The 144,179-nt window shown below is 33.4% G+C and overlaps 1 long non-coding RNA gene across 1 annotated transcript; it reads right to left on the bottom strand.

Annotated features, from left to right (window-relative positions):
* Positions 1–61,397: 61,397 nt before the first annotated feature.
* LOC141573152 (uncharacterized) lies at positions 61,398–132,730 on the bottom strand. The gene is made up of 4 exons (XR_012498772.1): positions 132,619–132,730; positions 105,100–105,192; positions 64,294–64,357; positions 61,398–63,672 (listed from the first exon to the last, which is right to left on the bottom strand). It is a non-coding gene; the product is annotated as an uncharacterized LOC141573152 (long non-coding RNA).
* Positions 132,731–144,179: the final 11,449 nt, after the last annotated feature.

Below are 144,179 nucleotides of genomic sequence, written 5' to 3'. Positions count from 1 at the left end.
ACGACAGCTGCCACCAGGCTGGGGGTAATTCCAAAAAAGCCAAGATATCCCAAGGCCTGCTGCCACCTACTGGCTCCTTTAACATTCAGCCGCTGATAAAGTCCTGTGCAGTATGCAAGTTGAATGAGGTAGGGTCTCAGGGAGTCACTACAGTGAGAAATGTTGTGGTCATCAGGTTAATGTAGACTCTGGTTTGGTTCTAGTGCTGAGCCTGGAGTACTCAGCAAGTCCCAGAGCATACTGAGGCCAGTCACCACTGGTCTGGGGCCTGTGAACTTTGGTAGTTTTCCAAGAAAGAGTACAATTGAGGTGAGGCTGACTGCTCACAGGAAAAAGTGCCTCAGGGGAGCTGGGTGCAGTGGGTCCCAGTGAATCATCAGGGCAGAGCCCCAGAGCTCATCAGACCAATCAGATTCAGATTTGGCCGTAAGCGTAGGGGGAGGGCTCAACACATTAAAGATGGTGGCTGCCTGCCAGCTGTACTGCAGCAGGACCCCTCTCAAGGAAAATGGGACTGTCCTCCAGCCCTGGCCTTGAAGCTACACATCTCAGTCTGCATCTCATATGCCTCTGATGTCCCTCGAGTCACCATCCCTCCACCAGAGCCCAAAGTAAGTTCCTGCAAGTGAGTGAGTGTTCGGGGGTGGGGGGGGTGCCTTTAAGAGAACGGCTGGGTTTTCCGCAGCCTTCCATCCCACCCAGATGGTTGGAAAACGCAGTATCTTTCACAGCTAGATGTTGTGGTGGCTCTCTTCCAGCACCAGTACTCTGGGCTGGGGAGCCTGGAGTGGGACGGGGCTCTTTTGCTTCTCCGTGGGGAACCTCTGCATCCAAGATATGCCTCCCCGTTTTCATTTGCCACAGGGAGGTTGGGGCCAGCCCGTTTTGCACCTCCGCCCCTCCTACCAGTCTCAACATGGCTGCTTCTTTATATTCTTAGTTATAAAACTTCTGTTCAGCCAGACTTCAGGTAGTTCTCTAGGTTGATTGTTCTATAATTTAGTTGTAATTTTAATGTGTTCACAAAAGGAAGCAGGCACAGTGTTTATCTACTCCGCCATCTTGGGTCTTCTCTTCTGTGGTAGTTTTAAAATATATGTAAAAAGTATTTGACATTCTCACAGTATGTAATGAGGTCTATGCCATCTTACCTAGAAATTGAACTGGATTTTGTGACTTTTTCTACAAATATAATATGGTATAACTGAAACTGCGATTTCTTAGATTGGTTATAAAAGGTGATGCAGCTTTCTCCTTGCTTACTGTAATACTACTTCTTGAAGTCTTTAGCTAGCAGTAAGCACTCCCACTATCCTGAGGCCACCGTGTTTTGAGGAACCCCAAAATAGTACACTAAAGAGAATAGAACAGAGTCCCCAAGACTAAGAGTGGGCGAGAGAGAGAGCTTGAAGCTGCTCTTGCCCCCTTCAGTTCCAGAACAAGTCACCATTTTTCTGTAGAGTGAGTCATATCCATAATGCTCTAGTGCAATGGGCTGAATGTTTATGTCTCCCCTAAATTTTTATGTTGAAATCCTAACTTTCCAAAGTGATAATATTAGGAGCTGGGGAATTTGGGAGGTGATTAGGTCATATGCAAAGAATCTTGAAGGATGAATTTAATGCCCTTATAAACGAGACCTCAGAGAGATCCCTTGCCTTTTCTGCCACACGAGGTTACAGAGAAAAGACAGCCATCTGGGGAGTGAGATCTCACTGCTCACCCAAATTGTCAGTGCCTTGATCTTGGACTTCCAGCCTCTAGAACTGTAAGAAATAAAATTCTGTTGTTTATAAGATACAGTCTATGATATTTCTGTTACTGCAGCCCAAATTGACTAAGATACATAATAAGGCTCTTCCTAAATTGCGGACCCACAGAAGAGATATAAAATGACTATTTTTGTTTTGAGCTATTAAATTTTGGGGTAATTATTCAGTTTAGAAAATCAAAATGTATTTCCAATGTACTTGTGAGAAAAGCATTAGTTATATGAGAAAACTAAGCTAAAATCAGTTTATTTGTTATAATAATTGCTCATTGGATCTATTAAATGAGTAATTATTAATCACCTACAATGTTCCAAGCACTATTAATATTCAGAGATAGGCAGTAAAGAGATAAAATTTCTGCATCATGATTATCTAGTAGGGAGTAGTTTTCCCAAAAACACAGGAAATAAATAAAAGGACACAGTGAATCATTTTCTTTAAGGTACCAGTAGTAATTCATATCAAGATTACATATTGATTTAAAGATGAATTCAAGAGCACTTCAAGTATTGAAAGTATGACAAATAATATCATAATTTATGTAGAGAGACTAAAATTATAGTCCACATAGTCTAACTCCTATAACTGCACTATTGTAATTCTCCTTGGGACTAATTTTTCTTTATCCCACATATATTTAAATTTTCAAAGAAATGTGAAAATCTAATTGACTAGATATTTCAATTGTATTTTTTCAAAGGTCAGGTGCTGACTCTCTTACATTATCAAATGTTCTTTTAAAAATTTAAGTACAGTAATTTTTTAAATATTTTGTTTAGTCTTGAATAGAAAACAAAAACATCTGTGGTACTTTATATGCTTTATTTGGCCGCTGAGGTATTAATGAGTTGAGAGGCATTAATTATTAAGTGCAAAAGAGATGGCAACCTTGACTATTCTCTTTCTACATGTTCTAACCCACTTGCATTAATCTAGAAAAGATCATGTATTTACCTTGGACTTAAATCACAAAAAGCACATTCAACACCATGTTAAAGACAATAATTACATGCACAACACTTGAGTTGCTGAAGAACTTTCTGCCTCTCATTCAGAAAATTGTTACCAATTGCCACTTTTGCTTTCACATACTATCCAATTCACTAAAATCTGTAAAGCTGCAACTGACAGTTAAAATAGATTTCAGTAGCATTAGCTCCAATTTCAGGAGATTAAATGATGAGGATTAGAGAGTAGAATATTCTGATTAGGTATATTTGCCAGTCTCTTTTAGAAGATGGAATATGGGAACTTAAAAACTAGACACTAAAATAGGTGTTTAGTTTTAGATCTTATAGTGTCTAAGTAGGTCATGTTATTCAAGTCAAATTACTTACATTGCTGCCTAAATGAAAAAAACTTTCTTGATTGTTTCTGTTATCAAATGGAAAGATTAACTCCAGAGATTCAACATCTACTAAATAAATAATATTGAACTAGGCATTTGAATAGATCCCCAGTGGGGGATACACATACATTTATAAATATCTACAATGGAAGGACTCTAATAGCTAGAAATAATTATGCAAGTGGCAAGGAATTGTCGACTAAGATATGTATCTAGATAGGTAGATAGGCAGATAGATGATAGATAGATAGATCGATAGATAGATGATAGGCAGATCTCTCTCTCTCCATATATATATATATATATATATATATATATATATATATATATATACACACACACACACATATATATATAGTGCCAAAAATGTATGCGCATTTAAGAAAGGAAAAAACTGTATTAAAATTGTAATGCTCAATATATACTGACAACAAAAGATGAATACAAGTCGTGTATACATTTTTTTGGCACCCCCAATATAGAGAGATATCTATCTGTGTGTGCATATATATTTTTTTCATATATATATATATATATGTATATATATATATATATATATATATATTTCATGTATATATATACATATGAAACATATGTATATATATAAAATATATATGTGTATATATATGAAATATATACATGTTATATATATAATGAGAGATTTATTTATCGTCTATCTATCTATCTATCTATCTATCTATCTATCTATCTATCTATCTATCTATCTATCTACCTAGCTATCTATTATCTATACAGAGAGAGATATACTGGTTAAAATGGATTTAAATACAAGGAGAGAATAAAAACTCTATGAGAAAAGACTACAGAATAATTTAACATTCCTATCCCAATAATTAATAGATCAAGGAAACAAAAATGTATTTAAAAACTTTATCAATATAATTAACTAATTTGAAGTTATAACTAACTTGTGCATATACAAAAGTCTGCATCCCATACTAATAGAGTCCATGTTATTTTAAAACATATAGGTAACATGAATAATTTCATACTATATTAGGTTGCAAATAAAATGTCTACATATTTTTAAAACTATAATTATATAATAAAGACATTATTCCTTATTCCTAATGCAATTTAGAATCAAATAATCAAAATGTTAATTTAAAAGGTTAGTGAAAATTAGAAAATACACTTCAAAATATGTCAATGGTCAACGACAAAGTAATAAATGTATACAACTGATCAAAATTGAAAATACTATATATCAAAAATGGCCTACATTGTAAGCAATACCTCGAGAGAAATGAATTAAACTTACTTACTTTTATTAGAAAATCAGAAAAACTGATAAATAATAAGCTAACGAACAAAGAATAGAACCAAAAAGAGATAAAAATATCTGAATTATAAATGCAATATTAAGTACATAAAAACAAAGATAAAATAGAGAGGAATACTTGAACAACAAACTGACTGAAAAAATTTATGCACAGTTTGTGGAAGATTAAGAAAAAATAAAATGAAGTTTGAAAAAGGGGATTTTAGTTGAGATACAACAGAAATTAAAACTAATAAAAGAATACTATGAATAATTTTATGATAAGACATTAGAAATTTTGTATAATAAGGCAGTTGTCTGGAACTGTGTATTGCCCAAACTGCCTCAGGAAAAAATAGAAATTCTCAGTTGTCATTAAGAAATTGATTTAGTTGTTAAAAATCACACCACAATATAACCACCAGTCTGAGAAAGTTTTATAGCTTAGATGTACCAAAGACTTCAGGTATAAATAATCCAATTTTATACAAATAGGAAGTTTTTGTTTTATTATTTAGTTAGACACACACTTAGAATAGAAACCACCATATTTACTCCTAGGTATTTACTCAAAAGAAATTAAAACAAATAGTCACATAAAATGTTTTACTCAAATCGTCATTGCAGCTTTTTAAATAATAAAAACTGAAAACAGCCAAAACATCTATCAATTGAAAAATAAGGAGATTGTAGTGTAACCATGCAGTGGTATGCTACTCAGCAATATGAGCAAATGACTAAAACATTCAACAATATGGGTGTACTTAAAAAACATAAGTAAAACCCAGAAAGAAAAAAGAAAGATTATATATTGTATGATACCCTTTATATGAAATTTTAGAAAAGCCAAACTCTTGTATCCAGTCATGTCAATGATTGTCAGGGGCTGGATACTGAGAAATTAAGTAACTGACAAAATGCATAAAGGCAATTTAATTGAGGTTTCTATATCATGATTATGATAGCCATTGCATGACTGTATATATCTGTCAAAATCCATGTAATTATTTATATAAAATTGTTAAATTTTTGTATGCAAATCACACCTCAAAAAAGGCTGATTTTTATTTTTTTTAGGACTGACTGTATATTTGACTTACTATAATATAGTCAAAATGGAAATGTTTCCTACTTTATTTATTTATTAAGTGCTTTAAGAACTTTATAAACACTAAGAGTTTTTTAAAAAGTCCTATAACTTTGAGAGCCAAATGAATAAATATTCATGTATATAAAATTGTTCATGTTTAAAAATAATAGAGATAATATAACAGTATTGAAAACTCCAACAGGTTTTAATAAAGACTAAAAAAGATGTTAATATGTGAATTTGGAAAAAAAAAAAAGATGCATGAAGGGCCATGAGAATCACAGGTCAATAAATCTTAACTTAAAAAGATTTATTCATAAAAGAAAACTAATTTTAAATAAAACTTAAAATATATTCCAGGGATGCCAAAAAAATGTATACACATGACTGTATTCATCTTTTGTTATCAGTATATATTGAGTATTACAATTTTAATAGTTTTTTCCTTTCTTAAAATGTGTATGCATTTTTTCAACACCCGCTGTAGTTACCTCTCCATTATCTATGTTAATGGAGAAGAAAAAGCTTGCATTTATTCAATGATTGATTATTCTTCAGAAATAAATGGCATTTTATTGACTCTGGGGTTAAACACCAACGATGTCTACATAGCCGGTTATATTTAAATGCTACATATTAAATATAAATAAAAAATGAAAGTGTTTCTGTATTTCTTTTTTTATAAGTACTCACTGAAGATAATAATCAACGCCCAGTGAGTTTAGATATACTTGTATGATACCCACTAACCACTCATGATGTATTGACAAGGCACCTACATTTTTTTAGCATTTTTGTAACTAATCTATTGTCAAAATTTTTCTATCAGAGAATTCTACAAGTCATATAACATTGTGATGATTTCTATGTGCCAATGATAAGTTGAAAGTCATGAATACATGAATTATGTGGCCTTTTTACATACTTCGTTGAGCACTTAAACACTGCTCTAAGCATTGGGATATTTGTGTGAAAAAGTCTCCCAAAATTTATAGTCTCAAGGAGTTTAAATTCTTGTTAGAAGAGAACAAAATAAAATTGAAAATAAATAAATCCAGATATTGATAAGGGCTCTCAAGGGCATAAAAATAGGTAATGGGCTACAGCAGTACTTAAACACTCTGTAAATCTGGGGTTTCTTCCAAACTATTGCAGACCAATATTTTTATACAATACAACACACCTGTGGTAGCAATATCAAATTGCTACAATATTTGGTCAGCACACATTCTGCACTTGTTGTTGGCTGGGTATACACAGTTCTTGGACTGGCACCAAATGGTGGACTTCCCTTTGAGTACAACATAGAAGATAAGTAAGGAGGGACTCCTTTTGCTGAGATAATAAAGGAAAGCCATTCTAAGGAGATATGTTAAAGTAAGGACTTGAATGATGAAAGGGACATTCAGAACGTATAAACAAACATCTCAAACATCAGAAACTTCAGATAAAGGCAATTGTTTGTGAACATACATATTTAAGGTATTTGAAAAAGTGAGAGGCAAGTAGAGCTAAAGCATAGAGAACAAAATTTAGGAGTCGAGGTTTAAGAATTAAGAAAGGGCCAGTTCTTAGAAAGCCTTAACAGCTTAATCAGCCAAATTTGGCAGATTAGATTTTATTTTAAACTAGCATCTTATTGTCTTCATAATTCATAATAATATACTAGGAAATGAAGAAAGACCCTACTAATTACTTTTGAAGAAAGAAAAGCAAGTTATTTAATTTATATTAAACTCAGTTTCTAAATCTGTAAAATAGAAATAATCATTATGATTTTCTCATAGGTGATTGTGTAATTAAAAGATACATAACATACTAAAGAGATCTAGATGTCTGGTATTTGGAATATTCTCAATACTAAGAATTTTTGCTCCTTTTCTTTTCACACATATCACATCTTTAATATAAAATTTAACCAGATAATTATATAATTTTGATTATAAGATTCTTTGTTTTGGGTTAACAATTTAGAAGGTCAATTTATGAAAATTTTATAGCACATATTCATTCAGCAAGTTCTTACTTATCATTTAGGGCACCATGATTCTCTAAGCTGATTATGTATATCTAAAATCTAATAAGACAATATAAATACATAAATGGAATACAAATATAATAATTTCAAAGGACAAGTGGTAATAAGAAAATAAAACTGGATGATGTGGTGAAGCATGCCTTGGATATAGTAGTACAGATAATAGGGAGCTACTGGAATTTGGGTCACTTCTGAGGATGTGACAGATGAGTTAGGAACTGCATGACAGCTTTGACTTTGCATGTGATTCAAAGTTTAGGAGTCCAGACACAAGAGAGTTTGGACAAATATTTAAGGAAAGGAGATAAGTACTGAAGGATGTCGAGTGTTGCTATATTAATAAACAGCGCTAAAGGGGGGTCTGCTCAGCAAAGAGGACAAAAAGGAAGAATAAGGGAAGTTGAGTAAAGGCAGTTAATGAAAAGAAATAAACCACCCTTAAAGAATGACTAAATTTTGGACAAGAAAAGGAAGTTAGTAAAACTCCAGATATAAAAATCAAGAAAAAGACAAAAAAAGTTATGACTTACCTAAAAAACACTTCATAAAGTTTTTAGAGACTATGCTAGGGAATTATTTGGTGGAGAAGTTTGAAAAACATATGTAAATCTATTTCTATGTAGATAAATATAGGTCATATATATGATGGGAATATATATATATTCCCACATGATTAATGCTGTTGAGAATAAAATAATACTGGGTATAAATAGACTACTTTTAAACTTGATACATACCAATTTTAGCTATTTCATTGTTAAATTTATTTATTTGGCATCCACTGACACTTTTTTTTATAGTCTTAAGAAATGAAGCCCAGAATTTCACTGTCATGAGTTAGTCTTTCATTTTCAAAACTAAATGACCACATTTCAACTTGTAAAGATTATGTAAATTGATATTTTAGTCAATTCATAATATACCAGGAGTGCCAAAAAATGTATACACATGACTTGTATTCATCTTTTGTTATCAGTATATATTCAGTATTACAATTTTAATACAGATTTTTCCTTTCTTAAAATGTGTATGCATTTTTTTGGCACCCTCTGTGTTATATACAGTGGTACTGTATATTCAGAATACTATGAGAATGTTTTGGTTCCATACCAAAGAAATAGTATAAAATTTGTATGATTTTCTAAGACAAAACATTACAATATAAATTATAAAAGTATATACAAATTACAAAAGTACAATATAAATTACAAAAATATGATTCCAAAAGTACTGAGAGGTTTTGAAGAGTTATAAACAAAAGCATGTGGGGTCATTGGAGTCATTATAGTGGACAAGATTTTGAGCCAATCTGAAAAGAAATGAAGAAATATAAATTATTAGAAAGAAGATTCTTTTACTGGAAATACCTCACTGGTATTTAAATTAAAATATATGTATGTTTCTCTAAAATAAATAGAATGGAATTTTTTAGTCAGTGACGTGTTTAGACAATATATTAAAAGGGTCTAACCTGAATGTTATGGAAACAACCCTAAATAATGTGTGATATAATCACTCTAGTTCACTTGTCTATTTTATTGGGTCAGATAGTTTAGAAAAATATAACATTGTAGATTGACAATTATTCTAATAGTAATTTAATACATTTCATAAATGAAAGGTCAACCTAAGCAATGCTCCTTTAAGGAAAGAGACTCCATGTAAATATATAGGATAGTGTGCTTAAATTTTTGTTTTAGGAATGTACACATTTTCACAATTGTATATTGTTTTCGTGTTTCTTGTTTTATAACTTAACCTGACCATTTTTTAAAATAGTATATACACAATAAAAATAGTTGCTATTTATTGTGTGACTGGGGCACCAGGCTACTTGTATGTTACACGAATGGCCTCAGTTACTTTTCATCATAACTGTCTGAAGTAGTTTCTAATAACCCCATTTGTCATAGGGAAAAACAGAAGCTCAGAGCTGTCAAGTGTCTTTCTCAAAATGACACAACTAACCACTATTTTGGACTCTGGCTGTCTGATTTCAGAGCTACCACTTTTTATTCATATACCATACTCCATTAATGTTTCTGCCAAGCAGTTCACTTCCTTAATGTTCTGCTCTCTGTTTGTTTATTTTATTTAGTTTTGGGTCTTATGACTTGTGAAAAATAAAGTAAAAGTTTAATAGATTTAACATCTTATTAGATATTTTTTTGTCTTTTCATTAAAGGTTTCCTTGAGCTTGCATATATGGCAATCACCTAAATCAAAAGTTAATGATTTTAGTAAATTCAGCAGAGAAAAATGTCAACTTGGGTTTTAAATTGAATTAATCATCAAACTACATGTCCATGCACTACACACACTTCCTCGGAAGGGGTTGAAATCTATGGAGAAGAGCTGTGTGAGTCATAGACTCTATCATGTCAAAGCCTTATATTGAAAATGTATAATATGATACATTAAATTATAATACATTATATTAATACTTATATAATAAATAAGATAACTCCTTTTAGGTAGGTTCAATATAGCGACATAAACACATGAAAAATTAACAGTAATACAGGGTTTAACACTAAAGAAGAAATGCTGGATTATTTTATAAGGCCATACCTGATTAAATGTTGAATTAATAACATAAAAAATCAAAGGCTTTGGGTCAAAGAGCATTTTTTTGTAGTTTAAGTGTTCTAAGTAGTTCTCATAAAGAAGAGACAATTTTGTTTGACTTTGAAAATTGCATGTTATTTCTGTCCCAATCACAGTTGCAGTTAACAGCAAAAGGTATATTTATTTAGGTTAAAGAAAATTCATTAAAGTCATGATTTTCAGTGCTGTGGTAGGAGTTTAAGAGAAAGCAATGGTGAAGTACAATGGGGAGACATTACCATCCCTAGGCCTGAAGATGTAAGGAAAGGGATCACTTATCACACCCCAGCGTGAGCTGTCGCCATGGGTGTGGGGTTGCCAGATAGGAGTTCTGCCTTAGGTAAAGAAATACCAAATGACCAGAGCAGGAAGGAGCAACACCCTCTATCCATGCCCTCTTTATTCCTAACAGTGGTGTCTGATTAACTAAAGGAACCTGGAAATCAGAGGGCAGAGAAGCTCCATACTAGTCTCATTAGCCTGCAGGGCAAAAGGGTAGAAAAACAAAGGGAATGGATAAGGTGAGGGCAAATAATCAGCCCAATTTTCTTGGTCAGAGAAGACCAACTAGGTATTTACAAGCTAAAGAGAGGGAGAGGATGGGTGCACAGGGACAGAGATAGGAAACTGCCATGACTTATCCATGAAGTATAAGTAGCCAACATAGAGATGATAGAGACTATAGAAAACAATACAGAACAGAGGTCAAATGAAACTGTAAAGAGGACCTAGACCAGGGGTGTCAAAACTGCGGCCCGCAGGCCAACTGCAGTCTGCAATCCATTGTTAATTGGCCAGCAGCAAATTCTAAAAATATATTTAGTTTACTTAAATAAACCAGATGAGGCAATACGTACTTCACCTCGAGTGAGTGGCCCGGCTGTTTGTGTATTTTACCACATATGGCCCTTGGTAAAAAACGTTGAAAAAAGTTTGGACACCCCTGACCTAGACTATCATCTGAAATTACCCCATCATTAAGAATTAAGCATATAAACTTGCTTTAAAATGCAAATTGTTAAATATAGACAAATCCAATTTGTGACTTTCCCATTTACCTTGCTTTTGTGTGTGTGTGTGTGTGGATTTTTGTTTTTGTTTTTTTTTCTATTCTTTGCACATTTTTTTCTGTTCTTGTTCCAGGCCTTTCTTTTCTTCAACTTCTGTGATACCAATTGTTTTACCTCTCTTCCAGCATCTCAAACCTTCCTCCTTCAGGTCTAGTGTAAATATTACTTTTAAATAAAGCCTGTTCTAACACTTTCTTTTAGGACTCTAGCCCATAATGATTTTTCTGAGTTTCAATTGCACTTACAGTCAAAAACACACAATTTAGTACTGGTGGATTTCTAAATGTTCTTAAGTGTCATTTTACTTCACTTCTGGCTGAAAGTAAAGTGAAAACATAGTTTTTCCTGCTCTTCACAACACTGTAGAATTCAAGCAGCATAAAATAGTTAAATATAAAGTCTTATAAAACTAGATACATTTAAATTAACGTTTATAATGTCGTATAACCCCAGGGTACAATCTAATACTAACCTAAATTTGGGGATTGTATCCATCAGAGTTCTGGCAGTTCTGAACACGCAGTTCTGAACACAAAATTCTGAACATAATTCAACTCAACTCAAGGGACACAGAGGATCCCAAGGAAGAGAAAATTCAGGAAGGTACTAATACCACTAGACACAAAGTAGCATGAAAAGAAGCCATGTTCTTGAAGCTCAGTGAGAGCTGGAGGCTTGAGGCCTTGATCCTATGGGGAGTTCTTCTAGATTGTGAGTGAAAACAACTTGAGGAAACAAACTGTATAAGACAAGAATTTGAGAAAGAAATTGCCCCCCCGCCCCCCTTCTTCCCTCATCTGTCCTGCTGGTGCCTCCCACTGGCTGAATTCAAACAGAATCCAGGAAAAGGAGATTCCAAGTGACTCAGGCCCATGGAGGTCTGCCTGTAGGGCACAGGGCACGGAAGGAAGGACAAAGGGGATAGTCCAGTGGAGAATAAACACTACGGTTGAAATTGAAAATAAACTTATTTTATGAAATCCAAGCCACCTTCTACTTTTCTATTTCCTAAATACACTCAGATAAAGAAAGTGATTAAAATTCTTTTCACTAGAATATCAGTTACAGATCAAATCTAATTTCAAAGTGTTTGATTTTCAAAGTGGTTTGGTCTTCACAAAGGAAACACTCTAAGTTCAATAGATGGGATGCCTTAAATAATAAGCTAAGTCTGTACAGATTCAAATAAGAGCTAATGTGCATTTTAGTTTTGTTAGAAAGTGATTTAACTATGAGCGATTGACCACTTACATATTTTTCTAATGGACATATTTTAGCTCATGTGCAGCCACCTTTTGTTAATACTTTTCCTAGCCATGGTTAACCAGAAAAAGAATGAAGGGAAGATGTAAAAATAATGAATCATAGGCTAGCAATGACTTACTCCCTAAGCCTTAGTAGAAAATGATGAGTTGAAAGAAACAGATCTAAAGGGTATAGTTGAGTCATACAAAAGGTAGAGATCTAGAATGGAAATCCTACACCCTTGTCTTTGTAATTTCTGCTCTCTTTGTAGCCCATCTCTGCTTTCATTTCTACTTGTCTCATTTAATTATGGCTTTTACTCTTCCAGATTCTGAATTTTCTAACTAGGGTTCCTACAGATACGCACACTAACAATAAATGGTTCAGTACTTGACATAGTTGAGAAAATGATCTTTGCAAATCAAAGACTTAAACTAAAATAATTCTGCAGAGGATTCACTTTACACATAAAAGGAATGACTGTCTAGTCAGGCATGGTGATTGTAAGTGACATTAATTTCAAGAAGATGTGTTTTAAAATCCGAATCAAAACTATCTAAATAGTACCCTGTCCTCTAACTGTTGCTTATCTGGTTCCTTTTAACTCTTTCAGGTAGTGATTTTTCTGTTTCCACCTTCAACCAATTCCTTCACATTGTCACATTGTCCTGTGAAGTAGCACGGAACAAGAACACTGTGGAAGATGCAAGATGGGGAAAAATATCTAAGGGATAGATGCCAACTGTTGAAATTGTCAAGGAAACATTATTCTCTTTGTCATACTTGGCTAACTTTGCTGACCTAATACATAATAAATAAATGTATTATTTATTTTCTTACTTATTTACTTACCTATGTGGTTGCTAATTAAAGGTGTTTACTTTTATTAGTCCTAAGAGAAATATTATGACTCAGGACATTGCCATTGAACTAAACCGTAAATTACACATACAGATATTTTGACACCCACAAATTAGCCCCAAATCCCTACTACTCTTCTGATGCAATCAATTTTCATGATATCAAAGCGGAGCCCAAATTACAGTAATAACCGTATCTTGTATTCTCACAGTATCATGCCATTTCTAAAGTACGTATGGGCATCTTCTGACTTGAGCCTCACAGTAAGTTTATAAAGTGCAAACGACTACCTCCAGTACACAGCTAAGGAAGCTGAGGTTAAGAAAGTAATGTGGAGCTGTATTATAGCTGGCAGGGTTGATAAAAATTCCCAATGTCCTAACAGTGGCACCTACATTGTGGGTGTCAAATTTTTATTACAGGCTTAAGAGTAAGATCTGCTGACCTTAGTGTTATAAAATATATTCAAAATAGTATTATCAAGATTGCTTGGAAGATTCATATTATAGACCTCAATTAAAATGCACGTTTGGCCTATAATGGAAAACAATGATTTCTAAATCTCCTGTCTCTTGAGAAATTATGTTTTACTTTTTTTTTTTATTAAGGTATAACTGACATACATTACATTAGTTTCAGGTGTACAACCTAATAATTCAGTGTTGATATATTCATATTGCAAAATAATCACCAAAAAAAATACCTAGTTAATATTCGTCACCACACATAGTTACAGGATTTTTGTGTATGTGTGTGTGATGTGAACTTTTTAAGATCTACTCTCTAAGCAACTTTCAAATGTGCAATACAGTATTATTAACTATAGTCCCCATGCTGCACAGTACATCCCCAGGACTTATGTATTTTTATTACTGGAATTTGTACCTTTTGACTTCCTTCACCAGCCATTTGGCCCATCTCTCCCACCCCCTGCCTCTGGCAAGCACCAATCAGTTCTCTCTGTATCTTGTTTTTATTTGGCTATTGTAAATAAAGCTGCAGTGAACATGGGGGTGCATATATCTTTTCAAGTTAGTGTTTTCATTTTCTTCAGATAAATACCCAGAAGTGAAATTGCTAGATCATAGGGTAGTTCTATTTTTAATTGTTTGAGGAACCTTCATATTGTTTTCCATAGTGACCGCACCAATTTACATTCCCACCAACAGTGCACAAGGGTTTCCTTTTCCCCACATCCTCACCAGCACTTGTATTTCTTGTGTTTTGGATAATAGACATTCTAACAGGTGTGAGGTGGCATCTCACTGTGGTTATTATTAGCATTGCTCTGAGGATTAGTGATGCTGAACACCTTTTCATGTACCTGTTGGCCATCTGTGTGTCTTTGGAAAAATGTCTGTTCAGATCATATGTCCATTGTTTAATTGGATTATGTGTTTCTTTGCTATTGAGTTGTATAAGATTTTAAAATATATTCTGAATATTAACACCTTATCTAATATATGATTTGTGAATATTTTTCTCCCATTCAATAGATTGCCTTTTCATTTTGGTAATGGTTTCCTTTGCTCTGAAAAACCTTTTAGTTTGATGTAGTTCCACATATTTATTTCTGCTTTTGTTGCCCTGTCTGGTTATTTTATAAGGAGAAAATTAAAGTTCTTTTAAATCAGAACAACACTTATAATATAGCTATCTTTTAAGAACCTATGTTATAGGCTTAAGAGAACATGAATTGAGTTCTTATGAACTAAGTATTTCATCTTTGTAAAGTATTCAGTAAAATGACCATCTTATATTGTTCTAGATCAGCATTTCTCCAAGCCCATTTGGCAGAACTTATTCAGATGGATGTAATTAGTGCTGTGTTAGAAAAAAAAAGAAAAAAGACAGCTTGCAAAGAAATTTTGGGAATTGCTGGATCCTCTAAATTGATGAAATGGACTGTAGTTCTTAAGAAAGGGTAATATTTCAAAATGATTTGGCCAAGAATTTTTTTTTTTTTTTAACCCTGAGTATGTCTAAGAACTAGCAGCATCTTTAAAAATCTATTATAATGGCTATCTACTCTTAAGTTCTTTACTGAATGTGACAATCAATTTCTCATGCACAGAATGGGCACAATAGACAAAGTGATATTTGTTACAAGATTGTTGCTTTAAAAAGAACTCATTTCTGTCTGAATATATGAGTGATATTTTCAATTTAAAATTAACATTTCTATTTGCAGTGTACATGATATATTTTACTATAAAATGATAATTATCAATTATTAATGCACTTAAATGTCCCTAAATTTCTATTTGACAGTCTATACTAATGTATTTGTGTGTAGACATGGACAAATATATATATACACATTTTAAAGTTATTTTCCTCTTTTCTATTTTATTTTTCCAAAAATATTCCCAGAGTTTTTGAGATACAGTTGACATATAACATTGCGTAAGTTTAATATGTACAAGGTGATGATTTTGTACATTTATATGTTGTGAAATGATTACCAGAACAAGATTGCTGAAACATCCATCACCTCACATGATTACCTTTTTTGTATGAGAATATTTGAGATCTGCTCTCTTAGCAGTTTTTGAAGATATAATCCCGTACAATATCATTAACTATAGGCACTATGCTGTACATTAGACCTCCAGAACTTACTCATCTTATAAATGGAATTTCATACTCTTTGACCAACATCTCTCCATCTCACCAACCCCCAGCCCCTGGCAACCACCATTCTACTCTGTTTCTAGGAATTTTGCTTTTTCAAATTCCACATCTAAGTGAGATTATACAGTATTTGCCTTTGTCTGTGTGACTTATTTCACATGACATCAAGTTTCTTTGATGTTACAAATGTCAGGATGTTTTTCATTTTTATGCTTTAATAATGTCCTATTACATACACATATATATTTTTTATAATTATAATTATATAATTATAAGAAAATATCTGTCTTGGCTATTTTAAACAATGCTGCAATGTGCATGGAGATGATGATACCTCTTCAAGATAGTTATTTAATTTCCTTTGAATACCTACCCAGAAGTGGGAATGCTGGCTCATATGATAGTACTATTTTAAATTTTTTAAGGAACTTTCATACTGTTTTCTATAGTGGCTATACCAATTTACATTGTAGCTGTACCAATTTGCTTAATATATTTAGGTGCTTTGATGTTGGATGCATATGAATCTAACAATGTTATATTTTCTTGATAAAATGAAACCTTTATTACTTTATAATGACTTTCTTTGTCTCTTTTTATAATTTTTGATGTAAAGTATATTTTGTCTGATGGAAGTATAGCTATCCTGCTCTTTTTTGGTTTCTGTTTGCATGGAGTATCTTTTTCCATCCCTTCACTTTTGTCTATATGTGTCTTCAAAACTGAAGTGAGGCTCTTGTGTTTAGCATATAGCTGTGTCTTGTTTTTTTGTTTTTGTTTTTTGTTTCTTTATCTTTTCAGCTACACTACAGCTTCTGATTAGAGAATTAAATCCATTTACATTTAAAGTAACTATCAATAAGTAAGGATTTACTAATTCTATCTTATTGTTTTCTGGTGATTTTGTAGTGCCGTTGTTCCTTTTTTCCTCTCTTGCTGTTTTCCTTTATGAGTTCATGATTTTCCGTAGTGGCATGCTTTGCTTCCCTTCTCTTTATCTTTTGTATCTACTGTAGTTTTTCTTTTGTGACTACCATGAGGCATATATAGAACATTTCACACTTATACCAAGTCAATTTTAAGCTGGCAAAAATTTAACTTTGCATACAAAAACGACATTTTTACTCCCCCCATTTGTGTTTGATGTCATAATTTACCTCTGTTTATATTTTGATCCATGAACAATTTTTGTTGTGATAGTTATTATTAATGTTTCCCTTTTAACCTGTATAATATAATTTAGTAATTAACATACCACAGTATTACAGTATTCTGAAATTGACTAAATACTTGGCTTTACCAATGTGGTTTATAGTTATATGTCTTCATGTTACTCATTAGCATCCTTTCACATCAACTTGAAGAACTCCTTTCGGCATTTTTTTATACAGCACATCTATTGGTGATGAATTTCCTCAGCTTTTGTTTCATTATTTTTTATGGGGGAGGAAATATTTATCTCTCCTTCATTTCTGAAAAACAACTTTAATGGTGAACTATCCTTGTTGAACAGTTTTTTTTTCTTTCACTACTTTGAATGTATCATTCCACTCTTTCCAGGCCTGCAAACTTTCTGCCAAGAAATCCAATGAGAACCTTATGGGCATTCCCTTGTATGAGAAGATTTATTTTTTCTTTTGCTGTTTTTAAAGTCATCTCTTTGTCTTTGATGTTAGAGAGTTTTATTACAATGTGTCTTGGAAGAGATTATTTTGGATAGAATTTCTTGAGGGAACTCTGAGCTTACCAATAAGGATATTCAAATATCTCCCCAGATTTGGGAAATTCTTAGCCATTATTTCTAAATAAGCTTGCTTCCCCTGTCTCTTTCACTTCTCCTTCTTGGACTTAATGCATAAATTGTTTCTTTTAGTAGTATCCTATTGCTCATATATTTTTTTATGAATTCTTTTTATTCTTTTGTCTTTGTTCTCCTCTTACTGGATAATTTCAAATGACTTGTTTTCTACTTCACAGATTCATTTTTCTTAACCCCATCTATTGTTTGTGCTCTCTATTGAATTTTTTCATTTCAATCATTATATTCTTTACGTCCAGAATTTGAGTTTGGGTCTTTTTATCTCTAATTGCTCTGGTAAACTTCTCACATTTTGTATTGTTATCTTGATAACATCAAATTGTCTTTCTGTGTTTTCTTATAGTTCACTGATCTTCCTTATAACACTATTTTGAATTCTTCATTGTAAAATAATGACTCTCCATTTCTTTGGGGTATGTTACTGAAAAATTTTTGGGTTTTTCGTTTTTTGTTTTTTTTTGTTTTTGTTTTTTGGTGGTGGTATCATGTTCCTTGATTTTTCATGTTTCTTGAACTCTTGCATTTCTGTCTTCACATTTAAAGAGCACTCTTCCTCCTGTTTTACTGACTTGATTCATGAGAGTAATGCCATCTGTCATCCCTGTTAAAGATTCTTAGGCTTTCTCAGATTTTTCCTATGGCTATGCCTATTCCACTCTTCTTAGTCCCTCTTGAGGGAGTTAAGATTTTATGGCTTTTCTAGACCCTGCAAAACTAGTTTAGATGCTGACAGCCTCTGGGTGGTGCTGAATTCTCAAATTTGTGTGCTATTTTTCAGTCTTGCAGAGTCAGGCCAGCTTTCTACACATGCTCACTAGCTATCTGTATAGGTTTGTTCTCAACACCATTGGAGGTGCACACAGTGATCTGGCCACTTAGTGAGGGATGTATGGGGGTAAGACATGTGGAGTGCAGCAGATGCTCTTGAGCCAGTAATGAGGATCCATAGACAAGTTATCCCTAGCAGCTTGTAGGCAGGATTCCTGAGGGTGTCACAAAGTAGTTAGTAGATCTATATTCCTTTGATACCTTCCAAGAGCCCTGGCTGTTGTTTTCCCAGCCATTCCCTGCCCCAGAGATGTGTTGCTCACCTCAGTGTTCTGGATGGAATGAGAAAGAAGTAGGTCTCTTTGGCAGCATCTTGCATACCTGGAGGAACTAGGTACTCACTCACATGCTCTCACTTTCTCCCATGGAAGAAATCACAAGCCAAGATGTTCTCTCTTGGTACTTAGCTGTGCCTCCTTGGAGATGGAGTGACACAGGTAAAATGAAACTGTTCCTTTTATCATCAGTGTATTCAATCTCAGATTGATTTTTGCTCCAACAGTGTGCTGGAACTTCTCTGCCAGACTCCAGTCTTCCATAAAGACTCTCATAATGGGTGATTGTCAAAATTGGTGTTCTTTGGCAGTGGGCGGGGGGGAGGGGGAGAATGGCAGAATACTCCTATTTCCTCATTTTTATTATTTTCCTTTTTTCATTGTTCCAAATACTATTTTTTGTCAGACAATGCAATCAATATGAGTAGAATTTTCTGATTCTGAAACATTAGTTTCTTAGCAACACAGTGGAAAACTCTGTAATATCCATTGAGATGTACATCAATAGCTTCAAATTTCTTAAAATAAAGAAATGATAATATATGATGTTATTAAAATGTATTTTACAATGTAATTATTAATCTATAAGACACAAAATTTTTGTCATAATGGGATGCTGTCTTTCTTGAAGTTGATTTATTTCTGATCCAGTGCTGCTTCATTTATGATTGAGCCAAATCCAAACACTTTTGGAAAACATTTAGAATTTATCCTATAGCTTTTTAAAATGCTTTTCTTTGCTGCACTTTAAGAGTATAAAACTTGAAGACCCAATCCGGAGGGTAAAAAGTATGGAACCCAATTCTATACATTTTAGAATTTGCCTAACTTTGTATTAAGGAACTAGTTTAACACTGGATTAGAAACAATTTGATAAATAGATTAATCTTTTGAAAGATACTCAAAGTGAAGAGGAATAAATTACCCATCTTTACCAGTTTCATAAAAAATAAGACTTATAAAACATTTTTACAAAAGAGACAAAGTGTGACTATTGATTCCTAAATAGTATAAAAAGAGAAGGAGTATGAGAAAAACATCTAAGGTATAGCTCCTTGACTTTGTTGTAATGTTTGAGAATTTTACTGTTAAGTTCTGAATGATGAGTTTGTTTTCAATCTGGGTAGAGTGGGACACTGAGTTAGTGAAGATAGTGCATTTGTTCTACTTTGCATTGTTTTCAGAATCTTTTAGGGCTCTTCACATCATAATATTGACAATTCTAAGAAAGAACTTATTCCTCTGATACCATGGCTTTCAACTAGGAATTGAGTAGTTTATTACCACTTCTAGGTACTCATCTCCAGATGTTACCCTTGAATACACAATAGCCCAATGATTGTGTTAACAAAAGAAAAACAATGGTAGAACAATATGATTCTAAAAACCGGTGCTTTTCCCTAATATTATTCTTCCTTTTTTTTTTCTTTTAAATTCCTTAAATAATAGCATTATTCCCTTTATCCATAAATTCTATGTAGACTTAATACCACTCAGGATAAAGATCTTACCAGACTCTCTTGCAGCTAAATATGGCTATGTGACTAAATTCTGGACAGTTAGATATAAGCAGAAGTTTTCTTTTTGTTGTTGTTTTTTGCAATATTTAGAGTACCCTCTATGAGATTTGTTCTTTGTTCTTTTTCTTAATAATTTTCTTCATCTTGCTGCCTAGAATGAAAACATTACCATCATGAGCCATGATAACAAGGCCACTCCCTAGAGATAGAGGAGTCTGGGTCACAAAGAACTGAGTGAAATAATACTGTCACACCAGTCCTGCCATATTCATCTCTGTGCTTTTGGATTCGTGGAAATAAACTTCCAAATTGCTTATGTCACCATTATTTTGTTTAAATTTAAGATTGATAAAGATCATGTTGACTGGAAATATGACTCTTCTCATTTTAGGATCTACAAATGTAGGCTTAGTAGAAATGTTTATGAGAATGGCAGCAAAGACTCAGATTCTGCAGGTTGTCTTAGCTGTTCATTATCCTTGTCATACCATTGAAAAAATTTAATGTTATCTATTGCAACTTGGAATCCAGACCATTCGCTGACCCAGAGGAAATGGTATCTCACTTAAGAAAATACTGTTACCGCTTTCAAGAAAATGCTTGGACAGATGAACTCAGGTCAGAGCTATTCAAACCATAAATAGGATAGAAAGAGTGTTATGGGTGTTATAAGAAACACTCTTTGCCTTGGCCAAGGATGAAAATTGACAGGAAGACCTATAATTTGCAGCCTTCAAAGATTGGAAAAAAACAACATTTTTGTTCCAAATATTGGACCTGTTAAACGGTGGCTTCAAAATCCCAGATTTAACAAGCAGAAGATGTCCTTCCCCACAAAGATTGCAAGGCTTAATGGCAGATTTGTGTCAAGGGTATTGTCTTACACTTCTATGAAATGATTTCCAATAGTTTCAAGACAATCAGCACTAACTGAGAGGACTGATGATGGATAAATTCTCTACATAAAACATCACAGACTTCAGGGTTAAAACCTAGATTTAAACAAGATATTCTGCTAAGGAAACGTGGACATGGGATTGACTACAAACAAAAAAGAAGTTTACAGAGTGGTTGGATAGATTATATTGCTACAGAAAACAAGAGACAGACAGACTGGACTGCAAATGTCAGTATTTTTTTTACTCTACAGCAATCTCAGGACTCACAAATCTGTACCAACAGAAGGTGGGCTCCTAAATCTCCACAGTCTCCAAAATGGACATATTTTCTGGTACCCACTGTAGAACTAGCTATGAGAAATACAGAATATTGAAGAACCACTCTGATATACAGACAATGCTCAGACAAAGAAAAAGGGGTACACTCAGGGCTGCCAGATGTGCTAATAAAGGAAATTATACCTGTCAGAGGAAGGAGGGTTCATTACCTCTGCCTAATGGAATATTGTTATTGCTATGGCTTAGCCAATGGCTATATGTTTTTACTATGGTTTCCTGCTTGTATTTTACTATTCTATACGTATATCTGAACCACACAATGAAGGATGCTAGACTTTGAACTGGTTGTAGAAGCTGGAGGAGATTTTAGGGTTTTTCACTCTTGGGAAGATGAAGAAATTTTCTGTGTGTAAGAAAAATAGTAAATATGTGTATCTAGGAGGCCGAAGAGGAGTACAGGAACAATGACTGATAACTAACCCTCAGATATTAGTCTTCACTTTTTGTTTTGGGGTGGGGGTTAGGTCGGGGGCTAGAATTTAAAACTGGGCATGTTTCTCATCTTCCCTTTCATTAGATGTGGTTATATAACTAAGTACTAGTGAATGGGATGTAAGAAAGTGGGCTTCCATACCCTTAAGAGTCAGGTAAAGTGTGTCCTTTGCTTTTTTTCCTCCCTTTTTCTGCTTCCTTCAGGTTAGAAGGCAAATACGCTATATAGCCTGAAGCGTCTCCTTGGATCATGAAATAATCATGAGATATTGTCCACATGCACATCAATATAAAAGATCCATAGACCCATGGCACTGTAGCCTAGCATATCTGCCATAGACCACCTATATTCAACATTTTTCACAAGAGAAAAGTAAGCCTTTAACTTTTTAAAGCATTGCTATTTTGGGTTTCCTGTCACTTGTAGCCAAATATAATACAATAACTACTTTACTTCAAAATTTGGCAAATATAAAGGAAATGTGATTTAGTGAGGAATATTTACATCTTTAAGTTACAGAAAACCCAAGTGACAATATATTAATTATAGAGTTTGTTTTTCCCAGTAGGAGACATTTGGTTTAGATTCAGCTAGACCAAGATCTCATCAAGGATCTACACTGTTCCTTTATTTCTTCTCCTTTATCTTTAATATGTTTGTCATGTTTTACTTGTTTTGGTACTTCATGATTACAATCAGTTCCAGATTTCATAATTGCTTTGTGGCAGAAATGAGGGCAAAATGACACGAGTTTTATTTGGTTCTTTTATCAAGAAATCAGCATGCCAGCAAACTTTCCATGAAATTACATCATTCTGAACTGTCTTACCATCATCCTAGGAAGTACAGAAAATGTGAAAAGTCTGGAGCTCTGACTTCCATTGTGGGGGGAATTGAGGGAGAAAGGGCTTGAGAATAAACATTGCTCCTATTGTGTGCCAGTTTATTTCCAATATACCAGTCCTCCAAATAAAGGAGAACTGTGATTGCATGTACAGTGGACTTTGCTCAGATCTATTTCATAAACTTTTGTAAGTAAATTAACTGATTGAAAGAAATGACATACTCAAAATATGTAGCATATGTATGGTTAATTAAATGAACAAAAGTAGAAATACTGAAAGTATGTTTCACAATTCAAAGCTAAATCATCACAGCATTATAGAATTCAAATTAAGTGGCACTATACAATAATGGGTCAGTTCATTTATGTAGTCTAAGAGTAGAAATTATATAAAAGTATATGTAATAGTCATATCAATTTTATTAAAATGTTACCAAAATGAACTGATGACTTGGGTCATTTTTAAGCTTTAACAAAATGTTTTTGCTTTAAAAGGAGATGTCATTAATTTCATGTAGAAAATAGGCAAGACTTTTCAGTGAGGCACATGTTTATCCATAAGACGGTTTTCTAAGGAAATATTTTCCATTGTTAGCTATTCATTATTATGAAATTCACCCTTTATTTTATTATCCTTGGGAGATCAAAGACTTCCGTAGTTTTTCAGTTTAGATTGGATACATTGTGACTTGGTTTAGTAGCAAGAGTCATTTCTTGGTGTAAAAAAAAATTAATGAAAACTTAAAACACTTTATGTCCACATTTATTGACAGCTTTTACTCTTTTTGTTATGTAAATCTGAAAAAACCTTACTAAACACATAATTGTGGTAGTACTTGACTACTGGGAGGTGCTGATGGTAGTTAAGATATCTTGGTATAATGATAGAAAATCCATAGAAAATATGGGTTCTGGTATATAAGATGAATAAAAAGAGAATTAACCATTATACAAACAGATGGTTCATGTCTCCCCCCCCTTTATTTTTTATCTATATGATTACATTTATAAAGTATGTGGGCATATGTGCATGTGCAGCTTTAGTCTCCATCAAAAATGATCCTTCAGAATTTTACTCTAATTTCCAGTCTTCATTGATTGAGCTGGAAAATAATGGCCTGGCTGGATACAAATAGGGAGTGTTAATGCTTGTGTGTCTTCCCCTCGCAGCTCGAGAGAGAATCCATAGATTTTGCTAACATTGAAAAGGATGCCCAATATTAGGTATTCATAAAATATTATTTTATTATCCTTACTGACTAACCTCTAAATATTACTCTATTAATAAGATATTTCTATCACTACAATGGTTAGAAAGAACCAGAGAAAGATTTGTTTTGTTTTGTTTGCTTACGTATTTTCATCTGGTAAAATCAGTCAAACTCATATGAAAACAACAAATATTAATTATTTCCCTCCCATAGCTTTGAAGCAATGAAACAAAACAGATCCAAAGAGAAAATGGCAGATTCATTTAACCTAATTGGCTTACTCTTGTCGTGGTATTAAATATTGAAATTGCTGAATAGAGAGTTTTCATTTCCATTGCTACAATGTTCCTCAGATGGCAGGCAGAGTATGAAATGAAGGGAAACAGGGAAAGTAAGAGAAAAATTGCTCAAGTAGCTATTTTTTACTTGCCGTTCTGCTTTATCCCAAGAAATCTAAAATGATCAAATGACTCTGGTATCAAAAAAAAAATTGCATAAATATGACAACCACATAAATTACCACCAAAGGACAGAATTCCGCCGTTGCAGATATGTTTTACCTTAATATGGAATAAAAATACAGAAAATAATTTTACAATTCTCTGATGATTACACTGAAGAAATGCTAAAACTATCACACTGGACATTTCTCACAACAGTCCCACCATTAAGAAGTACCATAAAAATAGAGAGAATTTAGAAATAACTACGGTATCTCCCATACCCAGATGACACCAGTAGTGCTTTGAAAGGATTTTATAGGAAAATACTGAGCTGGCTTTGCTGTCCATCAGATTATTAATAGAAAATGGCTAGCACCATCTAGCTGCAACACCTACAAGGTAATGTTAAACCTTGACGTCCTGGGCCAGTGTAGGGGCTCAAATAACATCCAAAGGGACATGGGAACCATAATAGCATTAACACAGGAGCAGCCCCATGGAATTACATGTAAATATATATAACATTAGCTTGAATTATAGCATGGAAGTTTTGTTGTTGCGGCTTTTAAATCTTCTAAAGTCTTAGGTGAGCATGGGAAGGACGTGTCAACTGTATATTTTGCCTCAGGCTGAACGATAAGTCATTTTGTTATAAATGCAATTTTTCTTCCATGAACTATTGTTCATGACTGTATGCCCACAAATACAAATGCTCTCTAATCTTGAAATTCTCCTGGTTACAGTCAAGGTATTTTTCTTAGGCTAATATTTCCAGAATACCTCTTAAATCTTTGAAAACTGCTACAATATTTTATGCTTTAACATTGTGTAAATTCTAGTCCCTTTAGAAAAAACAAAAGACTCTTGCAGTTCTCCTGTGTAACTAGGAAAAGAATAAGGTACTAAAATAATATATAGCAGGTTAATACTTTTCAATTAGCCATTTAATGACAATTTGCCATAAATTTCAATTGCATATAATGTTATATTTTCTACTCCTCCAAGATAGAAACATTTGTTTCCCTTATAAGCATATTGGAGATATCAGAGTAAAATAGAAATACTGAAAAAAACAGATATACAGACTAATTCTCTTGGGTATAATGGAATTTAACACTCATGTCCAAAGGCTGTTTTTATTCATGGCATAAGAATGCACTAATACTAGTAGTTCACATGAAAAGACATGCTTCAAGAAAGGAATATATTTCACTGGAATAAATAGCCTACCTCCCAGTGAGCAGGAAATCTTACAACAGAAACTTGGCAAGAATTTACCTGTAATGAGTGAGTTCGATTAAGAGAGGGATTTAGTATTGTTTCTTTTGCAGGAGATGAATGATTAAAACTACTCCCTGCACCAGGTGCTGTATGGTGCTCTTGACCTTCATCCCCACCTATGTTTGCAGGTGTTCCTTCAGTTTTACAAGAATAAACACTGTCTTTCTATGTCTCCGTGTGGTGTAATTTCAGTGGCATGCATTGTGGGTGAGAGCAGGCACTTCATCTTGCCATTACAGCTAAATTTTCAACAAGAGGCTCCAAAATCTCATCCTTAAAATTTGGATGTGTATCAAGGGAACTGGAAGAGATGCCAGCATTTGTACACACTGTGTGTATGAGTATTGGTATTTAACCTGATATTTTCATTCAAGTGGATTTAAAGAGAAAATTTAAATCGGATGGGATATGTTAATATTATATCCCGGTTCTTATGATGTATTTAAGAATAAAGAATGGGAAAAGCACCATGTTTCCCGGAAAATAAGACCTAGCTGGACCATCAGCTCTAAAGTGTCTTTTGGAGCAAAATTAATGTAAGACCCAGTCTTACTTTAATGTAATATAAGACTGGGTCTTTAACATAATATAAAATATAATATATGATACGATATGATATGATATGATATAGTATAATATAACATAATGTCATATTATATAACATATTATATAATATAATAATATATAATAATGTAATATACTGAGTATAATATAATATAATATAAGGTATAATACAATACAATATAATATAATACCAGGTCTTAATATTAATTTTTGCTCCAAAAGACGCATTAGAGCTGATGGTCTGGCTAGGTCTTATTTTCGGCGAAACACGATGGAATGATTTTATTTGACCAACAACATTGCCTTTGATTGTAAGTGCATATGATGGTACATTAAAAAGATATAACCAAATATATTCCTTATTGTAGTTGTACTATGGAAGAGGTAGATGACGAAAAAGCAGATTGTCAAGAAAAAATATAGGGTGACTTTTCTATGCCATTGCTGCTGGGAGCAAGAAAAAAAAAAAAGCCTCTCCATGAACAGTGACTCTGCCTCTAATGCTGAACCATAAGTAATAGGGAGGATATATTTCAGATAGAGTAAATCTAAAAGTAGTATTGGCTTACCTTGTTAACTATCTATCTATTTATCTATCTATCATCTATCACCTATTCAATTTTAAGAAAGCTCTTCTATAACAAAATACTGGTTAACATTAGGGAGGTTACATGAATTTAAGGAAATTAGTATATACTGCCTTTCTGAGTTATAGCTTTCACATTTGTTCTTCCATATTTGACTTCGGTAATTCTGAGTATTAATTTTGGTGTTATTGAATCATTTAATTAATATGGAGAATTGAAGTAGAATAGCAATACCGTGATAGCATAAATGTACAGGATCTTCTGTGATACTGTAATCAAGTATTTCAAAACATGTGCAATTAAAAAAATAATAAGTGGTACTAATAAAGCAACTGTATACAAGGCAAATAAATTCAATAGTGGGGTAAAAACAAAAAGGCTAGGAGAAGATTTTAAGCCAAACTTCTGAAAAACAGTATTTATCTTTATTGTTAATCACTGTATCTTATGAATGTATTGGAATGCTGTTTTTGATACAATACTCCAGTGTTTGGAGGGTTATTTTACTTTTCAGATTGTGGTGCTCAAGTCATACACACAATGGGTAGGTACTTCCTGGAACTGTGTAATTTGGACTCACTTTTAGGATACTTGGGCCAAAAAGCCAAAACAAAACAAAATAAGATGGACAACTCTAAATTCAAGTAAAGTAAAATATGAAATTTAAAAAGGAAGGAGTATATTTAACTACCAACATTGATTTATGATATATTTTGAAAAAAGATAAAAAAATCCTATTTTATCATCAAAAAGGATTGAATTTTCCATATTATCCTCATTTTTTTCTCCTACTTATCAATTTTTTCCTCCTATTTTTCTCCTACGTATCAGTAATTGATTCTACTTCCTGGGACCAGCAAAGAAAATGATAGCTATATTGAACCTGAGACATATTTGAAGAAAGCAAGAATTTGCCCTGGATATTGTTTAAAATTGCTAATGAGGACAAATAGGCCAGCCTGAAGTGAGCTCGGCTAGTGGACAAATATGGAATATGTGTGCATCAAAAAGGGAAGCAACAATTACAGCCAATAAAATAAGTGGTCTTTTGAAAAATTCATAAAAATATAATGATGCAGAAAAGGGGTCCTGTAATACAAGTTGTAATAAAAACTTACATGCGTATGTAAATTTCCTGATTAATAGAAATGATATGAGTCCTAAACAGAAATTTTAAAAATGTAAGTGGTTTAAAATATAGACGTAGGCTCTTGTTTTCTAAAAAGACATAAAATAAGTAAAAACATTCATGTAAAATGTTAAACAGGGATGATTAGTATTTTTGGAAACATTTCCCTGTTTTCTTAGTATCAAACTACTTTGGAACTTCTGCTTTGGTTACTCATTCTACCAAACTTTGGAAATCCCATCTCTGTCAATGTTAGTGCTTTAGACTGTCACTTGGATTCCACCAGAATATCTAGACTCCAATTCGGGAATTAAAGGATTGTGCTTGGGATGAAGGTTATACAAGGTATGATCTGGCTCTGAGTGCAATTACGAGGGATATCTAACTATACTTTAAGTTCATTTGGAAGAAAAGAAAATTTTTCTAAAATTTGTATTTTAGAGTAGAGAATAGGCCCTGAGAAACTCTTCTGGTTTTGCTAAAAAAATATGGACCATGAAAATTGCACCATGGAAGACTTTTGGTTTACAAGATAAGTTAGAGTGTCACACAGTGGAAGAAACACTGTGGTTATGGCATAAGAGGAAATCATGTGACAGGTTGGCGTTTATTGCAAGAGCAGTGAAAAATTATGAGTATCAATGTGTGGAAATTACAGTGTTTGTTAGATGTGACAGTACTTAGAAGAAAAAGACAATGACATTGGTCAAAATTGTCTGAGATTTAAAATGTTATTACTCCTAGACGCAGCAGTAGTGTCTAGTTAAGAGGATACCACCCTTTAGAAGAGAAATTGAAGGCTGTGAAAAGTTTACATTACAGTCAATTAATAAGGCAAATTATAATAAAAGTGATGGTGGGGCCTAATAGTCTGACTCAAGTTTACTGGCTAATGCTAATATATGCAGTTCAAGGGGGGTGAACTATGGAAGAAAAGAAAGGAAACCCAAAGTGTGCCAATATCTAGCTGACCACAGTTTCCCAAGGAAATCTAGATGGTGGATAAGTAATCTGTCATGTGGAAGTCTTTGTAGAAGCTATATGATGGAATCACTCTATCAAAGGACAGACCACTGGAAGAGAGTAGAAAATGTGGCCAAATCTAACCCCATGTAGTGTTGACACCCAGTATGTTGGGATTGTATTACCCTTCTCCTCCACTCAACTGTCTGGGAAGCCAGAGCCTCCAGAACTCAAATCCAGTTAGACACTGTTAGAATTGCTGGCAATCTCACCTGGGGGGCATGATGGAAGACTTGCTGCATCCCAGGCTACGCGCTTAGAGAGTCTGCATGCTAAGAGTTGAGGCAAGTGGGATGGCACATATGGCTTTGTGATCATGAAAAACACAGGTCCCTTCAAGTCCTAAAGCAAGGAAAATGGCTATGGCCTAGAGGGCAGAAGTGACGAGGCAGAGCCAGGCTGGTGTTAAGGCTGGTTCAAGTAGATGGGGAATTATGATGCTTTGTCAGTGTAATTAGTAATAAAGGAACAAATAAAACAAGAAAAAATGAATGAAATATTAAGTGATTAAATGATAAAAGTATGTTTAGGGAGATATAAACATTTAGGAAGAAACATGTCAAATGTTGGGTAGGAGTCTTGATTAAGGGGGAATTCTATTAATATAAGAAAAGAGAAATGAAACATTTAATTTAAAAATAAACAAATGAAATTATGTGATAAGTTTAAGAGAATCAAATTTCACTGTGAATTCCTTAGAGGCACATGAGACCCAAAGAGATTGGAGTTATGATAACCACATAAATAGAAGGAGCTTTAATCCTTTTGAATTAAAAGAGTGAATTCAAGACAATTGTACAGGTCAACCAGACTTTAAGGAGATAGGAAAGCAAGGACAAAAATCAGGCCCAACGTGAAATGATTTGGACTCTTACTGCTCTCCAAAAGTGAAATAGAAGAAGCAGCAGATGTCTGATCACTAGGTTCAAGGTCTCTAACAAGACTAAAATTGGGTGACCTCCTCTCCCCGTGGTACTGACAACATAACCTTCAAGCTAACAGAGTGATCATGAGGAAAATATCATATAAATGAAATAAACAGCAATTCGGAGCTCTTCAGCTCAACCTTGGGGGAAGAATTGGGAGGAATTCACTTTTGGTTGTGCTATTGGCAAAGAATGGATTCATGCTGGGGAAGAATTTGCATTGTTTATCCAAGAGCAGTTGAATGAGCTTCTGGAGACTTGGTTATTACCTGATCATAGTCTGGTCAGTGGATGCAGCAAATCATGTGGTTTGTTATCCATGATGCATTGTCACTATTTGCCTTTTGCTTTGCTACCAAAAGAAACTATGCATTGAGAAAAAAGAAGCTCACTTTCATTTGTCCTGGAATCAGAAAAGTCATTGCCAACTGCAAGTATACATCCTCCTAGAGCACTGGGCTTGCCTAGCACAGGAGTCGAGCTTGGCCTCAAATGGACTCTTATCCTACTACCATTGGGATGCCTTAGAGTTTCTTTTCCAGTCTTATTTACACCTTCGCACTATCAAAAACTCTACCCTATGAGCACGTAAAACCATTTTCCTGTAAGTGAAACAGAAATGTCACAGAGAAGAAGACCTCACTGTGCTTCTATCAGAAGAGCAAAAGCTAGAGTTATGATCATGTGCGTAGAAGGGTGCTCTTTTCATGTCGACCCATATGATTGTACAGTGTCCTGATTTACATTATATCAGTACAGACATTTTCAGTTTCATAAATGATAGTTTTAATGCCTACTCACTTACTGGGTATTTACAGCTTCTCATTTTAGCAGTCTGTCCTAATAAAAAATAGATAAATCGCTTTTTTAAAATAATTCTGGTCAACATCAAGTCGTAGAAATGTATCCTGAAATACTAATATGAAGCAGTGAAATACTATTTCCATGTGGGACTTTGAACCAAACCATAACATGAAGTAGCTGAGTAAGGACACGTGGATGGAAGATATGTCAGAAAACCAGTTTCTAAATTTGATGTGCTGAGACGTTCTTAATACATCTTTAAGGGAACGAAATAAATGACCAGAAAAGAATGATACTGTGCTTCTTATTGGCTTGAGCTCAAATACTTATGCAAGTAAAATTTCTCATCACCTTCAAGTTCACATTAGAACTAACATATCTTATGAACCTGTAACATCATTAAAAGAACACTTTTTAGTAACAACATTATAGGTCTTTAAATTTCACAAATGAAGTCAACAATGTAGTTGTGAAATTTCTTATAAGGGTTTCTTAAGATGGTGATGTTATAAAAAAGGTATGTAATAGAAATGAATCTTTTCAATGGATTCGCTTAACTGTACGAGTATATAATGACTTAATAAAGACTTCAGGTTAAGAGACCATGTACCTTATTCTTATCTACCCTTACAATCTCAATTCATTTACTTCCCAGTTATTCTTTAATCCACTCCAAACTAGTTTCCACCCATATACTCTACGCACTTTGGTTTCAATATGTTCATTTATATCTTAGATGATGTTTAATCCAATGTAATTGGTTTAGTTCTTATTTTGTATGGCATTTCAGTAATTTTTGAAGGTGAGGGGACATTCCTTCTTTTTGAACCATGACTTTCCCCTGGCTTCCATAATGCTGTAATATCCTGGCTTCCTTCCTATCTATAACACTAATCATTCTCAGTCTGTTTTTATGGCACCAGATAAAGTTAAACAGGCAAAAAAAAAGACTGTATTCAAAGCTTTTTTAATATAGGAGGGAGACCAGAACTCAGAACTCAACTTCTCTGAAACAGAAAGCAAGAGGTAAGGTTTTTAAGAGCTGAGGTGAATGGAAGATAATAGGCCATCTATGTTTGCTAATTGGCTTTATCCAAAGGAAAAATAAACTCTAATATTTTCATATTAGAGTTGTATTTTACAACTTGGAGCTCAGTGCTCCCTGAAGTTAGGCTTCTACTCTCATTTCCCACAGCAACTGAAAGATGAAGCTAGTGCAGGTCCTCAAATAATGTTGTTTTCTTCAAAGTTGTTTTATTATAACGTTGATGAGAAAAAAAATATATATATGATTCCAGACCAGGGCCAGTGTTTGTGTGGAATTTGCACCTTCTCCCCTTGTACGAGGTCAGACAATTAAGTTCGCAAACTCGTCCTAGAAAAAGTGCTACATACCTCATTGCCAAATATCACTATGGTCACCTTTTAAGTACTCCCCTTGGGAAGCTATGCACCAATGCCAGTACCTAGTCCATCCTTCAAAGCAATTTTGGAAGTCTCTTTCTGGAATGGCTATCAGAGCTGTCGTCGTATTACCCTTGATGTCCTGAATGTTGTCAAAATGTCTTCCTTTCAGTATTTGCTTTATCTTTGGGTAAAGAAAGAAGTCATGGGGGGCCAGATCAGGTGAGTAGGGAGGGTGTTCCAATACAGTTATTTGTTTACTGGCTAAAAACTCCCTCACAGAGAGTGCCATGTAAGCTGGTGCATTGTCGTGATTCAAGAGCCATGAATTGTTGGAGAAATATTCAGGTTGTCTAACTTTTTCATGCAACCTTTTCAGTACTTCCAAATAGTAAACTTGGTTAACTGTTTGTCCAGTTGGTACAAATTCATAATGAATAATCCCTCTGATATAAAAAAAAAGAAGACGAAAAAAGAAAGAAACAAAGGTTAGCAACATTATTGCAACAATATTGTGAACTTAGTTGTCAGACCTCATAAACATAGGCTTTCTCAGGGCACTCCGTTTCCTCCCCCATCCCAAGGACGTGCATGTTGGGTAAATAGGCATGTTTAAATTGTCCCCATCTGAGTAAGTGTGGGTATGGGTGTGAGCGCCCCTGTGATGGAAGGGCATCCTGTTCCGGGTGGGTTCCCACCTTGTGCCCTGAGCTGCAGGGAGAGGCTCCAGCCACCTATGACCCTGAAATGGAATAAGCAGGTCGGAAAATTATTGTCTTATTTGCTTTAATTAATTTGTCTTCAATGTTTGTAGAGCTCACATTTACTTCACTGTTTAATATTAGAAGTGTTTGCATTTTTATTTAGAAGTTTGGTAATGTTTTTGTGACCAAAATTTTGCCTTAGGCACTTAATTCTTGTTTCTATCAAATTTTCTATGGTAAAATTGGTTTTCTTAAATTTTGTTTGCTTACAGTCACAGTTTCCAAGAACCTATTCCTTATGTTAAGTGAGGACTTACTGTACTATCCTGATGATCACATTACCTAAAGGGATGTTTCCAAGTCCTTGAGAAAGACAATCCCACATTGCAAAACTGTCAAGATGCTTTTTAAAAGATTTACATCTCAAAGGGACAGAGAAATAATTTTCAATTATAAGTTTTCTAAAGTAAATGCTCTAAGGAAAGGAAGGTCAAGGACCTAGAGACAGGAAGAAACTTGGCCTGTCTAAAATTGGATCACAGTGAGAAAAATGTTAAGGTTAGCTCTCTCTTTATCAGACACTCAAAACTGCAGTTTTGTGTTATTTTTTTTCAGTGCCTTGTTTCCTTTTAAATTTTTTCCATGGATATTCTTGTCTATTCTCATGGCTTCAGCATCCATATTCTAATAGCGGTCAGATCTTAATTCCTAGCCCAGCACTGTCTTGTATACTTCAAACCTCTCTATTCAATTGCCTAAATCCTATATTCACTTTAATGTCCCACAGGCCCTTCAACAGGCTCCAATGCTAATCCTAGTCCAACACTGACATTTATACCCATTAATTCAACTAAAAATACATTAAAAAAAAAAATCCAAATAGAATGAGTTACTATGTTCTATTAATGTTCTCTCCCAAATAGTTTTCAGAATAATTTGTTTTCCAAGTTGCCATTGTTTCCATACTAGATCAATCAATCCACCACGGGAACATGCCTTGCTTGCACATAACCTCTACCAGGTCTCTGCACATGTGCCAGCTCCTTCTCTTCACTTCAGCCAATGCAATATTTGAAAAACACATTTTTATTTTTTTTTACATCACTCCTTTGCTTAAAACTCTTCAATTATGTCCTTTGAGGTGCAGTTCAAAATATTTGACAAGAGTTATGTGCCCTCTACAATGGATCTTCGGTCTACATTTCTAGGTTTAATATTCACTGTCTGTGCTCTAGCTGTAGTGTTTTCTTTGTTTGTTTGTTTGTTTGTTTTAATCCTTTTCATATATCATGCTTTCTTACCATATGGGTTTCACTATAGTATTTCCTCTTTCTTTTACAAATATTTTAGCTAACTCTTATGTTCCTTTCCAATCTCAGGTTAAATTCTGCTTTTTCCAAAAAGGGCTTTCCATCCCTCAAACTAGACTTAGTTTCCCTCTTCTGTGCTTCTGTCCTACTCTGTACTTCTTTTTTTGTAGCAGTCATCACAGGACATCAAATTCTTTGTTCCCATAATCAGAACCTTCATGACAATAGATGGCGATGGTCATCATGACATCTAGAACAAAGGCTGGCCTGAATCCAGTATTTGACAACTATGGAATATAGTCAATGAACCACAAATCAAAGTAGTAACTCCTAATACAAATGCCTATTATGTATCAGCATATACACACTTTTCAAAATATCTGAAAATTAAAGGTAAATTCATCTCTAACATGGCTTTGGAATGTCACACTAAAGTATTTCTTTCAGATTAAATCATGTAAAGTGCATATTTTGCCAAAGTAAGAACTATCTTATTAGAGTAAGGTATGTGCAATATAATATAATATATATATATATTGAACCTAAGGAAATGTCATAGCAATTAGATCACCTCATCAGTTTTCCTAGTCATTCTTATCAAAATTTAGTTCACATAGTACATTGCGTCCAAAAGGGTAAGGGCAAAAAGCCTGAGGATGTTGCCAAATTTACAACAGTATTTATAAATATTCATGAGCTTACAGCATTTCTTCAAGATGCTCTTTGACAAACTTTCCAGGAGAATTGAGACTTTGTCAAGGTTTCAAGATCACATGATTGATTGTTCTGGTAGCTCATTGTAAATGTGAAGTATGATTTTTGGGGAGAAGCTTCTCATCACTGGAAGTTGTTGAAAGTCTTTGGGAGCACGTATGTTAATACTATTAGTAATTATTCACTAAGGATCCCATCAGGCCACTTTACAACAGGAAGTTCTTACTAACATACCCGAGGCATGATCTGAGAGACTAGAACTTAAAAGAGAATTTCAGAATTTTCAAACTGAATCCATTCACACAAAACTTAAGAAGTAAAAGAGACCACTTATTTACACATTGTGTTCCAAAAACTGTCCACATCTGGTTGATTATGTCACTAAGGTTTATGTCAAACCTTAGTAATGAAATGAGACTGTAGATGCACTGTGCAAATGCCCTTAAGCAATACTTTCAAGCCTCTGTATTTAATCAAATCCTTACTCTCTTGAATAAATAAGAGGAGATAGGGGAATACCTTTAAAAAATACTAGCAAAGTTGATTAAATAATTATTACCTATCAGAAATTATACATGATAAGGTTCACTGGAGAAGATGAAATGTGAAAGCTTTCTCATGTGCTCCTCATAATAATACCATTTGGTTTAATCTTTTTGGATAGTATTTCACAATATTCAATAAAAGACTTAAAGTGTTCAGAGCCTATTATTTTGTCATTTCACATATAGTAATGCATCCTAGTAAAACAATCAGACTTATAGAAAGTGTTTACAGAGCATTATAATAATCAGCAATTGTAAATATCCAAAGATAGGCGGATTAAACTATTAGTATATTAACATGTCTGAATATTTAAGTAATTAGAAAGAATACTTGTAAAGAGTTTTTAATAACGTGCACTTGCTAAAGCAAATTATATACAAAATTTTATAAATTCTCCCTATATACAGCATATCAGTGATTTTAACATATGCATAGCAAGTAGAATAAAAATTAAGATTATGCATTTTATATTTCAAGTATTCACTTACGTAATCAGAAAACCTCATATCAGTACTTTTTTAAAAGAAACTTTACATTTTAGAGCAAATTTCGGTTGAAAGTAAAATTGAGTGAATAGTTCAGGGAGTGTTCATATACCCAGTGACTCCACATGTGCACAGCTCCCCACACTGTCAGCTCTGTGAACCTCCATGACACGTCACTATCACCCAAAGTGTGTAGTTCACATTAGGATTCACTGTCGGTGTTGTCCATTCATGCTATGGGTTTTGACAAGTGGATAATGACATCCATCCTCGATTATGGTACCATACGCAATAGTTTTAGCATCCTAAAATTCTTCTGTGATCCACTGATCCAACCCTCCCTCCCCACTAATCCCTGGGAACCACTGATCATTTTAATGTCTCTATAATTTTGCCTCTTCCAGACTGTCATATACTCCAAAGTGTCATATAGTTGGAATCATACTATAGATAGTCTTTTCAGATTGGCTTCTTTCACTTATTAACATGCTTCGAATATCCCTCTACATCTTTTCATGGCTTGACAGCACGTTTATTTTTTAGCATTAAATAATATTCCATTGTCTGAGTATACATGAGTACTCATGGGTGACAGGCTGGTTTCAGTATTGAAATTCAGAATTATAAAATAGAATGCACTTTATTTTCCCACAGAAAATATAGTGAGAGTTTATACTCATGCAAAGGATATCTACAGAGCTACTGTACTCTCTTGTTACAGTCCTTCCTAAAAAAAAAAACTTTTCAGGGAATATTTATCTACATTTTATATAAAATATGTTTTATTGAGATGGGCATAAGTCAAAATAAAAAATAAACAACCGTCTTGTTATGTATTGTAACCTAAGTGTTAAGTATACTATATTGAAATTTTTAATTATTTTTCATGAAACTGTTTCCTTTTGGGGGGACTCCTAAAACCACAAGGACAATCTTTTTCACAGATGACTGGAGTTTTGAGGCAAGAGCTATACAGCCTTGCTAGCTGTCTGCAGTGATGAGACCAGGGAATTTGACCTCGATATTTCCTCCTCCAGGGGCTATCCCTTTGCACCAACCCCGAGGTGATGATTAGATTCCACCCACATAACTGAATCTATGCATCTGGCTGCATTTATTTTTTCAAAAGTGAAAATTTTTGTTGTTTTGTTTTATTTCCTTTTTCCCTAGTGACCAAAGACCACCGCACTAGAAGGCAAAGCCTTGCTTTGCACATCCTCCCAATTCCCATCACCTCAGGGAGTGTGTCCACTGTGAGTTCCCTGCCCTGGAGATGAGCTTCAAGGCCTCCAGTGCCCAACCATTTGTGTTCTCCTGGGACACCTTAGAACCTTGTGGTGGGAGAGGAGGGGCTGGATGTTAAAGACTGGGTATGCTGGGCCATAAAATTCCAGAATTACCACTGTCATTCACCTTTTAACAGACTTGGTTTAAGCTGCATTAACACAAATTATGTAAATGGATCCTTACAAAATCCCAAACATCTATGTGAATGGTTTCCTACAAGCCCTTACCATTCCTTTAGTACAAACCTTTAAAAAAGAAAGAAAGAGAGAGAGAGAGAGAGAGAGAGAGAGAGAGAGAGAGAGAAGAAAGAAAGAAAGAAAGAAAGAAAGAAAGAAAGAAAGAAAGAAAGAAAGAAAGAAAGAAAGAAAAAGAAAAGAAAATGTAAGTATAATGGTAACCCCTACCTAAACCAGTCTTCTGTTTTGATAAATGTAGCAGTAGTCAAAATGATAAAGTTAAGTTATTTTATCAAATCCTAATCTGGGAATAAATGGCTTTAGGTACCACCCTAAGACTCACCAAAGTAAATAGACCCTTTGAAAAGTTTTCATCTAATTTAATCAGTTAGAAGCATCCTTGAAAAACAAAACAAAACATAGGTTTTATATATATAAAATTTATAATATATATATATAGTCTATACGTAAAAAATATATATTATATAATATGTTATGTATAATATATATTATACATATATATCATTTTTGTATGCATACATTTTTGGCATCCTCTGATATATATATATATATATATATATATATATATATATATATATATATATATATACTATATTGAATTTTTAAATTATTTTTCATGAAAGTGTTTCCTTTCGGGGGGAATCCTAAAACCACAAGGATTTAGGATTCCTTTAAAATCCTAAAAAAAAAAAGACTTTTCAGGGAATATCTATCTACATTTTATATAAATTATGTTTTATTGAGATGGGCAAAAGTCAAAATAAAAAATAAACAACTGTCTTGTTATGTATTGTAACCCAAGTATATATATACCAGAGGATTCCAAAAACTTATGCATATTTTAAGAAGGGAAAAAACTATTAAAATTGTAATAATCTATACCGATAACAAAGGATGAATACAAGTCCCATTTGACTTCTGCAATTACAATAGGTGCTCAAAGTGGTTACCATCAGCATCCAGACACTTCTGGTTGCGGTGAATTACTGCTTAAGTAATGCTGACCAAAGTGTCCACTTGTATGCATTTTTTTGGCACCCCCAGTATACACACACAAATATATATGAATGGCAGTTGTAGCACTTTGGGTAATAGGAAATTCTTTAATATGTATGCAGTTGTACAACTATAAAGGAACTGAGCTCCTCACACTTACTACAGGGATACCCACACCGCTTTAACACTACTGACTGCATTCACTTCCATGCCGCATGGGTCCAGTATCCCTACCAGCAGTCAGCGTCATCCACAGTAGTTCAAATTAATCTTTAGGTTGGCATGCAGTGAAGAGAGAATTCAGTAAGGTTAAAAGGCAGTGCAGAAAGTGGTATGTTTTAATTTTTATTATATAGATGTCCAGATTTTTAATCAGGGTCTCATAAGCATGATTCAATCATTGGCTTTGTATTTAAGTTCAGTTTGTAGCTTCCATCCACAGAGGTCACCATGCAGGCTGGTATCTCGTGGCTCAAACCTCCAACACTAATTCCATCTTGCAACTATCCACAGGCTCATCATGAGTTACCCAGAGACCCAATATGAATAACAAAGATAACTCCTCTCACTCAGGAAATTCCAAGGAACCAGTATCAAAGGCCAGCTAAATTCTTTGCTATATAACATGAACTCATTTAATTCTCTTAACCCTTTCAGATATTAATATTTTCATAATTTTACAGGGCAGAGGGTGGCTAAGTAACTTACCCGAAGTCCACCCAGCTACTGAATGGACACAACCTAACTGAAAAACACAACAAAATAAAACAAAACACTATATATATATAATTTCTGTGCCCTAATTCTGTTTGAAACTCCATCTTTCATACAAATGTTAGTTACACTTAATAAAGAATTAATTCATCGTTCAATTTAAAAAATGTATTACAATATATTTTCTCTGTATATTTTTATTGATTGATATCACCTTTCAGTTTGAGGTAATATAAATCATCTTTTTCCATCAAAAACAGCCAGCCTTATATCCAATTAGAAACTACAAAAGTTTACAGAACAAAACAAAACACACACACACAAAGCTAGAAAAGCATACGCTGTCAATGGAAGCGTTCAAGTATCCCAGTATTTACTGAGAATGTACTTTGAACTAAATGTTGTAAACAATAAAATATTAACAGGATCCCCTCCCTCGTGGGGCTTAGGATCTCACTGAGGAAATCAGGCTAACAGTGCGTGATACAATTAGTAAACAATTAAGTATGTAATTATTTTGTACTGACTAAATATTAAGCACACTGGGAGCAGAGGGAAAGATAACCTGTGCAATTTCTTGGCTGCTACGTAGCAATCTTACTTGGAACAGCAGAGGTTATGAAAAGCAGCTACCCATGTGGCTTTATGAGAGACAGAGATAAGAAGTACTTTTGATTGTCTCTTTTGTTTCACACTTCCATCTGCTCTGACCCCTCACATCCCCAAAAGTCTTTTATTCTTTCCTGTGCACCCTGATTTTTTCCTAAATTCTCTTCGATGAGACAGAGTTGCCCACTCCCACAAGACTGTTTATCCTGACTGGAAGATGTGTTGTATTTGCAGGTACGTAGTACTCACAACTATCCTGTCCAGTGCTAACATGGGTAATGGCAGTTTTTCCTCATGACACGCACTGTAGAGGACAATCCCCCTTGACGGGCACCTTCCACCATCTCTGACATCAGGAAGGATGCTGTTTGAAGGGGGAGGTAAGATTTTATGGGAAAAGTGACTTGTAAATTATTTTTATAGGACTTCATCAACTATCTAGGGGAATTATTTAAACTGAATTTGACTTATTTGAAGTTCTCCAAGTTTTAAAATTAATGTAGCGAAGCAATAGTTTAAGCATATATATATATGTATATATATATAACATAGCTGAAAAATAAAGTATCTCATAAACATACCCAGCTAGCAAAATCTTGTATGTTATATTAACATAATTATAGACATTCTAGTAATTTCCTCCATGGGATATTATCATAGACAATGGAAAGATGAATTTTATGCTAATTTCCATACAAATATTTAAAATTCTGAACTAATGATTGAAGTTGGTTTTATAATTTTTTAATACTTTATAAATGTTCATTTATTATTCTAAAAACATATTTTCTCTGCAATTTTCACACATATGTTCTTTTTAAAAGAGTTTCCCCAAACTACCCAACAGATTGCTTCAACTGTTTCCTCTGTTTTTATAATGTTGAATGGATTTCTGTTTACTGCTAACATTCTTCACTGATATTTTGCATTTTGCTTTTTGACAGAACTACAGGGAATCTATTCTTTAGTGTATTCATAGAAGGAAGAAAACCAAAATGTAGAGAGACTAAGATTATTGAGGGAGAAGAGTACAGTAGATTGTACTCTTTTGAAATAGATATTCTGGTAGCTAGTCATTTTATGTTATTGCCAGATTTAATGTATGTAAAATACAGTTGCAATACAAACGGAAGTCTAATAAAATGAGATTTTCTTTAAATGACAGAAAGAATCTTTTCAATAGAATAAGAGCACTTGAAACCATTATCAGACCTTTCCAACATGACCTAAAATTTGTGTAAACTTTAAGTGAAATGTTCTACTTAATGTCAAAAATACTTGTCTAAGACTACTTTCAAAGATAAAGAAACATTAAGTCATGATACTACAGATGCAATGTCTTTAAATAACAAGGAGAGGTACTGTATTTATAAATTATTATTTTTATCCAGACAATTGTTTGAGCAATTTTCAGTACCCCTCAAAAATGTCTTACTATTGTAATGATACAAAGCAAAGGATTATAATTTTGTGAGGTTCTAACTGATAAATCTGTTGTTTACCAGTGGTTTGCAACTAATTTGCAGACATTCCTAATGCAGGGCATATCCCATTAAGTTTAAAAATTCATTAACGTTTCTATGTGCCAGATGGCACAATGTAAGAAATGTTTGAAGTACACAGCAATTAAAACTCTTAAACATATAATAGACTACCTGGCAATTTATTATATATATATATATATATATATATATATATATATATATATATATATATATATACATCTTTATATATATATGTGTGTGTATATATATATATATAATGTTAGAGCACCACAAAATGTTGACTATATAATATATTGAATTTCTAAGAACATAAGTAAACAGATCAGGCTTGAAACAAATTCACATTCTGATTTTTAAGGACAATAGAACTTTCCATTTAATTCTCCAAAGTTACAAAACACAACTGAATTTCAAACTGATTGGAAAAGCACAGAATGATGTAGACACCAAGCATTTAAAATTTTATCTTCAGAGACCAGCTGAGTGATTAGCCTTGGAATAGAAAACCATTAAACAACAAAGAAAAAGTGCTCTTGCAAAGACCCTTTTAAAAGCAAGTATTTCAGGTCACAGATTCTGTGACAGATTACAGGTCACAGTGCAAAAATAACCTAATGTGATCCCTTGTAAGGAACTATCAACAACAACAATAGATCTTATGTCTAGGCAGACAAGTGGGAAAAATAATAGCTAACATATATTGAGATCTTACTATTTGTCAGGCACTAAGTATTTTTATTTTTAAAGCAAGTATAGTTTTGAAATAGAGAAATTACAAAAATGCTAAATTTCAAATTTCATATTGTATTATATGAGCTAGGATTTAAATCTGAACAGTAATTCATCTGAGTTCTCACTGATTACATTCACCAAAATAAGTATGCTGTTTATATGTGGCAATCCACAGATTACCTCAATTATCTAGTTAAGAAATATTGTTCATCAAAGCTTATATGAATGATTTAAGAATGTATTTTTCAGCCCCCTTTCAACATTAACTAAAATATAGTTTGCCTTTTGTCCCTGTATTACTAAGTGAAAATGTCCCCCTAAATTCAGAATATATTCAATTCCCTTAAATCCTCTGCTTCGCTTGAATATAGTGTTAAATGGATATCAAAAATCTCCTATGTTTTATGTGGTGCCAGTCTGATTTTGAAGATGAAAGTTTCTTCATCTCTAACAAGAAATAACTTAACGAAGTGATAAAACTTATGTTTAAGATCTGCTAAGCACGGTGCACTCATTTTTTTTTTATAACATACCTATGCAATAGATTTTATTACACCAGTTTTACAGATGAAGAAACTGAAGCTTAGGGAGGTCATATAATTTTCTAAAGGGCACAGAGCTAGTAAGTTGAAAAGTTAAAGTTTAGAGCCTGTTCTAATTCTCAAGAAGTAATTTTTGTAAAAATAGTCTCAGATTATCTAATAGGGTAAGATTATCTGATCTGAAAGCCCAGACAACAGCTAGGAGCAGCACCTTTGTAGGCAAGATACTGGACAGAGATCTCTAGTTTTCTAGAAATCTAGACATTCTGCTTAACCTATATTTCATAAGAATGTAGCAAATATCATGAATTTACATGAAAAGGAAATTCTAGAAGGCATTTTTAAGAGGAATAGACACTAATGATGTCATAGTCTGGTTGCAAAATAGAACATTACATAATAGTGGCATTAAGTATGTCAAATTATAAACATATGCTGATACATATGTATATACAAATGAGTCAGAGAGGTATAAATAGAATAAGAATTAATAGAAAATATGCGGGAGTACTTTGCTTAATAGCTTGAAAAGCAGGCATTAAAATTTAGTAAATTAGAAAACCAATTTTTTGGATTATTTTCTAGATCATAATTGTCTTAAAACATAGGCCATTTATGAAATTTTTAAAAATCCAGTTATATTAAAGACTAGTATAATTTAAATGTTTCTTAATTCACTCTGATTATAATACTAATATAAAATATTATATATAGTATCAAACTAAGAAAATCTTGTGAGTCTGATGAAGTTGGAATACCATTTCATAAGCCCTGTGTTTTAAATATCTGAAATTCACCATCTAGTTCTATCCCATTCATATATGATGCAAAAATAGCCATAATCCACACTACTATAAAATTTAGAAAAAAATGGATAATAAAATATTATTTTGTAACTCAGGCTATCTAAATATTGGCATTTTGGTAATATGTATAAGGATTTTAAGAGGACTACCCTAAAACCTCACTCTGGAATATGAGCAAATCATAGATAGTTTCTTTGTTTATTTGTATAATCTCATGATTGATTTCAAGACAATAGAAGTAAAAATCACTTGTAAACAAAAAATTCAGGTGGTTTTCATTAAATAGGAATTTTATATCTAATAAACCACACCCAGTTCATAAACTTCATGAAATTTTTCCATGTAATTATTTCATGAAATATTGCCCAGCTGGACGTTATTCTTTTCTAGGATACCTGAGAATAACTAAAGGCACACTTAATTACTTTTTTAAAATAACAAAACAAGAAATAACAACCAACCATATAAACAAACAAAAAAAGTACGTTTCAAAGAAGAGTATCATTGTGGTTATGAAATATGACACAAAAATAAATACAAAACTACTCTGTTCTCCCTTATTGCTCCTCTAAGAAGTGTTATATTAATTTATCGTGGAACTACAATACATTCAAATAGTTACTGAAATATGTTATACTGAATTTTTAAAACAATAACAATAAAAATACAGCTGTCTCTGGAAATCACTTCTTGTAATAAATTTAGTAACTTTACAGAGGCAAAACTTTACAAGCTTGTTATGTTTAACCCTGAAGAATGACAGCTGTTTTATGATCATTTTAAATCTAATGATAAATTCTGAAAAATAAAGATGAATAAACAGATTTATTTTGCTAAATTATGAGTTAAAATACATAGGAAATCTTTCTTTTTTAAAATTAAAGTTTATTGGGGTGACAATTGTCAGCAAAGTTACATAGATTTCAGGTGTACAATTCTGTAACACATCATCTATATCTCACATTATGTGTTCACCACCCAGAGTCAGTTCCTTTTCCAACATTATATGTTAGATCCCCTTTTCCCTCCTCTACTATCCGCCTCCCCCTTCTCCTCTGGTAACCACTAAACTACTGTCTGTCTGTGAGTGTTGTTTCTTTATTTTTGTTTTCTTGTTCTTTGGTTGTTTTCAGTTTTATATACCACATATCAGTGAAGTCATACGCTTCTCAACTTTTTCTGTCTGACTTATTTTGCTTGGCACAAGAATCTCAAGAACCATTCATGTTGTAGCAAAGGCACTATTTCATCTTTTCTTATGGCAGAGTAGAATTCCATTTTGTATATACACCACATCTTCTTTATGCAATCATCTATTGAAGGACACTTTGGTGTTTTCATGTCTTGGCCACCGTAAATAAAGCTGCAATGAATATCGGAGTACATATATCTTTATGGATAAATGTTTTCACGTTTTTTAGGTATACAAAGAGAGGGAGTGTTGGGTCATATGGTAATTCTGTTCTTAGTTTTTTGAGGAACCTCCACACTGCCTTCCATAGTGGCTGCACAAATCTGCATTCCCACCAACAGTGTATGAGGGTTCCTTTTTCTCCACAGCCTCTCCAACACTTGTTACTATTTGCCTTGTTGATGATAGCCATTCTAACTCATGTGAGGTGAAAACATCTCATTGAGGTGTTTTTTTTTTGGCATTTCTTGATGATTAGTGATGTTGAGCATCGTTTTATATGTCTATTGGCCATCTGTATGTCCTCTTTGGAGAAATATCTATTCAGGTCCTCTGCCCATTTTTTAATTGGCTTGTTTATTTTTTTGTTGTGGTTGAGTTGTATGAGTTCCTTATATATTTTGGGTATTAGCCCCTTATCAGGGGCGTTTTTTGCAAAAATTTTCTCCTATGTGGTTTGTTGCCGCTTTGTTTTGTTGATGGTTTCTTTTGCTGTGCAGAAGCTTTCGAGTTTGATATAGTCCCATTCATTTATTTCAGCTTTTGCTTCCCTTGCCTTTGATGTCAAATTCATAAAATCCTCTTTGAATCCAAGGTCCATAAGTTTAGTACCTATGTTTTCTTCTATGTAGTTTATTGTTTCAGATCTTATATTTAGATCTTTGATCCATTTTGAGTTAATTTTGGTACATGGTGACAGATAGCAGTCTAGTTTCATTCTTTTGCATGTGGCTATCCAATTCTCCCAGCACCATTTATTGAAGAGCCTTTCTTTCCTCCTTTGTATGTTTTTGGCCTCTTTGTCAAAAATTATCTTTTTCTATAAAGGTCAAGGCTGATGACCTTGCAGGTGTACTGACAGTAACTGGCTGCCCCCTCCAGGTGATTTAGTTGCCTTAGACTCATCAGGGTCAGCAATGTGTGGAAGTGCAGCAGTCATCATCTCCACTTTGCTTTTGTATCAGGTAAACGTATGCTCAGTAGTGCAACATTTTGTGTAATATCGTGTGGAATTTATCTTATAAGCAAATATAGTGCTTTGGTATTTTACTTCGATTCCATATTAATATATTGAGTCTTAAATTATCATTAAAATTTTTCAGCTGAATTGTGCTTAATGTAATAAAGACAGTTTTGTGATTTGGTGTAGAGTTTCAATAGGTAGGAACGTAGATTGAGACACCTAAACAACTGTTTGTATGTACAAAGACCAACTCCAAAATCCAGACCTACTGAATCCTGATAACTGAGGGTGAGTCCTAAGCATTGATCAGCTTAAATAGTACTTTCAAATGTTATCACTAATGCTCTTGTTGGTTAAGAATTATCTTTTGGTGTTTATTTGGGGATTTAGAAAAACCATATGTACTCTCTTTCGTGAATGCCATAATTCTCAATAGAAGAAATTAGTATAGGAGAACATTGTGTGTGTGTGTGTGTGTGTGTGTGTGTGTGTGTATCTTTAAAAAGGAAATTGAGAGTTTTAAAAAAAATAATCTGTTGAATTAAAATCCACATAATATTAAAATAATTAAAGTGAGCAATTCAGTGGCATTCAGTATATTCACAGTGTTATACAACTATTACCTTGTTTACTTTTAATCACCTCTTCATTATGGCTTGTCTTCATTCAAAAGAGTTCTGTCTTCTTGAGTTTTTCATTCTTTTGTTCTTTCATCTTTCTGAATAACACCAGATGTACCTGTCTAATACTTCTGTGTTTGGCTTTGTGTCCAGTTATTGCAAAATGCACTGTGTCAAACATGGATATGGGCATGCCTAAATTGAGAAACTGAAAGGGCATTTTTTAGGAACACACATTGTTTTGTTTACAGGAGAAAAGGTAGGGGGAATGTCAAGTAATCTTATAGGACTCTCTGATGCAGAGGATATCTTTGTTTCATCTTCTTTCTCTTTGGCACAGACAGGTCACTAAACATGTGCCAGAATTCTGCTTGGAGGGAGCCTAGGATTGATTCTCACAAGAATGTCTGTCGAAGTCCTGTAGCTTGTTATTCAGCACTTTGTATTCTTAAATGTTTTATCTCATCATAGGAAATTTAAGGTCAGGTCTGAGAACCTACCCAGTTATAGCAGAAGTTATGGGCAGAGAGAGATATCTCCTTACCAATCAGACTGCAAGAACAAGAGGTAGATTATTAGAGTGAAATCAATACTGGACTAAGAGAGAAAGGATTCCATGCTCTAGCCTGAGCTCTGGGTCACAAACTGTGGGTGAGTGATTGGTTTATCCTTCCTTGAATTATTTTTCCTCATCTGCAAAATGGGGGGGGGGGGGGGGGAATGTGTTACAGGGTAGCTGTAGTGATCATGTGTGAATGAATATTCATGACCACATTTCAATAAAGAATATGAGCCTTCACTGTTTGAAATTGGCTTAAGTACTTGATGTTGTAGCGCCTGGTGGTGGGAAAGTCAGTTTGTATTAGATCACCTCCCATAGAGAGAACTTCCCCTGATAACACAGCAGAAACAGATTCGCAGGTCCTATGTGGCCTCAGAGTTTTTGTCTTACGAGACTTAAACATTTTTGGTAGTTTTAGGTTTGCACAAAAATTGAGCAGAACTTAATAGAAAGTTTCCATATCCCCCTCAGTCCCCACTCTGCTTTCTCAGAAATCAAACTGTCTTCTCAAGTGGCTATACCATTTTGAATTCCTACCAGAAATGAATGAGAATTCCTTTTTCTCCATTTCCTTACCAACATATTGTACTATTATTGTTGTTTTGTTTTATCCATTCAAATAGGTATGATGTGGAATCTCGTTGTTGTCTTAGGAACTGAGAATTTTGAAAACATTGAAATGTGTAGTATACTGAAATACAGTTTGGTGGTTTCTTACAAAACTAAACAAACTCTTACCATACAATCCAAGGAGTGATCACACTCCTTGATATTTACTCAAATGAGTTGAAAACTTATGTCTACACAAAAACCTGCACAAAGATATCTGAGATTTCTCATGTGCATATTTGAGACCAATTGAGCAGGTGTGTTCACCTGCTTGAGATCATGGTCTTCATAGTTGTGTGGGAAAGTTCACACTGAACTGAATTCCAATTAGTATTTCATTGCAGTTTTTCAATGTTGAGTTTATTTTATTTGTCTCCTTGGGAATACGTTTTCTAGGGACATTTTTGGGTCTCTGAACATAATTTTATTGTTCCTTAGTGAATTTGTTTTTGAGTATCCTAACACATGCTTCTACTGTCTATTTGCTTGTCCAGGGTTTTGAATATTGATTATCTATAAAAGGAAACATCTATAGAGAGAGGGCAGGCAGAGGAATGATAAGCCTGTCCTTGACTTGGCTCCTGGAATGAAAGGGTAATCCTCAAACCCTTGTCTTTTTCACAAACTTCGTCTTAAATTCCATTTCAAAACCTTAGAAAGGGAAAGTTCTATTTCCACCCAAGATGGAGTAACAGATACCAGATTTGCCCTCTCACTCAAAAGAAACAAACAAAACATACAAAACAGTGGTTTCAAAATACTCTACGCAGTGAAGGATTTTGCTCCCTGAGAAATGAGACACAAATGAGGTGAAGCCTGTGATTGTGTCAGCTTATTGCCTTGAGAGAATTTCCAGGAAAGGGAACAGGGACACAAAAATCTAGTTAAAATACAGCAGATCACCTAAGAAGATATATCTGAGAATCCGGAAACAAAGCACCTGAAGTTTGCAGAGCAGAATGTAAGAAAGGAAACTGCTGCAGAGAGAGACAACCCCAGAGATCTTCAAAGGTTTCACCATAAATATTCAGCTGAGTGCAGGTCAGTGTGTAAGTGTGAGATAACTCCTCAAGGCGGAGGAAGGAACAACTCAGAAAGTTTAGAGGTCCCAGCACTGACACCGGGCTGGGAAGAATGTCTTCTCCCACCTGATGGATGGACAATATAGTATGATTCACAATGTCTTGGGCAGAGTAACAGGGAAGGATCTTATCTCAGTAGGGGGAAAAAATTATCATTAGATCATGTGTTTCAACAGGGACAAAATCATTTCTAAGAGGTGAAAAATTGATTCTTGAAAGTCAAGATAATCTTAGATATTACAATGATTTATTTATATACCTCTGAAAGGGCAAAGTATATAAATGGAAATACTATAAGATTGTGGCATTAAAATTTCTTGAGAGGAGAGTGATTTGAAAAAAAGCCTAAAATGCCTTCTTAGAAGATAATGAAAACATACTTTATTTAAGAAACATGGCCTGTAGGCTGACCGCTGCTCTGGTCTCCTCTAACAAATATTAGAAGAAACACTAGACAGATTTAAAATATCTTAAGTAATTTAACTGTATTCCACAATAAGTTTTAAGAATATTTATAGGAATACAAAATCATTTAACCCCATCAAGAAAAACTGATTACCAAGAATGCAAAGTAGTCAGAAAATTAAAAACGTCTGCTTCTTGAAAGACGTTCTTGAGAGAAAGAAAAGACAAGCCACTGAGTAGGAAAATATATTGCAAATCACATATCAGATAAAGAATTTATATCTGGAATATATTTAAAAATAAACTGTAAAACACTGCTTTTAAGAAAACAAATACCTCAGTAAAAAATGGCCAATTATTTGAACAGACACTTAGATGATAGATAGATAGATAGATAGATAGATAGATAGATAGATAGATAGATAGATGATAGATAGATAATATAAAGATGGAAAATAAGCTAAGCACATGAGAAGATGTTATATCATCACTAATTTTTAGGGAATTTCAAATAAAAATGACAATAAAAGGCCAATATACATGTTTTTAGAATGGCTAAAAATTAAAAGACTAGCTATATCAAATTTGGGGGAAGAAATAGAGGACCAGGAGCTCTCATACAATGCTGGTATGAATGATAATTGAGAAAAAACAATTCAGAAACCAATTTAATAACAAACATTAAATACATACTTGCTATATGCTCTGGCCATTCCACTCTGAGATATTTACTCAACAGAAATGAAAGTATACATCTATAAAAATACTTGTACATAAGGTTGCCAGGATCCCATATATAAAAGCATGGCTTGTATTGAGTGATTTTAGTTTGCATCCTATGTTGACATTGTCAGGATACTCTAAGTATCCTGCATTTGTGTGTTTTTGGTAAATTACGAGGTGTGATTAAAAAATATGGTGAATGTTTAGTTCAGGGCAACCGGATGGGCTCAGTTGGTTAGCATGCTCTCAAAAACAAGGTTGCTGGTTCAATTCCTGCATGGGATGGTGAGCTGCGCTCCCTGCAACTAAAATTGAAAACGGCGACTGGACTTGTAGCTGAACTGCACCCTCCACATTAGATTGAAGGACAAAGACTCGGAGCTGATGGGCCCTGGAGAAACACACTGTTCTTCAATATTCCCCAAGAAAAATTAAAAACAAAAAAAAATTTTTTTTTAATTAAAAATTAAAAAACGTATTACAATAAAAGACACATTGCCATTAACCACCCTCAAAATACTCCCCCCTGACTTTGAACACACTTATCCCATTGTTCTTGCCACTTTCTGAAGCAGCTCTAGAAGTCCTCTTTCGTGAGTGTCTCTATTTCAGCCTCCATCTTTACAATGCTCTGTGTCACACATTGCTCCTGGTACGGCAATTTCTATCAAATAAAAACATTATGGTGTGTCCTCATCTAACTTATTCATGGGATTTGGCACCATGTGATTTCTGGCTCTTCCCCAAAGTCAAAATAATCGTGAAAAGAAAATGTTTTGAATGGATGCAGGATGTCGAGGCAGCCATGACAGTGCAACTAAACACACTCGTGAAAGAGGACTTCCAGAACTGCTTCAGAAAGTACGAGAATGATGGGATAAGTGTGTTTGAAGTGAAGGGGTCCTATTTTTAGGGTTATTAATGGCAATGTGTCTTTTACTGTAATAATTTTTTTAAAGTTATACATTCACCATATTTTGTGATCTCACCTTATACATCAAGTAAGCAGTTAAAGCTATTTTATTTTGTTACCACAGTAATTAATGTTTAAATCACTTAAATGACAAACCTACTTTAATTTATTTTTAGTTTGTAAGTTTGTAAACTGTTCAATAATTCAACTCAGTTTATGATCAGTAATGAGTTAGGAATTATGAGTAACAGAGTCATGTGTCCGTTAGATCGTCAAATGCATAGTTTTTCAATTCTTGCAATATTTCCTGTTATCTATTTGTGTATTGTTGAATACCAAAGTGCCAAGTCACAAGTATAAATTTCATGATAAATATTCTGAACAGTAGACATTTATAAAGGAGAAAATTTCCTTTGAAAGTCTTTGTGCATTTGCAATTGTTCACTTAATTCCAGAAATCATGGAAAGTCAAATATAAACCAGAATATACTAAGAGCTAAGCATAAGAGCTGTGTGATTTCCTCAACTAGCACCAAACAAAGTGATTTAAAGAGCAATTTTGGTTAAGAGAAATTCTGATTAAGAAGATAAAATAATCAGAGCAAAAGATGTAGTGGTCTTCCAAACTGTATAACATCATCAATCTTTTAGGTCAAATGATTGTTTGAATATAGTTCTACCAACAGCGTTTTATGACTCCAAAAAAGAGACTAGCAAATTTTCTAGCCCTTAGACAACAACTACAATAACGAATGGTTATTATCCCTTGCCTTCATAGCATTGCCATAATTGCAAATAATTGCAATGAAAAAAATTCTGATTTTGCAATATTTTTGTTATTAAAAAAGTTTCCTTGTAAATCTATTGGAAGTAAAATCTCTTCAAGATAAAACTTTAGAAGCAATAGCAAATATTTGAAGAGACTCTTATTTAGAGTTAATGAAAAAAATCATACTGTTTATGGTCAAGATAAATAAATACAAATTTTTGTGGATACTTGTGGAAAGGTACAAGTGATGTTCAAAGTTGAAACAGGGCACGAGTGATTCTCCTGAAGGTGTTGGGTGTCCTACCTATATTCTGTCTCATGCTTCTCCAATAGCATCTGATATCCTTTCTATTGCCATTAAAGCAATTGTCATGAAATATTATTCGTATTTCATTTATAATGTTTGGACTAGGCAATTATATTTGAGATTTTGTTGGTATTCCATATTCTTGAATTCTCTTGCATTCAAAACTTTGTTGGCTCAATAAGAAATGCTGTTGAGAGAACTCTCAGTTTATTTGAAGTACTGAAATCATGCTTTAATTCCTAAGGTTCCCAAAATTCTTGTTGACCTTTTAAAATAATTTGTTGAATAAAGCCTATTAATTTCTGAACATAATTTTCAACATCTTTTTAGCAATAGTATTATGCAAATTGAAAGAAAACTATGTTACTGAAGTGCTCCATCGCTTAAAATAAGTTGTTAAATGTATTAAAAAATTGACCAAATAAATGATCCTTTTAAGTGTCAAATCTGTCATTAAAAGGGATGACATCACTATTAAAGAGGAGAGGAATTCCAACACCAAATGAATAATTATTAATATAGCATTTCCCATTACTATACTATTTTTTGTTTTTTTATTTATGTTTTAATTTTTAATAGACATTTATGATTTATATCCCTCACACAGTGATAACCCCCCTCCCACCATCTACTACCCCTCTAACGTTGCATACAGCCATTATATTTCCACTGTCTCTATTCCTAATGCTGTACTTCACTTCTTGTAAATATATATATATAATATATATATATATACCTGAAGCCGAAGTAGTTGACATTCATTATTGTTCAGCTTCGGCTTCAGGTGTACAGTGCAGTGATCAGGCATCTACATCATCCCTGAGGTGGTCAGCTTAATGGGACAAGTGTCCATCGGATACCCTACAAAATCTTTACAACATTATAAAGAGACATTTTTCTAAAGAGGATATTCAGGTGGCAAACAAACATATGAAAAAATGCTCAGCCTCACTAATCAGTAGATAAATTACTATACTATTTTTGAAATGTACTTTATCCCTTAAAGAATGTGATTCTTTTACCTGCCTCACTCTAAATACTCTTCCAGCATGGAACATAAACTATAGCTGCAAGGAATTTTATATGCAAATTATGAGGAAAAAACGTTTTGAGACAGTGAAATATTTTGAGAAATAAAATTAAAGAAAGAAATATGTAGTATAGATAATTATAATTTATTTCTAATAAACAAGGAATACTTTTTAGTTATGGTACAATATTACTTTTTATGTCAGTGTGCATGTGCATAGGCAATTACAAGTAATTCAAATTTAACAGAGTGCCTTATATTTTTATTCACTAAATATGGTAATTCTATTTATACATGAATGTTCATAATAGTTTTATTTTTAATAGCAAAACCTATAAACAACCCAAATGTTCATTATATTAGTCTGTTTGTACTGCCATAACAAAATACCACAGACTGAATAGCTTAAACAACAGAAATTTATTTCTCACAGTTCTGTTGGTTAGAAAGTCCAAGATCAAGGTACCAGCCAATTTAGTTCCTGGTGAAGTTCTGTTTCTGGTCTGCACATAGATCCCTTCTTCTTGTGTCTTCACATGGCCTTTCCTCTGTGTTCATGTGGAGAGATGGAAAGAGCTTTCTGATGTCTCTTCTTACAAGGCCCCAATCTTATTGGATCAGGACCTCACCCTTTGACCTCATTTAACCTTCATTGCTTCCTTCCAGGTCCATCTCCAAATATAGTCACACAGAAGAGTAAGGCTTCAACACATGAATTTGAGAGGAACACAGCATTCAGTCTATAATGTCCATCAACAACTAATTAGACAAACTATGGTATATCCACATACAAGTGTAACACAATGTTATTTGGAAATAAAAAGAAACTATTGATATATGCTATAACAGAAATTACTCAAAATAATTATACTGGTAAAAGAAGTCAGACAAAACAAACAAACAAAAAAATACATACTTCATTTTTCCAGTTATATAAATGTCTAGAAAGAGCAACTAATCTAGTAATACAAGTAGATTAGTGGTTGCGTGAGAATGAAAAAAGAGGATGTAGAAGTGTGGAAAGACAGGAATTATAACGGGGCATGAGAAAAATTTGGAGGACGGTGAATGTGTTTATTATTTTGATTGTGTAGTTTATTTCTTGATGTATGTTTAATATATACAATAAAACTTTTTATAAAATTTTTGTAAAGGTCACTGACAACTCCTGAGAACCACTGTTAAGGTTACTGCCTGGGGTCTGGCCTCAAATAGGGCAAGCCTGATCTTTTACCAAGTTCCAGAGATACAAGTCTGCACAAACACACTGTCCTCCTTGTACCCTGCATTTCTCAAGGGTTTTTTTAGTCAAAAAAGACACCTCTTCTAAGCAAAACACCTGCTGTCTCTTTTCTTTTCTTTTTGCTATAAAGTTAAACCATGTGATTCTTTCTAACTGGCATAATTTCATCAGGGACAATTTGGATTTAGAGACATTCCCTTGGAGAATTGTTGAAAGTAAAGAGGGTTGTTGATTTGAGAGATGCTTTAGAGCAAAATAAGAAAAACATCAAACTATGCGATAGTCTGCATTCTTTAATCAGTTTGAGGAGGCTTCCAAATGCAAACTGAACTCAAATATTTTGACCCACTGGGTGATTCTTTATCTAATACCAGTGAAAATTGTGAAAATTTAAAATTGCTTCATTTGTCAATTCACCAAAATTATGTTCTCTTCCTTGTTTTATGTTTCCTTTCTTTTTTTGGTCCTCTTCCTCCTTCAGAGCCAGTTATCACCTCAGTGCAACCTCCACAGGGAGAAAATATTGGTTGTTCTCTGAACTTAAATCCCTGTGCCATTGTTAAAGACTCCCTAAACACCAGGACTTAAAGGAAATTGTTATTTAAGAGGTCAAACTTGTTCTGGGCTCAGACTCTCTAAATTCTATCGATCAATACCAATCCGAATACTATAATGTGCCAAGGTGATGCAACAATTAGGTTCAGGAAATTGTCACAACCCTCAGTATGTTTATGGCCTTGATGGCAGTGACGATTTCAGTGTATACCAGGGTGTATACATTTTAATTTTAAAAAGTTGAAATACATTTTAATTAAAACATTCATATAGTATATGTTTATAATATACACATAAAATACAGTGTATTATTTATAATTCATTCAATATGTAAACACATTCATAAACAAATAGAGAACAAATGGGGTACACAGATAAAGGAACATACAACTAGAATTCAAAAAGTTATATCCGACACTTGCAAGCCTTGTTATCATGATTAAAGAATTTTAACCTCTCAGTAATAATATTTCTCTTCTCAAAATGTAATAAGAGAAGATTATAACTAATATCACCATGATTTCCCATACTTAAAAAAATTTATGCCGAATATGAAAACAAATTTTTCAATAACAAATTATAATCCTATACAAATGAAGGATATCATTATTTTAAGTGCACTGTAAACAAGTGGCACTTAGTAGCTTTCATTGAACCACTATTCACGGTTCTAACCAATCTTGAAAAATAATGTATGTGCGCCTTCTCTTTTGCAATTTTTACTGCAATTAATAAATTTTCTTCTTTTAAATGTCATTTTGACTTAAAAATGTCTTATTTCCTATAGGCTAAAACTTTGGTTCAGTCTGAAACCAATGGCTGCTTTTCTTAACTCTCACCTTCTGCATCTATACAGAGGATTCATCTCTTAACTAAGGCATTTTTTTCTTCCAAAGTTGTCTTTCTTTCCCTTTACTGATTCCCAGTGATTTTTCCAGGGCTTGCTTAGGTCATCCCCTTGTGTCTCATCTTACGTCACCGCAAGAAACACAAATTTATGTGAATTCCTCTTGTCCATATTCCTTTCAATCACAGAAAGTAGTATGGTTTTCAATTTCTTTCTTGTCCCTGAGTATTCACTCCTAACCCTTCCACTGAGTTTCCGCCTACAGTGAGCTCTTTATTCTCTGAATTCTATTACCCTTACAATCAGTGTCTCATTCTTTAACTTTTAATTGGTCTGCACTTATTTTCTTCAGGTCTTTGTGGCAAACAAACTATCTTATTTTTTGGTCACCCTTATGGGTCCTTAATGTAGTTTAGGGTATAGAGTTTGTACAAATACTAGGTGGTTGCTGATTGCTTGAACTAAATTGTAATGCATAAGTCTAAATGTATTTGTAGCACTTATAACTACCTCACGATAAGGTGCATACATTCACAGACACATATTTGAATTATTGGTTTGGTGCAAAAGTAATTGCCATTTTTGCAATTATTTTTAAACTTTTAAACCACAATTACTTTTGCCCCAACCTAATAATATAGATGCAAACTTACTAAAAATTAAATAGGAATAAATAGTCTGCTACTCCGTAAAGAAATGACTTTTTCTAGCTGGTTTATGCATGAGTGAAATGCTATCTGATAAGAATATTGAATATTCAATAGCTAGAGCTTGTGAGAGCAGTAGAGGGTAATCAAATGAGCTGTAAAACTCCCATTTCTAAGAACATATACACTAAATTACCTATAAACCACTACTTAAAGTTTATGTTTGTGTAAATTATTTATTATTCTCCTTATAAAGATTTAAAGTCCCTTGATCACCAAAGCCAGTCCTGCTCCTTGTCCCATTACTCACAAATTTACATATATAGCATTCTCTTCATAATGTTACAATCAGGTTAATATGCAATGTTTTGTGACATTGGAATTCAATTTCAATTGAAACTGGCAGCTATTGATATATGGCAGGGAAGAGGATGCATAAAAAGCAAACTCCGGAATTGAATTCAAATTTTCAAAATTTGGTATTTACTAATAGGAACAATTTAAAGATTTAAATATATGATTTAGTGAGACTCCAAAGCAAATGTGAGCTTTACAAATATTTTATTAATATGCAAAAGAATATTTATTACATGAGGTGAAATAAACTACTAATACATTTTAATTTTCATTTATGTTTAGGTCTGTATCTATGAATAGTAAACGTTTAATTGTTAGTCTTTGCCCGGCTCTTACAACTGCCGTAATTTAATTCTATAATTACACCAATCTTTTTTTGTATTGTTTTTATTTGACTTGTAGTAAATAATTATTAAACACATTGGTGACAAGGAATACGTTTCACATCTGTTACAATTGAAATAGAATGTACAAGCAATTAAAACCACACAAACAATGCTACCAGAAGCAGCAAATGGCACAGGCTGAAGTTCAGCTTCTAATTAGAGTGAGAAACTCCTCCCAGGCCTTTGTCTCTTCCCAGAACACACCCAACATCGTGCTGATCACAGTTTTGCTGTTTATTTTCTGTACCCCTCACATTACCATACACATGTGTTGCTTTAACCACAACCCCAGCTCCACAGGTCGTAAGGCTTCTGTGATTGCTACAGCAATTTGTTTCATAAGGTGCTCTTGAACTTGTAATTTTCTACTGTAAATTTCTGCAATTTCTGTAAATTTCTGCAAGTTTGCTGAGGCCAAGGACTTGCTTGTTAGGAAGATTACTGATGTGAAACTTTCCAATCAATGGAACTAGATGGTGTTCACACATGGAAAACATATCTATGCCCTTCACAATCACCATCTCATCATGATCTTCATCAAATATAGCATCACTTAGGACATCTGAGTTCTGCTGTGTGATCTCTGATAAGTGACTTAACCTGATCCTCCTCAGATTCCACTTTTTTAAAAATGAGTATGACTTCCAAGTTGACAGCAGGATCACACGAGGTCACATGTGTACAACCTGGTGTGCCTTTCCAGTTGACCCATTCATTATTAGTAACATGTTATTTAGCCTCCATTGGTTATGTGTTTTCCAGTTATTTTCTTGTACCCGATCTTTAATTTCATACCACTGTGGCCAGAGAAGACACTTGATATGATTCAATATTCTTAAATTTACTGATATTTGTTTTGTAGCCTAACATGTGATCTATCTTAGAAAATGTTCAATATGTATTTTAAAATAACGCATTGTCTGTTGCTTTTAGGGAAATGCTCTAAAAATATCAATTAAGTTCATCTGGTCTAGTGTGTCATTTATGGTCACTGTTTCCTTGTTGATTTTCTGTCTGGAAGACCTGTCCATTGCTGTCAGTGGGGTGTTAAAATCTATGATTGTTTTACTGTCAATCTCTGCCTTCATGTTGGTCAATATTTATTTTATATATTTAGGTGCCCCAATGTTAGGTGCATAAATGTTTAGTAGGGTTATGTCCTCTTTTTGGTTTGATCCCTTTATCACCATGTAATGTCCTTCTTTGTCTCTTATTAGAGTCTTTGTTCTAAAGTCTATTTTGTCTGATATGAGTATTGCTATCCTAGCTTTTTCTTGGTTCTGTTTGCATGAAATATCTTTTTCCATCCCTTTACTTTTAGTCTATGTATGTCTTTTGATTTGAGGTGGGTCTCTCATAGGCAACATATGCATGGGTCTTGTTTTCTTATCCATTCAGCAACCCTATGTCCTTTGATTGGATTATTTAATCCATTTACATTTCAAATGATTATTAGTTTTATAGTTATTGCCATTAACTGATTCATTTTTTATTTTCTTTTGTTTGTTTGTTTGTTTTTCCCCTTCATCTTATTAAAGAATTCCATGTAACATTTCTTGTAATGCTGGCTTAGTGGTAATGAATTTCTTTACCTTTTTCTTGTCTGGGAAGTTCTTTATCTCTCCTTGAATTTTAAATGATAGCCTTGCTGAGTATAGTAGTCTTGGTTGTAGGCCCTTGTTTTGCATCTCTTTAATTATTTCTTGCCAATCCCTTCTTGCCTGCAAAATTTCTGTTGAGAAATCAGCTGGTATTGTTATGAGTGCTTCCTTGTAAGTAACTAGTTTTCTTTCTCTTGCTGCTTTTAGAATTCACTCTTTGTCTTTAACCTTTACCATTTTATTTATAATGTGTATTGGTGTGTGTCTGTTTGGGTTCCTTGACTTGGGACTTTCTGTACTTCCTGGGCTTGTATTTTTATTCCCACCAGGTTGGGGACGTTTTCAGTCATTATTTCTTCAAATAGGTTCTTGATGCTTTACTTCCTGTCTTCTCCTCTGATACTCCTATGATGGAAATGTTGTTATGCTTAAGTTGCCTCAGAGTTCCCTTAAACTATTTTTGTGTGTTCTTTTTTTTCTTTTAATTCTTTTTTGTTTTTGTTGTTCTGATTTGGTGTTTTCTGTTACCTTGTCTTCTAAGTCACTGATTCGATCTTATGCTTCATCTAATCTGCTGCAGATTACTTCTAGTGCATTCTTCATTTCTTTATTGTATTCTTTATTTCTGACTGGCTGCTTTTTATGGTTTCCATGTCTTTCTGTATCCTTACTATCTCTTTGTGGACTTCACTAAATTCCTTAAACATTCTTATAACCAGTGTTTTAAACTCTTTCTGTGGTCAGTTGGTTGCTTCTATTTCGTTTAGTTCTTTTTCTGGAGTTTTCTCTTGTTCTTTTATTTGGGACATATTTCTTTGTTTCCTCATTCTGGTTCTCTCTGTGTGTTTGTTTCTATATATTAAGGAAGATCTCGTATGCCTCTCAGTCTTTTCCAGGTGGCCTTCTATAGTATGTGTCCTCTGTGGTGCTTAGCACAGTCTCCATGATCCCCTGTGTGTATATTCCTGGAGTGTCCCTTCTGTGTGTCGTATGTATTTTCCTGTTGTAATTGAGCCTTGATTGCTTTTGTTGCATCAGTGGGTGGGACTGACTCTCCAGCTGACTGGATGTGAGGATTGGCTCTGCCCATAGTGTATGAGCTGCTGTGTTGGGGCTGACCACTCAGAAGGAGATTTGCCCCACAGACATTGTACCTGTTGTGACCACCCTTTGTGTGTGTTACTTGTGGGGCTTATCAGGTAGTGTTCTGGTTTGGTCTGAAATAGGCCTCTGGGTGTTTCTGGTTTCTCTTGGTAGGGGATTCCATATAGACCCATCTCAGCCTTGCCGGTGACTAGCCTGGGGCTACTTGGTTGGAGCTACAAAGCTATATGTGGTTGGTTGCTGCCTGTACTGGACCTGGAGGAATGTGGGGGTGGCCTCACTGTGAACCAAGGTCACCAGTATCAGGCCTGCAGCAGCTTAGGAAAAGGGCCAGGAACTCACAGGCCTGTTACCACCTTCCAGCTACCACTGGTATCAGGCCTGCAGCAATTTAGCAAAAGGGCCGGGACTCCCCTAGGCCTGTTGCCGCCTGCTAAGCAACCCATAAGACTCAGCCATTGAAAGAGTCTCCTTAGGTGCACAGGCCAGGCTGGTTGACCTGGTGTTGAGTATATCCCCAGCAATGCAGCGCTAGCTGTGTGGGGCAGGGTTCCAGGGTGTCACAGGGTATGTCTGATGGTTTTTACAAAGTTAATGTAGATTCAGTTCTTGCACCAGTGTTGGACCTGTTAACACTTTACAAAACACCCTGAGAACACTGTGGCCAGCCACTATGTGCCTCAGGCCTCCAGATCCCCAAGGGCTGCCCAGGAGAGACCATAGCACCAGCTGTGACTGACTGCCCACCACCAAAAGTTCCTTAGGTTGCTGGGGGCCAACAGCTGCTGTAAAAGACTTCCGCAGCTTGTTGGGTGGGGCTGGCCTCCCAGGAGCTGAGAGTGTCCTTGGAGATGCAGCATTAGTTAGTGAGGTACAGATTCATGGCATCACCAAGTTGGTGTATATGCACGCATTTTACAGGACCAATGTGGTCTCAGATTTGGCCCTTTGGGGGAGGGTTCAAATAGGAAAGATGGTGCCCTCCTGCAAGCTAAATGTGAGGCAGACTTCATGCAGGAACAATGGCTGCTGTGTCTTCAGCCCTCAGCCCATGAGGGGCCACACACCTTAATCTTTCCCTGTATGTCTCTGGTACCTCTCAAGTTGCTGCCCCTCTACCAGAGTGAGTGTTTGCAAGCAGGTGAGTCTGTGTGTGGGCTCTTTAAGGGGATGTCTGGGTTTCCAATTACTGCCTTTGCTCTTACTGGGATGAACAGATAGAGTCCTTACGATTTTCACAGCCAGATTTTGTGGGGACTCCTTTTCCCAGCACAGGATCCCTGGGTTGGGGAACCCAGTGTGGAGCTAAGATTCCTCCCTTTTCAGGTGGTAACTTTAATATCGAGATGTCCCTCCTGTTGTTCAAACACTACCTATAGGTTTGGAGTCAGCCCATTTTGCTTCTCAACCCCTCCTAGCAGTCTCAATGTGGTCTCTTCTTTATATCCTTAGTGATAGGGGTTCTGTTCATCTAGTCTTCAGATGATTCTTGAGATTGATTGTTCTATAATTTTGTTGTAATTTTAACGTTTTCCTGGGAAGCAGCAGTCATAGTGTTTATCTATTCCACCATCTTGGACCTTCAATTATACCAATTTTACAGATGAGGAAATTGAGGCACAGAAAGTTTTAGTACTTGATTAAGATTGCATGGCTAGCAAATGGAAGAGTCTTGAACCCTGATAGCATGATTTTAAAATTAGTGTTTAGCCGCTACCCTATATCATATCATCTCCTACACATAGTAAATCCTAATACTTTTACATTCTCATTAGCTGCTAGGCTCTGTTTAAGTATAGATAGATGATATAGGTAAACATAGACATATAGACACAGCAGTATTTTAACATAGATTTTTACCCCCATTGTACAAATAAAGAAGCTGAATCACAGAGATTAAGTAAATAGCCCAAGTTTACACAGATACAATGTGGTAAATATGGCATCTGAATCAATACTATCTTCTCTAGAGTCCGTGCTTTTTGACACTGTAACTTAGGAGTCTCATGTAATAAATATACAAAAATATATCAGATTAATTAACATTGCTCTGTTCATATTTTCATATTTAAAATTTCCCTGTAATTAGTTTTGAATTGATCATTATTTTATTTCAGTATGTTAATCAATTAATTTATTTTAAAATAACTCAAAAGTAATAGTACTGAGAATGATGAAAATTTGCTTATGGAAGGTTGACAAAATTTTCTCAAAAAATTGTATTTTTCTATCATTTGGCTGTGAGATATTATAATATTTCCTATTTTCTTGAGAAAAATATAAAATATTCTATTTGGGGGAATTTCAAAAGCAGTTTTGGATCAAAATCCCTGTTATTCATTATTATCTCAATAGATTCACTTTTGTGATGCTCCAAAGTAAATCATTTACAAAAAGTACGAACATGCAAAAGATGTGGATTTCAACCAGTGTTTTGGGACTGATTTGCCAGGTCAAATTAAAGTGATTTTGGATTTAGCCTAGATGATATTTTTATTTAAAAGGTTGTAATATAGAAGGGAAAGAATGAAGAGAGGGAGGAAGGAAAGAAGGATGGAAGGAAGAGAGGAAGAAGGGATAGATGAAAGGAAGAAGGAAGTGAGGAAAGGGAAAGCAACTCAAATCTCGGTAAGGTCATATATTAGATATAGGTACTCTTTCCCAAATGTTAATAACACACATTAACATGAACTTTTAGATAAAAAGGATTGGTGAGTACAAAAATAACCTACTGTTTCTAGATTCTTGAGATGACAAAATAGAGGAGTCAATCTAGAATAGTGATTAAAGTCTCAAACTCTAAACCAAAGTGCTTAGTTCACATCCCATTTGTTCTGTTGGTAACTGAAGTCCTTGGGTAATTTATTTTATCTCTCTGTGCCTCTGTTTTTATACCTATACGATGAGGTTAATTGTGACACTTTTATGAATTGAATTAAAATATACAAAACATATTATATATAATTGTATCTGACCAATAGTAAGTACAATATAAGTGTTTGTTATAAATTATTCCGATTTTTAAATTTTATTTGATTATATGATGCACTATTTACTCCATGAATTTTATTTCAGCTAGCTCAAAAAAATCCATTTCATACACAGCTGACCCTTGCACGACATGGGTTTGAACTGCATGGGCCCATTTATATGCAAATTCTTTTCAATAAATACTGTGAATTTGTCTCCTCTTAAAGTTTTCTTAATAGCATTTTATTTTCTCCAGCTTACTTTATAGTAAGAATATAATATATATTACATATAACATATATATGTGATAATCGACTGTTTATGTTATCGGTAATACGTCCAGTGAACACTAGGTTATTAGTAGTTAAATTTTGAGGAAGTCAGAAGTTAGAATTGGATTTTCAACTGGTCGGGGTTCGACACCCCTAAACCCCGCATTGTTCAAGTGTTAACTGTATAAACTTCTCAGGAGAGCTAATTTATACTTTCTGAACTAATAATAATTTAATAAATTCAATATAGCCTTGCATTGATAAGCGTTAGTATACTTTATCTCTCCTGAAGCAAAATGTTACTTCTAAATTTTATTTTGTTTCATTGTTCATCGTGGCTATTATATACTAAAAGACCTGAAATATGAAAATAAAAACATACAAACAAAATAACAAGAGGGTCCTTGAATTGAAATATCCACATTCTATTCCATTTCATACACATATAAACTACAAGCATAACATTTCAATTTCCTATCAGTAATCTATCTAGTTCATAGAATTTGTAGAAAGGCTCTTTATTGCTTTTATAAATCGACTAATAGCATTACCATAAAATCTTGATGATGTTTTTAAATCTGATTTTAATTTATTTGACAGAGAAAAAGATTGAACACATTTTTTTAAATGAATCTAATCAATCTCTTTTTTACATCTCTTTGCTTGCAGACACCATGATCAGAACATTGGAAATCTGATCATGTCAGATGTCCTGCTGAAGATCATGATAAATTGCACATTGCATAATGTAGACATTTTGTTCAATTTATGGATGTACTTCCCATCCCATCTCTCAGATTCAAAACATGGAAGAATCAAGGTGTCTGTGATAGAAATGGCAGCAAACTTCTTCCAGTCGTTCCTTTTCTATCCTGAAAATTGAAGCGATGAAAAATTTCTCACCAATTCATTCCATTGACTTGTTAGCCATATCCATATAATACACACACACACACACACACACACACACACACACACACGATTATGATAGAGTAGGTAGATCGATAGAAATGAGCAGGAAAAAGAGAAATTTAGCCCTGGTTAGAAAGCCCTTGCAGCAGCTCCTACTTGGGACAAGACCCCTGGCAGCCACCCAGCAGGACTCCAGGCTGACACATACCTCTGAATCACAGAGATAAGTTGTTAAAAGTCGGAGAAGAGGAGAACACATCCTGTCTGTCACCAATACCTTACTCACCCAACAGGACTCCAGGTTTCCACATACCCCAAAGGGACATGTAAACACATCCCCCAAATCCAAGGGGATGTGTTTACACATGTCCCTAAATCAAAGGGATATGTTTACACAAGCCCCTAAATCAAAGAAATGTACTGTCAAACGCCAGAGGACAAGGCACCTCAGGGGAAGAGAGACGGATAAGAGAGGGGAGAGAGGGAGGCAATTCTATCCATAGAAAGTAAAGCCTTTACACAAGGTAAAAAGAGGCTGCTTCCCTCTCTGGGGTCAGCCCACGCCATGTCTCAGAGTGTACCTTCTTTTACTAATAAACTTCTGTTCACGCTGTACAAATTTCTGTCTCTTGATTGAAGTCTTTCCTTCAAGAAGACAAAAGCCAAGGTTTAAATGTCATTTTCCCAGTAACAATTAGAAGAATATAATATAAAATCAGGGGGAAAATATTTTTCTCAATTTATATCACTTATGACAGTAAAATCTTTTGGCAGATTTACCAAAAGCTCAGTGAATTTCCTGTACCTTAAGCAATGACATATAAGCTTCAAAACAGTCAAAGTGGAATAAATCATTCAATTGTTTATACCTTGAAAATAAATGCACCTAGTGTGAAAGAGTTCCAAAATATCAGGAAACACTTTATAAGAGTTAGAAATTTTTTGTAATTTTTTTTTCATAGCACAGAACAACAAAAATTAACCTTATACAATGTAAGGTGAAACTAAGAATGATGCCTCATTCACATGTATATTGATTTATTCATTCATTTATTCACCTCACTCTCCACTCCCCATTCTCCAACATTCAGCACTAGAGTTAGCAGAAGGGATTCTAACCTCACTACTTAGGATCATGAGAATTTAAGCTACTTAATCTATGAGGACTTCATGCTGTCATAAAGATGAAATGAAGTAATGAACATATCATTAGCACAGACTCTGGTACATAGTAACTGTACAATATATGTTGTCCTCTTTTATTATCATTCAGTGCATTTTGCCAGCCAATGGATGATGTGAATAAGGACCTTGATGTCAAGCAGTTGAGAATATAATGCAGTAAAAGGAAAATGCATAAATAGTGGTCATATAATGTAGAAACAGAAGAGAATCAGAAAAATACATGAGTATATTCCAACTTAAACAACTTAGAAGAAATAGAATGTTCATGATAGTATAGGGGGTCAGAATGAATAGCCTTAAGATGTGCCCCTAAGACCACTCTGGTACATAGATTGTTTCTAACTGAAAACAATCAAGGCCCAGAAGTCTCAGGAACAAACTGACCTTCCCCCTTACTACCTGAAAGAATTTAGATAAAAGACCTGTTCCAGAAAGGGAGCCATAATCATCGATAACTGTATTTTACTATGAACTAAGCTCAATAGACAGGGAAGAACCTTGCAAGGCCCATTTGATCAAAGTCCTCTCTGTGTCTCATTGTTTCAAGATGGCCCAATTCACATTTGTTTATTAAACATTAACTATTTTCACCTCTTTGTGAATTGCCTTACTTCTTCCTCTTTACTCCTCCGCCCCCCATAGTTCTGAATAACTTGTATACCTCATTTTGCCTTACTGTCTTTGGGATTTCCATGCTTATGTGAATTCCTAGTGCATGGGTATTAAAACTAGATTTTCTTCTGCTAATTGTCCGTATGTCATTGAAGTAGTCCACCAGCCAGAAGAACTAAGAGGGTAAGGGGTAAAATTTCCTCATCCTCAATGGTATATAGTTTTGATGTCTACTCTGTATTGTTTTTATCTAAATTATTTTTATCCCTTTTCTCACAGAAACAACTAAACACAATCGAAGCCTCTTCAGATGTCATGTAATTCTCTACCTGTTTTTGTTTAATGAAATATTATATCATCAGTCATTTCTTTCAACTCCATCTGAGCTGACATACTGAAAACTTCCAAAGCATGGTTGGAAAAGCCCTATACTGTATGTTAATTAATAGAAATAGACAATTGCAGTATTAGTTGACCTAAATTTTTAACATTAGTAACATGTAACCAAAATATTTTTAGTATCTTCATGGCCAAAGTATTTATTAGCCACAGAAAATTAGAACATAAATCTGATAACTATTTCAGAGTTCTCAATATGTAGCTTTATAGATATGCCAAGGGAGTCTACATTTCTCAACTCAGATTTCTATATTCAAATTCCAGCTCCACAACGTAATTCCCGCCAGAACATTGGGCATGACAGTCACTCTTTGCCTAAATATTTACATCTGTAAAATGGATCTTCAATTAATATCAGCCTCATAGATTTGTCACGGGATTTAATAAGACAACATATGGAGAGTGCTTGGAAATGTTCCTAGCAGATGATTTAAGGTCAAGAAATTTTAGCTATTATTATCATCATTACACCTATTATTGATTCAATCTGTTTTTGCTACAGTGAGTAATTGGCCTATCCCCAACTAAGAAATTGGATGCCATCACAAAGCCTGGATTGATAGAAATTTTTCACTCAGAAAAGTAAACTGTTAAGTGATATTTGATTTTATTTATAACTTGATTTTCTCCTTGTTTTTGTAGATTGAATGTACCCAATTTTGAAAAAGACTGCTGCTTATCGTCTCTGTGCATATATCTTCTTGACTGGGCATATGTTTTATCTTGGCATCCTAACCAGTTATCCCATCGTTCCTAAAATAGACACAAACAGACTGTTGTCATACGGCCCATCCTAAACTAATATCAGTTAACCATGAGACCTCTTTCCCATTCCGTACAGATTCTACATTCTCTTACCCAGCCTTGCAACTTATCAAACCTTCTTGCCACCAATTTCCCACATTTTGCATTTTAAACCTACCTGCAGTTAAGTTTCACATACATAAAATGTACACATACACACACACACACACACACACACGCAACACACACGGCTAATTCTTTGATAATTTTTGTTTTTTGACTTTTGATCATAGACAACAAATATTGATGACAGCACACATTGGTATGCAGCATGATATACCTGGATGTTTTTCTTTATCAGAGCTGTGGGGGAGGAAAAATAATATTCTCTCCACCCTTCTAGGTTTTTGGCTGAGATCCACACCCCACAACCATAATAAAAGACAAATTAACAGGAGAAAAATGAATAGTTTAGTAACATGTATACCTCCTGCACACATGGGAGATACCCAGGAAAACTGAACAACTCCCCAAAATGATTCAAGTCACCACCTTCAATACCATCTCTAGCTAAGACAAGAAAGACATGGGGGGAAGAAAGTGGGGACTCACTTATGGGAGATTATCAGGAAAAGCACAGAAAACAAGGGTAAGGTGTGATGCAGATTTAAATCCATGCCTTCTCCATTGATAAGAGTTTCTAGAGATTTGGTCATCCTCCTCTTCCTGGTACAGAGAGGGAGGCACACTTACAAACAGTGACCACCCTTGTAAATATGAATGTCTCTTTCAAAGAGTAACTTCTACTTGGTTTTTAGAGCTTCTCCCTTGTCTAGTTTGTTTGTTTATTTGTTTGTTTGTTTGTTTGTTTTAATAACCAGCTCAAAATAATCCTTATGCCTAAGAGGTATATTTTGGAGTGTCAGGTTCTGCAACCCTTCACAACATTCAAGGAAAAGACCTCAGTTTTATTTGAGAGTCATTCTGCAGCACAATTTCAATTTTCTAGTTTCATCAGGAGATAAGAATCATGATAATGTTATTCAGCTTGTGAGTGGCATGGCCTGTCTCATTTGTAAACTCCTCTCATCACCTTTTTCATATTTGTTACAGAATAAAAGGCAATAGGATAGTGGGTGGAATTGAATATGACATTTATTGAAATATTCTTGAAGTTATAAAAAGTAACTAGTTAGAGCAAACTGTTCTTCCTAATGGAGTCCCTGCGTTTCTGGTGGATCATTTTAATTAATGTACAAAGTTCCAGTGAATCTTATAAAAAAATCTTATAACACTTGACAGAGTGATCATTTATAGTAGTCAAATTTTTTTTTAATTTTTTTAATTACATTTATTGGGGTGACAATTGTTAGTAGTAGTCAAATTTTTAATCATAAAAGAAACAGTGTTTTTATTATATACTGTTACACAATTTGTACTATTACATCCAATGTAATGACATAGAACATACTTTGGCAGCCTGGGATTATCTGATTCAATGCAAAATTTCACACATGACAGTTTGTAAATTATTATTGTGCAGCTCTATCATATAATCAGGTATCGTTATCACATAGTAACCACATAGAGCTATATTTTAAACAGACTTCGGAAAAAAAAAAAAGTAAAGCAAAAATCCTCATTGAAGCAGTTTTTTTAAACTAAAAGACACAACACTATTGTTAATATTGCCGTGATTTATTTTAGAAAACCTTGGTTCTGCAGTAGTCTATATCCTAAGTATTGTTATAATCTCAAACACATAGAAAAAATAAAATTAATGGCTAAATATCTTTATTGGATGGGAAACTGAGTAAGAGTACCACCCATATCATATTGTCAGCTGTTAAATCAAGACAAGGGCTCATTTAAATACAAATATGTTATTCTTGATGTCCCAATGAGGGGTTTTTATTTACATGGATCAAATTTCTTACGTTGAAAATTAATACATCCAACGAGTATACTCTGGGGAAACTGAGAATAAGTGTGCTTTTTACATCAGTTTATTTCCAAACCAGATGTATAAAAGCACTCACTAACAAAGAAACAGCAGTTATTTGTACCAGGTTTGTCTTAGAAGAGTTTACCAGGGAACTCATTGGAAAAGACGGTATGTTCAAGCTTCTTGGATTCTCTTTTAACGATACCTACTGCCCCCTGCTGACTCATCAGAGAAATAGATCGTGGCTTTCCTGAGGAAATTGACACAAGTGCTTTTGAGTAATTGACAAGAGTAATGGACAGAAATATCTATTAAGATTTGATAATGTATAGATATTTACCTTCCTATGATTATGTATAAAAATTATTTCCATATCTAAGTTATGAACTGCCCCTTTCAACCTGTCTTTTGTGTGTTCTCAAATGATTTTCTGATAACCCTTCCGTTTGACCCACTAGATCAGCTTATGTTATAAATCCAAACCAATGAAACTTAGAGACTACTGGAAGTATGAAGCGGTTATTATTAGTTTTAGGACAATTGAACAAGATTTATTCAGTAAATCTGAAATATGTTTTCACTGAAAGTGGGTGTTTCATGGTACGTACCTCACTTTTGACAGCCTCTAGGACATAATCCCTGTTGAACACAGGTTATAGATAACATAGTAGATATATGTGCATGGCACATATCCACATGACTAATGAGAAAACCAAAATATGTGTGTATTAATAATCATAAACTAATTTATTTCATATTTTTAAAAATATTTCACAAAAATAACCAATTAGATAATTTCTTTTTGGAGTCTTTATGTCATATTCTAGTAATTTGAGCAAATTGAGAAAAAAAATGAGGCTACTTTTAATCATTTAAATGAAGATTAATGGATATTTTGTTTCCTCAACATTAATTAATCTGTAAAATGGATCTTATTTCAACTACACTTACGAGTTGCTATAAAAAGAAAATATTTTCCAAATTCAGACCAAAAGTCTAAGTTATAGGAGAATGTTCTAATAAATTTCTGCTGTCACTTTCAATAAAGAGAGCCCAGAAGTAATCCACACTCAAAGTTATATTCTAATAAGGCGTCTGAGTAGTCAGTCACCATTTTTAAGTTGAGAACATAACCAATCATTTTCTCTTCATCCCAGATTATCAACCATAAGAATTGTGTTTCATTAACTAAGTGAAAATAACACTTGTTATTGACAATGATATTTGAGATCATTTATAGTTATAAGTCCCAAACTATTTCACTTGGAAAGCCTATGAAAATATGTTATTAAAAGCACTAAAAGGAAATAAATTGCAGCCAAAAAGTATAATAATGTAGTAATAATTATCAACTTGTAAGTAAAATAATTATTTTATTTACTTATATCTTTCATTAGTTGTTTTAAAAGAATGCATATTTTATAAAATGCTAATTTTAATTAAGAAGTAATTAAATAAGTAAACACTCTAAATTATTAATATATAACATAAATTTTTCTTTAAATGAGATAATTGGTATTAACTATTATATATACAGATAAATGTTTATCAAAGATTATAAGTAAATGCATAACAAATAATTAGATATTTTTTATTTTTATATATTACAATTATTATGTATAAGTAGTAATTCATTTTTGTTTAAACAAGACACTTAAATCAACAAGCAGATGATTACTATCTGCCAGAGACAAATAGTTGAAACCTACCAGATGATACTCCACCCTATGATTCAATTTTTCTCATGAAATTAGGAGTTGTAGCCCTAAGTAGTCCATGCTCATTAATCAAAAATTCTGCCCAAACTTATGAATTGTTCTTGGATTACCCAGTCAGAAAAGACAGAAATGATGGGAGAAAAATCTACAAAGCTGCAGTACTTATCCCAGCATTCCACTTACATGAGCTTTTATTTGTCACAATTAAATTTGTTCTACTCAAACATTAGTAAAAGATTGTGTGTGTGTGTGTGTGTGTGTGTGTGAATACTGAATACTTCCCCAATGTTTAAAGTAATTATTTTACATATTTTCTTTCTAGATTCTGAGTATTACAAATTATTTTAATATTTTCCTGTATCCAGGGAAATACATACGTATTTACTCAACTGGCTTTTATTTCCTGAAGAAAGGATTGCTGATAAAACTATAATATACAAATAAGCACATAGCTATCTTGAAGTTAGTTTCAAACTTTCACTGGTTTTTCAGAATACAAACAATAAAATGTGAAATACTCCTAGAACTGGAAATTTCCATATGGCTTTCAATGAAGATTCTGAGAATTCAGAAATGGAGACAAAAGTGTCTTGTTGAAGCACATTGTAGGGTAATTTATTATTTTCAGCAATACTACAATTAATGCTATTTACTTAGTGGAATAATTAAAGAAATGCTTTCTAAGTACTGATTTAAAAATTAGAAATGCTAGATTCTAATACTGCCATGGTTTCTAACGATTTATATAACCTTGATAAATCATTACACCAAGTAATCTTAAATTTCCTTTGTAAATGATGGAAATGGCTAAATGCTTTTGAAAGTCACTTCTAGTTATTTATTCTTTTGATGAATGTCAATGAGCTTTCCTAAATGGTCCCTTTCCCAAACCCCATTCCCATAATTTGGCATAATCTGTATAAATCCATTTACTCCTCAAAACAACTCTATGACAATGGCAGTTATCACCATTTCACCAATAATAAAACTAAAGTTGGGAAAGAATAATAGACCGGTTGATATTCATACAGGTGGCCAATGGCGGAAGTATCTACTTCTTAACAGTGGGAAACTACACTGTTAGTGGGAAAGTGGCTTTCTCAAAGAGGCTTTTATGATAAATGACATTTTTCTAAGGGCAAAAAATAATTATTTAATGAATTATTACTGTTCCCATTTAAAGGTGGTTTAGTGGTTATTTCCAACGAAATATACACAGATGACAGGTCAACTTGCATCACTATATACATGAAGAAAAAATTATAATGTAAGCTCGAATAAACAAACTACAGAAATTCAGGAAATTGGCCATGGACATATACATTTAAATAAAATATACCTGTCAATTTGCACAACAATAATTCAATAAAATTTTAATAAAATAATTCAATGCAGCCAAGAAAAAAAGGTTATTGGGTTATTCAACTTACTATGTTGTTTGAATCGGTCAAAATGAACCAGTAATTGAAAGAGATTCATTTTGGTTTTTAAGGACAGAAGTCAGGATAGAATGTGTCTCCTGGATATATGGATTTTGCTGTCACATCTCATAGAATTTCTCATTATTTAAATTATTTCTGTCGTTTAATGGATTTTCACTTGAGAGTAAAACCTCATTACACTAAATTGCAACCAACATGAAATTTTATTTTTTAAAATAGGCTTTTCTCTTTATCCCTAATTTTCTCTAAATTTTCACTTCGTATGTAATTCTCTTTTTTGTCGCTGAGGAGCTCCAAAATAAAGTCCAGTTAATTATATGCCTCATTATCAATATTACCATAGCACTGTTTTAGTCGTTTACTCCAATGACCTTTGATATCTTCAATTCAGTCTTTTTCATAAGAATCTTGGATGTGTAACAGCCAGATGATTTGGGCCATTTCCAAAGTGAAGGGATTCAGATAGATATTCCAAGATGTTCCACTTTGGGCATGTAGATTATTTTAAATTAAAAGAAATGGAGACTCTTCAGGCTGTTTTACCTCACCTTTAAATAATTTAAATTGGGGACCTTGCCCATAATAAGAGTTATTACCAGAAATACATTTTTATGACCTAGCTGTATCGCAGGGCAAACATCTAATTACTGAACATCTGCTCTTCTTATCATCCTGTGAATTACTCTCCTTCCTTTGAAGCTCCAGGCCCCTATCCTATTACCTACCAGTGGTGCCAAAAAAAAGTATACATTTTAAGAGATGTTATCTATTATTTTTTGAAGTTGAACTGAATTACGGTAGCAATGTGTAGTATGACGTTCACTCAAAAGATGGCGTTAATCAAATGAATGCTACCATCATTCCTTGTATTACAATCTTACTAGGTTTTTTTTCTTTCTTAAAATGTGTATACATTTTTTTTTTTTCTTTTGACACCCTTTGCTCTGTGTACCTAGCTTTACCTTTCTGTCTCTGAGACTTTCATGTATGTGGGATTTCTGACTCCTGTGTATGTGGGGTTCCTGTGCACATGAAATTAAATTTGATTTTTTCCTGTTAATCATTCTTAGGTCATTTTAGTTACTCAACCAGGCAAAATGAACCAGAGGAGGTAAAGGGGAAATGTCCCCTTCTTCCACAAAAGCACAAACTGATTTTATTCTGATAGACAATGAAACTTAGAGGCCTCCAAGCAGAATAGTAGTGAACTGGGACGGTTGATTTTTTTTTCCCCCCTCTTCCTTTCTCTTTTGTGCTAGAAGAACTTAAATAAAGTCCCTATAGTCTTTTTTGTTTTCTTTGTTAGATTGGTGTTTTTGTTTATTTGGTTTTTTGGTTGTTGTTGTTTGTTTGTTTTGCTCTTGTTTTTTTGTATAACTAAATGGAGATGAAATGCTCAGACAGTTTTGAAGGTTTACCTCAAAATTACTCAGCTCTGTACTGTTATTCTAGTTTTTCCATACAACTTATTTCATTCTTTAAATGTATTATTGTCTGTTTCAATTTTAATAATTTTAAAATAGATAAGCAAAATAATTGAACACCCACATCACTTAAATAATTAATTTGCATGATCTCACCAGCAGAAATTAAAATATTAAATTTGGATAGAATTATTTTTATTATTACTATTATTATTACTCATGTCAACATGTTGCTGGTCTGATTACAAATACAGACAAATAAATTATGGTTATAAAACTATATAATTGATGTTACCAAATATTATGTTGATACCTCTTTTTAAAAAGATTGGAAATGTAAATCATCATCACCATTATTGTTTGAATTATCTAGTTTTCCTGTGTACTTTTTGCAAAAGCCTATATGGTATAAATTAGATTTCCAAACTGTTCAAAATTCAATTTGATAGCCTTGATTGCAATTAAAAAATCTTTGTGATATTTTAAAAAATACCAGAAGAACATTCTTATGTATTGTGCTCTTCAGTTAAAGAAAAATATAACCTGTATCCTCCTAACAATTATTTACTCATTGGCATTTTTTACACATGTGTAAGATAGGAAAAAAAGAAGTCCTGAAATATTATATTTCTAAAGTTAATTTTGAATCCTAAAAAAACAGCATTAAAATTTGTTCAAGATAGCTTTAATGTGTTTAGTATTATAATTCATATTCAAATTATGCACTATATACACTGACCCAGAGGCTTTAATATGCCCTTCAGGGTCATTAGACTTTAGATATGTTTCTTTCTGACTATAAGTTCCTGACCTCCCTTTACTTACAGCATTTGCTTTAGAAAACTTTTAATTATTAATTATTTCTCTATCCAGTTAGGATGTAAATATTCTACAATGCAGGACTATCTTTCTCTAGGACCTGAAATGTAATCATTAAAAAAGATAAGGCCTTGATCTCTCAGTCTCTGGGGGAGAATATGAGCCCTACTTTGATAAGCAAGAGTTAGCAAATACTGATAGCCTAATCACATTGACTAACCTTCTCCAACATTCTCTAGTACTTCTCCATTAGTCTTCCCCAGAGTTTAAAAATCCTACTTTGCTTCATTGAAGGCTTGATCTTTATTGCAATAGTCTTTAATAAATTCTCCCTCACCATTTTTAAGTGTCCAGTGCAATTTGTTTTTGACAGTTCAATGATTAATTGATTAACCTGAAAGTTTTACTCCATGGTCATGTAATACTAAAAATATACAACATATCCTGAAATACATACTCCCATATATTTATATTCTTCATCTCAAAAAGTAACATTTTGATTAAAAATCTCAAGAACTGTAGCTCATGTAATTCTGATTAACCAGAGCCCTACGATGTGTACATAGCTCTCTTCACAGTTTTCCTGTTGTTTCTTGTCTATTTGTAAACTACATACGCCCTACTTGGAAAATATTTCTTGTATTAGAAATCATATACAAAATGCTCTCTGTACTCCTACAATCTTGCTTTTTAAAAAAGATTCTGTTTATTTCAGATTTGCTGTTATAACAGAACACGTTTCTGATGTGTTTTACACTTTACATTTTGACTTCACAACAGGGAACAGCTTATTAGTGGGTGGTAGAACTACGATCCAGACGTGACTGAGTCAGTATTTACATAGCTGTTAACTTCAGCTCTTTTTCAGGCTGGAATATATGGGATGAAATGACTTAGAAGTCACATACAAAATTTGAGAAGAGAAAATAGTATATGCTGCCACCTTACCTGGGCCTATTTTCATTCCTGCTGTTGACTTATTGGTAGATAACTTGTTTCTGTTTTTCCTTTTCCATCTTTCTTTCTAAGAAATGTGAATAACAATATCTGCCGCCTTCACCAAATACTGCAATATTTTCAAGTAATGGTTTGGAATCAACTACACAGATAAATAAATCAATACCCATAATATCTTTGTAGGTCAAATTCATTTAACACCAAACTATCAAAAAAAATGATACAGATATAAAGATAAGATACTTTGTTTAAATAGTGCAACTGCCCAATATTTTAAATATACAAGTCATCATGTTACCCTACTAGAGTGAGGCTGCCAAACAAAAAAACGAAAAAAATGAAAGAAAGAAATTAATCATAAATGTTCTAAAGATGCTTATAGCATAGAGGGGAAATGAAACACTGCTGAAAAAATAATAGATGCAGGTACAGAATAGGAGAGCATTTAAAAGGGCCAACTAATAACGGGCTGAAGAAAGTAAGGGAACAAAGATGGTATCTTCAAGGAGGTGAATTGTGAAAAGATGAATAATTTTTTTCACATGAACAATGGGGCGAAGGGCTTCTATATCAACAGGCAGTGTGTGTAAAAAGTTAGGGAAGAAAGTAGATCATAACATAATTTAGTAGTTCCCAAAGACAGTATCTCTCACAATAGATCAGCAGCATCAGGATTACCTGGTAACCTGTGGCAAATTCAAATTGTCAGGTGCCAACTCAGACCTAGAGAATCAGAAACTCTTGCGACGAGGCCCCTCCACTCTGTGTTTTAACAAGCCCTCCAGATGATGATTGTGCAGGCGAAAGTTTAAGAAACTCTAATATTGACTTTTCCTAGTCTGTTTGGACCAACATCACTTGGGTGACGAAGCAGGAAATGCTTCACGTTCCCCAGATTCCGTTAGCCACTGATGCAATTTCTGTGGTCCTGGTACATTTCATCTTTTTCAGTAGCTTTGCCAAAGTGGGCTCAGCAGATTGAATGAGCTCAATGGGAGATTTGAATAACATCCCTCACTAGCTCTAGAGTCTCCCCTTTCTAGCAAAGAAAGCCCTGCTTTGATTAGAGAGCTTAGATTTTCCCCCGAATACCCGCATAAACAGAAAATGCTTATGTAGGGGCAAGAACTCTTCAGGAGCACTTTCCAAGATGCTTGCAGTCCCGGTAGGTTAAGGTCTAAGCCTGGAATGATGGGAATCCCCCTGCTTCTTTCCTTATTAGTTTCCCCAGTAGCTCTTATATTCTACATGCACTGGGTGGTATTACTCAAATGTGTCTGTGCCCTGCTTTACCCAATCCTGAACCTTTTGGAACTTTGATAGTAAATAATGATTCAGGAGAACAGCATTTAGCCACAGCAGAAGACTCAATTAACTAATAAAAAACTTAATTTCCATTTGGTGGTTCTTTGATACTACCTGTTCTAGATCACTATTTTAAGAACAAATGCTGTAAGAGACCCTTAGCATGAGAACTGCTACCTTAAGGTCAGGGTTAACAACAGCCCTTAGCTTAAAACAACCTAATTGTAAATTCCAGGATGTGGGCAGTTGCAGCACAGAGACCAGAAGTCCTGTAGCTTATCTTATACTCTTCGCAGCTATGTAAGTCCTGTAGTTTATCTTGTACTCCCTAAGACTATGGAAAATTACTGAGTGCCTTAAGAACGCTATAAAAACCCTTAGCTTTAAGGGTTTGGGGTCCTTGTTAAAACCAGCTGTGTTGGGCAGAGACTGGGACCCCAGCTGGCTGGAAATAAACCTCGCTGTGTGACTTGCATTATCGTGTGTGTCCTCTGTCTGTCTGAGGGGTGGACGATTCCAGGCCTTAACAGTGCATTGGAGAAAAACAGTGGGGAAAAAAAAAAAAAAAGACAAGACTTTATTTATAAAGCTAAGAATTCAATGAATAGAGAAAAATCCACAATATGTAGAATAAGTTAGAACATAATCTAATTTTTACGTATTTGAGATGAAATGGCAAATATAATTCATGATATCCCTTTTTTACATAAGCTTGCAAATTAATGATACCAGAAACATAAATGCTATATCAAATTATGACACTTCATATAGCATACTTTATGAATCATAAAAATGTCTTAAGGCCTAGTAAAGTCAATAAAAAATAATCTTTGTAATGACAATAAAAAGCCAGAAGTAAAACTTTTATTTCAGATGTTTTCAGATTCAGAAATAGTTTTGATCTAAAATTGTAGTCAAACATTCAGTAAAAAGACAATGGATTTTTAAGGTCAAGGATACTGGTTTTGAATGCCAGTTCTATCATTTAGCAGTGTGTTGTTTTTGTTGTTGTTTTTTTATGTCCCATTATCAAATTTTAGCTGTAAAACTGGAGATAATACATATCTCACAAAATTTTAAAGGTAAAATTTGATAAGGTTTGCAAAGTGTGTGTGTAACCTGTATTATTCCTATATGTAGATGTATTAAATACATATTAGTTATCTTCCCTATGTTTTACAACCCTATCTCCACGATACAAAATATTTCCAGTATTGTTCATGGTTTAGTTTCCTATTGCTCCTGTAACAAATTACCACAAACTGAGGGCTTAGAACAACTGAAATTCATTACCTTATAGTTCTGGAGGCCAGAAGTCCTAAACTCAAAGTGTTGGCAAGGCTGCATTCTTTCAGGAAGCTTTAGGAAATAATCAGTTTCCTTGCTTTTCCTATCTTCTAGAGGCTGCTTACATCGTTAGAGCGCTCTCTCTCTCTCTCTCTCCCCTCTTCTTTTGTCACATCTTTTTTTTCTGATGGACGGTTACACCATCCTCTTTCCACTATAATTACCCATGTTACTCTCTTGGGCCCACCCAGGTAATTCAGGATATTCTCTCCATCTCAAAATATTTAATCACATCTGCAAAGGCTCTTTTTCCATGTTAGATAACATGTTCACAATTTTCAGGGATTAGGACGTGGGGTATATTTTTGGGAACATAATACAGCCTACCATAGGCCAACTTAAAAAAACAAAAATTGAATAGTGTTATAATAACTAATTTAAAATAAAATAAATTAAATGAGATTAATTCCCTTTATTCCTGACAGCTTCCTCTCAGTTTGAATACTTAGAGAGCAAGGAGTGCAATTATATTTATTTTGTGGTGCAATTTTTATATTGAGAAATTAACAATCAATTTGTTTAAATTACAAAAACAAATAAGCAAACAAATTTATCGCAAAATATAACACAGCTAAAATATGAAAAACACATTTAAAAAAAGAATACAAAAAAAGGCATCTCAAGAGAAAAAAATGCAAATATCTGCAAAGATTTTATTAGTACAATAAAAGCCAATTTTAAATGTTTTGAAATTGACTTGCAATAAATCTTAAAACACCTTGAGTTCAACTTCACCAAGGAATTTGCTCTTTGTATGGCATGTCAACAAAGAGAAAATGTGTGTGGTAAAAGAATTACAGCCGTATGCTTTTTACAGCTGTTGTATAGTAAGGAATACTGTGCAGAAAGTATAGATCTGGAGAAAGAAAATAATATTTGAATATAAACTTAGTTTTGTGTATGATGAGTTCAGGTTAAAGCATGCACTGTTAGTTGTTATTCCTGCATACTCCTCTCAGGTTAGGTCTAAGGATAAAGTTACCCTAACTGTAGCTACCTTTATTATTCTTAAGGCTTAAATTGAAAAAAAAAAAAAAAAAAAAATCCTCACTCTTTGTCTGCTTTAACTTTTTCTAATCTCAACACCCAATATGCTATTTTAAATTATTCCTATTGGATTGCCTATATGTATACTGAAGCCTCAATCCATCTGGTTGCCAAACATTATACAGAAGTAAATTCATATATAATCAAACATAGCAAAAGAGGAACATGCAATTGAGAAAGTATGATGGTTTATAAAATATATCATTCAGAAAGTATGATGGTTTATAAAAAATAAACCATCATATTCTGCTTATAAGAAATCAAAGAGAGATTTATAGAGAATGCTTACACAGCCTTGAAGAATGCAGAGAGGGATAACGGGAAAGGAAGAGGAAGACAATTCAGGAAAGAATCGCACGTTCGGTGTTATGGAGATGAAAGAGAACATGGTATCAGGACAGAAAGCAGTTTGGTAAATCTAGAGCAGAGGGTCAAGAAAGCAACAGATGGGGAATGAAAAGTGTGCACCAAGGTTAAGAATAGAACTTTGAAGACCACAATACAAAAAGAGAAATCATTAGTACAACAGTCATTTTGTTTTCAGCAAAAACCGTATTTCAAGGGAGACTATTCTGTTTTGTTTCTTTTTTTGAAGTTTGTTTTAAAACTCCATCATACTGTTGAATAAGCAACATTATAGAATTAGATAAACCAAACATGCAAAGTTCTTAAAATCTCTTTAAATGCAAATGTATGCGTATGCAGGATACACAAATATTGAATACAACCATAAAACACATCCACCAAAATGTATACATTTTCTACTATTAAAAACTAAGCAACATCCCTGCTTGTCAGAATTCAGAACTAACCCTATGTTTTTTTGTTTTGTTTTGTTTTGTTTTTGCAAAGGAGCATTATGTGTGTTCTGATCAAGTACCTCATTTTTTAATATAGAATAACAAAGCAGAGATGGTAATTTTTCCCTCCATAATTTCCCCCTTACATCTGATATTGGTATATCATATAAATTGCTCTCAATGGATATGAATTAGGAATAGTTTGCTCTTTTATTCTTGATTATGTTTTCCAGAAACTTATTTTCATCAATTTTTGGCTTAAGAAATAAAATCTTAGATGTATTAATGTCACTCTTTTCTATTTCAGTTCATTTATAACTGTGCTTTTATTATTGCCTTCTTCTTTTAATTAAAAAAAGTTTATAGCTCTTTCTAAGTCCTGTCTTAAAGATTTAATTTAGCCTTCTAGGCCAACACTAAAAATGAAAACTTTAGAAAGAATGACTTAGCCATTGCCCATAAGTTTCAAGCTACATTATTCAGTTTTTTCTTAATATCTCATTATTTATGATTTTACTATAATATTAAAAATTATTCTGTTTTATTAAGTAGTCTGCTGTACTGAATAGAAACTTTATTTTGAAAAATGCTTTCAGTCTTTAACTTACATAGTTTCTAATTTAAAAAAAAGGTATTGAGAGTATCTTTCTAGCCATATATAAACAAATTACAGAAATAGTCCATTGAATATATAAAGAGAGATGTAAAATGCAAGTGAATAAAGAGTAAGGATTTCCATATCAGTTAACCACATTTTGTTGATTGGATTAATCAGATACTCTGTTTTAAAATTCACATATTCTCCTATGGGGTGAAATAATGATGTGTTAAAATGTGCCAAAAATTTTACAAATCAGTTGCTTTGTCTTTAAATGGCTAATAGTTGTTTTTTTCATTTTATGCCTGTTAATTTGATGACTAAAAGTTCAAATTTGTTTTGTATTCACCATTGATTGTGCTTCCCTTCCATTATTTTTGCCTGATATTAACATTGTTATGTTTTGTTTAAATGGTTGCAGGTTTCATATGTATATATATAGTCTTTAAGTTCTTCAGTGTTATTTCATTTTAGTCTAATTTTTAGAAGCAGATTTTTTTTCCCAGTTTCGTACTTTAATACAATCTCAAATGTTCGCTTCCTATAAACACAAATTAAACCTTAGCATTTTGTCATATCTAGTATATTTGGTATATATATATCTTGTTTTTAATCCAAGCATACTTTAGCTAAAAATTTGTTTTACAAGTTTTTTTTTAGAGTTCTAGTTACCTAATTATAAATAACAAAACAATAACTTTTGACTTATTTGCTTAATTTACTTTGTTTTATAGTTAGCTTTTGCATTTAAAAAATTATTTCCCCATTTATAAGAGTAATTAACCTCTTTTTAAAGTTCTTGTTCCTTTATTTTTGCTATAAACATATAACAATTATTTAGCATCATAATCATCCTAATAGTAAGGTAAATACATTTATTTTCCTGTTTTTACCTACTTTGTTGTCTTAATTACTCACTGACTATCCTTTTTTAGCATTACTTTTACAATTTTAAAATTTCCACATCAGTTTTTCCATGATTTTGGTGCATTTTTGGTCAGTTTCAAAAATGTCTGGGTAATAAATTTTCTCAAAATTTGAAAATAATCATTGCTTATCTTAAAAAATGAAATACAACTGGCTATGACATTCTTAAATGACAAACCTTGATATTATTCTAGGATTTTTCTGCCTTTATTTTCTGTTTTCATTGTTTTTGCTGTTGTTTTGGTGGTGGTTTCTGTATTTTTTCTTTATTAGTCCCTGCCAGGTATAATTTTTTTAAATCTAGACATTGGTCGTTGATATTTCTGAAGTATGATTTGAAGGTAAAGGTATTTGTCCAGCTAGGGTAGTTTCTCTTCTAGATTTGATGTTTGCTTCTGTGCTTTATTCTAGTTTCGGGAATAAATAACTTCCATATATTGGATGTCTAGTCTTTTTTCTATATATATTTTTAGTCACCTCATCATTTTTCACACTTTACACAATTTTGCTGTATTCTCAAATTTGTCTTCTTCATTACCAGGTTCTGTAATGCAATTCTACCTTCCTAGATTTTATTTTTTAAGAGAAATATTTTTTAAAAACATACATACAGAAAAATGGATTCATCAAGTATATAATTCAAATTATTTTCACAGTGAACACAAGACTCTCACTACAGTTTTTAATTTTTGTTATTTACTTTTAAATTATTTGCTGTATATTTTTATAATAGTTAGCCGCTGTTATACATTTTCTGTAATTTTCCCTATGTCCTCTCCCACCTCCGTTGATGAATATATGGAAATTATACCTCTTGATGGAAATTGTTAATGGGTCATGTTTTATCCTGCAAGGTATAGTTTTCTGAGTAGACAATCAAAAAAATAAGTTGATGGGCTGTGCCACACAGTTTCATGCAATATCCTGTATTTTCATAATTTATAGTAATTACCACACTTGTATTTATTCTTTAATGTATTGCCCAACCAGACATTAAGCTCCTTGAAGATAAGTAGGAAGAATTCATTATTTATTGCTGTATTCCCTGTGTCTTTTGGTAGGCACTCAATGAATATTTGGTGAATACAAATATGATTGAATAAGAGAAAAAAATGAATAAATTAAAAAGTTAAGAAGAGAGAATTTCCTTGCTAAAAGTAGGTGACAGTTAACCATTTTTCTGGTTTCATCAATCTCAGAATTACCAGTCTCAAGGCATAATAGAGTGTGAATAACAATTTTTAGCATCATAATAATGATGCTTACAACCCACCTACTTTCTGTCCAAACATACTGATCCATTTCAAATTATACAAGTTGTATGTCTATCCAAGCTTCATTGTTATGGCAGAAAGAAAAAAGTTTTCACAAACTCTTGCATATTTTAACCATTATCATTATAAAATTGTTCCTTTGTTTACCTAACTCAACTGTCTGCTAAAAAGAATTTAGGAATTTATAGCCTGCAACCACATTAAAAAAGAAGAACCACTTGCAACTTGAAAAGAATATTTTTTTCAAAGTTGTTTTGTTAGCATGAAGTAGCTATTTAATGAGAAGACTTTTCCTCTAATTTCTTAGAACAAGTTTCTCTTTTCTCTACTAAGATTTTTTTCATGAGCCCTTAAACCATGAAAAATATATTTCAGTCAGATGTAGAACAATAAAAAAGATGAATTTCTCTCATTCTTTCCAATGATGTCTGAAGTTAAAAGATACAAAGAGATATGTTAGAAACACCTGGCTCGGTGTTCTGGATACAGCAATCAATCAGCAGTTCTAAAATGATGTGACAATTTATGACTCGTAGTTGGTACTATTCAGGTAAGTTTCTCTCCACACTGATTAGAGAAAAATTTCTGCACCCTGCTGACACACAAGTTAACTTCCTATTTAGTTTTTGTTCTTTTCTAACTTAATGTAGATATGCATACATTTTATACTTAAGTTTCCATAGTTGAACATAGGTATAACTTTTGCTTTTACACTAGAACTAAACCTAATGGATTTAAATTAGACATATTTTTCTTTGACAACATGAGTTTATTTACTGTCATGAAAAGGTAATATAAAAACATTAAAATCTGTCCATAATGTAAATATTATGAATGGATTTTATTTAAAATGATTTAAAATTCCTCAACTGTCTCATACACACATCATTTTGTACCCCCAGTTTGGTGCTTTTAAGTAGTAACTCGGTCTCAGTGACACTGGGGTGCCCTCACTCAGAATCAAAAGACTGGAACACTGAAAAAAATCACCCTCTCCCAAAATCCACTATTTCCAAAATAAATCACATTCATATGCATTTTAGTTTATTATTTCAAAAGGAGACTGTGTTTTATTTACTGTTATACTTCAAGTGTTTTCTTTCCAGCGCCATGAATATTGCTGCAAATCCCCTTTGCTATTTGCTTAATTTGCTGTGTTTTATAGTTTAATAAAAGGGCCATTGTAATGTGGTATAAGGTTTTTATTCTTCAACAAAATTTAAATCACTAGTTATTCTCTAATACTATAATTGCCAATGATAATGTCTTCTATGTAAACCTGGCAATTTTCGCTTAATTGCTTCCATGTTTATAAAAGGCACAACAGATGATTAATGCCTGTTCTACTGTGGAACAAGCTTTGGAAATTACTTAAATAACTTTCAGTTAATACCTTGGGCCATAATCACTAATGGCTCATATAACTTGCAAATGATTCAAATAATTTTTTTCTTACAAATATTTAGCAAAAAAATAGCAAAATTGTTCCTCAGCTCAAAATTGTCATTTATTTATTGAGGGCATTGCATAACTTAGCTAATTATGATCGTTAGTTTTAGATTAATGCATTACTAAGCTTCCCTTTGGCTCTTAAAATAAATATTCCTCAAATGAACTTACCATAGAAAACTTTCAATGATTATTTTTAAAAACATTAAAATATGAAATATGCCTTATCATCTGCAAATATCATTTCTATTTTCTCCTTGATTAATCTTGTTTAGTGAAAAATGGAATGGAGGGTGGAACCCAGGCACTAGTGGTCAATGGTATCAAATTTAACTCAAAAACTGTGATATAATTTTAGAGGCACTTGTTATGAGTATGGTGTAACATTTAAGACTTAAAATTTGAAAGAATAATTCCAATTAAACCAATGACTTTGTGCCATAAATTAGGATCATCTGATTGATGTATAACTTTTTACGTTGATAGTTCACATCTAGATGCCTCAGCTGTTAGGTGTCACAGTATTAACGGTGAAAGCTGAAATGCAATCAAAAAAGAAAAGGAAAGCAGGGAGATTGACGACTGCAAAAGTAGTATAAATGTGTGGATCACACTTGCTTCTTTTTTTTTTTTTTATATTCTCTACAGAAATACCTTTATCAATTTAAAATGTAATGTTATATATAATTTTATGTAGAAGAATTTTAAGTTTGAATTTTGAATTCTTTCCAGACATTGGGACTTTGGTCGTTTCACTAATTCTTTACAAGCTTTTTTTTTTTTTTTTCACTTTTTGTAAAACGGAGGTGTTAATATTTAAATAGCCTTTGTGCTTACTAAATGAACCCATCTGACACATGATAATTATGAATATAATCATAGTGTTTTTTTTATTATTAGTCATCAGTAATGTCCATAAATACCCTTTATCTTTTTGTTTTGTTTGTTTCTTACACCCTACTGAAGCAAAGTTAGGGTGCAAAATATCGTCTTCATTGCTGAGAAAGTTTTGATTGGAGAGCATAGCTCAGGAATACAGGAACAATGCGTTTCTTAACAGTGAACCACAGAATTTGCCAGAATTAGTCATTGGAAACACTATGGGAATAAGCATTCCTGTTGTCACCCTTCTCATTCCACACTGAGCTGATGCGGAGCCTGGAGGAGCACTTGCGTCCAGAGCTTTTTTCTCTTAAGTAAAAGATGAGAAAAGAATGTGGAGCATCAGTTTATTTTTCCAAACTTATTATAGAAGTCATTCTACTTACCCCTCCACCCCCCAAAAGAAATGAATAAAGGGACAGAGAGAAACAGAGAGAAGATATTAGTACGATACTCATGGGACATCTTTCACATGGAAGTACATATCAGGATTGGGGGAGAAGTACAGAGGTGAAAATGTACTCTATTACACTCAAATTCAATACTGAACTTTGCAAATAGCATCACCCAGGCCTTAGCCTGGGTTTTCCAGAATGCAGAGGGTGAAGTAAAGACCTATGTTGTTACTATGAGTACAGAGCCAGAGTGGAGGAGTGAGAGGAAAGGTGAAAGGAAGAGTTAGAAAGATGATGCTATTGAGAAGGCTGCTACTAAGTACTAGTAATGATTTGGTTCTACGGGACTGTACGTTGAAAAACCAAGAAGCTACATTTTAAGACAATCTATTCAGTGATGTAAAAAACAAAGGATTTATTCACTGACACCTGGGTCCCTTTGGTCAAAGGCCTATCCCATGGAGTGTTAAACCCATTGTTGTTCTGGATGTGTGTACATGGGTTCCAATCTGTCCTGTAGTGACCCAAACCCCATTTGCTTTTTTTTCTTTCAGTTCTGTAAAATCTTTTTTTTTAATTAAAGTTTATTGGGGTGATAATTGTTAGTAAAGTTACATAGATTTCAGGTGTACAATTCTGTAATACATCATCTATATATCACACTGTGTGTTCACCACCAAGACTTCTCTTTCCATTATCATATATTTGATCCCACTTACCCTCATCTGCCACCCCCCTACCCTCTTACCCTCTGGCAACCACTAAACTATTGTCTGTGTCTATGAGTTTTTGTTTCTTCACTTGTTTGTCTTGTTCTTTTGTTGTTTTCAGTTTTACATACCACATATCTGTGAAATCCTATGATTCTCAACTTTTTCTGTCTGACTTATTTCACTCAGCATAATAATCTCAAGATCTGAAAACATGTATCCATAAAGACATGTGTGCTCCACTGTTCACTGCAGCTTTATTTACGGTGACCAAGACATGGAAACAACCAAAGTGTCCTTTGATAGGTGAATGGATAAAGAAGTTGTGGTATACATACACAAGGCAATACTATTCTGCCATAAGAAAAGATGAAATAGTACCATTTGCAACAACAAAACTCATTGTCTCTCACTCAGGAGATGCCCTGAGTGGGGGGCAAGAGCATATGGTGTGAACATGACATGAGTGCTATCAGGTTGCACCTGCATGAAGATGGGAAGGCCATACACAAATTGGGTAACTCAATGGTTACCCAATGGTAGCTGGAAAAACACAGCTGATAAAAGAAGAGAGCAGAGATGACCTAGACTTGTCCCTGAGAGGTTATCTACTATAGTCCAGATCACGCTTGATGTTTAATTGTTTCTTTATTCATTCAGAAATTGCATTGAACCACAGTAATTGGAAGGAGTTTCTTAGCTTTATAGAGAATAAATTAATAAATCATTTACATATCCATTGAAAAATATGCTTTGAAATGTCCTGTGTACCTTAGGTGCCAAAGTGGAAAGATGTTATTCCCTTTAAGAAACTAGAATGTATTTGGAAAGACAACGCATGCTGTTTTCTAAACTAATGTATTTTGGTAGTGCTATTTTTTTCATAATAGGAATTTTAAAATTTTTATTTTTTTCTTTAGTCACCATTAAGACAGCCAAATTGTTCTTGACTTCTTGTGTCTAGATCTTAACTTTTTATTGACTTTTCCTTTTCTAACTCCAGAGATAAATGGCATTTTCCCCCTCCTGATTCAAAAGTCAAACCTAACAGCTCAAAATAATTAAACTACAGTAAAATATGTAATTAAGTCAAAGATAGCATGCAGCCAGGTACATGGAGTAGGTTAAATTCCACCACAGAGTTCTGTTGAAACCAGAGGTCAGAGCCCCATTTAAAAACATTTCCATGTACAGCACTTAGGAAATTCTTACATCTATTTCATTTTAACTGGTTCCTTAATTTTCCCTGACTCTCACAACACACTTGAATTGAGTGAAAATGTTTTTTAGTAGATATGTTGTTTCAAGTGTTCAAGTCTTCCCTAAGGATTCTCATCACAATTTCACAATCTGCTTTAGAAAGCAAGTTTCTAGGAGCAGAAACATTTTAACTTTTTCCCAGCAATCATCAACAGCTTCACAAAACTGATACCACAGCTTGACAAGATAACTCTTTGCTTAAATTGATGGTGACCTGATAGCAGTAAATATGAGGGAAGGAGCCATAAATACAGACAGCTGCATTGACAGCGCTTGCATTTATTATGTGATATTGGACAGGCACGCTTCCAGAACTCGTGCCACTTTGCTTTTGTTTCTTTTTCTAGGAAACAAATAGAACTAGATTTTGTCTCTTCCACTCAGTTCTTCCCTCTCTCCTTGATCTTTTTAAATTTCCATTGATTAGAAAAAATATGTAAACACCTTCCAGTGTAAACACTTTCCACCTTCCAGTAAACAGCACCAAAAGATAGAAGATATGAAGGAAAGAGAGGTGAGGGAAAAGAGGGAAAGGTAAGGTAAATCTGAGCGCATAATGCTGTAGTGTTGTCTCTTGGTCATTCTGGCTGTGTTTACATATCGTAGGTTTTATAATCTAAGTTTTGTGTTTCTCTGTACACTTGATGGGTTAAAGTCAAGTAAGAGTATGCCTGTTATAATTCACATGTGCATTGGTTCTGAAGAAATGTTATTCTGTCTGGATTTCAACTCACTCATCATCCTCTTTGACAGTTTGTGTATAAAGTATTTTTCCCAGTATGTTTGATGAGTGGAGTAACAATATGATCTTACAGGGTGTTGCTAACATCGTCTGCATTTTTGAAAGATTTAGCATGAACCAGTTCCCAGCTATTCGTTCTTAAAAAGTAACTTCTCTACCAGATTTAAAAATAGCCTACTTATTTGAATAAAAAAAAAATGTATATTATTTGATCCCTTGGATGCTTTCTGCAATGTTAGATGACTGGTAAACATATCTGTCAGTCTAGAGCACAGACTGAATCTTTTCCCTAGCAATGTTACTATAAATCTCCTCTGAAACCAGGAAGTGAAAGTAAAGATTGAAAAAAGGTTTAAAAACAATTTTTTCTAAGGGTCTTTCCTGCAATTTTGCCCACATGACCCCTCATAAAACAAAACCATGAGGAAGAAGAATATAAAATGCTTTCATACTAATATAACATTCAAATTATGTTAATAATAGCAATCTTTCTATAAATTAAAAGAAAGTCATATTTTTATTAAGATGGTTTCATAGATTAACATGTTTTTATATATATCCCAATGTGAAACTTTTACTAGTAAATTATTTTGATGGGTAGATGCTTTTTACTACATTTAAGACAAAACTGGGATTAGACTTCTAACGTAAAAAGGATGTAAGTGTTCAGAACGTATTGTAAACTTGCCTACTGTGGATCTTAGAGTAACTGGTAGGTGAAATAATAAATGTAGCTAACTATGAACTACTACTAGTAGCTCTACGAGAAGATAGGCCATTCAACCAGGCATTACAAAAGGTATTCTTTGAATTAATTCACTTCAAGGATTATGGAATACAAGAACACAAAATGCAAATATTGAAAATGTCATAAACCAAAATTTGATGCTGAAACAATGTGCTGTTAGAAGATTCAATTAAGCATGCCATGGACATATTGCAGGCTATCTATTGTTTTTCTTTCCCATTCAGATCATTTTTATGGTATAGATGAAAAAATCATGCAATAATAAATAAGTAAAATTTTAACAAAGTAATAATAAATATGTATGTATTTCTCTGATTTCAAAAATAGGTTGGGTAATGCTTACACATTTTTAAGAGCTTAAAACAAACTATAAGTCTTTAGTGCAAGGAAAATAATTTATAAACACTTGGTTGGATAATTTTATTAATAAAACAATGATAAATGCCCAGTGTCTAAGCTTTAGATTAAGTAAACAAGTGATCTAAGGGCTTTCAGCAAGCACCCTAAACCAAATAATTTTGAGCTGTATATAGAAAAGACATCTTTTTAAATTCTATTTGGAAAGTGCAATTTATGATGAAGCTACTTACTATGTGCCCTTTTGCATATGATTGAATAGGAATTTCTAAGTCCTTTTCTCTAAATTCACAATAATGTGGACTTAATTGTTCTATATTATTTTATGTCTATATTAATATCAATGTAAGCATAAAATATGTTCATGTAAAAATTTAGATGTGTATTTAATAAATATGTTAATAGTACTTAAAATAGTGAATATAATAAAAAGTAATTATAATAGATTTAGATATTCTATAAATGGCATATATTAAGAATCTAAAAAATATCTAGAAATCACTTCTTGGAGTAAAGTAAGGACTGTGCTTCTTTTGCTATTTGCGAAGCATGTATACGGTTTGTTCAATACCTAAGATCATAGAGCGAGGAAATAGTTTAGCTAAATTTAAACCCAGAAGTCTGAATTCTGAATCTGCTTTTTAATCCACTGTACTGCAGGGTAGGGTTATTGTGAAACAGCCAGCAAGGTCCCTTCCTTCTCATAGCTCCCTCACTCCCAATATTAATTCCTTTCTTATCTAGGAAAATGTAACTATCTGTTTCCATCCAAACTATACCCCATCAGCACACATTTTATACCTAATGTTGCTATCAATGCACTTTGGTAAACAAAAGACGATCACATGTCTTCAGAAAGGAATTGTGTTAATTCTTTAGAACTAGAGGCAAAGGATGGTTTTTGTTGTTGTTTGTTTTTTTCTCCCATGTCTTCTGATATTAGAAATTTTCTGGCTTGATTAGACATTTCAAAATCTAGATTTAATCAGTAGATCTAACCGTCATGTAGACAGATCTACTCACGTGTAAACCTGTGACATTTCTTCTCTGACAAAGAGCACAGAGGTGGCAGAGCATAACAAACCATGTTTTAACATTTTGCAGACTCGATTGATGTTAACAACTACAGAAAAATACTGTGGATAACATGGCTTCGAAGATGTTTTAAGATACGCGTAGAATGCAGACAATATCCAAAATGCTTACAATTCTTTAGACCTGATGCTAGAGTCAATAATACATTATTAACTGCAGTTAGTTTTTGAACACAGCAGAAAATTATATGTTCTAAATTTAGAACAAGAGCCTACTAGTTCTGAATTACACTTTTCTCTTTAAAATCATGAATTAAGAATAGGTCTTTTTCTGTCATTCTCAATTACATCTGAAATACTAAAAAGTGTTATTTTTTAAAAGCAGAAGAAAGTATGGCAGTTTTATAAAAATTATTTCCATTCAGAATGATAACTAATATGTTTATTTGAAACTTTGAATATGTTAAATATAAAATGAAGTACAAAACTTGAAATCATTCTTTTAAATTAACAACTCCAAGATTATTGTTAGGAAAAATGTAAAGTCTTGGGGTGACAAAAAATAAATAAGTAAAAAAGTCTTAATGTGACAAGATATATACATTATAGCCACTGAAGAAATGAAGAAAAGAACTTGTACATTATGACATCCTGCATGCATGTAATTCTAAGGTACTGAAATTGTGTTTGCTGGTGCTTTTTATTATTTTTTAATGGTAATTAGTACATTTTTGTTGCCTCAAACTTTCTACTAAATGGTGATAATGGCCTTGAATTATTGCTTGAACTCTCTGAGACCAATTTTCCTCCTCTGTAAATGGAACGGTGATAAGTTTAGTACCTACTTTTGTAGTTTTTGTGATGTAGGTATTGAAAGTATTAATATATATGCATCACCATATATTTGACCCCGTTTACCCTTATCTACCAACCCCCTTCCCCCTTACCCTCTGGTAACCACTAAACTGTTTTCTTTGTCTATGAGATTTTGTTTTTTTATTAATTTGTTTGTCTTGTTCTTTTGCTGCTTTCAGTTCTATATCCCATATATCAGTGAAATCATACAGTTTTCTACTTTTTCTGTCTGACTTATTTTGCTTAGCATAATAATCTCAAGATCTATTCATGTTACTATTTCATCTTTTCTTACGGCAGAATAGTATTCCATTGTATACATATATATACCACAACTTCTTTATCCAATCATCTATCGAAAGGCACTATGGTTGTTTCCATGTCTTGGCCACCATAAATAAAGCGGCAATGAACGTCAGAGCACATATATCTTTACAGATAATTTTTTTTCAGATTTTTTGCAGTATATACCCAGGAGAGGGATTGCTGGATCATATGGTAATTATATTCTTCATTTTTTGAGGAACCTCCACACTGCCTTCCATAGCAACTGCACACTTTTGCATTCCTACCAACAGTGTATGAGGGTTCTTTTTTCTCTACAGCCTCTCCAACAGTTATTATTTGTCCTATCGGTAATAGCAATTTTAACCAGTGTGAGGTGATATCTCACTGTGGTTTTTATTTGCATTTCTCTAATGATTCCTGATGTTGAGCATCTTTTCATAGTTCTATTGGCCATTTGTATGTCCTCTTTGGAGAAATGTCTATTCAGGTCCTCTACCCACTTTTTATTTGGATTGTTTGTTTTTTGTTGTTGAGTTGTATGAGTTCCTTATGTATTTTGGATATTAGCCCTGAATCGGAGGCGTTGTGTGCAAATATCTTCTCTCATTCAGTTGATTGCCTCTTTATTTTGTGGATGGATTCTTTTGCTGTGCAGAAGCTTTTTACTTTGATGCAGTCCCATTCATTTATTTTAGCTTTTACTTCCCTTGCCTTTGAGGTCAAATTCATAAAATCCTCTTTGAACTCAAGGTCCAGAAGTTTAGTACCTATGTTTTCTTCTATGCAGTTTATTGTTTCACGTCTTATGTTTAGGTCTTTGATCTATTTTGAGTTAATTTTGGTACACAGTGACAGATTCTGGGTGGTGAACACGCAATGTGATATATAGATGATGTACTACAGAGTTGTACACTGAAACCTATGTAATTTTAATAACCATTGTCACCCCAATAAATTTTAATTAAAAAAAGTATATATGCAAATTTTTCCTGGTGTATCAACTAAGAACTTTGGGTGAAACATCAATCAACCCTCTGGAAGAGTCATTTTCTTCTCCTAAAAGTGAAAACTGATTAAAAGTCTTTGTTTATGACTCTATCATTTTTGTTTTCTTTCACCACTTAGCACTGAGGGTTTTTTTGTTTGTTTTTCGCTTTCTAAGTCAGAAACAAATAATTGTTAGGGAAAGAAGTGCTCTGATCACACATGGTATACAAATTCTGTATCTAATCCCAGTCTGATTTTCCTTAATTCAGGATAATTTTCTTTTATTAACAAGCTGCTAACTCAATTAAACTTTCCTCTCCAAATAGATAAGACATTAAACATAAAGACGCTTTGTAAATTTTAATGCACTAGAAAAATGAAAAAAGGAAAGCAGTTCTTTATCAAGGCCTACTAAACATCAATTAAATTCACCAACCACTAACTCAACTCTTTATTGTCTCTAAAAATAATGTTTATTTTGTTTGCATTATATGCCAGGTACTTTTTTAAGTGCTTAAGTGTATTTATCCCATTATTATATCTACCCCTCAGACGAGAAAATTGAAGCACAGAGAAATAAGATGTACAAGATCATAAGACTAATAAGAGGTAAAATCAATCACTGAATGCAGGAAGTTTCTCTTTAAAACCATGCCATTAAGCACCATTCTCTACTAAATATCTAATGATCTGTATATCTATTTGAAATCAGAAGGAAATACCTAGATGTTATTTCAAATAAGGCAATTATGAACCAGAATGAATTCTATATACTCATCACATATTTATAAATTATTATTCTCACATATCAAAAACTTGGGTTTTAATTCTCCAAATCTACATAGTGACTTTTAACCAAAGAAAATAAGTTACCAAACCTATTTTATCAACTTGTACCACGAATCACATTTGCTAAAGTGGAGAACTAGAATATATCAGCATTTTTCTATCATTCAGTAGATTTACTCCAATCTCTTACATCCAAAACCATCTACATACCAATTTAGTTCTCTATATATCAATATAGTAGAAATGCAACATGTGGAGTTTGCACAGAAACCTCTCTACACTATATTTAGAATTATTCAAGGTTATATATTCCATCTTCTGTGTTTTCGAAAATAAAAATAGATTTTAACATTGCAAAATGAAAAGCATTTGTTTGTTCAACTGCATGTGTTTGTTTTCTCTGTAAAAGCATTCATTTGAAACCAAATATGATAGTTTTCAAACATTCAAAGTTGTTTTTAAGTACTCTATTACTAAAACTCTTCCAACAAATATGTATTGGGGAAAAAAAAAAAGAAACAAGTTTCTAGAACTGAGAGATACCTCATTCCTGTGAAAAATCTTTCCATACATGGATGCAAAAGGAGGTTTTGTTTTTCTTGTTGTTTTTTGTTTTTTAAAGAGTAACTTCCCACACAAGAAAACAGAAAATGAAGGGCCAGTAAGAAATTTAAAATAATAATAAACAGAAGAGTTTATGAAAAAGAAAAGTATACCCACTACTATTTTAAATTCACGCCTAACTTAAGTTGCCCAGCATTGTCTAAAAACCATACGGTATCTTGATTAAAAGTTGCATTCCAGAATGTATTCTAGAAACTCAGTATTAATAAAGCTTTATAATTAAGATTTGTACTTCTTAATGTTTTTTTTTAAAGCCTCAAAAACAGCTTACTGCATACTTGCAATTATACTAAACCTTTAATTTATTCTGGTACATGAGAAAGGATGTACCATATAAAATCTTGTCATTACTTCTTATCCTTTTTGTCATTTTCCTAGGCAATATCTCATTCAGAACTAGCATGCTAAAGTTTAATTCTACCAACTCTTATACTTGGGGGACGGGGGGAATCAGTCATGAACATTTCTTTGTAACCTGCTCCTTCCAATCTTTGCATATTTGTTTTCTTTCTTTTCTTTTTCTTACGTTCTCTCATATATTCTAACCGAAGTTGTGGTATCTACAAAAATATATGTTTTTTCTTGACATATTAATGTCTACCTAAGATACCATTCTGCAGTTCAACTCCAAACTTTCATTATTCCTAAAGATAAATATAATCATATTAAAAGCTGTAATGGTAAGCTGAATGGACAATTTATGAATCTAATTTTATAATTATTTAAAATTATAAACTTTTTTCTCAACAAGCAGTAACAGCGATATTCATAGCTTTAGATAAAACCCCACCTGCTATTATTAGTGACTGAAAGTTCTTGTTACTCTACTAATAAGTTCCTTTAGTGCACCAAAGACATTACTCAAACCCTAAAACAATACAATTCTTACTTTGTCTAATTTACCCCTATATTTTATTATTAGAATTTAGTTTTTCATAAATGAAATGTCATCAATTTGATATATAAAGATATTATTGTTTTTTGACAGACACACTAATACAAGAAAAAAATCACATTTAATAAATGGCAGTCAATAAAAATTAAAAAGTAATGTTTTTGTTTTGTTTTGGCAATATCTCATTTTCACCTGAATAAAAATACATTGGCTTTTTCTATAGGTACAATTTTAAGTCTGGTTACCAAGAAGAAGAAAAAAACATATCAGCAATGAGCTCATCTAATTTTAACGTTTCAGAAAGAAATATGAGAAATTTTAGTGAGGTAATTTGGTTACATTTGGGTTCTGAAAGATCATGATGATGAATATATACAGAAAAATTGAGCTATTATAACAAGGGCAATAATAATAGTATATAGCATGAATGGGGTCTAGTTTGAGGGAAAACAACCCTATAATTTTACTATTGACAAGATTCATGATTGGTAAAATGTAAGATGAGAAGAAAGAGCAAGTGGCAAGAATGACTCCCAGACTTTTATCTTAGGTGACTTGGAATATTGCAATATCTTCAATTTTAAAAGGAGGAAAAATGAGAAAAACTAGTCAAAGGTAAAGATGATCGATAAACTTTTGATCATGCTGAGTTTGATGTGCCAACTGGTAACAACATATACAAGAAACAAACACTTTGGGATACAGTACACGTTAATTATTAAGAACATGAACATTGGAGCAGAGTTGGATTAAATTCCTTGTTCTTTTTCCACTTCTAGATCTTGGGCAAATTCTTTAATCACTTTGGGCCTTAGTTTCATCATTGTAAAATATGAGTATGGATTGTACATCCCTTAAGGAGATGTTCTCCAGAAAAAATGAGATAATCCACATTAAGCACTTCATCCAGTATCTGCCCCTAGTAAGTGCAGAATTGTTTGACTCAAAATCAAGTTAAGTCCTTATAGCAACATACACATACCCATGGGCCCTCACACGCACACACACATACACCTACACACACACTCACACATATACAAACACAGCTAACTTCTAGACAGGTTAAATAATTATTATTTTTAAAGAAATAATGAAAGAGGTAGAAGATAAAACCAATGACTCCCCAATGTTAATTTTGAGAGATCTCGTTTAATACAGAATGATTTCAAAGGAAGAAACCATAATGAAAAAGATGAATAATTTGAACACAGAAACATTTTAGAAATACTAAGGACAAAAATGAAGTAGAAATATTGTAAATAAATGGCAAAGTATCAGTTTTAAATATACGTATTACCTATAACAAAGCTATCAGAAAAGTATTTTGAGAAGACAAAGGACACAAACTGGCAATTCATAAAATGAGAAATGCGTTAAAGAAATGTTTAAAAAATGGAAAGTTTGTCAAGATATGTTATTTGTCTCTGGCTAAAATAGTGTAGGTTTTCAGAAGATGGCCACATCTACATCTGTTAAGAGAGTAGTGACAGTGGCACAGTGGTATAAGACCTAACACTGTCTCCATTGGGGGACAGTTGTGACATCCTGTGTAAATTTTAAAATATTTTTCCAACAATTAATGTTTAAGAAGTATCTTAAACAAATAATGATAGATCCATACAATGCTTTATCCACATTCAAGTAATTATCTTATACAATTATTTATAGATATATGGGGTTTTATGCCTAGAGGTGTATGTGTGTGTGTATCAATAATAGGTCATCGGTTTAATAAAGTATACTGGACAACTAAATTATAATTACAATAATAAGCTACAAGTAAAAACTCATGTATTAGAAAATTGTAATAGCATTATTAAGTATAATCACTCAATGAAAAAAGTACTTTACTTTTTTACTGCATATACCAGTGTTAATTTGTAACATGTATTTTGACTATATTCATATAAATAAACCTTATTTTTACCTATATCTGTACGCATCTATTTATAATTGTAAAAAGCTGCAGATATGCATACACACATACACATATATACATGTATGTGTGTGTATATATGCATATTTTTAAATGGCTGTTTCTTAATGAAGATTATATTATTTTTATTTTCTGAATTTTTATTTTTTTGTATTTTTTGTGGTAAGCACACGTTTCTTGTATAATCATAAAAGTGTAATAAAACACTTTAGAAAAATAATGAAAAACCATTCAAAAATTCGTTTAACATACATTATTTCTTGGCCACAGCCATTCTGCCAGCATGACAGAGATTTAACATTTATCGGACAAAGGTGGCCTGTATTACCCATTGATAAAGAGTCCAAATTAAAGGTGAGATTTAAATAAATAAATTGCTTAACTCTATGAAATCCAAGTGGAAATACTATCTGTGTATGTGTAAATACATATAGGAAAACTATCTGTGTGTGTGTGTGTGTAAACTGGTCTCAAGAAATATCAGTAATGTAGTCATTGAAACACGTTCTTTCGTTTTGAGGTTTGAATGTAAATTATGAGATTCTAAATTCTCTGATGAGAGAATTCTGTTTTTTATGTAACTTTCATAGTATCCTTCTCTTTTAGGTAGGCTTACATCTGCATGATTGGTGCAATCCTCTCTTGAAATTAAGAAAATAAAGTTGCAAATAGATGATCTTAACTGAATAGAACAAGAAAAATAACTAAAAACAAGAAGGGAGTTACTCTGGACATAATGATCATTGTATACATTTGCAAATGTGGAAGATCCAAAATAGAGGGTAGGTGTAATAGGCTACTTTTTTGTTTGTTTTATTTTTAAGATTTTTTTTTTTAATTGGGGAAGGGGAACAGGACTTTATTGGGGAACAGTGTGTCAAGTTGTTGTCCTTTTAATCTTAGTTGTGGAGGGCGCAGCTCAGCTTCAGGTCCAGCTGCCGTTGCTATTTACAGGGAGTGCAGCCCACCATCCCTTGCGGGAGTTGAACTGGCAACCTTGTGGTTGAGAGGACACGCTCCAACCAACTGAGCCATCCGGGAGCTCAGCGGCAGCTCAGCTCAAGGTGCTGTGTTCAATCTTAGTTGCAGGGGGCGGAGCCCACCATCCGTTGCCGGACTCGAGGGATTGAACTGGCAACCTTGTGGTTGAGAGCCCACTGGCCCATGTGGGAATCGAACCGGCAGCCTTCAGAGTTAGGAGCATGGAGTTCTACCAACCTGAGCCACCGGGCCGGCCCTAAGCTAGTTTTTAAAGATTAGGGTGGCTTTTACACTCATTTAAATATCCTTTACACATATTGGAATTGGATGATTTACACACATCAATGAAGGTATATTATAATAACTATAAAAAGAAATGGATCTATCTTCAACTTCTTGAATATCACAAGATATTGAGAATATCACCTTTCACTTTAGTGAATTTATATATTTATAAATGTATATGTGATAGGAATTTAGAAAATAAAATATTACATTAATTATTTGCAAATGTTCTCCTTCCCTACCCCCTTAGAAAGATGTAGGATTTATATTTTCTGGGTCAGCTTCTAAACCCACTTTTGTAAGGTAATATCTGTATTATGGAGGACAAGAAAATTGAAGTATTGCAGATAATTAAATTACTCTATGTAGTTAAAAGATAAGAGGAAAGGTGGGAATGGAAAAGATAAAAGGGTGATCTGTGAGGGCATTTTATGAGTTCAGCTTGGAAATGAATACTTTGGGTCAACTCTTACATGTTATTAATATTTTCAATGAGAGATATATAAAGAGGACTTTAATAAACTTTTAGAATGTGTGTGCATATATTTCTTCTTTCAGAATGATATGAGCTCTATGGAAGGTTAACAATGGGTTGGATGTTTGAATTTTGTTTCTTTGAATTCAATCCTCTCTTGAGAAGAGCACTAAAGAATGAGCATTGTTTAAATGTAGGGCATACTGTTGCTAATATACAAAATTAATTTCCTTAGTCCTTACAAAACTCTATAATGGATCTAGTTTCCTCCTCCCTCCAAAACAAACAAACAACAAAAAATATGCACTTCTGAAGAAATTGACTTCACTGCCAGTTCTGCCAACTCTAGAGGGAAGAACGATTGATCTAAAGATAAGATCATTTCCATTACAAATGAATGGTTCACAAATGGATATGTAGCCCAATTTTTACCTATAAGACACCTGGGAAAATTTGCTGAGGTTTGCTGGGAAAAGTTTTACATCTGCCAGTAAAGATCATGTAAAAAGTTATATTCTTTGTTTTTCCTCTTGTGTTGTCATCTCCTATTATGAAATTCTGAAATAAGGGTACGTATGTGCAGCAAACCTGAGAATAAAGAGAACATTAAAAATAGCAGAGACAAGGAATTGAAAGAATCAGGGGATTTGATGGACTCTGTTGGGTGCTACATAACTAGCTTTAAAATCAACAGCACCCCCCCTGGATTTCCTAAAAAAAATTTTACCATTTAAATCAGTGTGAATAAAAGTGTTTTCAATTATAACTAGAAGCTTCCTAGTTGAATGTGTAGTTCACATTTTGGGGGCTATAATTGGACGTTTTGAAGCTAAATTTCCATCATTCAATTATAATCCAAAAGATTACAATTTTACTGGATATTGTAAAATTTGGATTCTTGTTCTGCAACCAATCAGTCCTCCTCCCCTCCCACTGTAGGAGAGATATATTTTTCTACCTCACTGATTTGGGCTTGGCCTAGTAACTTGTTCAGGCTAGTGGTATGTGTACTTACCACAAGCTGAAATCTCCAGAGACAAGTATGTTTGCTTTCTTGAGCTTTTTCAATTACCAAGAAAAAAACATTCCATAGTAATCTATGATTGCAGAAGAATGAAAGACATGTGCACAAGATGTGGACCATGTTAACTAGAACCTGACTTACATCAGCCAATCCTCAACCACAGCACAGACATGTAAGTGAGAAACATTGCATGCTACTGAGTGTCGGGGTCATTTGTTATGAAACATTAGACTTTAGCTGACTGCAATAACATGCACTTGTTCATTTTAGAATAATACCACAAAATTAAAAGACAGTGATGGAAAGTACTCTGAGATCAACACTATAACTTTGGGACTAGCACACAAAATGCAACTGGATACACTTCTCTGAGACCCAAATAGACCTCTATTGATTATTGAAAAGTCTGGGTGGCGGATGTCTCAGTTGATTAGAGCAATAGGGTTGCAGGTTCGATTCCCACATGGGCCAGTGAGCTGCACCCTCTACAACTAGATTGAAGACAATGAGCTGCTGCTAAGCTTCCGGAGGGGTGGCCAGATGGCTCAGTTGGTTAGAACGTGAGCTCACAACAAGGTTGCCTGTTCAACTAAAGATTGAAAATGGACTTGGAGCTGAACTGTGCCCTCCACAATTAGATTGAAGGACAACAACTTGGAGCTGATGGGCCCTGGAGAAACACACTGTTCCCCAATAACTTTTTTTTTTAATGTCTAAATTTTTTTTTTAAAAAAAGTCTAAAAATTCCCTTGTGACAGAATTTAAAATAAATGTAAAAACAATCTCCATACATAGCCTATTTCTTAAGAAACTAGTATTTCTGGACAATGTTATTAGACATTCATGGACCAGTGGAGACATGTGTCCAAATCCTCTAGGGATTTGGTTCCTGCTGTGATACTTTCAATTTAAACCCTTTGGAACATGTTGTTACCAAAAAAAAGAAATCTGGAAATTTTCAGGATTTACTGTTCCATGGCCTGAAATAAAAAATGGAGAATCATGTGCTGAACACATTATGGAAACAAAGAATAACATTTCAAATGCAGAAAAATGCCCCCTGCTACGGAGGTTCAACATGCTGTGCCACTGACATTTTTCACAGACACAAAACCACCAGACCTAAAAGGGACACATGAAAGAGCAAAGCATTGTTAAGATTCATATGAAGAGTAAAATATTTAGATTCAGTAATTTCTAGAACTATTCTTCTTCCAGGAGGAGGTTGTGTGCAGTTTACAATTTTGAGCCAAGATAAAAGATAAAGAGGAAAATTGTTTACAACACAATGACTTAAGTTGATCTGTGAAACAGAGCTAAGCTACAACTATTTGGTGGTGGGGGCGGGGGAGAAGTAAGAGAATTCCCTTGGTCTTATTTGTTAGTGACTTTATGTAGTTAGGAACGAAGGTGAGGGACAAGTGAAAGGGAATAAGACATTTTTTTCCTTAAATTTTAAGAATTTAAGGAATTAAATTTTTGTATTACAAATTTATTCTCCCCTTGGTATTGCAGTCAAATGAACATTATTTTGTATTATTTTTGATGCTGACTTGTATTTGATTTGTTACAAACACATGGACATCGGGCTTCATAGAGGTTATATGTTTTTGTAAATGAAACTATTCAATATTATCCATTAAAATATAGAATTCAATTAAGAAACAAAATGGGTTAAAATGACACTAGAGTGTTGAAAGCACGAGTTGCTATATGTAAGTAAGGTCATAAGTAATTTACAAAAAAGAACAAAGGAAACTTCCTTATTTCCATTTCCTTTCTAATTTAGTCATATTCTGAGCCAGATGCTCTATTAAAATCCATAAATTTTCCTTTCTTCTCTCATTTTACTTTAGATTTAGACTCAGCATTTCGTATTCTTTATATAGTATAAAAATAAATGTGGAATAAGTAGTTACAACCACAATTTACCCAAGATGTTTGCCATAGCCATATGAAGGAAAAGGCGGAACTAAAAATTATCATGTTGAAAATCCTGCAAGGAAAAAAGTTAGAAGTGAAATATCACATTATACTTTATAGAAACCTTTCTCATAGTCATGGCCTAGAAATGCCAATCAGCACATTGACTAGTCTTACATGTTGAACTCAGAAGAAGTACACAAAACTGTTCTATAAGCTATTCAATTGTGTTTAAAAATTCTGAGATCTTCTGCTGTATTTGTTATATATAGTATGTACATAAATCACCACGTCAGGAATTAATGTTGCAAATAACAATATACAAGAGAAAAGTAAAGTACAAACAGAGCTGAGAAGCAAGAAAAGATGGTAAAAGGGAGTGCAAAGATTATTAATAAGTAGAGAAAATCAGCAATGCAGATAGCATGAAGGTCCCCCTTCAGATCCTCAGAATTCTTAAGTCCATGTACTGACCTTCTTAGAGTACTGATAAAAAAAAAAAAAAAATTATCAGCACATTAAAGAAAAAGCAAGGGAAGCTAGAAATATGAGAAACTCTAGTTATTTGTTGACTAAGCAAAAAACAGTTATTTTGTTAAAGTAACCTAACGAGATTGGAGAGAGAATTAGGGTCAACACACTCTGTAACACTACTGCCTGTTACAAAGATCTTTAGTTTGGAATAAATACAGCTTGGAAATCCTCTGGTTACAGATGCTTTCTTTTTTTAAAGCCATCTTCACTTGTTTAAATTCATGGAAAGTCTTGATTTTGTTTTCACTCTATCTTAAAATCTCCTGTCCTTGATCCTGAGAGTTCTCTCCAGAACTCTGGTCCTCCATACTTTAAAAAATCTGTAGTGTTTGCTCCAAAGAATTGTAATCAAATTATCCAGAAATTTAGTCAAATTTCTTCTACTCATTGTTACCTGATTTGTTTTGTCCATCGATAGTTCTGCTGATAGATTTTCATAAAAATCACATTGTTAAATAATCCCCGTTATCTAAAGTCCGCTTGCAATTATAAATAATTCTATTTCAGTAAATAGAATTAATGTATGCACATTATTTTTGTGGTAAACTTAGTGCTTGTTACAGAAAACAAAAAGGAAAAACCTCAGAGTTGTCTAAACAGGTTATTGAAAGGGACTAGATTGACATGGAAATAATCATATGAAAACCAAATCATCATAAAAGGATATTTTGCTAAATTATATAATGCTAGAGCACTTTATTCTATATAAATTCTAAGAACAAATCCCTGTGATTATTAAATTACATAGGATATATTAAAACTGAACTTAAGAAAAGTGAGGTATAAAATATGACAGATATTTTAGACATTGTTCTTCAAATTACATGTGTATAGTATATATGTAACATCAATAACATAAATAAAGATACAAAAATCAATGAAATTATTTATTTTGTTCTGCTTAAATATGGATATTATACCAACAACAGCTATCTACCAAACAATATTAAGTATAAAACTGCATTGATATGGATAGTGATTACAGAATATATAAAATTTCTTTGGTTCAAATATTCATCTTTGGTTCAAATATTCAAAAATTATTTAAATTTTGGAACTGTATGATAAATTTATAACTCTTAACTTTTAGATTCTCAGTTGTTTAAAGGTACGTATGAGTTAAAATCATAGTTTCAATGATATACATGGTTAGTTTTCTCTGTTCTGTGACTATTCCTTAAAATATTATTAGTCAAAGATACTTACAAATGCATGATACAGCCATAAAGGGGAAAAAAAGGCAATACTGAAAACTCCTTAAAGGCAGAGGTAATAATCCCACTTACGTATTATTCCTCCATGTGCAGCACAATATCAATACAACACAAACACCTGTTAATGATTGATTAATAAATAAAATGTTATTGTGCATTCACTCAACACACATCTAAACTATGACTAGAAAACTGTCGTGTCCAGCGCAACACGGACAGTGAGAGAATGAGAAGGGGCAGCAAAGGGTTAAGAAAGAAACAGAAACCAAGAAAGTTTTGAAACGGGCCAAGCGTCTCACAGCCTCAAAGGATTGAGAGCCCCGAATCAGGCCACCTTGTGGCTTTTATTGATGCACATACAAGGAAGTAGCATTGTTTTTTCTACGGTCTGTGAGTTTCATACACCATACAGAAAACTGGTTCAAACCAATCACCCTTGCCTGCCGAAAGTCCCATGATGTATTACTAGTTGTTGTTCGTACCTCCCAAGGGGACAAAACCTTTGTGCTGAAAATTGCTGAGATGGAGAACGGATGTTATCACTTCTAGAATCACTTCCCAAGCAGTTTGTGGGAAGGAATACCGCCACATAGGCAGATGTTCAACTTAGACAGGGGAACATGGGGGGCTGTGCCCACCTCTATCGACCCCATGAGTTCTTCTGGTGGTCCCCACGCGACTGTGCCTGTCTTAGGTCATTCCTCTCTTGAGGAATCTTACCTGTCATTGGCGAGCCAGCCATCTTTTGGGGGCCAAACAGAGAGACATGAGGTGTAAGTACAAAGGTGAAACAAAGTCTCTGATAGGATTAGTCTCACAGACTCTCCTTTCTTTTTAGGGGTAGGAACGAGGGGACAGACGGGCAGGCAGCTGCATGATGACAGAAAACAAATCAAACTTGCTGATTTAGATCAAGACACCTTTCTTCATGAAAGAGTACACATATCTATCCCATATTAAACTCGTTTTGGACGCCCAGCTTTGGTAGTTTCAATACTTAATTGTAAAGGCAACGTATCAATAGTGTATTTCTTACTATGACACAATGTAAGTCAAAGTTTTAGGATATTTTAACATATTATAATTTTGAAACAAAATGAGTATTATATTTTGGGCATAATGTTTTCTAATTTCACTTAATCACATAATTGTAAGAATTCTTTAAAAAACTAGTGTACACTTAAGAAAATTACATATATAATCTATTTAATGCAATGAAGTGTGTAAAAATATGTATCATGGCATTAATTCTTTCAGAAGCAACACAGAATTTTCCTTATCCATGCTTGTTTGAAACCCATTTGATCATGATTTTTCTGAGGCAATTTATGAGCGTAATTCCACTTATAGACTGTGAACAATTCATAAGTCTGTCTTCACAAATTTTTGGAATAATGTTGCTTTGCATCTATTTTGGGCTTAACTCCTCATTCAATGATAACAGCAAATAATTAATTTCATTCAGTAAATTTACACCAAAGAATTAATATAATTTACTGTTAAGAGGAAAAAAATCAAAGGGGATGAACCATGAAAAAATAATTTTTCAGTAAAATTATGCTTTTAGAAACATAACTAAAGCTTTGATGTAGACATTAGTGATATTTTAAGATTTTTTACATACCGGGGATGCCAAAAAAATGTATGCAAGTGGACACTTTGGTCAACGTTGCTCAAGCAGTAGTTCACCATAATCAGAAGTGTCTGGATGATGACGTTAACCACTTTGAGCAACTCTTGTAATTGCAGAAGTCAAACGTGACTCGTATTCATCTTTTATTATCAGTATATATTGACTATTACAATTTTAATACAGTTTTCCTTTCTTCAAATGTGTATACATTTTTTGACACGCTCTGTGTATAATCATTTCTTGTAGCTTCACATTTCGAAAGAAAATTTGACAAATTAAATGATGTTGTCAGTCTGATGATCTGTGACATCTCCTCTCTACTGCCTGTCTGTCTATGGTCTCCATGCCAGATAACTGTACCTCTTATTACAACTTGGCCAATAGAGTAGCATGTCACCTGCACTGTTTTCTGTCTGTCCCTCTTCATTTCCTTTTCCCCTCATACTTTCTGGCCTAAGAATGCATCTGTGAAAAAGCATATTAACACTTAACTCTTGCCTCAAACTCTGTTCTAAGGGAGTGTGGGATAAGATTGCAGATTATCTATGAAATTGCCTAGGCTAATTGTATTAGAAAAAGTACTATTAAATTGACCATAGTACATAATGTATTAATACTGGATTTCCTTTAGAAATATTATCATAAATGCACAAGTTTTATTTTAATTTCCAGTCTGACTTACTAGTTCAACATAATAAAAATTACCTAAATTCATTAGGTAAAATATTCAAAGAAGCTGAAATCTTACATATATCATTATATCAATGAAAGAAAACATAAAAATTATTTTATAAGCAACAAAGAAAATAGTGAAAAAAACTTACCTCAGTAGTTAAAAGTAGTGAAAATTTAAGAATTTTCTATACTACACACTTTGCAGCAGCCAGAATGTAGTCCCATGACATTTTAGATGTGTGCTGAAATGAGAAGAATATTTGCCAATTGCCAATTCTCATATGTTCTCCCAATAAATTCCTTCAATTTTTATCACAAAACTTTGTTGTTAGTCCATGTTGTCCTTCATAAAGACTACATACTATGTCAGATACTCCTGTCCCACATATTTTCCAATCTTATTTTCAATTTGTTGAATTTTGGGTAGAACCATTGTAGTCTTAACTTTTTTTTTTTTTTCCCCAAATTAAAGAATTAGATTTGAAGAAAATTTTACTAGACAGTACCTAATCTGGTGAGTATTTTTATCTTCAGAAACTGATAAAGTATGACATTGTATCATTAACCAAAGAATTCAGTTAATTTCAAATTTCAAAAGGAAACTAAATGTAGTTAATAAAATTCCCAGATTTGATGAAATAAAATTTAACTTAAAAAATTTATTTTGGAATTTGATTTACCAGAAATATGCTGATAAATTGAAGTTTCAATCAAAACTATTTAAAAGATTAATATTCACCTTATCATATCATATAGGTAAGCATAGTATATAGGTAAATGATATGCTTAATAAATTATCTTTTTATTTGGAGGCAGAATCTCTAGGTAAAAAATTTTGAAAAAGTTGTTCATTACATACCATCATCATTCATCAATGTAAAGACTGTCATATATTATTTTATGTATTTTTCTTTTATTCCAGGTACCCATGTCTCTTTCCCTCTAGAGTTGGAAGGTACAGTGGAGATCATGTACTCAAACAACCTCACTCATTTTAGAAAGAAAGAATCAAAAGTACAGAGACTGACTTGATCAGCATCACATACTTGTTTGGTAGATTTGGAAGTAAGACTTAAGTCACCTAGTCTGTGAACTAATGTTTCTTTTTTCTATAGGTGATGTTGAATAGTGTAGTGGTATAGTGTTTAGAGCTGGGAAACTTTTTTCTAGGAATAACTTTTTCACCGACAGTCATGTAACTCTTCTAACCTCACATGTTTCATCTCTAATATTAAGAAAGTTAAATTAGGTAGAATATAATGACCTTTCAACTTTAAAATTATATGGCACCGTAAAAACATTTCTTTATTTGTGGGAGTTTGAGAGTGACAAAAGAGAAATACCAAAATCCATTTTATTTGTTTTCATTACTTTTCTGAAATGCTGAATCACTTCCAGTTTGCATAAGGATAGCCCCTCTCATAAATTGTCTATGTAACCATATCCTATAACAAACAACCAATTTTCCCCCCCAGTACATCAGGTAAGAATGGATTCATTATTGCTTTTCATGTGATAAGCACAAAATGTTTCTCAAAGTCAAATATCACTGATTTCATAAACTGCAAAAAACAAACAAACAAAAAAAACAAACAAACAAAAATAAATTATTTCCTATGAACCTGCTTTATCTTTAGTTTGTCTATAAGAAAGGCCATATTCACATGAAAATCTGACAAGTAAATCTCAATATTAACATTTAATTGAATATTCATGATAAAAATTTTAATCTTGAAAAGTCATTAATTTTTTTCTGAAATAATTTTCAATCCTTTCTGCAACCACATTGAGAAAATATTAGAAAGTATTAAAGCCTAAAAAAATTAAGTATACCTCCAAGAAAGCTTGTCATTTTCTTATTTATTGGCTATGCAGAGCCTAAGAGATGCATATTACCTTAATAATTTGTTTTACTTTCCAAACAAATGAAAAATGAACAAAAAAATATTTCCCAAACAACATGAAAAACAGAGATAATATGATGGTTAATTTCATGTCAACTTGATTGGGCTATGGGTGCCCAGATATTTGGTCAAACATTATTCTGGCTATGTCTGTGAGGATATTTTTGGATGAGATTAACAGTTGACTCAGTGGACTGAGTAAAGCAAACTGCCCACCCTACTGTGGGTTTTCCTCATCCAACCACCTGCCTGACTGCTGTAAGTTTGAACGTAGGTCTTTTCTTGCCTTTGGACTTAAAATGAAACATCAGCTCTTCTTGGATTTTAAGTCTGATGGCTTTCAGACTGGAACTTATACCATGGGCTCTCCTGAGCCCTCCAGGTGCCAACTGCAGACCTTGGTATTTTTCACCCTCCACAATCATATGAACCAATTTGTGTGTGTGTGTGTGTGTGTGTGTGTGTGTGTGTGTGTGTGTGTGGAGAGAGAGAGAGAGAGAGAGAGAGAGAGAGAGAGAGAGAGAGAAGCTAATATAGATGGCATAGCAAACTTTTCTTGAATTTATAAATTATACTTATCATAGTTCCATAATGAGGAAAGCAAAAAGAAGGCTTAGTAAATCTACTAAAATCTTTAGGGAAGAGAACTGATCATGACATCAGGAAGATTTGAAGAGAAAATGGAAAGTTGAAAAGCAGAATACAACCTAAGGAATAAAGGACCGGGACTTAGAAAATCAAGGTTGGAGTCCTAGCTCTGGGATCTTGCCCAGAACTATAACCTATCAGAATTTCTTTTTATTCATTGAAGAGTATGGGATCACTTCATTTACTCACTTATTCAACAAAGGATGTGAATGTGCATTTTAAACCCAAATTGCCATGTAAACAAATGTCTGTATTGACAGAACTAAACATGATAATGCAAATGAAAATAATAAAGAAAAAAATGAAAGGAATATGAAAATTAATCTATATTTTCCATAAATGTTGTGGAATGAGTACACATTTCAGAAAAAAAGGAAGAGTATAGGGAAAAGTTATATAAAAAGTGCTAACTTTGTGTACCTTTCAGAAAGGGCATTGTAAGATTTGTTTACCCTGAGATTTTAATATTGAGAACACTGAAAATTCATAAATATTTAAGTTGTGGCTAATTATAAATCAATTATGAATTTTTAAAATATTTGTACTTACGATAGCGTATTTAATGCCTGATTGTGACTAATTAATGACAATAAATGGTTTCTTTGCTAAAGTCTAGATCTTTCCTGTCATTCTAACTATTAGACATCACTTACTTCCTTATCACAATATACAGCTGAAGAAACTGGTAATGAAATACCTTCCTTAATGAATCAGCCCAGTAATGGAAAAAGTCACCAAATATTACAAAAAACAAAGCTTCATTCAAAGCCAAATAGTAAATTTTCCAAAAATAAAAGCCAGGTCTTTTATTAAATAGTGACCAGAGAAATGACAATGCCAGTAGAGAATAATATAAGCAATTTTTTGAAGAATTGCCAGCAAGTAAAATAGACTGGGAAGGAACTGTCATCCTAAGATGTTAAACAGAAGAGAGGACAGGAAGAAAATGTTTACTATTTGTTTGTTGTAGGAAAAAAGCAAAAGATAATGAAAAGGGTTTACAAATGCATTTCTCATCTTGTTCTCTGTTTTTAAAATGTCACGTGCATCACATGAGAGAGCATACAAGAAACAGGTGATTAGAAGGAAATGCAAAGAGAGCTAATATTTATTGAGCACCTTTCCTTGAAATAAATGTTGACATATTTTGTTATTTTTAATCCTCCTGACAATGTCATAATGTTTCCGTATTTTATGGACAAGGAATGTGAGTCTGTTTAACTCGTGTGGTCATAGTGCTTTAAGAAAAAAGGTAGCTGGATTAAAATTCACATATTCTTTCAATCTAAAAGTTCTGCTTTACCATGAAGTGTATGAAATCAAAATTGAGCATTATTTACAAAAAATAACTAAAGACTTTTTGTTCACCAAGCACAATAAACACATAATATCCTTGAAGTATTTACGATTATTGATTTAAAAACCAGAAAATGTTATTTAATTAAAATACTTACAGATAAAAAAAAAAAACACCTCAAAAAGATCTATAAACAAATTCTCCTAGTAAAGAAATGTAAATAGTGGCCTGCATTCAGGGAATTGCCTTAATATAACTTAATGATCTGAGCAAGTTGATGTGGAATCATCAGGTTTACAAAAGTTGCAAAAGATAGTGATGTAGTGGAGGAAATGCATTTAGCAGTAAGTGGAGTAAAATCGTCAGGTCTGTGACTTGTAATAGTTTGAAATTTTGCTGAAGCACCTATTTGAATTACTCACACTGGTATGTTGAATGAGTCACTTAGCCTTATAAATTATTTTAGTAATGCATTTATAGAATCATTAAAAATCCAAAGGGGTCACTTAAGAGCTTCATCTTTTACTGAATTTTATGAGAGAAATTACATTCTATAATAGTATTGGGGGTTTTAAAGATTCATGAAATTATCAGTACAGGTCCCTTGAGGAGAATGTCAGTGATCTAGTATAAATGAATGCCACTTTTTAGGACTGCTGCTCTGAACCCTCAGTCAACAGCAAGGAATTCAGGCCAGATTGCTTTCTGAAGATATAATAGTAGCCCAACATTATGCTGATGCAAAAGGGACCATTTAAATGATGAACAATAGCTGGAAAACTATCAGGAAGAAACATATTGCCTCATAGAACATTAGTGGGTTAACACTTGATACTAGGTACAATTTTTGAATATTACTCCTCACTAGAGAAACAGGGGAGCTCCTAACATGTACCAGACCCTTTGCTTAGATTGTCATTTATTCCTCACGGCAATCCTCTCAGGTAGGTATTCGTTTTATTATCATTGCTACTTTAAAGGTAAGGAAACTGAGGCTCAGGAAGCTGAAGTAATTTACTGAAAATCCCATGAGGTAAGAAGAACCAAAACCTAGATTTGTATGCCTTTATATTTTCTTTCCTTTTGTTAAGCAATTAGTTTCCATAATAACCACCTAGGTTTTAAAAAAGAAAAAGAAGAAAAAGGGGTTCCTAAGAAAACACAAGTTGAAATGGTAACATGTTAATGTCATAAATCTTGAAAGTTGTAGATAATATAAACAGAAAAGCACTAAAAGGCATTGATTCCTGATAGAGATACATTTTAAAAGTATGATTTTTTTTTAAATATGAGATAGAAAATCAGGGTGAACCTTAACTCCTGATGTGCTATAACGCCATTAGAGAAATGATTAGACAAAATACTGGGTAACAGCTAATTATAGGTCATGCCTCCTGATTTTTTGAGGATGACATAAATAAGAACATGTAAATTTTCTTAGAAGACAGTTTTTAATCTTGTTCAGATGGAATGTCATATATATGAAGGATTGCCAAACACTTTTATGGTAATCAGGAAATTTAATGACCCTAAAATTATAGTTTAAAGAGATTCACTTTGAATTGTGAATTCCTGAAAATGTATTTATTTGTCCAACAAAAATTTTAAAGATTTCCTACAAAATGCTGGGTACTGTACTAGGTGCTGGCCCCAAAATGTTGAAGAACAGTATCTTCCTCTACTTTCTCAGTGTGTATTGGGTAAACAAGTCATAACGTTTTACACAGATCACACTGAGAAAATGAAAGATGGGCACTAAACCCAATCTAGGAATGGGTAATAATAGAATAATAATAATAATAATAATAATAATATAATAATAATAATAAAGCTGATATCTAAACTTAACACCTTCATGCAGTAGTTAAAAAAATATTGGTTGGGAGCCTACTATGTGTCAGGTATCATTCTAAGAACTAGAAATAAATTAGTGAACAAGGTATTTTTCTCTTTTATTTTTACAAAATCCATATGAAGAAGAGTAAAGGAACTAATGAAATAAGAACAGAAATCAGTAAAATGAAAAAAAAATCTATGAGAAGGATAATAAACTAGTAAGTAATTCTATGAAAAGACTGTTAAGTTAGAAAAAACTCTTGGAAGATGACCAAGGGTTGGAGCTGGGAGGAAAGGAGAAAGTGGAAAAAATGCATATGAAAAAGCTGTATTTATAGACACAATATTACAAAAAGAATGCAAAACATTATAAAAATATATAAATGCCAAAAATGTGAGAACCTAGATAAAATGAAAAAATTTCTACAAAAAATACCTTAGGGGACCCATGTGAATTTTGGCTATATAGCATCTGAACCCCTTTCCCTATGTTCAAGACAATCCTCATTTTATTGGTAGAAAATGCAAAGTGCATAGAAAGATATTCCAATAAGACGAAACAGTCTGTGCAAAAGCCCAGAGGTAAGAGAACATAAGCAGGTATGTGTAGAGGGCTAAACAGCATGGCTGTAGACTTGAATAGAGAAACAGAGCTGCCAAATCATGAAGTGTATAAGCATTGTAAGCTATTTTAAGGATTTGGGGATTTTCCCTGGTATTAATAGAGAGTCACTGAAGAGTTTCAGAGAAATTGTATTACGAAATTGTAATATGATCATGCTAATGATGATCTTGATAACTTGTAATATTTTTTAGTCATTTTTATGCACCAAGCATGGGATACTAATTGTGTTTTATGAACTATCTCAGTTAACCCTCACAGGAACTCAGTAAAATTGATACTCCTATTATGTGAATTTTAAAGGTCAGGAAATGGGTTAACAAACTTGCCACGTTTAAGAAGAGAATACATAAGTGAAAACAGAAACATCAGCTTCATTTAAAATACCTGACAGATACTTGGGTACAAATACCACAGAACTGTAATCTCCTAGAGTATATAACATACAAAAAGTAGAGAGGAATGCTTCATCCATTGCCCAGTCCTAAAAGAAGCCAAAACTTGGAAACAACCGAAATGTCCATCAGTAGATGACTGGGTTAAGAAACTGTGGTATTGCTTGGCTATAAAGAAAAATGAAAATCTTACCATTTGCAACGATATGGATGGACCTAGAGAACATTATGCTAAGTGGAATAAGTCAGTCGGAGAAAGACAAATATCATATGATCTCACTTATGTGTGGAATCTAAAGAACTGAATAAATGAGCCAAGTAAACAGAAACAGTCTCAGAGATATAGAGGAAAAACTTATGGTTGCTAGAAGGGAGGGGGTTGAGAATGAGCAAGAAAGGGAAGGGATTAGACAGCATAAATTGGTAACTACAATATTGCCAGGGGATATGAAAGACTGTTTGGGGAATATAATCAATAATGTAAAGATGTTGTAGGGTGTCAGATGGGCATTTGTCTTATTAGGGAGACCACTTCATGGGCGGTGTAGGTGCCTGATCACTGCAGTGTACACCTGAAGCTGAAGCTGAATAATATTGAATGTCAACTATAATTTAATATATATATATATATATATATATATATATATATATATATATATATATATGGTCATGTGATATGGAGTACAGCAGGGAACAGAGTCAATGGAATCGTAACAGCTATATATGATGTCAGAGGGTTAGCAGATTGGAAGAGGGGGGTTATCACTTTGTGAGGGGTGAAATGTCTAATTATTGCATTGTCTTGTACACCTGAAACTAATTAAAAAAATAGTCATGGCGATGTGAAGTATAGCATAGAGAATATAGTCAGTAATATCATACTAACTATGTACAGTGCCAGGTGGGTAGGAGACTAATTGGGGGAATCACCTCATAAATTATATAAATGTCTAAGCAATATGCCGTACACCTGAAGCTAAACTGATATAAAATACGAAATTTTTTTAAAATTGTGGGAAAAAAAAGAGGCTTCAGTTCTCAAGCCTTCTCATTCTCAGTTGTGGCAGGTATCCAAGAGCTATTGACTGAGCAGTGCAGAGGATTGGATTTATTAATGGAAATATGTAAAACAGGCTGTGGGAGCCATGAAGTGCTTGAGGGGGAACACAGCAGGAGATTGAAAATCCATTGTTTAAAGGAGATGACAAGAGTCATGACATTGAAATTATAACGTTAATTCTCTAATGTTATCTGTATTCACAAAAAGATTTGGAAAATGTGAACTTCAGGTAAAATGCCAAACATCACAGAAGAATTAGCTGAGATTGTGGACTGTGCGTTTTCAGTACCACAGGTCTGCACTGTTTCTGTTTCAATTCTCTCCAGCAGTGCAAAGCAACCTGAATTTAAGAGCAAGGAAGGCAACACAGATAGGTTGATAAGATGTAGGCTTTATGTTTCCTTAAGTTTTCAAGAAATTAAATAGTTTTGTGAACCAGTTGCCTTTCTTTATTTTACAGATCTACTTAAGAGCAAATTATAAATGGTTAAAAAGGTGCCAGGAGGAGACAGTAAATATGTCAATGAAAATTGTCATCCCTGACAAGAAAAAAAAAAGTTATCAATTCTACAGATGGTGGTAGAGCATCATCCTGGTAAAAAAAGTAGAACTCATTAGTTATACATAAATATTTATCAACTGCACTTACCTTTTCTTAAGTGTTTTTGCGTTCTTTTTTGAAATAAATTTTTTGGTAAGAAAGTGTTCTAAAGTAGGAAATTTATTTTATTCATCCCTTAATATCTATAATATTACCATCTCAGTGAAGATGTGATTTTAATTGAATTAAAATGTTCTAAAGAAAAACTATGAATTGGACTTAAAAAACACATACTTATGGATGATACCACAATCTATTTGTAAGGGAATGACTTCTTTCAGGAAACAATTGACTGTTTTAACTCTATTTAGGACTTTGAGGTAGATGAAAATAACTATGTGAATCACAAAATTTTCAGTTAAGTGCCAAATAAACCAATAGATGACAATATTGTCTATCAGGTTAATAAATATACTAAAATAACTGTTATATTCTATATGTAATACTCCATTTTATAAGCTAATGTATTTCTTCAGAACATTCAAACATTCTAATGTTATGCACCAATGCCAATATCTAGTCCACCCTTCAAAGCAATTTTGGAACTCTTTTCCTTTGGGTAAAGAAATAAATCATTGGGAGCCAGATCAGGTGAGTAGGGAGGGTGTTTCTATACAGTAATTTTTTACTGGCTAAAACCTCCCTCACAGACAGTACCATGTGAGCTGGTGCATTGTCATGATGCAAGAGCAATGAATTGTTGGTGAAAAGTTCAGGTCATCTAACTTTTTCACGCAGCCTTTTCAGCACTTCCAAACAGTAAACTTGGTTAACTCTTTGTCCAGTTGGCACAAATTCATAATGAATAATCCCTCTAATGTCAAAAAAGTTTAGCAACATCATTGCAATAGGTTCACAAACTTAATTGTCAGGCCTCATGTACCAGTCTTTATGAAGCAAGAATATATATTTTCCTCACATGTGTTAATTTTGTTAATATATTAAAATCTTAAAGTGGTTCAGTACTTTTGTATATTTTAAAAATACATATATATTTCCATATAACCTCTCAGAAGCAGGGCCATTTTGTCTGACTTCATCTGTTTGATGGCATATATCATGACACATATTTGTAGGCTTACTATTATATTTTCATCCATATGCTGAAAGCCTCATATAAAAAAAATCATGATTTGACAGACAGATAAAGTGAGCAGGGCAATAAGGGTATACCCTTTCTGATGACATGCTAAACATAAGCCACTCTTGGCATAGGATATGTTTTTAACTGGGATATTTGATCCCAGTTAAATTGCTACCTCTCCTTAAAGCTTCCTTTGGTATTTACTTCCTCCAGAACTTACTCAAAAGTGAAATCATTTATTGAATCACAGAGTAATAGAATCTGAGACTTAGAACATCTGAAGCCATCTGTAATGGATTAAATGGTAGCCGTAAAGCTGTATGTACATGTCCTAATTCCTGGAACCTGTGAATATTATCTTATCTGGAAAAAGTTGTGCTTAAGGTGAGGCTCTTGAGAGGAAAATCTTATCCTGGATTATCTGGACAGGACGTAAATACAATCATACGTATACCTTGAGAGCAGCAGAAGCCTGAAACAGATACACAAAGGAGAAGGCCATGTGGAAATGCAGGCCAAGATTGCAATGATGCTACAGCAAGTCACAGAATTCCAAAGACAGCCAGTAGCCATTTGTAGGAAAAAGAGAAGCATGGAATGGATCCTCCCTAAGAGCTGCTGGAGGGCGTGCAGCGCCACTGTCACCTTATTTCAGACTTCTGTCCTCCAGAACTCTGAGAGAATAAATTTAATTTTTTAAGCTACACATTTTTGGTACTTACAAAACAAAAACAATACAGAAAAAAAAGGTACAGCAGCTACATAAAACTAATACACCATCTCTTGCAAGCTCACATAGCTTTAGGTAAGAGGTTTACTTGACAAATTGCTGCCCAGGTTCCCCTTGAACTGATCAAGTATAAGCTATCCTCTAGGTAACTTAAGAGGGTTTCCTAGTACTACCTGGCTTATTAGCATATTCCTCTTTACAAAAAACTGAAATCTGTCTCCTGACAGTTCCTTATCCCAGACCCACCACAATTAACAGGTGACACATCAGTCTTCCGGTATAACATAGACCATGTCTCTTCTTACATGAAATTTCTTTGAATATTTGAAGACAGTATTAATCACCCCTTAATCTTCCTTGCATAAATTAGACTGCTATATTTCTTATAACCTAGCTAAAAGCTGTCCCATGAACCTATCTCAGTCTTCTCTGCTCTTCCACCACGGAGAGTGAAGGATACTTGGTCATGAACGTGTGTACCTACGGGATACCTGGCACAAGAAGACATATGCAAACAGGAAAACACAACAACTTGAAGTATCTGTTGATTTCAACGTGTGAAAATGGAAGACAAGCAATTTTAGAAACAAGCAGCAGAAATAGAGATAGGCAGAGAGGTAGAGATAGACAAAGAAAGAAGGTGGAAGGAAGGGAGGGAGGGAGGAAGAAAGGATGAGAAAAGAAAACATAACAAGTAGACCCATGAATCTCTCGGGTATACAGAATCATTGGATCATAATTAATAGGAATGGAGAAAAAATAGAAAGTGGGAATGGAAAGGAAGACTTGCCAAGGAAAGTCTGTTGAAGAATTTTAATAATAAATCATCAGTCATTAAGAGTTGGTCAAGTACATACCAAGCACTCTACAAAACATCTAAATATAATATCTCTGCTGTTACAATAAATTAAAGATGAAATTTGGTTTTATTACCTCAAATTGAAAGTTAAAAAAAATTAAATATTATTCCACATTAAAAATGAAAAAGAGCCTTAAATATTTCATCAAAATCATACTTCCTATGAATTGTGAAGCTGGAATCTGAACCCACAAGTCTTTCATTGCTAATGTGACTTCTTAAGCATTTTGATATGCTCCCTCTTGATCCAAATAACCATAAATCTTACTATTAATTTACACTGTCTTTATTACTATTTATTCCAACTTATCCTCGCTTTTTAATCCTCATGCCTCCCTTATCAGAGTAAGACCTGCAAACATAATTTGAGAGCTAAAGGGAAGTCCTTCAAAGGTGGTATCAGAGAACTAGAGTTATCAAACTAAGACTGTCATTTAGCACAATGTCTGAAACAGTATATAAAACCTATTTACTTCTATCTATATCATATTTTAAATATGTCTCTAGAAAACACCACAGTACAATCTTGCCACACATAATCGTGTGAGTGACATGTATCTGGAAATAAATATAAAACTGTTTTTCCTAACCAAAGCCACATTTGATGCTATTTTCTTTTTAACCTCTTTCATTTAAATAAGATACAGAGTCTATTTTCTACATCTTTGTTTAGAGGCCATGGTTATTAGTACCCTAAATTACTTCCCTGTGTGGCTTTATATTGAAATTGCCTCTATAATTACTTTCCCCTGAAATTTCTATGGTTAAGTTTAGCAACTAAATGTGAATTGCTTCTAAATGAAGATATTTGGTCAGTGCTGTAAGTTCGCTTATTTATAACTAATCATCAAGCAGGTAAAGATTTTATTTACTCTTGGAAAGTTAAAGTATTTCAAATAGCCCTATCATCTCTTTTTATTCATTTATTTATGATTCAAGAAATTAATCTTACCAGTGTCATTTTATTCTGTGTGGTATGTTGTTACCATCGTAGTTCTGTTGATTTTTAATAACTGATACAAAGTTTTAAATTGTGTTTAATTGTGTTTGCAGATAGTTTCCTGAGCCATAAATAGCTAACTCTCAAAATCCTCTTTCATTATCATTGACACTAGATATTCAACTTGTGCATTTCATTGAAATGAGGCATAGGGAGCATGGTGCCAGCAAGGTCATCACAACTCAAAAAGAACATGAGAAGATTTCAGGTCACCACAAGTCACAGAGGGCAAATAGAAACTTTGCATAACCTTACCATGGCAGTGTATCCAATAATTATTTTCCTTAGAACGTTTCAGTGTAAAAGACTGCACAGATCCCTGCATACAAATCTAATTATTCTTCCCACTCATAAGAGTAGGTTATTCTTGCTATTTCTATTGTCACTTTCAGGTCATGGACATGAAAATAGAATTTATCTAACTGCAATGCCATTTGTCCAATAATGTCCTGGAAGAATTTATTTTTCTTTAAAAAGTGAATGCTTTACTTACAAAGTTACTGTACTCATTTTATTTACCCAAGGAAGTTATTTGCCTTTTGCTGAATGAGTTGAAATTAATAAAATATGTAATACTTTTATTTTCATCATTATAGCATGAGTCACAGTTTTCATAAAAATCTACCTATAGTTTTAGTACAATGGCAAAGCTCTATATTTGAAAATGACTGAGTTTTCATATTTAGAATCATAATATTTTTACTAAAAGATGAGAGTGCATTATTCATCATAACAGAAAATAGGAATTTTCATGTGAAGGTATGAGGAGGTAGCACATTATCAGATGATTTTAAGAACACTGTCTCATTACTCAACTTCATTATTTGAAAGGAGGAAGAATTTTAAAACTATATTTTGATAGAATTGGGTGATAACATGGAGGCAGTGGTGAAATTAAGACTGTTTCTCTTGAACTATATATACAAAAAAATGCAAATATTTAAAACTTTATGTAATTAAACAGAAATATGAAACCTATGTTTTTAAAACAACAAATGTGAAACTATTTACAGAATATGACTTTTAGGGAAATTGTACCCTGAAAAATAGGCTTAACTTATAATAAGATATTTTACTATCTAAGTACAAACTCCACACCATAATGTCTGACTCTGAGACCACTGAAACAATATGGATTCTCATGTGTCCTTCATATATATTCAGAGTACTCACCAAGTACCAGAGGTGTTAATGCTCTGAAGCGTGTAAACATTATAAAGCAACTTTGTTCCATGTAAATATTTTCCAGAAATATATCTAGTGCTACCATGTATGGAGATCCTTTAACCATGATTTATGATAAATAAATAGTAAGTTATTGCATCAGATATTAGAACAAATGGTACCATTTTATATAACATAGCATCAGGCCTTTTCAATATACACAACACTAATATTACTATGATGGTCCTAGCAGGTGGACTCTTTCGGCACACGATGATAAAAGGCTGCCCAAGTCCTAGCTCGGGACTTGTCTGATCTGTCCAATCTGCTGCCTGATCTAGAGTGAATGGTATGTCTATATGGCCGCTGATCAATATTCCTAACAAAATGAAACAAATTTTAGTAAGCAGGATATGAAGAATAATGAGCTAATCTTATATTTATTAAAATAAACTACTCAGTTTAATGAAACACTACCATAAATAAAACTAAACAATGAACATAAGAGATCAGATGATTTATCGAATTAGGAAGTAATCTTAGTTTCAATGTTTAATTTCAAAAGTATACTTTCTACAACTTACCCAATTTATTTAGAAGGGTATATTAAACATGCATGACTACATTACTAAGTTAAGATAAATAACAGATATTATATTGAGTAAAAACAATCCTTATATAGACAAACATCTCTGTGTAGTTTGTAAGTAGTCTGGAATTGGGAATCACAATGTTACTCAATTGTTTATCATTCATTAATGAATTTTAACTATGAATATCTACAATCCATAAATGGGAATACATATTAGGAGCTATGTCATAGACTGTGGACAAGATTATAGCTTTCTATTGTTATTCACTTGTAGTATAAATGGGTTGAATTGATGGACCATTGTCTTATTAGCATTCTATATATTATATTTTATAATAATTCTCATTCTTTCTTATGAATGGTAGGCTACCATGACACTCTATGAAAAACGCCTTTTCCTTTGGGACGTGCTTTAACATTTGTATGGTTAGCTAGAGCTGGACTACTTTGAAGATAAGGTAAACTGTGGTAGGTGATCCACCAGTCAGAACACACATTACAGCTATTGAAGTAACACATTTTCTTCTTTGAAATTTATGTCTACTAATTCAAACCATTTTAAAAATACTTACTGAGCAAAGGTGATTTTTCAGGGAATTGAGATTCTAATGATTCATAGCAAATGATTATCAACAATCTTTTCACATGGTCCTTAATTGTGGGGATTTTTACATCTGAGGACGGGTAAAGATTATTCAGGCATAACAGCAAATTAAGAGTAGAGTCAGGCTTAGTGTAAAACAGATAACCTCATCTTCCTTCTAGAAAGAAGAATGTTGGACGTATTGACTTCTTAACTGAGATTACATCAACATTCTGGGGGTGAACATCATTTTGCATAGTTTTTATTATGATATGCCAGTATAAAATAAAATAACCCAAACAAAGAAATAAAATTGAATAATAAATCTTAATTCTTAGGCAGCATCATTTTTTCCTCACTAGTTAAATGCTTATTAGAATACTGAAGGAAAAATAACAAGCAATATTGCCATCCAATGGTGAAATTGTTACATGTAAAATATATTAAAAATAAAGATGGGAATAGAGAACAATATTTCAGAATTAGTAGAAATATCTTTCTTTTTACTGCCTGCATTTTCTGGGAAATATAAAGGAAATGTTTGATGCTGTTAATATAATGTGTACTAATCTCAAATAAAAAGAAATTGCTAAGAGTGCGTTTTCACCTTTTTCAAGCAAAAAACAAGAGAAGCTTTAATTCATATTATTTAATCATTAAAGAGGTAGGAGAATGGAGCTCACAAAACTTATTAGTATCATCATTTTAATTCTTTATTTTGCATTATGCTTAGCAAATATTTTCCTTTCACAGTCAATTAAGGATCTACCTGAATCTTGTCCCAACCCAAAAGACTTCAGCACTAACTTTCTCTCTCCCAAGCCCCCAGACACTTCATACCTACGTTGTTCTTTATTTATAATCATTTGATTTAACTTAGAGTCATTGACATAATCATTGGCACACCTTTTTAACTGAGAAAGGAGGGATTATGTTTTATTCATTTGTAACATTAATAACTGTTAGTGCCTAACAGGCCAACAATTAATAATAGTTGAATTTAGTAGAATTGTATTAATCTGAATGGATTTGCATGTTCATACTAAAATGACTATATTTCACTAGTTAGGCAGATTATATCTCACTGGTGAAATTCAAAGAATAACTTCAAAATTCTTAATATGTGGACATCTTTCCTATACTTAATGGCAAGAGGAGATTACAATAGCTAAATATTGGATTGTTATAATTGATAAATAATAAAGCTTATCATTATGCCTATTGTATAGCATGTACTTAATAAATACTAGTCAGTGAAGTTGTGCTGCTGCTAGCAATGATAAGGATTACTTAGTCTGCTATAGTTGGATGTTATTAACCTGGTATGTCAGACACATACATTTAGAGAAAAAGAAGAAATGCATTTTGATTTCCTAGGATTTAATTAATTACTGCAGTAATCAGTTGACATATGTATTGCTAACTTACATATTTTTCGTTTAGCTCTTCAAGAAATATTTAAAGAACATTTATTTTGGAACTTCTCACTATGTTAGGTAATATGAATGTGAGTAAACCAATAGAAGCGGTCTCTGCCAAAATTAAAATAGTCTTAGTGACTGAATGGATTTTGATTATGCAACTACAATTACAATAAGTGCTATGGACATGGTAATTGGATGGCAATAGCAGGAACATCTATCTTAGAGTGAGAAACTCAGGGGATGACATTCTGAAGGAGCTAAGACCCAAGAATGAGTAGTAGTTAACTAGGTGACCGAGTTAAAGGAAGGTAAAAGGAGAGTTTCAGGGAGAAGAAACAACTTTAAAGATAGTTTGAGGGAGAGAGGATCCTGGAACTTTTGAGGGATTGAAAGATTCATTTGGTTTAAGGGAGATAGAATTCAAAATGAAATTGAAATCCTAGGCTGGGCTTTTAAAACTGTGTCAAGAATTTTAGATTTACCTTAATGGGTAGAAGTCCTAGGCAGCACAATCAAGGAAGAAAAAATAAGTAAACACACTGATCTGAGTAGAAGAAATATTGTTTTTATGTGTAGATGTCGATTGCCTACTTAGACAATAGCAAAGAATCTACTTTAAAAAATTTCCTAGAATTAATACATGAATTCAACTGTGTAGTAGGATTCAAGTTCCGTTTAGAAAAAGCAATGATATTCCTATATACAAAATTTATATGGAGAGGCTAAGGAACCAAAGAACCAAAACAATCTAAAGAAGAGCAATAGCAAAGGATTCACATTATCCAACTTCAAGGCTTGCTATAAAGCTGCAGGAATTCTGTTGAAACCAGACTCCCAAGTTTTGTTTGAGAGAAACCCCCATGCATATTCTCTCAGTGTTTTCAGGTTGCTTGGCCTGACTCTTGCTCCAGAAATGAGGCTTTATAATTATATAGACATCAATATGCCCTGTGTTAAGCATGATTCCCCTGAGTCAAGGTCTCGTGTGTACGTTATTTATTCGGTGACACTATCATGGGAGAATGTTAATAGATTGGGGAAAGCAGGACAAGAAGAACTACCTAGCTCAAGCTAACTCCTAAGAACATTCGCTTTACCCTATCCCTGAAGTTAGGCCACAGAATTGTCCCCATTAATACCAATGAGCTGGGCTTTCATACCCCGGTTCCCAGCTTTCATACCGCATTCCCAATTACTCAATTTGCTATAATGAGAATTTGGCTGGACATCTGATACAACCTCTAGCTCTTTCTTTTATGATTGATTTGAAGCTTAAAGAATGTCGGTTTGCTTCAAACACTTATGGTCCCAGTGGAGAGATTTAGAAACCAAGTCAATAGTACAGAAGGTAGAGCCAAGAGATAGAAAGAAGCAGTCCCATGACCTTATTTTAACACCGAATGCAGCTTTTCCTAAAACCACATTTTTCCCCAATGCTTCGTTACTCGAAGTTATTTGAACCAATATAGATGGTGCCAAAAAAATGCATACACGTTTAAGAAAGGAGAAAACTGTATTAAAATTACATTGATGGTAACAACTTTGAGCACCTCTTGTAATTGCAGAAGTCAAATGTGACTTGTATTCATCTTTTGTTGTCAGTATATATTGAGTATTACAATTTTAATACATTTTTTTTTCCTTTCTTAAAATGTGTATACATTTTTTTGGCACCTTCTGTATATTCTTTCCCCGCCTTCTATTTTCTTTGCTCAAGGCAGACAATTTCACAAAAGAGTTATAACCGGTGCGGGACTGACAGAATTCTTATAAAAAAGAGTGATTCCAGAGAAGCATTTGAAGGATATACAGAAATTAACTGAATAAACAGTTTGCTCTGCCTGCTACTGATTCCTAACATTGCATGAACGCATTGCAGAGAATGAAGGCATATAACATGATCAGCCTTTCCACGAGGGAAATTCTGTACTTGTTTATTATATTTTAATAAGTTGAAAACAGAGAAATTCAATGAGAATATCTTGTATATATCCATTTACCTAGCTGTTAAAATTATTAGGTGTAACTATTTTGTCAATATGATTTATCAGAGAGAGTTAGAACACTCCTTATTCTGTCTCTGCAGTCCAGTCTTCAACCCTTTCTCCTCAGACACAATCACTTATCACAAATTTGTTATGTATCTTTTTCATTCACGATTTTGTAGGTACTTCACACCCACAAAATATGTGAGTATATATAAACAAAAAGTACATATATAAACAAAAAATACATATAGGAATGTAATAAACAATATTAAGATAAATATACTATGTATAGTTTATTTAACATTGAATGCTGCAGAATTTCATGACTACCCTCCAATTTATTTGTATAATATATAACAAATATGTCTTTTTAAATTCCATTACCTCTTAATTTCATGTGTTATTTTACTAAGAATATCAGTTGTAGTGAGTAAAAACTTGGTTTACACCTGAAGCTGAATAATATTGAATGTCAAATATAATTAAATATATATATATATGAACTCTGACAATTAGGTTTGTGAACTCATCCTAGAAAAAGTGCTACATACCTCATTGATGAATATCACTACAGTCACCTTCAAAGTACTCCCTTTGGGAAACTATGCACTGATGCCAAGGCCTAATCCACCTTTCAAAACAATTTTGGAACACTTTTTCTGGAATGGCCATCAGAGCTGTCATTGAATTACCCTTGATATTACCCGTGATTAATTTTTTAAAAGAACTTTCATCCCTGCACTAGTGGAGACATTGTGAATTCTCTAAATATCAACTGAGATCCTCACTCTAGCTACTACTATCCTCTGATACTTCATAGAGTGGAAAAAACCCTCATCTTTCTAAGCTTTGTCTTCCTTTCAATATTTCCTTTATCTTCGGGTAAAGAAAGAAGTTACTGTGGGCCAGATCAGGTGAGTAGGGAGGGTGTTCCAATACAGTTCTTTGTTTACTGGATAAAAACTCCCTCACAGACAGTGCCGTGAGAGCTGGTGTATTGTCGTGATGCAAGAGCCATGAATTGTTGGTGAAAAGTTCAGGTCGTCTAACTTTTTTATGCAGCATTTTCAGCACTTCCAAATAGTAAACTTGGTTAACTGTTTTTCCAGTTGATACAAATTCATAATGAATAATCTCTCTGATATCAAAAAAGATTAGCAACATCGTTGCAACAAGTCTGCACACTTAATTGTCAGACCTCGTGTGTGTGTGTGTGTGTGTGTGTGTGTGTGTGTGTGCTTGTATATACAGAGGGTGCCAAAAAAAGTATACACATTTTAAGAAAGGAAATAACTGTATTAAAATTGTATTCTCAATATGTACGGATAACAAATCCAACAGATGCTCAAAGTGATTACCATCAGCATAATTTGAATACAGTTTTTTTCCTTTTTTAAAATGTGCATACATTTTTTGGCACTCTGTGTGTGTATAGATATAGATATAGATATAGATATAGATATAGATATAGATATCTAGATATAGATATCTAGATATAGATATAGATATCTAGATATCGATATAGATATTTGCATATAGTCATGAATGTGGAATACAGCAAGGGGAATAGAGATAACGGAATTGTAACAGCTATATATGATGTCAGAGGGGTAGTAGATTGCGGGAGGGGAGTTATCACTTTGTGAGGGGGGTAATTGTCTAACTATTACATTGTTTTGTACACCAGAAACTAATTTTAAAATGTCGAATCTTTAAAAATCCAATTTAAGAGTCTTTTTCTTCTAATAGGAGAAATCAGTGCTTTTTATAGAAATAATTGTAGTTGCTGATATATTAGATTTTATTAATTCTATTTTATTTCAGAATTTATATTTACTATCTTTCCTTTGTTTTTCTTTTTTTCCTGACTTCTTTTTTATTATTTTTTTTCTATTTCCTTACTTTCCTTTACTCACTAAACTTCTATTTCTGTTATTCTAATAAATTATACCTAAGTTTAAACATTTATATCTCTTTCCTCTTCACTGAAAAACAGGCACCGTGGAACATAAACTAATATGCATCTCAGAAGATTTCTTATTCTCATAAGACCAGGGGAATTTTACATATTCCCACCCATTACAGCGTGCTTGCATTTGGATGGGGCCTCATAGGAAAACCATCTCTCTTCTTTATATTGACTTTCATATGAGGAACTAGGCACTTAAATAGAAAAACTAATAGAACAACAGTTGCTAATATCCTGTGTGTGTGTATTCATGCGTGTATGTGTGTGTGTGTTGGGTGTGTGGGTTTAGGATAGTCTCCCACATATGGAGTTACATGGACAAAAGAAAGATTTTAAATGTGATTACTTTTTTAAAAGACCTTTCATTCCTGAACTAGTGTATACATCATGAATCCTCTAAATATCAACTAAAATCCTCACTCTAGCTACTAACTACCCTCTGATACTCCATAGAGGGAAAAAGAATCCTCATCTTCTTTCTAAGCTTTCTTCTAACATAAACAAAGAGGATTGGCTCCATAAAAAAGTTTATAGAACTTATTAGGAACATCATGGTGAAGGGAAAATATCACAGATTTTGGAAATTGATCTGGCTGCAACAAGGATCAATTCTCCCTCAATCGCATTACGTCTGGAGAAAGGTAAGCTCCCACCTGTTTGGTCCAAAATCACAAATTCATGTATCAATATTGTACTGTAATGTACAAATGTAAAATATAAAGGGGTCTTTCCCACTGAAACAGCTTTGTGCATCTCGAATAGTGCTTGCTGTCTTCTTAGAGTGTGTTTTGCCATTGAATGTCTGTATGTAGGAGAACAGTCGTACTCAAGTATTAATCAAGTGCATGTATAATAGGCACCTACAGTCTACTTGGCATCAATTACAGTGTGCTTCAATGAAGAAAACTGGGCTTTCCATCTCTGCCCATCCTGCAGCCCATGTTTACTGCTTAGTGGAAAAATTGTGCCTCAGAAGTATGTGCTTTCCTTGGCTTTGTAAAGAGAAAAGGAAGGAAAGAACTGACAGGATGTAAAAGTGCACTCAGAGATTAAATTTTCTTTGTGTGTACATTTCTTGGTTAGGCATTTCATCAAAGAGAAGGCACTAGGGATTCTACTTTGTCCAGGGGAGAGATAAGGCCATAATTCTAGGGGCAACTCATTGAAATGTCCCCCTTTGACATACATGTTTACACCAGGAGCCCAGATATGAATAAGGCCAAACAAAAAGACTAAAGGATCTCATGTGAGTGACTTAAGACTTACCTTTCAGTTACTGTTCCTGGGGGAACTGAGCAACTAAGAGAGTTAGGAGTACAGATCATCATGGAAGTTTGTGGAAAGGATCACAATATTCATTGTCTTCTCTGTATGGTATGCCAAAGTGTGAAGGATGAGAGAACACTCAATTTTCTTATGCAAGGAAAAAACAGCTCCATTTGAATCATACAATTGTTAAACCTTCATTTGAAATCTCTGCATGGATTTAGTTTTTAAATATAATTTGTATTAGAATTCATTCAATGAATATTTAATGTGCTAGGCACTCTTCTAAGTGCTTGGGATGCATCAGTTACATAATTTAAAAGCCCTACCTTCATAGAACTTACACTAGTCAGAGAAGTCAGGCAATACATATAACAAGGAAATTATAAAACAAAACCATAATGAATAAGAACACCATGCTGTATGTTTTGAGATGGTATATGTTGGTGAGAAATATAGACTACGGTTAAGGTAAAGGGATGGTTTGCAATTTTAAGGATGATTAGAATGGACCTTAGTGATTTGAGCAAAGACATGAGGATGTAGGAAATGAGTCAAGAAAACAACTCTACAAGGAGAATTCCTGGGAAAGGGAAAAAGAAGAATGAAGGGCTTACACACTAGCGTGTTTAGTGCATTCAATAAATAATAAGAGGGTCATGTGCACTTGAAGTCAAGTGAGTTGAAGGGACAAATATTAGTAGGGACCAAATATTAAAGGAGATAGGGACCAAATGATACACTGCTCTGTAGGCCTCTGTATGTGTTTTGGCTTTGACTGTGGGTAAAATGGGGATGTTTTGTGGAAGGTTTTGAGCAAGATTTTTTAAATAAATAAAACTTCTTATATAAAATTACTAGAACACCCCCCCTTCATTAATGTTTCAATAAGGTAGTTACAATTCAGTTTGACTTTTCAAGGATAGAATACACGCTGACAGACTTAAACAATTTTCTATTCCATGTCAGTTCTTACTTCTGAATAATTAATGTTTTTTAGAGTTCATGTTTTCTGAATGGTTGATTCCTTTTTTGTTTAAATATAGTTGGTATACAATATTATATTAGTTTCTTTTTTTAATGATTTTAACTAAAATACAGTTAGCATATAACATTATATTAGTTTCAGGTATACACCAGTTATTCAACCTTTAGATACCTAAGAAGTAATCACCATGATAAGTCCAGCAGCCGTCCGATGCTGTACCACGGTATCACAATATTGTTCGCTATATTCCCTAGGCTGTACAATTACATCTCTATGACTAATTTTTTTATACCTAAAAATTTGGACCTCTTATACATAGTTATTACAATATTATTGACTTATTCTCTATGTTTTACTCTACATCCACATGACTATTTTGTAATTACCAATTTGTACTTCTTAATCCCTTCATCTTTTTCACCCACACCCCAATCACCTCCCACCTATCACCCCAACAAATCTAGTATCCATGTGATACCATACATAGTTCTTACAATATTATTGACAATATACCTTATTCTATACCCTACATCCCCATGACTTCTTTGTAACAACCACTTTGTACTTCTTAATCCCGTCCCCTGTTTTCACCCACACCCCCAACCCTCCTCCCATTTGGTAACCATCAATTTCTTCTCTGTATCTATGAGTTTGTTTCTGTTTTGTTTGTTAATTTTGTTCTTAGATTCCACATATAAGTGAAATCACATTGTATCTGTCTTTCTCTGACATACTCCACTCAGCACAATACCCTCCAGGTCTATCCATGCCACAGCAGATGGCAGCAACACACTCCCTTCCATGGCCAAGCAATGCATATTCATTTTATATGTACCACCTTCTCTTTATCCAATCTTCTATGAATGGAAACCCAGGCTGCCTCCATATCTTGGCTATTGTAAATAATGCTGCAATGAACACATATGGATGCACATGTCCCCTGGAAGTAGTGTTTTGGGTTTCTTCAGATAAATACCCAGAAGTGGGATTACTGGCTCCTTATTTGTCTCTTGTTATGGCCTTCATTTTCAAGTCTATTTTGTTTGGTGTAAGTATTGCTACCCTAGCATTTTTTTTTTTTTTTGCCTCATTTTCATGAAATAAATTTTCCATCCTTTTATTTTCAGTCTATGCGTGTCTTTCAATCTGAAATGAGTTTCTTGTAGGCAACATATATAAGTAAGGGTTTTGTTTTCTTGTCCATTCAGCCATCCTGTTATTTTATGGAGCATTTAATCCACTTACGTTGAAAGCAACTGTTGATAAATATGTAGTTATTGCCATTTTATTATTCATATTATTGTCTCCCCCCCCATCTTAAAGAAGTCCCTCTAACATTCCTTATAATACTGGATTGGTGGTGATGAGCTCCTTTAGCTTTTTCTTTTCTGGGAAGCTCTTTATCTGTCCTGGCTCCCATAAGGTTCAGCTGCTGATAATGCCTCCTGCTGTATGCAGCTCAGTGAGTCAGCAGGATGGAGCAGCAGAGCTCACCAGACCAATCAGATTCAGATTTGGCCTGTGGGGGCGGGCTCAACACAGGAAAGATGGTGCCCGTTTGCCGGCTGAATGGTAGAACGACCCCACACAGGGAAAATGGAGACTGTTCCTCCAGTCTTCACCCCGAATTACGCAACTCAGTCTCTCCTGAAAAGTCTCCGACACCCCCAGAGTCACCTTCCCTCTGCTGGAGTACAGGGTGAGTGCCTGTGTGGGACCTTTAAGAGGATTTCTGCTTTTCCTGCAGCTTTCTATCTCACCCAGATGGTCAGAATCCTGTTTTCACAGCCAGAAGTTATGGGAGCCCCTCTTTTCAGCACCAGTATTCTGGGCCGTGGAGCCTGCTGTAAGGGGCAGGGGTCCCTCACTCCTTGAGGGGAAACCTCTCTGACTAAGCTATCTCTCCCAATTTTTAACCACCATACATGGGTGTGGATCCAGCCCATTCTGCATCTCTGCCCCTCCTATCAGTTGTAAGGTGGCTGTAGGGCTTCAGCTCAGCTAGACTTCAGGTGATTCTCAATAATGATTGTTCTGTGGTTTAGTTATAATTGATGTGGTCCTGAGAAGAAGTGAGCACAGTGTTTACCTACTCCACCCTCTTGACCAGAAACATTAAATTAGTTTCAGGTATACAACATAGTGATTTGATATTTATATACCCTAAATTTAGTAATTACCTGTCACCATGCAAACTTATTACAGTATTAGTGACTATATTGCCCCTCACCATTTTTACCCATCCTCCCACACACCTTCAATCTAGCAACCATCATTTTGATATCTGTTACTATGACTTCATTTTTTATTTTCCATTTTTTGGTTCCACATATAAATGAAAGTATACAGGGTTTGTCTTTCTTGGCCTAACTTTTTTCACTTAGCATAATATCCTCAAGATCCAACCATGTTGTTGCAAATGGCAAGATTTTGATATTTTTATGGCTGAGTAATATTCCATTGAAAGAATGAATGAATATACACACACACACACACACACACACACACACACACATAACATCTTCTTTATCTATTCATCTACGGATGGATACTTAGGTTCCTTCCATATCTTGGCTACTGAAAATAATGCTGCAATAAACATAGGGGTTCATGTATATATTGAATTAGCATTTTTGTTTTCTTGGATAAATACTCAGACGTGAAATTGTTGGATCATATGGAAGATCTATTTTTGGTTTAGTTTCTCCATACTGTTTTCCATAGGGGCTGCACCAATTTACAGTCCTATCAACAGTGCACAAGGGCCAGCACATTTACTTGTTTACATTTTGATAATAGCCATTCTGACTGGTGTGAGGTGGTATCTCATTATGATTTTGATTTGCATTTCCCTGATGATTAGTGATGTTGAGCATCTTTTCATGTGTGTGCTGGCCATCTGTATATCTTCTTTGGAGAAATGTCTCTTTATGTCCTCTGTTGAATGAGTGATTGTTTATGCAACTCTGCTTTATACTCTTCCCAACTTTTATCTAAGTAAAACTGACATTTGAGGAAGAATTCTCTATTCTTAAATGCAAGTCCTTAAGATAATTCTCATTGACACAAAACTTGCCTTTTTCATACCTGAAATTGATATATATATTTAAGTTTATTGGGGTGACAATTGTTAGTAAAGTTACATAGGTTTTAGGTGTACAATTCTGTAATACATCGTCTATATATCACATTGTGTGTTCACCACCCAGAGTCAGTTTTCTTTCCATCACCATATAGTTGACCCCTTTCACCCTTGCCTACCCCCTTACCCTCTGGTAACCACTAACCTGTTATCTGTGTCTGTGAGTTTTTGTTTCTTCATTTGATTGATATCTTTCTTTTCAACAGAGTATAATATTTAAATGTTTTAAATGGATAAAAAGTGTTCATTTTCGTTACATTTAGAGTCTCTCTGACATGAAAATGGTAGGAAATACACTGAAAATCTTATCTATGATATGGAAGAATCACTGACCCTGAGATGTTTCTTCTATCCCTGCCTTGTTTCAACTACTTTCTTTATCTCATTATAGAAAACAGCAAACAAACAAAAACAATAATGGGAGTACATAAAAAGCTACTAGCTATTTTCCTGTCCCTCATGTTTTGCATTTTATTGATATGCATGTTTGTTCAGTGAAAAGCATTAAATCAAGGGTGGTAGGTAGACCCTACCCCACTACTGAATTTAGGCACACAAACTGATGTAACTGTCATCCTAGTATTACCTGGTCATACTCTCAGTGTTGGAACATGCTTGACTATTTCCAGATTTTATGCAAACAATTTCCTTCCATCAACCTAGAAAGCTGGCCTATCTTGTTCTTTATTTCAAGCTGGTACAAAATACCCTTAAGAGGGAAATGACTAAAATTAAGAGCAGGGCACAAATTCTCCCATCAGAAACTAAAACCAACATATTCTGGACCTTTTAGAAAATGTTCCTGTCAATGATTTGTTTCTGGTCTAATCTCACTGAGAAGACGTATAGGATCAGATCGATTCCAGCATAAATGTGTAGATATGATTCATGCTTCCTAAAATAGAAAGTGTATTTATATACAATGATAGGACAATAAACCTGGAAGTAAGTGATATAGGTTATATTTAAAGACTTAGTGAACCTATATAAATTTGCACTAATGGATCAGTAAAAATGTACCAACTCCTAAAAGTATGACAGATTAAAAAATTAGTAATTGGTCAAATAGTACTTAAAAGAATTTGATCCCAGGGAACAACAATATGAACCCCTTTTACTCCTATTTATAAGTAAAATACATGGGTAACATGATAGCTAGATTATATACTACCCTGACTGCACTTCAATGAGTTTGAAGGATTCAGTTTTCACTAAGTTTTGTTCATCGAATACATACTTTTTAAAAATGTCTTTTTTCCTTTGTTAAGCAGTTTGTATCTTTTTGGCATTTTCATAATAATGTAAGATGTTCTATTTTTAAAGGTATTTTTTTGTTTTGTTTTGAGAATATGGAAATTGTCAGTAATCATAAAATATAAAGAAAGGGTTGGGTTTCTAATAACATTGGTGTAAAAAAAAACGATTGCAACTGTAAGTTACCCATTATTTTACCATCAAGTTAAAATGTCAATCCAGCATTTTAAAAACTATGAATAATAAATACAATCTTCAAGAGTATCTACTCCTGAAAAAGAAATGACCATAAGTTGTTAAGTTTGTTAAGAGAGTAAAACATTGCTACTAGGAAGTGAACTCATTTTTTTGCTTATAAAAAAATTATTTCTCAACATGGAGAAAAAATATATATTTCACAGCCTAGAGACATACTATTTGAAATTATGACTTGGGCAAAAGATAATTGCAAAGGTATTCTGGAGATAGGTTTTGATCTATGCAAGGATATGAACTATGGTGATCAGAGGGCATTCTAAAATGCTTCAAAATGTGTTAAACCAAGGAATAACTCAACCTGAACACGCTTTATCTTTTCAAGATTGAATGCTGGTGAGGAAGAGCTATAGGTTGCCAGAGCAATAATAGTGTTTCAAGTGTAAAGTGAGACATTAAATAATTGGAGGTTCTGTTCAGCATATTGTTAAGCTAATTGTACATCTTTCAAAACTTTTAACAAATAACCCATGCCTGTATGCAGCTTTACATTTATATCACATTATAATCAGGTAAGATTAACTTTGTATCAATTGAATAAGGTCTAAAATTCCATATTAAATAAAAACTACATTTCTGAAAAACATAGTATGGTTTGTCTTCTAAATAGAACAGAGAACCCTAAAACTTATTGTAGATATATACCAAAATGCTCTGATAATTTTTATAATTATTCTTGTGTAAGTAACAGAAGTAATATATTATGTACCATTTATTTAACTTTAAAAAATAAAAACAGGATAACATCCCACAAAAGGAATGTTCACAATCTTTTAAAAAAATTATAGATAGTATACACTACACCAAAAGGTTCAGAAAATTAGATTTAACCATTCCTTCTCTTTGTTTTCCACAGTATAAAATGCATTTCTCATGTATTTTTTAAGTCCATGTTCTGTATTATTCTCTTCATGCACCAAAATTCTGGATAAATCCATGTATAGAAAATACATTTTAATAGTTAGAATAAATTTATTTTACTGCTTAAGCATTTAATATTTACTCACCAATGTGGTCTTTGTGATGCTATGTTTTCTCTAGGAATTATTGCTTTCAATAGCAATTATCTAATTTGGCCCCCTACACTTGCAGTAAAGTTTATTAGAGTTAGGATTACAGTTTATATTTACCTTTCCCCGTAAGTGACTGGAGGTTTGTCACATGAGCATAGAGCTTAAAATGGCATCATTACATTGGCAGTGTTCTAACCAAATTAGACAGCAAGTACTGGCAAAATGCAATTGAACTTTTAAATATACTCTTTGCACGTGCTTATCACTTTGCCTTTCTTAAAGCAGAGACTCATTCTAAATTCGTGTTTTGGAAACAAGACATTGACTTCTAGTCATACTCGGCCAGCTACGTGATCTTGAAAAAGAACTCTCGTCTTTCCTGCCTCACTTTCCTCATCAGAGAAAAGGACTAGACTGTGTAGTTTCTGAAGTCCATCAATCTCTAAAAAGTGAAATAGTAAAGAAGTTCAAATATGCTTATTGGTCTCCTTAGTACATGCTTATCCCCTTGTGGAAAATTTACTATATTCCAGGTTTGAATATAAGTGCACATTTCTATATATCAAAAATCTGTGCAGTCACAGGAAACTCTAAAGAAAGAAAAACAACAAAACAGAACTGTTAGATGATGGATAACCCTAAGAGAACTTAAAAAGTTTTTGGCATCTTAGAATCTATGTAATTTATTATTATTATTATTATTACTATTATTATTATTATTATTATTTTCATTCTCAGAAGGAATTGAGCATGCCATGTGCTAAATGCCATGCTAAGATATCTGAAGCTCCATTTTAACTATTGTCTAAAATAAAAGGATTTACTACAGTTTGGATTTCATTTATAATTTTACATTTCTATAATGTATTTAAACAGTAATGATTGTATTTAAAATTCAGATTTTAACTTTTTACTACTTAGATATTTATGAATCCTCTGGTGAAACCATTACATTTTATTTATTTTCATACTGATGAAACTCAACATGGTAAACATAATATAAATTAATTTTATTTGTGAGTTGATTTTACACAAGGTCATTTAGGCTTTGTAACTTTTAGACATGACTGAAAAGTTTTATAGATGAATACATCAATATATAATTGGTAAGGTTAATAGTATAGGTATATTTGTGAACTATTACAATCCTACTTTGTATCAATTTTTGGAGTTATCAAACACTTTCCTTTGCCATTGTTGTCAACATAGTATAAGTCTGAGCTACTTCATCCCTGTTTCATTAATATCCTCTCAAGTCTTCCACCTCTCATTCTTTCTACTTATTCAGAAATTTTCATAGACCAACTTTATAAACCATTTTCTTGATGACCCTTCACAAATCGAACTTATACCGTAACTCCCCAATACTGAGGAGGCTATATTGCTGTTCCTCCGTCTAAATTAAAGCATTGTCTCTTTTTTTTCCCACTAGTCTATGTCAGCTTACTCTTTTGTTAGAGGCAAACTGACTCGTCATCAATGACTCAGCAAAAAGCAGCTTCTAGAAAAGGCATGCTATCTGTCCTCAGATTGTGAGCCTCCCCACCATTACCCTTCTCTAACCAACAATTACTTATTCACAAATGGGATCTACCTCAAACCTCACCTATTATATGAAACCCTTTCCACAAGTTACAGATGAAATTGACTACACTGAATGCTCATCTCTAGTGTTGCCTAAAAATCTTCATAATACACCAAGTTATATATTATCAGTTAGACATCACTATTTGTTGTCTATAACTCTAATATCCTGATTGGCACATTTAATCTGAAGATTGTTGCTATAAGCATCTCTAGGATAAAGGTTTACGTCTTTAAGACCATAGAGAATAAAGGGTTTAGGGATATTGGCGCAAACCCTACAATGTCATGCAGTCCGGTTCTTGCATACTTCTCAGTCTCTCTACTCACCATGCTCCTCTTTATTATCTGGACACCAGCCCAGTTGCTCTGACACCATTTTCCATTCTCATCAAGGTTTGCATACGTGCTATCACTTCTGCCTGGCATGTTCTTGCTTCTCATTTGCCTTGTTAACTCCTATTCAATGCTTAGATGTCAACTCAGCACACTTTAGAGGGAAGCCTTTCCTGACCTTCGTGACTATTTTGAATCTCCTCCTTCTACACTCTCATAACACCAGGTATGTGTCCTTTGTAGATATTAATGTGCTTGAAATGTTACATACATGTGTATGATTTTGTGTTTGTCTTCCTTTCCCACTTGATTAGAGAACTTCCATATCTGATATCTCAGTGCAAAGAATAGTACCTGGCACACATTGGACACTGGATACACATTTTTAAACTAGAACATAACTCTGGTGCAACTCAAGGTATCAAGAAATATGACAGCTTTAATATCCTATTAGGTTGGTGCAAAATTAATTGCGTTTTTTGCAATTTTTTTTAACCTTTTAAACCGCAATTACTTTTGCACCAACCTAATACATGGAAAACTCCCAAATAAGGGCTATACATCCCAATTTTATAGGTCTCTAATCCTTTAGCTCTTTAATTCTTTTAATTAGATGAGGACATCATTCGTTAAGGAACTAATTTTTAAGAAACAAAGGAAATAAAAGGGACTCGGTTTAAATTCTAATTATACAACAAAATTATTTCCATTACACAGTAACATAGCATCCACTGTGAGCCTAGGTTTCCTCAACTTTAAAACTATCATAACATTAACCATTCTTTCTGTTAGAATTAATTTTATACATACATATAAAAGTTTATATAAATATTTATAAAAATAAATATAAGTTAAAATAAATATAAATATTTATATAACTATATTTATATATTATAGTACATGTAAGATATATCTGTATATTTAGTAGTTTCAATGCAAAATGCTATTCAAATAAATTAAAATCGTTATCCTAAAGTGGCGCATAACATTGTCCTCAATATCCATGAAAACTTAAAACTTAAAAAGTCTTTTGGATTTATCATTAACCAAGAATACTGTCAAAATGAATCTTCTTTAAAGCAAATTCTGCTCTGTAGTAGAAGGTGTTATAGTGAGTTTCTGGGGAGTTTAGTACGAAAACAGAAACTGAAATGGCATCAGCCTAAACACTAAGACAGCAGAGATTTGAAAAGCCCATTAGATTATAATGCCATTGACATCAGGGAAAAAGTATTTTATTCCCCTTGAAACCTTCTGCCTTTCACTATATCAGACAAGACTTCATAAAGAGTGAAGTCCTCTGTGGTGGGTGCTAGATAATGAGTCATGAAGAATAGCTAAATTAGAGTCAGGAAAAATCTATGTCGCTGTAGTAATTATGTGTGTTGCAACGAACATCAAGAGAGTAGCCAAAGGATGACAGTGAGAAAATAAGATTTGTACACCTGGTAAAATATATTGCTATGCAACTATTCAGGAAGTAACAGACTGACTTAATCTGATATAAAGTGTGAATTCAGGAATATAAAGTAAAAAACTCATGATCTGTTATCACAAATTTCAAAGCAATAATCACAGCTAGAAGAAATGAAATCTCACTAGGTACCTTTGTAATTGTGCCTTCAAAAGACTTTTCTATCTTCACCTTTGTATTCACATTAAAAAAAAACAAAATATTTAGACATATTGAAATACTTCTTGCAGGAGGATGATGCAGGAAGTATTTATATAGCCAAGTAAAAGTGGAATCCAGATATATTTTCCTTAAAGACCAGTCAGGATGTTAGCTGTGCTAGTATCATTCAAACTCCAATGGCATTATTTATTTTAATCTCATAGGCATTTTATGATGTATTTATGATTAATAGTGATGTCATCACAACATGTGAAATGGGGGTAATTATTTGAAAATTTTAGTATATTCTTAATTACATATTAATTAAGGTGATCTTAAAACACATTCATGCCTCTTTAGGCAATGCAGGCCAGAGAGCTCTGGATGGGGATCTAAATTGGAGTGGTCGTTCCACTAATCTGGATCTCAGGCAAGCCGTCCTGTCAAATCAAACCTGGTGGAACAGTATAGTTGGGGAAAAGGAAGCCCTAAATTTTAGATTCTCCATTTGCCAGCCAGGGCCGTCTCTCAAGGGAAACTAAAACTAGATATTAAGTTCTAACATCAGGTAAATTTAGCCTTAAATGCCAGTAAGGTAAGCAGTAACAAGAAGGCAGAAATATAGCTGAAAGAGGTAAAGGAGTCGCTTGATCTCATAGCACCCCCTTTCCCCATTCAGCTAGATGACATCTGGGGAATGGGTGTGAAGGCAGAGGGAAGGGCACCAATTCACTTACTTGGTTCAGTTCATTCTGGTAAAAACTTGAGGTCCCTAAAGAACATATATGATTAAATTGTGAGGAGAATTGTTTTACTCCCACTATGACACAGGGGCTAATGAGGAAGATCTGAATTTTTTTAACAACATAAAGCTACCATAGTACTGTCCACATCTGAATACTACTTACATTTATATTCCAGCTCCCCCACCACCCCTGCCACACACACACACACACACTCCTCTTAAGCTTGAAATTCACTTAACACTGAAGGGAACAGAGTTTGCCACCTCAGAATTATGCATTTTTGGGGGGTAGTATTTTAAGCTGGTTAATTATAAGAAACAAAAGACTCAGGAAGAACCTTTGACCTTCCTTCAAATGCCTAAAACAATACAGGATCTATTCCAAGAAGGGAGCTATTGTCATAGATTAACTTTATGTTTATATGAACTATGTGTTATAGACAGGGAGGAACCTAACAAGGCCCATTTGATCAAAGTCCTCTCTGTGTCCCATTGTTAAAGATGGCCAAGCAAACATTTGTTTACCAAACATTTGTTTCTACATCTCCATGTGAATTTCCTTCCTTCCTGCCCTATGACAAACCATTACCCCCTTTCTACTTAGCTCAAGATGACAGGTAATATTTAATAACATATCTGTTGTTTGTCTGATATGAGGTGTGACAATTAGGTTCATGAACTGGTTGCAATGATGTTGCTAACCTTTTTTGACATCAGAGGAATTATTCATTATGAATTTGTACCAACTGGAAAAACAGTTAACCAGGTTTACTATTTGGAAGTGCTGAAAATGCTGTGTGAAAAAGTTAGATGACCTGAACTTTTCGCCAACAATTCATGGCTCTTGCATCAGGACAATGCACCAGCACATATGGTACTGTCTGTGAGGGAATTTTTAGCCAGTAAACAAATAACTGTATTGGAACACCCTCCCTACTCACCTGATCTGGCCCCCAATGACTTCTTTCTTTACCTGAAGACAAAGGAAATATTGAAAGGAAGACATATTGATGACATTCAGGACATCAAAGGTAATAGGATGAGAGCTCTGATGGCCATTCCAGAAAAAGAGTTCCAAAATTGCTTTGAAGGATGGACTAGGCACTAGCATCAGTGCTTAGCTTTCCAAGGGGAGTACTTGTAAGGTGACTATAGTGATATTCAGCAATGAGGTATGTAGCACTTTTTATAGGATGAGTTTGAGAACTTAATTGTGTGACCTCATATTCTTATGGGACCTCTGCATGTACACATGTAATAAATTTGGTTATTTTCTTCTGTTAATCTGTTTTACGTCAACTTAATTCGTAGGCCAGCAAGAAGAACTAAGAGGGAAGAGAGGGGAAAATTCTCCCCCACAATACACACCATCATTCTATAAGATTGGGGAACAATTTATAAAACTATGTATTTCCAAGTTGACTGGGCTATGAAGAAATAAAGATGATTACAGAAATACCTTTATAAAGTATTGACAGTTCAGAAAAAGGGAAAAAAAACCATAATAGACAAAAGCTGAAAAATTTCCACAACAAAACTGATGATTGCTAGATAGGAGGGATTTTGGTGGATGGGTGAGAAAGGTGAAGGGATGAGGAAGTACAAATTGGTAGTCACAAAATAGTCACGGGGATGTAAACTACCATATGGGGAATTATATAATCAATAATGTTGTAAATATTATGTAGGGTTCCAGATGTAGGTACTGGACTTATCGGGGAGATCATTTCGTAGATTGTGTAGATGTCTGAGCACTGCACTGCACACCTGAAGCTGATGTAAAATAATATTGAATGTCAGCTATAATTAAATATGCATATATATATATATATATATGAGAGAGAGAGAGAGAGAGAGAGAGAGAGAGAAACGAAATGTGAAGTACAGCATAGGGAATATAGTCAATGGTATTGTAACAGCTATATACGATGTCAGAGGGGTAGTAGACTGGGAGGGGTGTTGTCACTCTGTGAAGGGGTATAAATGTCTAATCATTATGTTGTTTTGTACACCTGAAACTAATATAAAAAATAAATTAAATAAAAATAAATAAATAAGAGTATATTTTCCATTAAAATTTTTAAAATGAAAGTGCCCATAATACCAACAGATATAACTACCACAAACATATTTGTATATTACTTTATAGTATTTTTCAATAAATAACTAGGATCATATTAAATGCATAGGAACATATTATTTTATTATCTAAATAATTTTTAACAATTATTAAAATTATTCAATAATATTTTAAAGAATGTATAACATCCTGTTTTATAAGTGTAGCAGGATTTATTTGCCTATTTTCATAATTTTGGCATAATACTCTTTTCTATTGTTGTTCTATTCAGTGTGGGGATTATCTCTCTGGTAAAATAATTACCTTTATTTACATAAATTTATATTATTCCATACATTTCCCCACTTGGACATCCTGGCTCCTCAGATGCCCAAAATTTTCTACAGACTAACTTGAGTCACTTGTATTTTATAATAATATGGGTAGAGCAATCAGTAATTAGGACATTTGTTAGGTATTCTGAGTCTCTCCTCATGCCTACTAATGTTTATTATATGGTTATCCATAATCTACCTTTGCATGTGTATCTTTTTCTATTAGCTGTATTTCACAAATTGAACTGTTACAACTCATATTATAACTTATGGAGCATTGCTTTTCATTTTTAATTATTTTAAGCACTCAGAATATCAAAATTTTCCACTGATTAAATTGAAAATTTTCCAGTGATTCTCATATGATGGCTAGTAATATAACTAAGGGAAGATATTTGACAGGGAAAGGAAACTTCTAAGTTATCATTATTTCTGGGCCATGATACTAAAACATGGTTGCTCTGTTATGACATACTTTATTGTTTCTGTATTAAAACCATGTGACAAAACAAGCAGCCAGTCTCTTGATATTAAGATGAATTTTTAAAAGCTATTCTCTATGTGTTTTATGCTACATATCCAGTGCGGTGTGGTCATATATGTCAAATTATTACTTACACTTAATATGCTTAATACCAACTCTGTGCATGCTTCTTCATGGGATGTGTTCCCATCATTCAAGTGTAACACCATTTTATGGAGTTTGGTTTCTAGTATCCCACAGTTAGAAATCCCACTTGGTATAGAAACTGCACAAAGATAATATTGTGCTGAAAATTATTATTAACAATTCTGGTTATAATTCATTCATGTTTCCTATTATATCTAATGATGATTCATTCTAAAATGAATAAAGAATATATTTGGCAAGTAGAGCACAGGGAAACAGAAATCAATATCGGACTAAATGAAATTCTACTGTAATAAACAAATACTGTTTAGAAGCATTCTGTTCAGTTAAATTGCTTTGTGCTTATCAAAATTTACACTGCAGTCAGTAAACATAAAAAAATCTTTAAAATTATTTGTTATAGAAAGTTACAGGAAAGCTAAGCTCTTCAGGTAGTTTTCTGACACACTGAGGCAGTAGAAGTGCAGAAAATGCATCATATACCAGAACAACCTAAGAATCAAAAGAAATTAGTATGCTATTCCAAAAGGATTGTAATAAAAAGAAACTAACTTTTCCTTATAAAAATACATTTTGAGGAATGCTAATAAAGCAGTCATATAGTTAAGATAAATGCAAGCTCTCTAGACAACAACAGTGTTTCATAAAGAAATGGCTTGAAATGGTTTTGAATGATGCTATGCAAAATGGAGAACATTTTGACAGGAAATGTGGAAGAGAGTATGAGAATATTCTGAGCAAAACTTGAGCATGAATCAGCATGTGGTTTGATTATATCTATATATCTATTTATCTATCTATCATCTATATCTTTCTAGAAATAATTGAAGAGAGAAATAAATCTGAAGTTAGAAGGAACTGTGGAGAATATTCCATGCCAGTGAAAGAACTGATAATATAATATATAATCAGACAGAAAATAGGCCATTGCAGTATGATTTTGATCAGATTGATCATATAGGGGGCATTATAATTTAGGAGTGTAGAGTGGCTTTTAACGTTTTGATCATGATCTATAGTAAAAAAATATTTTACATTAAACCTAATACGTTTACCTATAAAAATATTTCATTAAACATCACCTATTCTTACCAGCTACAAAGCAGTCTAATATTTTTTATTCTCTTCTCTTACATTTCATTACAAAATGCTTGTCTTCCCCCATTGCATCTATTTTATATGTTGCATTTATTTTATACTTTTGTGGAGTTTGAAAAACACTACTATAGCAATATCAACTATCAGTAGTATATAACAAAGATTAACTTAAAGAGAGGCTAAAATGGAGGAGTAGTTGTGGAATAATAAAGACACGAATTAGAATGTGCCAAGCTTTAATGCCGTAAGGGAAATCATAAAATACAGTTACAATACACTAGAAAACATATACATTAGGCAAGATATTGATGTATGAGACACCAATGATTATTGCTAATGGAAAGAAATTAAATTGGTGTGTGTGTGTGTGTGTGTGTGTGTGTGTGTGTGTGTGTGTGTATCCATCTGATCTCATTAGAATGAGATTTTATCATTGGGGAAGAGACTTTATCATTTTTGTTCACTGCTATGCCCTCTATTACTGAAAAAATATCAGAGACACAGTAAGTGCTGAATTAATATTTGTTGAATGAATGAGACAACCAAGTAAGATAACTCAAATATTAAAATAGCAAATATTATCGGCCTAAAACCTTGAAGGCTTTTGAGTTTTCAACAAGTCGAAATATTTTATGTGTTTTGTCTTTTTTTTGCCAAAGTACAGTTCAAATATCTTTAATATTTCAACCACTTAATTAAAGAAATTAAAGTTGAAATTGAAATTTGTGTATCTCAGCAAAAAATTTTAAGTTAAACTTCCCAAAGTGTTTATGTGTTCATTTATGAAAAACTTTGGAAGTATTGATTTCTTCCTATTAAATAGAAATTTCCAAGCTTCCAGCTCCCAAATGTGATGGAAATATACTTACGATAGTTGAAGAATATAAGCTGTCCTGTAATGACATAATCAACCCTGGGGTCTCCACATTCCATGGTGCAGGTAATTAAGGGACTGTCTTGGGAAAAAAAATATATGTGTGTATATATATACACACACGCACACACACACACAGAGAGAGAGAGAGAGAGAGAGAGAGAGAGAGAGAGTCAGAAACAGTATCTTAATTATTTAAGTATCATCCAAACTCAGCACTGTGTCTGGCATACTTATATACAAGAGCTTAATAAATGTTCCATATATGCAAGACTAAATGATCTTTTACTTATTTTTTTCTTAGTAAACATATAATATATGCTTATTGTGGAAGATTTCAAAGTACAAATGATCAAGAAGAACAAAATGACTATCACTCTACCATCAGAGGTAACCGCTAACACTGTGTATGTGTGTGTACATAAGCACACACACACATGCTTGCGTATTTTAATTTCATTTACTTTTAAAATCACAGAACCGTTATTGTACATATTTTATAACCTCGTTTAAAGTCATTTAACCTCATCAATGTTATGCATATCAGCGAGCTATTATGGAGAGCAAATGAGAAAAATACATTTATAGCACTTAATACAGTGCCTAGCACATAAAAAGAAATCAACAAATGCTAACAACTGCTATTGAAATCATACTGCTTTATATTCACTTAACAATATGTAATAAACATTATTCAGCCATTAAATATTATTTTACAATGTTATTTTAATAGCTTCAGCATATTCCATTATATATAATTAGATTTTCACCAATCCTATCTTGTTGGGCATTTAGATTGTCCTTTTTGCTGTTAAATCCAGGCTTCAAAGAACTTCTTTGTAGATACATATTTGCATAAATGTATGCTAATTTGCTTAAGATATATTTTTAGATTTTTTATTTAAATATAATATGAATACACTGGTTTAAAAGGCAAGTCATATTAGAAGGTTTATAATGCTACTAAAATATTATTAGTATTAATAATATATTATTTTTATTATAAGATAACAAGCCTATATCCTGTTTTCCCTATTCTCATTTCTTAAATCCATAGGCAATTATGTTCATACCCTTTAGTACCATATTCTAAATTTTTTTTTTTTTACTAGAAATTAGTTGACCTCCTAGAAGGGAAATTAAGAAAACTCTCTTCACCACCTTCCTTATCACATATTTGATAAACCAATATTTAATGTTTACAATGTAACTTTTATTCAAAGTAGAGCCATGTGGTATGTAAGACATATGTCCTATTTAAAAAATATTTTAATACTTTTTGAAATGTATGGGTGTCTAATTGCATCATTTTTGCTTTCCATGAATCACTTGCCCAACAGTTACTTCCCAAACAAAATTGAAAATTTCCTCTTATGCTTCAGATATTATCTTATTTTTTACTCAAAAACATATTTTCTGGCGCCTTTCTTCTTGTTAGTTCCCTCATAATTTTATTTTCCAATTTCTCTCTCTCTCTCTCTCTCTCTCTCTCTCTCTCTCTCTCTCTCTCTCTCTCACATCTACTAATTCCTGGATGCCATGTCTTATATTCTTCCTGTTTTTGTTTTTTTTTTTTCCTTTTAGGTTTGTGGACCACATTTCCTAGTTGATTCCTATAGACGGTAAGCTTTTTCACAATATTACATATCTAATATTTCTTAATTCTCTATCATACTTGATTTATACTGTTGCTCAATATATAATCTAAGGTTAAAAATAAGTTTGTTCTGAGAATTGAAACACTGCTTTATCTGCTTTATTGTTTTCTAGCTCTCACTGAAAATCTGCAGTCATTTGTGTACCAAAACATGAGAACATAACTGATGTTTCATTTTGAAAGATGACCAGAAAGACCTTAATGTTCCAGTCGGCTTGACTAAACTTTAGACAGGTTTATTCCTAACTATAGGATTCTACTTTCCCTTTTCTTTGAGCACTTACTTTAGAAAACTTGCAATTATAAACTCTTTCTTTGCCTTTTTTAGATGTAAATCTCCTACAACCCAGAAATGTCTTTCTCAAAGACTTGGAAAACAATCCTTTAAAATGTAATCATGGAAGGGGAATCATCCCTATTGCCTCAGTCTCTGTGGGAGGGTGGTAGGACCCTAATTTTTGTAAGTGTCAGTTAGCAAACCAAAATGGAAAAGAACTGGGAGACTAGGAAGGGGAGGTTGGATCATCTGTGTCGCTGAATCACACAGATGATCCAACCACCCCTTCCAAGTCTCCCAGTTCTTTTTGCATTAGTTCATCCCAGAGGTAAAAAAAAAAAAAA

The sequence above is a fragment of the Rhinolophus sinicus genome, linkage group LG09 (assembly GCF_036562045.2).
Source record: "Rhinolophus sinicus isolate RSC01 linkage group LG09, ASM3656204v1, whole genome shotgun sequence".
NCBI lineage: Eukaryota > Metazoa > Chordata > Mammalia > Chiroptera > Rhinolophidae > Rhinolophus > Rhinolophus sinicus.
Note: the sequence above shows the minus strand (reverse complement) of the source record. Positions and strands in the feature narration are given on the sequence as shown.